The sequence below is a fragment of the Phocoena phocoena genome, chromosome 15 (assembly GCF_963924675.1).
Source record: "Phocoena phocoena chromosome 15, mPhoPho1.1, whole genome shotgun sequence".
NCBI classification, from domain to species: Eukaryota; Metazoa; Chordata; class Mammalia; order Artiodactyla; family Phocoenidae; genus Phocoena; species Phocoena phocoena.
In genome coordinates, this window is record NC_089233.1 from 77520786 (window position 1) to 77642681 (window position 121896).

General features: G+C 49.1%; 1 protein-coding gene across 1 annotated transcript; it reads right to left on the minus strand.

The window, feature by feature from the left end:
* Nucleotides 1-10801: 10801 nt before the first annotated feature.
* On the minus strand, nt 10802-118073 carry NFATC2 (nuclear factor of activated T cells 2). The gene is made up of 12 exons (XM_065893311.1): nt 117944-118073; nt 99758-100769; nt 95256-95427; nt 54604-54806; nt 53484-53656; nt 39352-39492; nt 22543-22598; nt 21733-21859; nt 18841-19530; nt 14001-14051; nt 13768-13894; nt 10802-10943 (listed from the first exon to the last, which is right to left on the minus strand). The coding sequence occupies exons 1-12, from the start codon at nt 118071-118073 to the stop codon at nt 10802-10804; spliced, it is 3024 nt and encodes a 1007-aa protein (XP_065749383.1).
* Nucleotides 118074-121896: the final 3823 nt, after the last annotated feature.

Here is a 121896-nt window from a genome sequence, read left to right on the forward strand (position 1 = left end):
GGGCCACTGCGAATGGGGCCAAAGACCTTCCCCAGAAACTTGCCCTTCATCGGAAAAGACAGGAAGCCAGCTTGTGGGGAGCAGGTACCCTCCTCTCTGAAAGGGGCCGGGGGTGAGCGGAAACAGGGAATTTCTGGGCTGAGGCATGAACTTCTCAGAAGCCTGGCAGCCTGGAAAACACACGGCTGGTTTCTGTTTTCTGCCCCCAGAAATGCCTGGAACCACAGCGGGAAGGAGGCCCCACTGGCCGGGAGAGCCCTGACCAGGCCTGGGATGCAAACACTGCGCTGTTTACAGAGGGAAGCCCCGGGCCAGCTGAGATGCTCACTCCCGGGCGTCCCCGGCCGCCAGCTGGGCCCACAGGGATGCACCTTCGGGAGGAACAGGGGGCTGGAAGGCGGCAGCCGGAATCTGGGCGTGAGAGCCAGCTGGGCTGCCTCTTGGCGTGAAAAGGGGGAGCGAGCTCGCGGGTCTCCCGGCAAAAGAAGCGCTTCTGAGTCCAAAGCCAGCCCAGGCCAAGCACAACAGGGTACCAAGGGGAATGGGAGGAGGGCAGATCGAAGCTGCACCGTCCCAGCTGAGAGCAGCTGCCCTGCTCTCCAGGCAGCCCGGGGTTGCACAATCGTTTCCATGGCACTTCGTTTTGCTGTCACAACAACCCCAGGATGGCCCGGGGCTGGGCAGGGCTGCCGGCTGGAAGCAAGAAATGGATTTTCTAGTAGGCCCAGCAGCCAGCACATTTTTGAAGGCCTGCCCCGGCCTGGTCTTCGGACTGTGCCTCTGGGGCTCAAGTCCACTGGGCAGTCTGAGGCCAGGAAAGCGTGGCATCGAGGGGCAGACCAGGGGCCCGCTGGAGCCTCCCCGCGCTGTTCCCTGTGCCCCCCTGACTGCCACCCCACAGAGAACCAGCAGGACATTCGAGGGCCCCGACACTGTTACTTTTGAAAACTCCAGGCTGGCCCTATGATGCCAAGCGAGTAAAATGCCCCCACTGCTCACAATAAATACAATTTAAATATTGCTGTAAAGGTTGAAGGTGACTGGCTGACATCTTATGTTTACAGGCAGTTCACTGAACATTTGTCACTTCAATTCTGTGCTTCTCTTTTCGGATGGAGTTTATTCCTCCACTCCAACCCCCTAAGTCTCTCAAACTTTTCTTCAGGCCTTTTGAAAAGCTCACAGCCCTTGCTTCCAAAGCTGTTGTGAGGCCTGATTCTAGGACCAGGACACAGGTCATCTCCCTAGGTTTTATATGCTGTCACACCTTGCAAGCAGCTGCTCCAGATTTTTTTTGTATTTGTACTCCTGAACTCCCAAAGAAATGCATGGCATCTTTCCTCCCCAAAAACCTAGATAAGGAACATCTACATACTTACTCACTCGCTGTGTGACCTTGGGCCAGTTACTGAACCTCTCTGGACTAGGTTCCTCATTTATAAAATGGGAATAATTATAGTCCTTGCCTCATGGGGCTGTTGTGAAGATTAAATATGTTAAAATAATGATGTCTTAGAAGAGTGCCTGGTATGCAATAAATGACATCTAAGTATTAGCTGCTATTATTATTAAAAAGATGTATTATTGTTGTGGTTTTATGATGAATAGTTTTCAATCATTTAAAACCCAGGCAGTGGGCTTCCCTGGTGGCACGGTGGTTAAGAATCCGCCTGCCAATGCAGGGGACACGGGTTCGAGCCCTGGTCCTGGAAGATCCCACATGCCACAGAGCAACTAAGCCCGTGCGCCACAACTACTGAGCCTGCGCTCTACAGCCCGCGAGCCACAACTACTGAACCCACATGCCTAGAGCCCGTGCTCCGCAACAAGAGAAGCCACCGCAATGAGAAGCCTGCGCACAACAACGAAGAGTAGCAACAAAGACCCAACGCAGCCGAAAATAATAAATAAAATAAATAAATTTAAAAAACAAACAAAAAAACCCAGGCAGTATATGATCTCCATTTCATTCTGGGATATTCATGCAGTTCCACAAATATATGGTGAGCATCTTATGTGCAGGGAGCGGGGCTAGACTACACAAAGGCGACATTAGGAAATGTTATTAAGGGCTCACGTACTCTAAGCAAAGTCAGCCCAGGGGCAGCCGGGGTACAGACAAGCCAGAGACATCAGTCCTTACCACCCGGAGACTTGGACTTGAGGTGGGGGGTGGGGAATACACAAAAGCACCTGAAAGGAACATGGAATAAACAGCAACTGCAAGGGACCAGGTGTGGCTCCAGTACTCAGAGGAAGAGAAAAACCCCATGGCTGCAGGGAGAAGAGAGCTTGTCAGAGCCTCCAAACGCTGGTCAGATTTCAGAAGGCACCAGAGGGAGGGGTGGGACATTCCAGGCGGGGGTTACGGCGTGGGCGCAGGTCCAGAGGCAAGAAAATCTCAGCACAGCTGCGTGTCCTCCTCCACTCAAAGCCCAGAAGGGTGCACAAGGACAATTACGCATCCAAATGGTGGGAGACGCGCCCCTGACCGGGGCTAAAAGCTTCCTATTTCTAAATCCCCATTTTTTTTATATTAGCTTCTAGGGTCATTGCTAGGACCTGAAATGTATCCCTTCATCTTTTTTTTCCCCTTAATTTTTTTTAAAGTAAATACATGCATATGGCAAAGGCGAAAAGAATCCCAAAGCATAAACATACAAACAGGAAAAGGTCCCCCCCCTCCTACTCCTATCCCCAGCTGCCCAGTACCCCCTTGTGTGGCTGACTCTTATTAACAGATATTCAGGTTGCTTCCGGCCGTCTGCTGGTACGAACGAGGCTACAGTCGACCTCCCGCACCCCACACGCAGCAGGGTGTCCGGAGGGCCCGGGCCAGCGTCCCTGACGAGGCTCACTGTGGGGCCTGAGCAGATGGCCTCGACCCGGAAGTGGTGAGAAGATATTAAAGAAGGGTTGGCAGGTCCCAAATGCAGAGACTAAGACATTTCCACGACCCTGGACAGAGGAAGATGATGAAGCTGACAGTTACGGTAGGGAGCGCCTGCCATGTGACTGACCTTGCTATACGCGCTTTCATATATCACTTCATTTAAACCTGAAGCACTGCTATTAGCCCCATTTTACAGACGGGGAAACTGAGGTCACAGACATTAAGTCACTCGCCTAAGGCCACACCCCAAATTCCTCAGGACAGGTAAGGGAGGGGAGATAGGAACAGAGAAGGGTCGGGTATGAGAGCATTTTAGCACCGGTTGAGTCTGGCATTCCTGCAGGGTGACCATGCAGAGGTGTCCGGGAAGCAGTCAGATCAGCGGGTCTGGAGGGAAAGCAATTTTCTGGCGTCTCATCAGATACATGGAGTGAAAGGCCCAAGATGAATGCTCCATTCTGTTTATGAATTGAATCTAGATCATTCTCTCACACACATGCCTCCAACAGCTCATCCCCTGGGCCTTGAGCTCTGTGACCCGAAACAAATCACTGCCTCGCTCCTCAGCCTGGTCTCACAGCCTTGATTCGGAGACGATGATTAGTGTCTGCCTTCCAAAGGTGCTCATTAAGGGGGAGGGATATTGTTATGACTATTAACTGTACTTGCCAGCCTGGCCAACACACCCCGCAAACGGCAACCTTCTACCTGCCAGCAGCTTCCCCTCCCTCCACGAATCAAATCCAAACCTCTTGCTGTGGCCCCTGAGGCCCTCCGTGGTCTGGCCTGCCCTCAAAATCTCATCTCCTGGGCATGAATCTCAACGACCCCAGACCTCTTTCTGTCCTCCACACAAAGCAGCACTTAGACATGCTGTTCCCTCTGCCTGGGATCCCCTTTCCCCACCTCCTCCTTCAGGTCTCAGCTCAAGGTCGCCTCCTCTAAGAGGCTGGCCCTGACTGCCGGTCAGAAGTTATGCCCTCCCCTACCTTCACCTGTTTGTTTTAATCAGAGCACTGAACCCCATCTGAAATTCGCATTACTCATGGATTAACATCTCCCCTAGAGACTTGGTCAGATGAGGCGAGGGCCTCGGTCCATTGCACTCACTGCTGTGTCCCAGCCCCTGGCACAAAGCCCAGAAGACAGTAGGCACCCAGCGAATATCCATTCAAAGAAGGAATGAATGAATGGGCACCAGTAGATTAAAGGCAAACCAAGAAAGCAAATGCCCAAACGAGATGCCTCCTGGCAGTTTGCTGAGGTAGCAGCAAAGAGGCCCTCCTGATTAATCTGGAGATCATTTAAAGTATACATGAGGATACATGTAGGTTATATGCAAACACTACACAATTTTATATAAAAGACTTGAGCACCCATGGATTTTGGTATCTGCAGGGGATCCTGGGACTAATTCCCTGTAGATGCAGAGAGACAACTACATATTTATTTAGCTGTTTGTTTGGTTCCCTAACTAGGAGGTAAGCTTCATGAAAGCAGGGACCTGTTTAATGCATTTCTGTGTCCCCAGGACCTAAAATTGCACTTGGCACATAGGAAGCATTCAATAAATATTTGTGGAACACATGAAGAAACTCCTAAGAATATTAAACAATACAAAATATCCAACCTCCTTTTGGAGCTATTTTCCCATATGATCATGCTTCTTGTGCAGAGACCCAGAACCCATTCTTCCTGTCTTCCACAGTAATAGGCTTTAGCTCTGCACATGGTTGGGTAAATATAAAAACTACATTTCCCAGACTCCCCTGCAGCTCACTCTGGTCACATGACAAAGTTCTGGCCAATGAGGTATCAGATGCTGGGATATATGAGATTTCCAGGTTATGCCCTTAAAGAGAAGGGGCATGCCTTTCTTCCTCTTTTCCTCCACCCTCTCCTGCATCCAGGAGCCATCTTAGTGCAGATGAGGGTACCACCCTAAGAATGGCAGGGTGATAAGACAGAAAGAGCCTAGTCTTGGCACCATGCGACCAGTATACCAGCCCTGGACTGCTTATGTCTGTGCTGTTACGTGAGAAATCAATCATCTATCTTGTTTAAGCTGCTGTTACTTTGGGTGCCCTCTACATCCTCATCAATACATAACTTTCCCCTGCCCTGTAAACTCTGTTCTTAAACCACGCTTAAAGACTCGTCAATGCTACGAGGGATCTCTGAGCCAGATGGCACTCAAGAGCTATTTTATGATTTCCCCTTCACACACGTAGGGAACACAACCCTTAGTCTATGTATAGGGTTCTTTCCTTCCTCATGTCTCAAAATATCTGAGCATTGGGGCTTCCCTGGTGGCGCAGTGGTTGGGAGTCTGCCTGCCAATGCAGGGGACACGGGTTCGGGTCCTGGCCCAGGAGGATCCCATGTGCCGCGGGGCAGCTAGGCCCGTGCGCCACAACTGCTGAGCCTCCGCTCTAGAGCCCACAGGCCGCACCTGCCGAGCCCACGTGCCACAACTGCTGAGGCCTGCACACCTAGAGCCCGTGCTCCTCAACAGGAGAGGCCACAACAATGAGAAGCCCGCGCACTGCAACGAAGAGTAGCCCCCGCTCACCGCAACTAGAGAAAGCCCACACGAAGCACTGAAGACCCAACACAGCCAAAAATAAATAAATAAATTTATTTTAAAAAATATATATTTGAGCATATTGCTAAGCCAGGTGAAAAAAGGAGAGAAAGTCATATTATTTAGATCCCTCAAATGATAAAGACAAAAGGAACAAGCAAAAAAGCCCATTAAAATCTTAAAACATCAGTTATGCTTATATCTATGAGTTCATAACGGTACCAAAAAAAAAAAAAACCCTTAATTGATTATCACTGGACGATGTTAATGAACCAACCCATTATTTTAAAAACTGGTAAACAAAGGGAAAGAATCAAGCATTCATCCTGCTTTTCCTATATGAATCCTACCATTGTTGATGAAGGAAAGTTTCTCTTTATAGAAGTTTTCCAGCTAACAGAAGAGGAAGGGAAGACAGAATTAGAACAGAATATCACCATTTTGCAATCAATGCACCACTGAATTAATGGAGTTTCGGCACTGACCATCAGTAGCTGGTAACATCACCAAGGAGAGGACAGCCTGACAGCACGTGCTGCCTGACAGAAAGATGCGCCCACCTATGAAGCAGTCTTGCCCAATTAAACCTGAACCCATGAAACCACTAGAATTGACTGCCAATTTACAGGAAGATGCTAAACCTCACCATGGGGACATAATTGGTTAAAAACCAGACTGTGAGAAATTTTATAGGATGAACAATCTGGTTTTTTTCAACAAATAAATTGCAAAATAATAATAATGATGATGATAAAACCAAAAAAGGGTTCTATTATTTAATCTAGAGGGGGGACCTCTGGATGACAACAGTCTTAGACCCCAAGGCATCCACGTGCAGTGTGTGGGCCTGGTCTGAATCCTGATTCAGACTCTAAAATGATAAAAACAAAACAAAGAAGGAGGAAACCTTTATGTTATGTGTGAGAAGACTGGAAGTTTAAACACCAGATATTTCGTGATTTTAAGGAATTTTCATTAAGTTTCATGTGTGTTATGAGTATTTTCAGAAACCTTTTCTTTTAGAGATACATACTGCATATTTACACACAAAATGATACGGTTTTGGTATCTAGGATTTTTGATGTGTAGGATTTGCTTCCAACTATTATTGTGAAATCGAGGTGGTAGAAGACAGAGGTGTAGAAGAAACCCGACTGGCCACGAGTTGACCACAGTTGGAGCTGAGTGGTGGGTAAGTGGGTATGCTGTGCTACTCTATGTTTATGTATATTTACAGCATTTCATCCAAAAAGGTGTTTTTAAATCTTACCCCCGGCCACAAGGAGGGAGAGGGAAGAAAGAGGGAGCTGACACCTCCAGAGTCCCCACTGTGTGCCAGGTGCTGGGTTAGGCGGCCACAGATGTAAGTGGCACTTCCAGAAGAGCGCTAACAAATGCAGATGCCGAACAGGTCTGGATGGAAACCTTGACTGAGGTCGGCCAAGTTAAGAGGAACAACAGTACCAGCGTGCTGGTAAATAACAACGGACACTCCATCCATCTTCAGGAGATGGAGGGGGAGGGGGAGCACCATGGACAAGAACATGGTCTGTCTGAATAAAGGAGGTGGTCTCTACTCAGGACCAGCCTTGACTGTGACTCCAGGTAGCCACCGTGCAGAATATGGGGCCCAGGGTGGCCAGATGCTTGGATTTTCCAAGGAAAGCCGGAGATCTGTATTTTTATGTGCAATCTCCTGGTTTTTAAACGTTGGCATCTAATCCAAATATTTTTTTAAATACTGTGTGGGCCAAACAAAATATCTGCAGGCTCAATGCAGCCCATGGAACACCAGTTGGCCGCCCGCATGCCAAGTCCTGAAGCAGACCACAACTCAATCCATCTGTAAGAAGTGGAAAGGGTGGATTCATCAATTTTGGGTCAATTCTTTTTTAGGCTTCCAATAAAGCTGAGAATTCAAAAGACAGCGTCGACTTCCAGAAATCTATAAGAACCGGCTGCGGAACATTTCAAAGGCGTTCCCCACGCAGTCGGCTTATGCAACAGAACAGCCACTCTGTCCAGAGTTTTGGAAACTAACAACCAGGGAGTGGCCTTTCAACTTTCCCGGGATGGTGGAACTAACAGGCTTCAGCTGAAACCCATTTGTTGGTTTGCAGAACGCCTGAGACTTAAGTCCAAACCGCTTGCAGCAGACAAGCCCGCCGCAAAATCGAGTTGGGATACTCGGCCCTCATTGTAAAACGACCACGGTGCACCCTGCTTCACTTGCCTGGCCGGAGATCTGATTCCATGGCAGTTGAAAGGGATGAGGCCAATGTCATCCTGACACCTGAAAGTGGCAGGATTGGTTGCTGAGGACCTGAACAGACTCTCTCTTCAAATTCAACCCTCGGTTTGCCTTGGACTTCACCTAGAGAGAGACTGTGGACATCGCAGATGGGCAAAACAGGCCCCAGTCCTGCCTTCAGAGTCACAGTCTCAGCTAGCCAGATCCCGGGGTCAATAACAAATTAAAGAGGTGTCAGGAATGCAGTGGAGAAGAGCCAGAGAAATGGTTTCATCATTTCCCAAGAACAAAGCCCTTCGCGGATGAAAAGTAAAAGAAAATGGTGCTAAAATAAAGTTGAATAGGTCCAGGGCAAAAAAAGAATCCAGAACTATACTCGGGGGCAACAAAAGACAAAATGCACCCAAATCTCAACTCTACAGAAGGGAATAAAACTAGGGCTATTTCATTAAACTTTTTTTTTTTTTTCGGGAAAATAAACTTTACTATTTATCTGAAATGTGTTAGGGCTGATTGATGGAGGAGAAGGTAGGGAGTACAGGAAGAAATTCAGTATTAAAATAAGATTTTGATTAACTGCCCCCCGCATCTAATTCATAGCCTCAAATAACTAAACTGCTTTCCAAGTTCTAACTTCTCTAGAGAGAAACAAATTACAGCTCGAGCTGATATTGGGGAGTTCTGCATTTTTTAATACACACATTCTGGATTATGTTAGGTGATGGCCTGGGACGAGTGAAGGCCATCACAAGTACAGTCCTGCATGGAATGGCGTTCACAATAATCACCCAGCTGCTGCATCATCCTGAAACAAGCCATGTTTCCAGCGTGTCCGACACATCCACTAAGTGGGGAAGTAAGTCCCAGCACTTCTGCAGCAAGTGCTAGTAAGAATGAAAGTCTAGAAGGGCCTTGGAAAAAAAGGATGCTGACCTCCCCATACATCTTAACTGATCACCTTATTCCTTCACCAGGATATTTACTTGTTTCCCCCAGACAATAACCTCATTTTGGAAGTGGAAAATAAACAGTCCAAATGACTCCGAATCCTTAAAAGTTGGGGTTTGGTGGCTGACTCTGGGGCCATTGGATGACACCAAATAATGTCTCCTTGGTCCTCTGTCTTGGGTCCTGTCTGCTCTTTGTGGGTCAGAGGCTACTCTGGAATACGGGCTGAGTGGACAGCAAGTCTGAGAACGGATTATCTTGTGGTTCGGTAGCTTCTGACCTCGAAATGCAAGAACACATTCCTTTGAAAACAGCTGCTTTGCAGAATTTCAAAAAGATGGCTGAGCATTTCTGGGTCTGGAGTCAGCTGGTTCCTTATATTTACATAAGCCAGCAACACAAAGTACACATGATTTGGGATGAAAGGACAACTAAGTGTCACAGCTAGAAATCTGAGGTTCTTAGAAGGTGGGGAAACATCAAGAGGGGCAAAATAAAGATGCCCCTGGAACAGACACCTACATGAGGTTTATTCTCCTGGGAGAGGGATGTAGACCTTCTACTGGCTCAGTGAAGTGATCTTCAACCAGGAGCTCCTGCAAATTTTGTGGGCTTGTCTCTAGGCAAGCAGTTTTCTGGACTTTGGCATTTTCCAGTGAGACTCTAAATATTCTTTGCTGAATTAACAAGAAGTAGCCCAGCAGGGTAATAAGGACAAGGGCTAAGAGTCAGCCTCAGGGCTCTTCTCCAAAGCCCAGCTCTGCCCCTACTACCTGCCGGCTGTCTTAGTCTAGTTAGGAGGCTATAACAAAAAAGCCACTCGATGGCTTATAAACAACAAACATTTGTTTCTCACGGTTTCAGAGGCTGAGAAGTCCAAGATTAAAATGCCGGCAGATATGGCCCACTTCTTCATAGATGGCTGCTTTCTCAGCATAACCTCATACGGTGGAAGGGAACTAGGGAGCTTGGTGGGGTCTCTCTTAAAAGGGCACTAATCCCATTCAGGGGGCTCCATCCTCAGGACCGAAGCATCTCCCAAAGGCCCCACTTCCTAATACCATCACATTGGGGGATAGGCTTCAACATATAAGCTGTGGGAGACACAAACATTCAGACTATAGCAATGGCCCAGAAGTGATGATGATGACGATGATACTGGTGGTAGTGGTGGTGGCAGAAAAGTATATGAACAACTACTGGAGCACCCACCATGCACACCGGGTACTGGTCAGAGCGCTTTCCTTACAAAGGATGCTCCCATTTCCATGCATGCAATAACCCTCAGGACTGGGGGCCATTATCATAAGTGGCTTACCTGAAGTCACAAAAGAGTGAAGTGGTGAGGCCAGACTGAAAGCCAAGCAGGACAACTCCAGAAACTCTGCACCCAGCAGGCCCTGAATCGAGGCTGGACCCTCGGACCAGACATCCCATTCCAGAGAACGGTCCCCTGACGTACCCGCCCATTCACTGAGTGACAGATGTATAAGTGCCGCTTGTGGTGGCCAGAGATACCCAATTCCCCACCCACAGGGGACCTGTGTGCGTATTTTACTACCTCTTATAGAATAAAAGGGGAAAATAAGAAGATATGTTTGCATGTGCTCACGATTACATACAGATACTCTAACGTGCATTCCCAGTGGGAATGATACCACCCCAAAGCGGTGAAAGTTGGTTCTATTACAAGGGTTTGCGACCCTGCAAAGGGCCCCGGTACCTAAACAGGTATATAGTGCATCTATGGGATTGACAGTTCATGGGGGTGGCGATTAGGAAAAAATTATCTAAAAAGGAGCCTGAGTAGAAAAGGTGGCGATAGTGACCACAAGCCTAAGAAATACCACTCTAGAAGGCTCAAGAAAACTAGTATCAGGGAGCAGAGCAAAAATGGGAGTGAGACTTTGCTGGATATCTTTTGTTTCGTTTTGTTTTTTCAAGCATGTAAACATAGTGCCTCTGTAAAATACAGATACTTTTATGTGGTCTTTGAAAAGAACGCTGACCAAAGCCCTCAGCGGAAGCCTGGTCTCTACTGGTGCCCAGCTAGAGGTGGCCGCGTGTGAGTTAAACTTGGCACTGGTGGTTTCTGGCAGTTTCTGGTGCCCCGCACAGCCCGGCACTACAACACCTGAATCGGGCTCTCCACGGTGCCGGAAGCCAGGCAATCATTTTGCTTGGTTCTCATCAGAACAGAGAATCCCTGCATGTCACCCTCCATCAGCACCACCGCTGCCAGGGTGGCCGCCAGAAGCCGAGCCCTCCTGGGCCAACACGGCAGCCAGGCACATGGCCGTTGTCAGCAGCAGCCAGGCCGTCCGTGGGCTTTGCACGCCTCTCCAGACAGGAGCTGCTTTGTCACAGGCTGTGCCGGAGGCATAGACCGGCCCCAATTAAAGATCCCTGACCTGCTGAACAAAGCCATGCCAGTCACAGATGGCTCGTCCACCCTCGACTCCTTTCCCACTTCCTGCACATTGGAGGGTGTGGCCCTCTGTCCATTCTTCCCTGGCCTGTTCTCACACTCCGGCACATCCAGCCTCTGGGTAAAGAGCTTTTTAAAAGGACACTCCGGGACCCTCTGCCAATGGCACAACTAGCAAAACCTGGGCCTGCGGTTGGGCCCTGCAATGCTCCACCGAGGGTGCATAGCAGGGGACATGCTAACTGGACTTCCCAGCTGTCCCTGGGCCCAGGGCATCGTCCCCTTGTGCAGGTAAATGTCCCGAGGTCCCTGAAAGAAGCTTGGGAAGGAAAAAAAACCTTGAGCCAGTGCCCTGGGGGCTTTGTCCCCTACTTTGGCTCACATGGAAGAGACGGGGCATACAGGCAAGTGGTCCTCATCGCCAAAGACCAGAATAGCCCATTTTCTATTCTCCTATATCGTAAAAAATCTGAACCATGTCCTACAAGAAGTCAATTAAATTCACAAAGAAAAACAGCAGCTAACGTTTATCGGGAAGTACTTTGGGCCACGCCCTGTTCTAAAAGTATGATGCTCATTAACTCAATACATTCTCACCACAGCCTCGTGAGGGAAGAGCTGGGATCGTGTCCATTCTGTGGATGGGCAAACCGAGGCACGGCAAGGCTAGGCACTTGCCCAAGGTCACAGGGAAGTACGAACGCTGATATTCAAAGCTCCATTCAACATGTCTTACAGGGACATGGCAAGTAAGTCCTGAGAACCGGAAACAAGGCAAGGGGAAGATTCAAACTAGGCCCAACCGAGGAAAGAGAATGCCCGCGGGCAGGCCACTACCTTGCACACATTTTACGCGGCGGGGCAGCACCTTTGGCTCCACCGCCTGGCAGCCCCAGGAGACCACCCCACGGAGAAACGCACAAGGTGTGGCCAGCTCCTCCCGGTGCACCCGAGTGGCTTCCGAGGGTCAAGGGCAAGCTCTTGCCGGCCGCCTAACCTCCATGGGCGAGTTTGGGGTTCATTCCAACCTGCCGTGTTCACTACCGGGGCGGAAGAGAGCAGGCAGCAGGGAATTGAAATTGGGCCAGGTCTGGGCCCCGAGGTGAACAGCACATGTACACTCCACTTCTCTGTAGCCTGAAAGGCAGCCTCTGTGAGCCACAGATCAGTGCGTTCTCTGGGGCTTTTCCCTACCTTTTTTCCATGTGGAGTATTCTCATCTAACAAAAAAGGTCAAAGTATTCGAGTGGCCAAAATAAAGGCAAGGCTGGAAAAGGCACCACAAGAAACTTCAAGTGAAGTAAGGTTATTACAATCATCACCATTACTATTAATGGAGCGAATATTAATCGTTGAACGTCTTTTAGGAGCCTTACTTCCAAGTGCAGATCTTAATGCACGCTTGGCAGTTTGAGTATCTGAACAGGAGGTGTAGTTTTCATGGGTAAGAAAACAGAGGCCCAGAGAGTTTAACTGGTCCAAGCAGGGGTCAGAGCAGCTGATGCCCAAACAGCTTGCTGCCCCCTGGGTCTGCAGCCTGGAAGCCCCATAACTAGGCACCTTCATTAGAACTGAGGGCAGGTCCCAAGGTGAGAAGATACAAAGTGAACTAAACTTGAAACCGCTTTGTACGACCCCCTGCCCTGCTGTGGGTGTATAAACTGGTACAACCACTTTGGAAAACCATCTGGCAAGGGCTCCACTCCTGACCTGTGTGGGCAGCAAAAGAAGAGTTCAAGAGTGTTCATGGGGCTTCCCTGGTAGCGCAGTGGTGAGTCCGCCTGCCGATGCAGGGGACACGGGTTCGTGCCCCGGTCTGGGAAGATCCCACATGCCGCGGAGCGGCTGGGCCCGTGAGCCATGGCCGCTGAGCCTGCGCGTCCGGAGCCTGTGCTCCACAACGGGAGATGCCACAGCAGTGAGAGGCTCGCGTACCGCAAAAAAAAAAAAAAAAAAAAAAAAGAGTGTTCATGGAAGGCTTCTTCATAAAATTGGAAACAACCCCAGTGTCCATCAACAGGAACATGGACACAGAGATTGTAGAACGTTTCCCCAGTGGAATAATCCATGACAACAGAATGAATGAACCTCAACTACAGCCAACAATATTGCCGGATCTCACAAGCTAGTGGCTGACAGAAGGAAGCCAGACACAAAAGGGCACAGCTCTGTGACTTGTTTCTACAAGAAGGCAAACTGAACCTCCGGGGTTTAGAAAGCAGGATCATGGCCACCTTTGTGCAGAAGGCAGAAGATTACATGTCGGGGTGCTCCTGGGGTGCTAACAAGATTCCATGTCATGCGTGGTCTGGGTGGTGATGACCTGGGTGGCCCACCTGGTGAAATGAAGAATGCACTACTGATTTCTAAGTGTGCCTATATTTCAATATTAAATATATAGAAACATTCAAATTTATTCAGTGTATTTCAATACACGATTTTCAAGTATGAAGAATGGGAAAGCAGATTGAAAAGCAAACTGGTTTGTGCTCTTCCTACGTGTATAAACACACACACACACACACACACACATACACACACACACCGGCTGCCATCCTTACAAGCCACTGGCAGAGGCTCTGGCCAATCACTGAGACCTCATCCTTCTCCCTAAGACATTTCCAGAAACGGATGGAGGATCTCCTTTGAGTCCCAGGCCTCACCCCTGTCCCTGGGTGTGCTTGTCCGTGGCCAAGTCTCGAGGCTGCCGGCGTAGGCTCACTACCCCAGAGCCCACGGTGAGATGGCCTGATGACCTGAGAACCCCCAGCTCTTCCGAGAACGCGTCACCTAAGGCACCCGGCAGGAGTGCCCTCCGGGTCCCAGTTCCCCAGTGCCTCTCTGGCCTGCCTGCCCCCCAGCCCGCCCCATCCCGGCACTGCACGAACGCTCGTACCTGCTCCGCACAGGCGCCCTGGGCGGTAGAAAGTGGAGCCGCCCTTTAGTTCTAGGCAGGGGAGGGGATCAGAATTCCTTGTGAACTCATCACATTTTGGCTCTTCCAGTTAGGTTTCCAATAACCGCACTAGTGGACGGAGGCACAAGGCAACCTTTTAAATTGTGCCTCCCCTGCCCCGCCCCCAACATTCCCGCAGCGGGACTCACAGTCTAGTATCTGGGTGTGTCTAAAGCGAGGTAAACCCTTTGTTTTCCACCTCTGCCTCCCTACTGTCCATTTTCCAAATGCAGCCAGTGAAATCTTCAGAAGGTAAATCGAATCGCGCTGCCCTGCTGCCAGAAACCCACCGACACTGGCCCAGCCTCTGACCTCACAGCCTCTGCCGCCCGCTGCTCCCCAAACACCCTTCCCTCCGATGCTCCCCGAAGCCCCACTCCCTCAGAGCCGGCCTCTCTGTGCACTCGGTCTCAGGGGGCCAACACCACCTCCACCCGGCCACACTCCGGCTCCTGACCTTGTGTGCTTTCCCTCGTGGCTTTTTTTTTTTTTTTTTTTTTTGCGGTACATGGGCCTCTCACTGTTGTGGCCTCTCCCGTTGCGGAGCACAGGCTCCGGATGCGCAGGCTCAGCGGCCATGGTTCACGGGCCCAGCCGCTCCGCGGCATGTGGGATCTTCCCGGACCGGGGCACGAACCCGTGTCCCCTGCATCGGCAGGCGGACTCTCAACCACTGCGCCACCAGGGAAGCCCTCCCTCGTGGCTTTTTATCACCACCTGAAATAAGCTGGTTTATTACCTCACATGCTAACGTCTGACTCGTTTCCCCAAAAAAACACCCCACAAGAGCAAGGACTTTTGACTCGCTCACCAGCGTACCCCCTTAGTCCCAGAAGGGTGCCTGGCACAGAAAAGACAACCAGTTGATGCCTTTGGGTGAGAGGGAGGGAGGCTGGTGGAGGAGGGATGGAGAGGAGGGCTCACAGTTCACAGGATCGGGCTACTGCTAGGAGCTGAGGGTATTTGCCAGGTACGACCTGGGGCTTGAGAACAAGAAACTGGTTACAGAGGAGACAAGGGGACAGAGAAAAAAACAGTGAGTGTGCGTGCATTTCTCAAGAGTGCGCCTGAGTTGGGGAGGGCCGAGGAACACGAGGAGAGGAGTGAGGGTATATTTTGCCCTGAAATATCACTTATTTTGTTAGCTCAAAAAGAGACTTTTGGGGCTTCCCTGGTGGCGCAGGGAAGAGAGTCCGCCTGCCGATGCAGGGGACATGGGTTCGTGCCCTGGTCCAGGAAGATCCCACATGCTGCGGAGCGGCTGGGCCCGTGAGCCATGGCCGCTGAGCCTGCGCGTCTGGAGCCACGGGGGAGGCCACAACAGTGAGAGGCCCGCGTACCGCGAAAAAAAGAGACTTTTGGAAAACGTCTCAAGTCTTTGGAGTGGAGAAAGCAGAAGCTGCATTTTGGAGTTCCAGGAGAAAAGGGGGCCAAGACAGACGGCAGCGTCTGTGTGCAGGAATGCAGCTGGGGAGGAAGAGAGGTGGAGCCAGGTAGGATGCCCAGACCAGACAATGGATCGCTCTCATCGTTAGCAAAGGGTCGGGGAAAGATAACCAAACACTGGGGCTTCCCAGGATCACAGGTGAGCAGCGCGGTCCACTTCTAAGACGATGTGTTTGCATTCGGACCCATATCCTCTGGTGACTCTTCTCTTTGCAGCTGCAGAACCTCCCTTTGACCCTCAAAGCACTTAAGCCCAGCTCTCACAAAGTTTCCAAGCAAAGTCTAGTTGCCAAAAATCCCCAAAGGCAAATGAATGGCAGGTGAGAAATAGCCCCCACCTGGGAAGCGCGTTCCGCTGGAGCTTGGGCAGCCAGAGCTGTATTTTGTGGGGAGACCTCCTTTGGGGAATGGACGAAAGGGATGGAAAACGACCTAGGCTGCCTCCCAAACGGACTAGAGAAATGACCCAGGGATTTCCAGTTTACCTGTCAGAAATGCCAAAGAGCTGAGAAGCCTGAATCCCACATTCACAAAGCCAACAGTGGAGTCTGAGAATGTTTCGTGAGTGCACAGGCCAGACGGCGTCTGTGAGAGGGATCTGAAACCCCAGCAGTTAGGGGACAATGCTGCACCCCTCTTCCTGGCGGCTACAGCGGTGGTACAGTTCGGGGCTCACCGCTGGCCAACAGGCCACATAAGCACCTCCCCAGCAGAGGGACCTGGGCTGGGCAGAGCCTTGGGGACAATTCCAGTCAAGCATGGAACATCTAACCAGCAGCCACATTGCTGCCTTTTGGGGACCACACGGGTGGAGATTATTCCCCTGCCCTGTCACGCTCTGGGCCCAGGAACGTGAAGCCCCCAAATTGAGAAGACTGAATACAGCACATGGGACGGGGCGGTGCTTGTTCTGAATTCTGAGATTCCTTCATGTTATTTCTCCCGCACATCAGGGGAGACGGGTCCCAGGCCCGCCACGCTGTATAACTCCAAGGGCCCCCGTTCACAGAGGGTACAATCAAATACAATGTGAGCGGCACCCCCTGGAGCTGTGAGGGTGATCAAGTAATTCTGGCAAGTGCTACCTCCCCCTCGTTTCAGAGACTGATAATGTCCCCTAGCTCAGGAAAGGCTCTGAGAAGTCCTATAGCAAACAAGGTTTTTAAAAACTTGGTTTCATCAACTATTTTTTGCTTTCTCAGCCACAGAACCCTCATTTCAGAGAACACCTCCTAAAATCCCAGGGAACTGGGCTCATGGAGAATGTACTTAAGAAAAGGCTCCACCAGTAGAATCAATTTCACTATCTTGGTTCTCAGAGACAGCCTTAGAGCTGACTCGTGTTACTGACCCTCTGGGAGATCACCCTCACCACGACCTTGAACCTGCCTGTGTTCAGAAAGACACTGAGGAGGCCCCAGAGGGTCTCCATTCTCAGCTGCTTTCTCCGTATCACAAACTTCTGTCTGGGGCTACAACGGATACTTAAAGGTTACTCATGACCACGTGAGGCCCACTTGGAATCTGATGCATCACGGAGAACCACGGATGGACTCCCATTCTCTACCCGAGATGCTCACCACTGGTCTACGATGTGGGATGACGGACAGGGTGAGTGGGAGGGACTGGCACATTTCTCACTCTAGAGACTAAACCAGCGCCGGACAGAGTCCACGGGGGAGAGTGCCAGTCCTTGCTCTGGTATCATTTATTTATGAAGCACCTCTGCCCTGATCCAGCCCCTGAGCGCACACGTGGAGAGAGGTTCCAGTTACAGCCCCATTCCATTTACCCTCTCACTCGGGTAAGGCATTCTGCATTAGTTGAATTTTCTACATGATAACCCCCTTTCGGGTAAAACTTTATCTTCACCATTTTGGGCGTAAATTGTTCAAGAGTGGATGACACCTTGGTCTCTCTTTTAAAATGGAGCACAGCGCCCCGAACTCAACCTGTGTTTGATTATTCAGGACAGATCAATTATTAACTCAGCAATACCTTGAGGTCAGCCCTGTAAGGCACGCGGGGCAGTCTGACCCTATACGAAGTGGCTCTAAGCATCTTTGCTGGATGCATTTGGGGGAAGTTTTTGAAAGACTGTTTTACTAGCGAGAGGACATGGAAACTACAAGAAGTCACTGAACCCCCAGATAACCCGGATCGTCAAAACTTTGCATAAAGGAAAAGTCAATGGTCTCCGAGTGAGCGCCAAAGGATTCCTGCCGCTGGAGCGTCTGATAACTAGCAGCTGGTCTTTGTGATAACTACTGAGGCTATTCGGAAGCTTTCTGCCTTACTTCCTACTTCTTGGCTGGGTTCCTGAGCGGACATTTTCCTAAATAATTGAGGTTTCAGGGTATATCACATGCTACTGCCGGTAGAGTGGGAGGCCGGAGCTGTGGATGGCCGCCAGCGGTATAGGCTTTCCTTCTCCCATTCAGAAATTCAAACCACCTGTCTTCCTTCTTCTGGCGCCCCCAGGGGAAGGCTGCTCTGCCTGCCCCGCCCTCTCTGTCCTTCACCCACACCTGGCTGACCCCAGGTGAGTCCTGCCAACACAACTGGCCCTTCCTCCCTGCGATCACAGACCAATGTCACACACATGGCCACTCCAACAAGACTACCGTCCAGCTGGGCCCCCGCCAACAGACTCAGGCGCCTACAGACACACGAAGCTGCCTCTGCCTCTTTTCATTGGTCCGGCCACCCCATCAGCTGGGCTCACCACAACGGAAGCCCGCTGCTTCCCTCCCATCAATGCGCGGCTCTGTTCCACTGGCACAGGGCAGAGATATGCCCGCAGCCTGCCCGCAAGCCTCCATTCATGCTCCCTTCCGAGAGAGCCACTTTTCAACAAGATTTCTCCTTCCCCCGGCCCCATCCCCCTCCCCCAAACACACAAAAGAGGGCTATAAAGTGGGATTTTTTTTTTTTCTTTCCGGGAATAAAAGGTTAGCTTTGCTTCCTTTCTGTTTCCCTATCCTTGGTCTAAATTTGGCAAGTGGAAAGAGTGCAAGCAGTTAAATTGACCCAGTTCGTGACCGGGCGGACACTCCTAGGGCCGGAAGTGCCCTCATTTGCTCTTTCTGTTGCAAGGGTTGTAGGGGAGCAACTAAAACTCCTACCACCCACCCCAGAACTCCTGCTTGGAGGTGATTCTTGCACAGAGTTGGGTGAGGCCTTAAAGGTTATCTTATTCAACTCCCTCAGATTAAGGAGGGGGACACTGAGGCCCAAACAGGTGAAGGAAGATACCCAGGCCGTGCAGTAAACTTGCTGGGGAGATGCTTCGGGGCACCGAACTCACAGGCAGTGAGAAAAACAAGCATCTTACCGTCATCCAGGTAGGTCTGGTCCAAGTTCTGCTCCTGTTTAATTGTCACGCCCGCGGGTAATACTTCCTTTTGGTCACTGACCGGAGGTCCATTTTTGGCGGCTCTTTGGCTTGCGGCATTCTGCTGCTGAATGACCGTCGGGTAGGAGCCCGGGCTCAGCCTCTGACCTTGACTGACAGGGGGTGGGCCGGGCCTTGTGGTGCCGGGCGCGAAGTTCTCGCAGTACACGATGTGCTGGAACTCCTGGTGGCTTCCACAGCGCAGCTGCTGGCTGGTGGGCGAGTAGTGGATCACCGGTGAGGCCTGCTGGTTGGCTGGACTGGAGTGGAGCAGGGCCGGGCTCTGGCCCTGGGAGCCAGCGTGCACCAGCACGGAGCGGTGGGCATCCGCGAGGGACAGGGGGGCGGCCATGAGGGCCGGCTGCTGGTAGCCCAGCAGGCTGGGGCTCAGGCTCTTGCTCCGCTGGTAGAGGACGGCCGCTGGGTTCTGCTGCTGGTAGCGGGCGTCGGGGGATGAGAGCCCTGAGCGGAATTGCTGGCAGGGAGCCATGGTGGCCACGAGGCAGGAGGGGGACTCGGCCACCATTGGGTGCTGTGGGTAGTAAGGCTGGCTCCCCAGGCCCCCGTGGGCAGGGCTGCAGATCAAGGTGGGGTCGTATTCATCAGTGGGCTCCGTCTTGATGGCTGGGACTGAGAGAAGAGAAAAGCACACGGGGTGCACCATTCTTAGTGCCACAGGGGTGCATAGAGGATTAGAAGACAGCGGTTAGGAACACGGCCTTAGGAGTCCACAAGGGTGGGATCAAAGATCTAGGCTCTGTCACTTATTAGCCTTGGGCAAGAGGCTCCCTGCGCAATTATCTTAGGTTACAAATTTTACCCTGGGTGATGATCTTGAACTACAGGTCTTTCTGACAGTGGAAAAGTGGCTGGTGGGTCTGTGTCAGCCCTTGTGCAGCCTTTTTGCCCAGGGGGAGAGCTCGGGGAAGAACGCTTGATGTAAAATTATGCCTCCGCCGCCTCGTCCCGCTCTGGCAGCTCCAGCCCCCTCCCCTGCTTGCCGTCCTTCATCATACTCACCACCAGCTGAAGTATCTGTGCACTTTACGTGCTCACTTATTATCTGAAACCCCCCACTAGAATGTCAGCTCCTCAAAGGGAGGATTTTTTCTTCAGTGCTGGATCCCCAGCACCTAAAACCGTACCTGGCACTTAATCGGCACTCAGATATTTTCCGGACAAAGGAATGGCCAAACGGTGACTGTCGGCCTCCTTAGTTTTGTAGTACTTTGGGGGAGTGAGGCCTGCTGGCTTGGGCCTCAGTTTCCCCATCTGTCAGCTGGCAGGAACAATCATACCTACCCCATGGGGTTGTGGGCAAGATTAAATGGGATATGTGCGCACGGTGACTGCACACAGTAAGTGCTCAATGCTTGCTGTTGTTGCTACTATCACTATTACTACTGTGAGTGTTGGTGAGGTCACCGTTCCTCTCTCCCCACCCAGGACAGTCACCAGAATCCGGACTTCTCCGACATCCTTTACCGAAGCATCACCAGGCCCAGGAACTGAGGAATCAGTTTCTTTTCACTGGAGTAAATGAATTGGTGACAGGACCATAATAAAATTGTGGGGGGAGCTCCCAAATGCTGGGGGCTGGAGGGGGCAAAGGAGTTCCAGCATCTACAGCAAAAACGCAGCTTTGACTCCAGCTTCTCAGGAAGCCACTCAAAGACCGTCTCCAGGTACCTGGGCCTCGAGTTCTCACTCGAGCCAAGTTCAGGCAGGTGAGTGCTGATGCCCAGACCCAGAGAGGCCTCATCGCCATGCAGGAGGGGCGACGGCACGTGACACATAATTGAAAACCTCTATGTTACAAAGGACCGTTGAACTGCGGTCTAGAGCCCTCCCAGAGATCCTCCCCCAGTTCTGGGTCCCATTAGGCCTTTGCCACTCACGGCATGGTACACCAGTCGTGGGACAATGGAACACTCACCGTGCCACACAAACCCGTGGACGCACGCATCCCACCCAACCCAGGCCCTCACTTTTGTGCTGCCGGCAGCCCAGAGGCTCCACGTGAAACTGTCACAGGTTGGAAATTACACCCTGGCTGACATTCTCAGATTGGAGACTTCCTGGAAAGGCTGCTGGCAGGCCTGTCTCAGCCTTGGGAAGTTTGTGGCCTCTTTCTGCAGCCCTAACCACAACCCAACATAGCAGTAATATCAGTATTACTTATTATCTGAATCCCCTTTCCATCAGTATTATCTTTCATCTGCATCCCCTGTTAGAACATCGGCTCCAGGAGGGCAGGGATTTTTGTCGTGTTCACTCTTGTGTCTCCAAGCTAAAACAGTGCCTGACACTCAGATATTGTCTGGACAAATGAATGAATGCAAAATGGCTCTCGTCGCCCTTCTTAGGACTGTAGTGCTTTGTGAGAATGACGCCTCCTGGCCTGGTTATCCGCCCGGCAACTCCATTTGGCCACCAGGTGACCACCTGCTGTGGGGTCCCTAAGATTCCACATTTTAGGGCATATTCACCTTCTACCTCTATTGTGATCAAATCTAACCCAGGGATAGGAGTCATCAGCTTTGCCACCTTCTGGCGAACAAGTCTACATGTGCCCCATCATTATTCTGCCCTCACAAGGGAATATTAATAACAACGATAGTTAATATTGTTGACGTGCGCTATCCTAAGCACTTTATGTGCATCTGATTTATATAACTCTTATAAGGAAGGTGCCATTTGACAGAGGAGGAAACTGAGGCTCAGAGAGGTTGAGTCACCTGCCCTAGGTCACCCAGCAGATCGCATGCATCCTCACCCAGAGGCTGATGCTGCCTCTCCACACACAGGGGGCCTGCGGAGAGAACTTCTTACCTGGATGGTAGGTAAAGTGCTGAGGCTGACTTCGTTTTCTTTTCCCGTTAATGACATAGAAGTTCACCTTCACTGATGTCCGAACGTGCTTGTTCCGATACTCAGGGATCTCAACGAAAAGCATGTTCTGAAAGAAAGGAGTTGTCAATAATTTAACTGCAACCACATCTAAATTGCCATCCAAGGTCCTATGCACAGTGAACCAGCCCATCTAGAAGGACTCGTGGTGGGGAGGGATAAATTGGGAGTATGGCACACTACCACATATTCAGTATAAAACAGATAAACAACAAGGAATTACTGTATAGCCCAGGGAACTATATTCAATATCTTGTAATAACCTATAATGGAAAAGAATTTTTAAAAGAAGAATATGGATATATATATATATATATATATATATATACATAACCGAATCACTTTGTTGTACAACGGAAACAAACACAATATTGTAAATCAATTATACTTCAATAAAAATAAAGAAATAAATAAAAGTAAAAGGACTCGTGACACGTTCTGTATATTTACAGGCAAAATTCTAATTAAGGGGAAGTTGACTTTTCAGCTGCGGCGAAGAAAGACTTACCACTTACTCTATCAAGGTATATGAAGATGTCACTGCTACAAATCAAAAGGGCGTGGTGCTCAATAAACGTGTAATTCATTCATCAATTCAATACCCACTGAGTGCCTTTTAGGTCCAAAGCACTGGGACTTTGATGAAGGAAGGGGAAAGAAGAGGGAAAGAGAGCACGAGGGAGGTGGGGGAGGGGAGGACAGGGCGTCCGGTCGTCGCGTCCGCGTGCTTACAGGCTGGCTCTTGTCTTTATCCACCGTGGCCTCCATCTCCCAAATCTGCTGCCCATCTGGAAAAATGTTAAAATGACAGACTTTGAAGGAACTATTAGCAACTGAGAATTTAAGACAAAAACTCACCAACTTATATATATCTTGGCTTATGTGTTAGATGATTTCAGTAAAGTACACCTGCGCGTTTGCATTATGGATGCATATATGTACATATATGTATTTTTATTTCTATAAATGCATATTTCTTTTTGCAAAGAGAAGGCACCTTGACAACAGAAAACTGGGCAACAATACAAGATAAGGGAAAAAATAGAAATTGCCCATCGTCCCAATACCGCTATCTTTTTTCTCTATATTTGAATGTCTACATATGTGTCTTTAAAAAAAAAAACAAGTATTGTTATACGCTTTACTTGCTAATACGCTTTGTTCAACCAAAGACTATTTCCAAAACACTCTGCATATGCCAAGACTGTCACAGGGGCCCCATTACAGATCCCTGGCTGTCCCAGACATGACTTCTTCATTGTCTGAGAACACAGGTGGCTCACATATTCTGTCCTAAGAGGCTTAAACAATGTCCTGGCTCGTGAGGCCTTGGAGTGAGTGGAAACACAGGCACCCACCCTTCACCTTTCAGTCAACAGAGAGCCTGGCTCTCATGTGACTCATTACAACAGGCGCTGAGAGGTTTGCTCATGGGTAAACCCTCCTCCCCTGGAGCAGGGCACTGGTTCCCCAGTTCGGGGCCAACAAGTTGGGCCAAACAAAACTCTGCATTTGCAAATAATAGATTTTTTTTGCTGACCACCTACATCGGCCAGTGGCAGTTTTCGGCTGAAACAAATCATTTCCACAAGTGTTTCCAGGGTGTTTTGTGGAACACTCGCTCTGAAGAATGTTAAGTGGGTTTATGACAAAGGAAAGCAAGTTCTACCGGCTAGTAAGAATTTGGAGAAGGCCGAGTCAGAGTCAAGTGGGTTTCTTTACTGCAGGATTTCTCAGAGCCTTTGACCTGCTCAGGTGCAGCATTAACTCTCCAAGGTGGGCTGGGTATGCATCACGTCCTGACATTTCGCCAAAGCGTCCCGCCTCTTTGTAAGCACTGAGTAACCTCTGTGACAGGTTAGATTTGAACCCACATAGTCTCGGCGCTTAAGGGTCACCCAAAGAAATCGGGTTTCTGAGCATTATTTGAACTTGTATAGGACATATTTCCCCAAATAATAACTAATGAAAGATCTTGTGATTGCTACCAGGGCTAATGCAATCTAGATAATCTGAAGAGAGAACAAGCGCTGAGCCAGTTGGAGCCTTCCCCAACAAGTCAGTCTGCAAGTCTTGGCCTTACAGTTCTCTTCAGTGCAATCCCTGAAATGACTAAGGAAGACACAGCTTTCCGTCCAAAGGGAAGAGGAAAACATGGTTAGTGTACCAACTCTCGCTATGGTGTGAGATCCCTGAGGGAGGGACCAAGTTATAGCTGTCACGGTCTCCCCAACATCCAACATACTGCAGGTGCCGAGTAAACATCTCACGTCTGAGCATACAAAAGTGTCAGCAGCTCCAAAGGCTGCTCATGGGGCCAGGATGAAGCCAGGAGCTGACACCAGCCGCTGCTCAGAAGGAAGCAAGAAAGGACAGACGGATAGATGTCAAGGAATTTGAAGTTCAGTCATCAAGATAGGGTATTTCCAGTGTGTAAAGCCCGGGACAGAACGCTTCAGAGAAAATCCTCATTTCTTTATCAAAGACAGGTCAAAGGTCATCCAACAGAGCCGGTAGGAGCTAGGCACAGGTCCTCATCAAAAAACCACGTCTCGGGCTTCCCTGGTGGCGCAGTGGTTGAGAGCCCGCCTGCCAATGCAGGGGACACGGGTTCGTGCCCTGGTCCGGGAAGATCCCACACGCCGCGGAGTGGCTGGGCCCGTGAGCCATGGCCGCTGAGCCTGTGTGTCCGGAGCCTGTGCTCCACAACGGGAGAGGCCACAACAGTGAGAGGCCCGTGTACCGCAAAAAACAAACAAACAAAAAAAACCCACGTCTCTATTCACTAACTGCAGTGCAAGCTCTAAGTCAGAAGATCAAGTAATAAATTAATTGAGGAAATGAACAGCATGTCGACGTCTGGTGTGTCACCCTCCCCCTAGCCTCTCAGTGGCTGAACTGAGTTCTGTCACTGATGGTACCATGGCTCTTTGGGTTTGGTTCATTACCATGTATGAGCGTCACTCACTTAGAAAAGAAAGGCCCATTTTCATGTCTCAAAATTGGGAGGAGAGAGCGAGAAGTACCCAGAAACATGATTGGGAAGTATTAAGCTGGGTCCATAAAGCTGCCACCCAGCTCTCTTCCTTGACTCACGCCAGTAAGTGGAAGATGAAGCATAGAAAATACAAAATGACGGTGCGATGAAAAGGGTGTCACCGTGAGGAGAGTCCTCAAAGTCCCTTCCCCTGGTCTAAGGACCCAAGAGAAATGGAAAGGAGCCCTTCTCCCCAAATTTGACACTTGTCTCCATCTCCAGTGAGCAAAACGCCACCCAGCAACAGCCATAGAATTCTAGGGTACAGGTGCTAGACAGTAGCCTTAAAAATTAGCCAGCCAAACACCATCAGATAGGGAAACTGAGGCCCAGAGAAGGAAGGGGGGTTGTCCAAAGACATGCGGTAGACAGTTATTAAACCAACAATTGGCACAGTCCAATAACAAAGGGAATGCTTGCGAAAGAAGCTGAAGGCTACTAAGTGGAGAGAAGACGCCAGCTTCCTGGGAGGCTGGAGAAAGGTCCTACATAGGGACGGTCTTTTTATGTCGCATCCACCGCATAGGTTCACGCACATCTTCTCAAACCTTTCCCTGCTTCCCCTGCGCCTCCAGAAATACCATCTAAAATCCCACGGCGGCCTTGAAGGCCCTGCCCCACCTTGCTCCTGCCTCCGTTCCAGCCTCTTGGTGCACCATTCTCACCCCTCCTACTACTTTTTTTAAAGCCAATTGGCCTCACCCCAGAGCGCTGGCTTGTTTTGTGACCTATAGTGTGGCTTAGCAAAATGACGTTTTTGCTCCTGAAAAAAAAAAAAAAAAAAGAAAATTCAGATGGTCTGGCCATTCTGGGCACCCCCAACAGGAACTGGACCACGGCGGCCTCTCCGGATGGTGCTGTAGGCGCCACCTCACCACAGCCCCCTGCCCTGGCCCGCACGTCTCCCATCTACTTTCCAGGCCCTACCTTAGTGGACCTTTGAGAGACAGGTACCTCTCCCCACACCATGACAAGGGGAACTTGTCAGGGCTCTGCAGAAAGGCCCTCCACTGGGATGTGCCCGAGGTTTTCTCAGGACTGTACGACATTTTGGCCAGAAGAAGCCACCGCCCAATATCACCTCAGGCAGCGTCCCACTCTGCTGCTGTATACCGCCCCCCCCAAAAAAAAAACAAAGAAAGACCCCCGGCCCTTTCCTATCTGTCAGGACAGGAAAACTCGCTTCCCTTCCTCCTGGACCATAGGCCCCTTGCTCCAAGGACCTGACCTTCTCTTTGCTTCAAAACCAGAACCACATATCCAGGAGGCCCTTGGCCACCACACAGCCCAGCAAGGGCCCCGGTTTGTCGACACAGGGCTCCCAGCGTGGGCCGCAGAGGGTCATCCCTCCACCCGCTCGCTGAGAAGCCCTCCCACCGCCATCCCCCGAGCTCCAGCTTGGCAGCCAGGCGGCCACATCCCAAGCTCCAGATGTCAGCCCAGGAAAGCAGCCTGTGGGGTTTCGGAGGAAATGCCTACTCACCCCAGCGTCCCCCAGCGACACGTTTACTGTAGCCCCCAGCATTCTCAGGCGTGTTCCGTGGCCAGAACAGACTTCCCCTCTATTGGTCACCAGAACGCTCTCCATTTTATCCTACATACCCCAAACTCCCAGCTTTGAATCCCTCCTTGTGTTGCCCCCAATTAGCTGTGTGAGCTGGGATAAGATACTCTACCTCTCTTTGTCTCTTAACCAAAATACGGGGATAATCAGAGCACCTACACATCACAGGTTCATTCCAAGAGAAGAGACCCAGACAGAGTATAAACATTCAACAGACATTGGCAAGCATTAGCAGCAGGGCTAGCAGCAACAGATGATATAAATATTGGCTCCTTTATCATTTTTTTGCATTTGTTCCACGATTGAAAAAAAACACAAGCATTTTTCAATCAGAAAATAATAAAAAACATTCTCTGATTGCAGTTATAAATACATTTGCCTGCAGGCATGGGCTGGAGGGAATTTACAAAAGGACAATGTCTGTTACAGGAGACAGGTGGCATGGTGCCTGAGTTTCTTTCCTTTCAAAAGTGGGTGTTTACACCATTATCTCAACTTTTTAAAAGCCCCAAGGGCAGCTTCAGGCATCTAGCCTGGCTGTGCCTCTCCCGTGGTCCCTGCACTCCTTTCTGAACAAACCAGCCCTCAACGGGAAGTGACAGCTGCCGTTAGGTCCTTGATGCTACATAGCATATGGAAGACACACCAAGGGGGCTGGTCTCTAAGGGTAGCATGCGGCTTACAAAATACCTCAAGGCCATTTTCCTGGGCTCTTCTTCCATTCCCCCACCCCACATGAAATCCCAACTCATAGGTCCTGGGTTTCACCAAGAGAACATACTAATCCCATCCTCTGAATGGACCTTCCAGGAGGCAGTGGAATTCACAGTAAATGCTGGCAGGACTCTCTCAGCCTGATGTCACTCTGACTGGGTTCAAGTCCCATCACTGCCATTTACTTGCTGTGTGGTCCCTGAATGGTATCTTAACCTCTGTGCCTCAGTTTCCTCATAGGCGAGACGATAAACTTAATTTCTTGACTTCAAAGAGCTGTGGTAAGAATTCAAATAGGAATTATACGTAATATCCTTAGCAAAACGCCCGGCCCACAGTGAGCACTGTTATCACTATTACTATTTTAGAATTTGGTATCTCAGGTCCAACTTTAAGGAGAAAGAATTGGCTGGCCATCTCGACCCCAGTATTCTGGTGGGTATCACAGCTTCTCGTTTCAGTTCTTTGCATTACACTTCTCACTGCAAATAAATAAAATGGCCATAGAAAGTATTCATTGATAGGGACAGATTGAATCGATCATGGGCCATCCATACTTGGTATGGAATATCAGGTATAGAAATATCTTCAAATAAGGACGGTCATGTTTTCTGACCTAGAAATGCATTCCTGCTATATTAAAAAGCAGAATTTTTTTTCTTATTTCTTTTTTTTTTGGCTGCGTTGGGTCTTCGTTGCTGCACGCGGGCTTTCTCTAGTTGCGGCGAGCGGGGGCTACTCTCTGTTGCAGTGCGCGGGCTTCTCATTGCAGTGGCTTCTCCTGTTGTGGAGCACAGGCTCTAGGCATGCGGGCTTCAGTAGTTGCGGCACGTGGGCTCAGTAGTTGTGGCACACCGGCCCTAGGGCACGCGGGCTTCAGTAGTTGTGGCGCACGGACTTAGTTGCTCTGCGGCATGTGGGATCTCCCCGGACCAGGGACTGAACCCATGTCCCCTGCACTGGCAGGCGGATTCTTAACCCTTGGGAAGATTCTTAATCAGGGACGTCCTAAAAGCAGAATTTTTAAAGTGTAGCAGACTAGTACATGAGGCATGACATCACTTTGTGAGTCTATAAACATCTCTGCTTATGCTTAAGGAACCTGTGCCCCAAGCTGCCTGGATAGTCACAACCCCACGCTTGGGACTGGATGGATGAGGTGAGACCTTCACACCTTCCTTCACATGATTTAAGAAACATGGTAGAATTATGGGCGATTTTAATTGATGTGCATTTTTAAAACAAAGTTTTTCTCTTAAGAAAAAAGTATATTGCAACTGCCTGTTGATTTGTCTGTCTCCCAGGAGCCCCCTGGGGCCACGATCTTAGAGGGAGGCTGGGCATGGACCCCCAGTGTGGATTAAGCTCGTACAGCACAGCAGGCCCCCTGCAGGCTGCTGGGGCCTTGACACAAGCCACACATGCCCTCTTGCCCTCAATGGCCCCCAGACAAGGAGGCAGGGCCCTGGGTCCCACCGGAGCTCAAAAGAGAAATGGATTCAAGGTTCCTCACATCTGCTGGGATGGGAACACTGCCTCCTTCCTCAGCTTCCGACCCCCGACTCAGCTCCGGATACACTGGCCTCCTCTATCCCCCCAACAACCATGCCTGCCCTTCTCCATACCTCACCAGGACCAGTTCCTCCCCATCCTTCAGGTCTGGCTCAGGGAGGTCCCCCCATCCTCTGTCAGTTTCTTCTCCTACCTTCCACTCTCTGACATCATTTTATCAGCCCACTGGTTTTCCATCTCTCTCTCCTGCTAGGCTGGGGGCTCCCGGAGAGCAGGGCCAAATGGTGGTCTTGTTCTCAGCTTTCTCCCCAGCACTACGTGTCTGGCCCTTAACAGATGCTCAATAAACAATGGTGGGGCTTCCCTGGTGGCGCAGTGGTTGACAGTCCGCCTGCCGATGCAGGGGACACGGGTTCGTGCCCCGGTCCGGGAAGATCCCACATGCCGCGGAGCGGCTGGGCCCGTGAGCCATGGCCGCTGAGCCTGCGCGTCCGGAGCCTGTGCTCCACAACGGGAGAGGCCGCAACAGTGAGAGGCCCGTGTACCGCAAAAAAAAAAAACAACAAAACAATGGTGGACTAAATGAACAAACTGACATCATATTCCCCAGCGCTCAGCCCACAGCCAGAGCTCAGGAAATGTCTGACCACTGGCCTCTCCAGCAAAAAGACCCCACAAAGAGAAATCACCGAACCCTTGTTGAAGAGTCCTTTCTGTGAATGGACTGAGAAGGAATGAGCCTGGAGTACAGATGCAGACAAGGAATCAAACTCAACCAGAGCCACTCAGCCCGAGTTCGAGATAATCCACCTCCGATCCCTACCCCAGGTCTGGGACTTGGAAAACCTGCTCAGAACAGAAGAGGCTCAAGAAGACCAAGTCTGCTTCTCTTGCTCTGGCGGAGATGAAATAAAGGACTTCGGTCTTTCAAGCAGATGTTCGGGCAAACTTCCCCTGTCCTAAATTAACACGGGCTGGCAGCCAGCACAAAAGAGGCTCGTCCAAGTCTTTCCTCAGAGGCGAAGAGAAAAGAGCCAATTTCTTTGGGCAAAGAGGTTGGGTCTAGAGAAGACTTAGTGAGACTCTGCAAGAGGAGAAAAAAAAACTGGGGTGGGAGGAAGCGCATGGCCCAAGTAACACCACAGCCTTTGTTTTAACTTGGCCGCAGTGCCAGGGGAACATGCCTGAACAGCCAGTGCGTCTGTGGATGGATGGCCCCTGTACTTGGGCTTGCTGAGTGGATTCTCTTTGCAGGCAGCTCTTGAACCCTACGATGGAGCAAAGCAGCAAGAAGCAGCAGGGCTGGCGCTGGATCCGGGCTACAGCCTTAGCAGTCAGCCTCGTGTCAGCACTCACAGCAGAAACGCGCACGCTTTCAGGAGGAGGAAAGCAATCCGTCCTCACTGGGGCCGTGAGCGTGCCACCGGGCTCGAGGCAAACGGAGAGGAAATCGAAGTGTCTGCTTGGGTTAGGAAACTGTGTGTGACGCTTCCCAGGCCTGGCCCTGCTTTTTAAAATTAGCTAGATGAAGATGGTTGAAGTCATTTCAGTCTGCTCTTTACAACTGCTAACTAGCAGGAAAACGCATGCTCCCTGGATGCACGGGCTTAACGAGCCCAGCAGATGGGGGGATTGGGAGTGGCCCCTTAGTTAGGATTTCCCCCACCCGAAATGGTACCACTGCCCCTGTGTATTTCCTGAGAGCTGGAGAGGAGTGCCTTGATTCCCACACCTCCCCCTCTCCTCCTGCCCCGCCACTTCCTGGTGGGCTTACCTGCCCTGTCCCCCACCTGCACAACTGCAGCGGCTGCTCAGTCACCTCCCAGCTTCCACTTGTCCCTGCACCCAACCCCCAAAGACCATTCTCCATCCAGATTGCCAGAGCAACCTTAAAAATGTAAATGAGGGCTTCCCTGGTGGCGCAGTGGCTGAGAGTCCGCCTGCCCGATGCAGAGAACACGGGTTCGTGTCCCGGTCCGGGAAGATCCCACATGCCGCGGAGCGGCTGGGCCCGTGAGCCATGGCCGCTGAGCCTGCGCATCCGGAGCCTGTGCTCCGCAACGGGAGAGGCCACAACAGTGAGAGGCCCGTGTACCGCAAAAAAAAAAAAAAAAAGGTAAAAATGTAAATGAGATCATGACACCCCCATGCTTAAAAGCCTCCAAGAGCTACTCGCTTTTGGAATGAAATCCAAACTCCTCGCCACGCCTACATGGCCCAGCATGACCTGACCCCCCCTCCCTGGTGACCTCTCCAGGCTTGACTGGTGTCACACTCCCACTCACTCTCACCCTGCACCAGCCACCTGGGTCTGCTTTCAGTTCCCCAAACACCCCAAGCTCATCCCCATGCTGAGACCCTGGCACGGGGCAGTTCCTTCTGCCATGGACACTCTTCTGACCAACCACGTGGCTCCCTCTTTCCCGCCTTTAGGGCTCTGCTCAAAGCCACCTCTTCAGGGAAGCCCTCCCTGACTGCACCGTCCATGGTTGCCAGATTTAATAAATAAAAATACAGACCGTTCAGTTAAATTTGAATTTCAGAAAATGATGAATACTCTTTTAACTACCAGTTTGTCCCAAGCTCTGTGCCACTGCACAGAACATACTCATATTAAAGAAATGCACTGCTTGAGATTCGAAATTAACTTAGCATCCTATATTTTTCTCTTAACTTCCAGTCCCTTTGCTCTTTCTCCTAGGACTGGTTTCCCTGTCTTCACAGCACTAGCCCTGTCTCAAAGTGACCTCCTTATAAACAAGTTTGAGACTGTCCACCCGCTGAGAGCAGGGATCTCGTATGTCATATGCCCCCAGTGCCTGGCATAGAACCTGCACACAGTAGGGGTTTAATAACATCTGGGGAGCAACTACGGAAGTCCTGGGGGCTGAGTGAGCAGAGGAGTGAGGCTAAAAGAGCAACAACAGGTCATTTACATAGAGGCCGGATTTCAGCTCATCTTTCATGCCTCCAGGGGCACCTCTTCTCAGCGATGGGATGTCATCTCTAGATGTCCCACGCCAGCTCACACAGTCACCCTGGGAACCGGGAAGTGGGAGTTTGGGACCCTGCCTTCCTCTGATGTGCCCTGTCACCTCAGGGAAGTCTGCCAATCTCCCTCGGTGAGTTGGCTTCCCATGTGTAAGATGGGGTCAGGGGGCGGACCATTAGTCATGTTGCCTCCACTGTATCGGGTGTGACAGCAGGAGTCTGAAGGGTCAGGGCTGAGAGGAGGGGAGAGACGCATCCGTGCCAGGAAGGACTCTTCTCCCAGACAAGAAACCAACACAGGCCTGCCTTCCCCACTCCCTGTTAAGTAAACTGAGCTCCCAGAGGACACATGGAAGGTCAGCTGACATTTTCTGGGCACCTCCTATGGCCCGACACTTTCAGATCCTTGATCTCCTTTTATTACTGAAATACCACCAACACCATTTTAGAGATGGGGAAACTAAGTCCCAAAGCACATAATATGAGGCCTATCCAGGCTTCAAGCCAAATCTGCTGGGTGATCCAAAATCCAGCCTGCTGACCCCTTAAATACACACAATTTTTACTTAAAAAAAAAAAGTATGCAACCACAACTGTAGGGGAAAAAAAAATAATAATACAAGAGGGTGTCAGGCCATTCATTAATAAAAGATATCATGATTTTTCTTGACGGAGGTGGAAATTCCAGCCTGCTAATTGCAAATTACAGAACGTCTGTTGGCGCCAAGAACAATTTCTGATGGTGGAAACACTCGGACCCGAGTTAATCAGAAAACATTTCTCTGTGTCCTCTTCTTCAGGCATTTAAACAGAAGGATCCTTTCACTCCAAAGTCTGCTCTCGCATGCAAGAGGACTGAAGTTTGGGCAAATACTCAGCCCTCTGAAAATAAGACCATTTTCTCTATCTCCAGTGGGGCTCCCGAGTGGCGATCCGGCCTCTGTCTTTGGAGGAAAGCTCTGTGTCCCAGCCAGCTGTGTGTAAGGGGTGGGCTCCAGCTCCGGGGGCCAGTGACACGGTGGACGTGAGTCACCGAGGGCAAAGGTCTACAGAGTCTTAGTCATGGGCAAGCCCAGCTTGGAGTCTGACCTCTCCCAGTGGGAAGACCAAAGCAGAGGGACTCCCAGACCAGGTCAATTTTTTCAGAAGACACCAGACCGGGTGAAGCCCAACCCACGGAGAAAAACAGGTGGGAAGAGGAGGTGTCTTCTCTAAGCGAGTTCCAATGTTTCCAGGGCACTAATTCATGGAAAAGTACTTAATTTAGCAAAAAATTTTTATTTTAAGCATATGTATTTGTATTTATTAAACAAAGCTCAAAATACAACCTTTGGGAACCTCCAAGTCATAAAATGACTCACATTAGGATATGATGACTCAGTGGGAAAGAGGGAATTCCACCACCCACGCCTCCTTTCTAAAAAATCAATTTGCCCTCTCAACAGGTGATAGGAGCCTCTGCCATCAGAGTGGTCCAGAAAATCGTCCAACAAAACAAAACACAAGTTCTCTTCAAACAATTTAAGTTTCAAAGCTGAGTAATCCGACGCGGGCAAGTTTCCAACCTACGCCCCCGCGGGACACAGAGAGCCAGGGAGCTACTTGGCTGGGGCCGGGGGCCTGAATTAAGAAAGATTTACCAGCTGAAAAATTCCAAAACCCTGTGTCATGTGGAGGAACCTTCCAAAACATTGGATCCCACCCAGGCGCAGCGAGTCGCTCAAAGCCATGGCAACCCGGTTTCCGCTGCCACATCACTTTTATTTTTGTGTCCTTAGATTTTTTCCTGTTTTGCAATGTTTTGCTGGGACCCCCGACTCCGCCTGAGGCCTGGGTGGCCGGGCGCCAGGGTTACCAGCTGAAGTCAGGAACAGCCTGGACTTCCCGGCGTGACCTTCGCCTAGAAGGTTACACATTTTTTAAATTTCACAGAATATATAAAGGCTTTTCAGCAATTACTGAAAATGGTAAATAGGAAAGATGCTGATCGTTCTGCTGGGTTCTTCTTTGTCCTCTTGGATGTGCCTAGAGAGATTCCTTGGGGATTGATGATAAATGTTGCCTGGGATTCCAGCTCTGTTACCTGCTGTGAGCTGACCTGGGGCCCATGGCTTGACCTCTGTGAGCCTCAGTTGTCTCATCTGTAAAATGGGGGTAATGCGCCTGCCTCTCGGGGCCAGTATGACTATTAAAGGAGAGGACACATTCATTCAACAACATGTATAAGAACCTACTGAGTGCCAGGGGCTGTTCTAGATGCTGCACATACAGAGGCAAACACCACCTCCCCGTCCTCAAGGAACTCTGACGCGGGAGACATCAGAGACAAGATAATTCCAGTAGAGCTAACTACTACTGGGCAAACAGGGCAGGGCAATGGGACAGAGAGGGACAGGGCTGTGGCAGAGGTTGAATAACTTCAGAGCAGTTGGTCAAGGAGGGGCTCCTTAAGAAAGTCACTCTGAGCTGAGACTTGTAGGAGTAGGAGGCCACAACCCATGAGGAAACGGCAAAAGCAAAGGTCCTGCGACAGAAAGGAGTGTGGGGTGTTTGAGGACAGAACGAAGACAGCGTAGCTATGGCCAAAGGAGCAAGAGGGTGAGTCTAAAAGCTGAAATCAGAGAGACGGGCAAGGGCCAGCACATACGGGCTCCTGGAAGTCATGCAAATGATTAAAAATGGTAATAAAAACAATATAATAATCATTATTATTACTGCTGCTATAAATACGATGCCATTTTCCAAAACACCGAGCTTTTCTAACTTAAGAAACACCACGCTACCCCTCTCCTACTGTTTTTCCACCGTCCTCCAATTTGTCATCCTGCTGGAGTGGAACTGCCAATTCCATCTCAGTCGACGGCTATAAAAAGAACTTTGGAGCTGGTGGTGCCGATGACCCAACAGGGGGGCTAAGATTAGCCCAGGAGGCTGTCCACCTTTCCTTAATGTGAGAACCAGCTGGGGTTCCCCTTCCTTGGAAAACTTCAACTGTTCCACTCCGCCCCACCTCGCAGCAGCCCTGCTGGCCAAACTGTCCATGGAGATGGGAACGGGGCTGCGTTTTGGAAAAAAGAAGTTGAGCAACAGGGATTCCCCCTGCAGAAGGCAGTCCTGGGCTGGGAGGCAAGTTCTTGGGGTCAAGAGAGCAGGGCTGGCTCCCTGCAAACACAAGGCAACTCCCCACCTCTGTCTGTCAGAGCCACCCGGAGCCAGACATCCCACGAGAGAAGCCCACCACTTCTCTGAGGGCCCAGGGACACCTCAGACACCCCGGCTTGTCTGTTGGCATCGATCCAGGGACCGTATTCACCCCAGGTTCTTGTACGTTAGACACGCCACAGTCCTAAATGGACCTACCTGGCCTCGGTGACTTGCGGCAGAATTCAAGAGTCTATCTCACCACAAAATGGTTCAAGTCAGTGGCTCAGAGCAGCTAAAGGATCTTCAGACAAATTAACCTGGTTCTGAACTTTTTCAAAGTAGAAAAGCTAAATGATCAAGGATACAGATTCTAGAGCCAGGCTTCCTAGGGGCCAACCCAGCACTGCCATTTACCAGCTGTGTGATCTTCGATAAGTTATTTAACCTCTCTGTGTTCAGTTTCTCATCAGAAAATAGCTATCTTGTAGGGCTGCCATGAGGAATCAGATTGTTAATACATATGAAGTGCTTAGAACAAGGCCTGGCACATAGTGTATTATTACTTATTCTTGTTTTTCAGTGTCTCTTCGTTCCATGAGATAAAATCGTACCCGTCCTTGTCCTTCCACAGCCAAGATTGGTGATGATGATGATGAGAATAATAATAAAAGCTGACATTTAATGAGCATCTGTAAGGTGCCAAGCTCTATGCAAAGAGCCTAAACTGTATCATCTCATTTAATCTTCTTGTCTCTCAAGTGAAGTAAATCATCTGTATTTTACAAAAGAGGAAATATTGGCTCAGAGAGGTGACATGACTTACCCAGGATGACAAAGCTACCAAACGCAGATCATGGGTTCAAACCCAGGCCGTCTGACCTCAGAGCTATGCTGGTAACCAGTGCAGCTTACAGCCTCCCAGAGTCTGCCTGCCAGGCCCGCACTGGGGCAGTGTGTGTCCAATAAACAGTGTCTACGGCCTAAGCAATGGGAATACTGGAGAAACCGTAAAAATAACAACGAACACTCCACAAGCACGCCCGACGTGCTGAGTGCCCGCTGCTTGCTTATGCGTTTAACTCTGGGAGGGCAAGACTGTTATTAACTCGCTCACTGGAATCTGAGGTCCAGGGAAACTGAACAACAGAACGATGCTGTATTATCTGCAGGTGAGTCCGCTAACCTCTCCAGGCTTAGCCACCTGCCTCCCGCGGGCGTCCGGTTCGACGAGACAAGATGCGGAACGCAGCAGGCAAAGGGCCCGCCCACAGACAGGCTTCTGTATTATCATTCCTCTTCTTATTAACATGCAATTTTTCACAGTTGAAACAGACTCTGGGTTTTCCTCCCTTCAAGAGGTAAACTGAAATTTCTTCTGAAACCAAGAGAAGGAAAGCTAGAGAGTAAATGCCTTCCATCCATCCAGCCAGCCAGCCAGCCAGCCAGCAAATACCTACTGGAGGCCCTTGAGTAGCCTCACAAGCTCTCTAGACAGTTTAAAGCTGTCTGGCTCCTAATTCCACAAGGAACTTGGTAGCACCTGGCCTCCAAGCCATCCCTGCACACTTCCAGCAGCCCCTCAAAGAGACTGCCAACCTGGACACAGAGAACAAGATGTCTGTATATTACTAGCATTTCCCCTCTGCCAATAAGGCGCCTTGAAGCCATACACTTCTTGTGAAAGTCAGCAGAAGGCCAGCAGGATGATTTCCTGGTCCTGGAGATCCATCAGGTAATGTTTACTTGGCCATTTACATTTCATGTCACTCTCCTGCTCAAGAACCCACCATGGCTCCCTGTTACCTTACTCATGTGTAGACTAAACCAAAGCCACGCCTCTACCTGGCATCAGGAGACCTTTCCGCTCTGGGCGTCGCCTGCTCATCAAAGCACTTCCTGGTGACAACCAGCCTCTACTCCAGCCACACAGGTTTGCTCTCTGTCTCGTGAGAGCCTAGTAACTTCTGGCCACGAGACTGCTGTTCCACCACCTGACAAAGTCTCCTCCAAAATGTATCAAGACACTTAAAAATGTGCACGCCCCTTGAACGCACTACACGGCATGTAGGCCTCAACCCTCGGAAATAACAATAACAAACAGCACCAGCTAATACACGTCAAGCACTTACTATGTACAGTTGGCCCTCCGAATCCACAGGTTCCACATCCATGGATTCAACCAACCACAGATAAAAATATTCCCAAAACAATTCCAGGAAGTTCCAAAAAAGCAAAACTTGAATTTGCCATTCACTGGCAACCATTTACATAGCATTTACCTGGTATTAGGTCTTATAAGTAATCTAGAGTGATTTAAAGTATATGAGAGGATGTGCATAGGTTCTATGCAAATACTACACCACTGTATACAAAGGACTTGAGCATTCGCAGAGTTTGGTATCCAAGGGGATCCTGGCACCAATCTCTTGCAGATACTGAGGGACACCTGTCCCAAGCATTTATGAACTCTTAATCATATGACCACCCTACGAGGTAGAACTGCCACCATTCTCTTTATACAGAGAAGGAAACTGTTGCCCAGAGAGGTTAAGTAACTTGCCCAAGGTCCCCCAGCTAGAAAGTAGTAGACCTGGGCTTTGAACACAAGCAGACTGGCTGGAGAACATGAGTCCTTACCTAGCTGACCAAAGGAATATCGAGGATGTTCATCACTGAGTTACTTACAATAGCACAGAGTTGGAAGCAGCCTAACATCCAATAAAGGGAGAATGGTTAAATAAAGTACTGGACAACTATATGACAGATGCAATGCACCCACTTACACATCTGCGTTCCTCTCCCCTCACGGCACTACCACAGCCCCTCAAACCCGCAGGGACTGACCACATGCCTTCTGAACCACTCAAACCCACCTGTCCGTCTCCCCACTGCCACAGCCTTACTTAGTGCCCGTTTTTTGTGGGGTTTTTTTGGCAATGGCTTCATCAAACTTCTTTAAAACCACCTGCCTTCTATCATGCTTCCAAAGTGTAAGGAAGGAGTTGTCACACCCTAGTCACAGGGCCAGCCCATCTCAAGAAGAGGCTTTGTGTGACCTGGGAAGAAGCACCCCTTCCCTAAGACACTCCGCTTCCTCCCATCAGAAGTTTAGTAACACACAGCTCCAGGATGTACCCAGTTTGAATGGCAGCCCCCAGAGGAGGTACCCTCATGCAGTGCAATATCCCCACAAGTGGACAACCTGCCTGTGACAGTCTGTGGATCTTCCTCAGGGCAGTAAACAAACAGACGAACACCCCTTTGAATTAACTGGAAATCATGTCATAGGAAGAAAAAAAAAATCTTGGCCTAGCATCGATAACTATCAAATAAATTATATAACCTGATATTTTTCCTACTTTTGATCACTGTCTTTCTACCATGTCCTCATTGGTAATCACATTAACAGACAGTCCACATAAGAAAGAATACACAGGTCCAATAAACAGAAACATTAAACCTCTCATAGCAAAGGAGTGCCAAGTCAAAACAGTACCAATTCAGCAAATATTTTTTTAAATTAAAAAACACGGCACTTCTGGGATGGGGTGAAACCATCACTGACACAGTATTGGTGGAAGTTTCCCATTTGTATGTTTCTGGAAGGTAATTTGAATTCTAGAAGCAATATGTATTTCAAGCTCTTGAAATGACTATCCAAAACTGTACTCTGGAATAATCCCTAAATAAACAAAAAAGATACACATGGAGATTCATGTATAAGAAGATTAATCCTCCAAGTATAACAAGATTAACTGCAGTACTATTTATAATAAAAATATAAGCAGCCAGTATTTGTTGACTAACAATATACCTGGTGCCATTATAATTACCTGACGTGTATTAACTCATTTAACCCTCGCGACAACCCTATGGGGTAATAACTCTTGCTATTGTCATTCTATACATAAAGAAATGGAGGCACAGAAAGGTCAGGTAATTTGCCTAAGATCACAGAGCAAGCAAGTAGCAAAGGCAGGATTTGAACCCAGGATACCCAGGGCCAGAGCATGCACAATTAATCATTGTGTTGCTAGCCCTCCCTTCTTGATAACAGTAAAAAACTTAAAAGAATGTGTCTCCTGATGTGAAAATATAATTTTTTTTAAAAAAGTTAGGGGTGGGGGGCTTCCCTGGTGGCGCAGTGGTTGAGAGTCCGCTTGCCGATGCAGGGGACGCGGGTTCGTGCCCCGGTCCGGGAAGATCCCACGTGCCGCGGAGTGGCTGGGCCCATGAGCCATGGCCGCTGAGCCTGCGCGCCCGGAGCCTGTGCTCCGCAGCGGGAGAGGCCACAACAGTGAGAGGCCCACGTACCGCAAAAAAAAAAAAAAAAAAAAAGTTAGGGTTGGGCAAAACTTTATCATCCAACAAAACAAGCAAGGATGAGTTAAAATACATTATAACACGCTCATGCAATGGTGAACCGTGTCAATATCAAGATCACTGGAGACAAGGGAAATTTCTCATGGTAGGGAGAGCAGGATAGGAAACTCTACACAATGGGATCTATCCCCCAAATCAATGTCATTGGAAAGAAAAAGATGGTCAATTTTGTATGGCACTCAGAAGGCCCCCTGACCTGTGGTCTTCTCGGTAAACACGACTTTGGACTCGGCCGTGAAGTTCTGTCCCGTGAGAATCATCTGTTGGCCCCCGTAGACCAGGCAGCTGTCGATGTCTTGTCTTTCCACCATGGGCAGCTCATGGGCGGATCGCTGGGCTGCGGGTGAGAGAAAAAGAAGACAGTGTGATGACAGGAGACGCCCACGCAGAATCGTCCAGTGATTTCACGGGAACGGGACACAATGCACTCTGCCCACCTTTGTCACTTGTTGTCGTTGCAAACATGGAAGCCTCACCCCTGGCAACCAGTGACTACGCAAATGTTATGTTCTTGTCAAAATGCCCCAAGTAATTTCGGCTAATTTTCTCCTAACAACACTTTTCATTTTCATGAATCAAGGGACAGATGCCTGTTCTCCTTTGAGGGAGGAAAGGAGAGTGAGAATCTGATTTTTTTAATAAAAGGATGGGCAAATCAACTTTTTTGTAAGAGACTGCCTTTGCTAGAATGTACTCTCTTCTCCTGCACTTGATGTCAGCAACACACGAAGGGCTCACGGATGTAAACTTCAGGACCTGATTCCTAAAGGTTCAGATGCCTTGGCCTTGGAATTCGTTTGCCATCCTGAATATGATTTGCCCCCATCACTTCTCTGACCACACTTCCTAGAACTCCCCCTTGCTCACTCTGCTCCAGTCACACTTCTAGAATGTTCTCACCATCTCTCAAACATACATAGCATGCTCCTATCTTTCAGTGTCTGCCCTTTCAAGTCTTTCTCTCTGGAAGGTTCTTCTCTGATTACCCGCATGGCTACCTTCCTCACTTCTTGCAGGTTTCTCCTCAGATGTCACCTCCTCAGGGCAGCTTCCTTACCCCTACCCTTCCATTCTCCCCCTCAGAGTTAAAACAGCAGTACCCACCCTCTCTCCATCTGTCTGGCTGTGTCTCTCCCTCTTTCCCCTTTATCCTGCTTAATCATTGCCGAAGAACTGTCCACTTTCAGACGCACTACATGTATCTTTATTGGTTCATTTGTCTTTCGTCTCTTCCCCACGAGAAGGTGAGCCCAGGAGGGAGGAGCGTTGCTTTGTGCATGCTGTGAGCCCAGGGCTGGGGACAGTTCCTAGGACTTAGCAGGGGATGCCTGTGATGGATGGATGCAAGTATTGATAGATGGAAGGAAGGGAGGAAGGGAGGAAAGAAAGAGAGAGAGAGGGAGGGAGGGAGGAAGGGTTGATGGATGGATGGATGGATGGAGATACGTATGGATACAGATGTGTCTCACTATATCTTGACACACATCTACATATCGCTATCTCTACATATCTGCGCCTACATCTTCATCTACAATGAGGAATGACACAGGTTGAGTGTTTAACCACAGTGACATATTTGAATGCTCACAGTAACCTTCTAAGAAAAGAAGTACTAAAATTATTCACCTTTGGGGAGCAAACGAAAGCCTAGGAGAAGTCAAATGGGGTGATGCTTAGATCTGACCCCTCCAGAACTGGTTTGTCCAGCTCCAGAACCCCATCTCCTAGCCCCTCCAGCCAACCAATTCTTCTGAAGGTGGGCTGCAGGAAAGAAGGAAGACCCTCTCCAGATGCCTTTCCTGGGCAGGGTGAGAAATGGGTCCCATCCAGCATGAGGGACCATCTCCTCGGCCTCGCCTTGGCAGCGTGGGCCGAAGAGGCCGGCCCTCCCTGGGTGAGTCAGCCTGAGCTCCTGGCGTTCCTCCCAGAGCCCAAGAACTGGGCAGAGGGCCAGCCCTTTCCGTGCCAGGGGCCTGCGGACCTCCCCATCCGGGAGCCGGGGACGCAGCCACGTGAGGCCCGAGGCTCAGACCCAACCCTGTCCTCCTGGCTGGCCTGGGCCTCCAGGTCCAGCACCCCCCTCCCTTCGGCCCCAGAGCCACGTTGAAATCAGTCCCTTCAGGAGCAGCCACACACTTGGTGACATTTAAGGAGTCTGCTGTGGACCAGATGCTCCCAGACACTTTACACTGAAAATGCAGCCGGATGACTCTCAGTGATGGCCCTGCCGGTATCTTCCCATCCCAGGCTCAGCCCAGGCTCTCTGTTCCCAGGGGCCCACCAGCCAGCGCGGTTCTAAGGGGCTGCCAGTTAAGAGTACCTATTAAAAAGGCCTCTCTGCAGAAGCTGCTAATTTCTCCCACATGGGCCAGGTTATTAAGCCTTTCTTTCAACAGAGGAGTTCTGTATGACTTCCTAATTGAGCTGCCACCAATGGGGATTTATTAGCAGTGAAAGCAGCAGCCACACCGCCTAGAAGAGCAGGTCCCAGCTTTTAAGATCTGCCTTTGATGCGTTCAGGGGGCCAGTGGGGGCTTTTGGTCCCAGGGATGGGTGGGGAGGCGGCAAGAGCCATCCTTCCCATTTTGCAGGTGGAAAGCCTGAGTCATGGCTCCTGGGCAAGCCGGCCAAGGGCTCCCAAGCCAGCGAGGCCGGGGCCTGGACGTGGCCGTGAGTTCTCAGCAGTGGGCGGGAGGCTGGGCCAGACGGCTGCTCCGTGAATCACTGTGCATTGCTGTGAACACAACTCTGCTATTTCCTGAAGCAAACTCATTGCTTCTCCCTCCACAGCCTCACAGTTTCAAGCAACTAACTGATTCTCCCTTTGCCAAGTCTGCATTTCCTGCTCCTTCCCCTTACTGAAGGAAAACTATCTTTTCTAATGAAAATTTAAAGAGTCCAGTCCGGCTTCCTGTAAGCTTTTATCTGGACGCCAGTCTTGCAACTCGAAGTGTGGTCCGAGCACATCAGCATCAAGGGAAGCGGGGGCGGTATTATTAGAGGTGCAGAACCTCGTGCCCCACCCCAGACCTACCGAACCCACATCTGCAGCTTAACAAGGAATCCAGGTGATTCTTATGAGCTATCAAGTCTGCGAAGAGCTGCTTAGTGCTGGCTACACATTAGAATCAGCTGGGGAGTGGAAACAATAATGACCCCCTGGCCCTAATTCTACCATTTTAAAGACAGACGCTCATGGAGCGGCAGCTCCTGCCTGGGTGAGGCTGTCACGTTGGAGGGTCCTCGGTTCCAGCTCAAGTCCCCACCAGGTGATCCTTGCACAGGGCTTCCCAGCTCTAAACCTCACTTTTCCCATCTGAAAAATGGGGCTGTTAGCAGACCCATCTCACAGGCTGTTGTGAGGGTTAAATGGGAGAATTCACAGAAAGTTTACTTGGCTCAATAAACACCGGCCAGTATGGCGAACAACAGGAAGAGCTGTAGCTCCCTGAGCAGCTGCCCTGTGCTCAGCGCCGGGAACCACTGTTGTCTTGTCTTAGCTATTTCACCAAATAAGTACGGACTGTGTCCACGTGTTTACACACAGTACTGCTCTCTTCACTGCTGTTCTTGGTGGATCCCGACCCAAAACCCAGGTTTCTTGGCCCTGAATCCCAGCATTTTTCAAAGGGAGCTTCCCGGGTCACCTGCAGCCTAATCACCTGGTTGGGGGAGGTGCTTAATAAAAATGCAGCTTCCCCAGGCCACACCCCCAACCCCCTCCCCAGCCCCAGAAGCTCCTAGAGGAGCCTGGACATTTGCATTTAAACAATCTTTCCAGGTGACTTGTTACACACATTCTGTTTGAGAGCCAGGTCTCACACTTAAGAGGCCACCTGAGGACGAGAAGACCCCCTCCAGGGGAGGCCTCCCCCCCCACCCCCCCTGCATCCTCAGAGAGCCCAGAGGCAAAGCAAATGAATCCAATTAGCCCCTGAAAGAGGAACTGAAGACAGGCAAACAGCAACCAAAACCACCCTCCTGGGGTCCACTTCCTTCTCCCTCTCTGACGCAGCCTCCAACACCTAGGGCTACTAATTGGGGTGACACGGTCCAGGACCTATGGGAGGGCTCTCTGCAAGCCCACTGGGCCCCCCAGGCCTGAACCACCACCCGTAGCCGTCCCCACCGAGTCCCATTCGGCTCTTCGACCACTGGAGACTCCAGACCCTCCAAACCCCAAACCCTGCAGTGTTCTAACCAAACAGGGGGCCACCAGCTTAAAGCCAAGCCCACGGCCCAGGTCTCACCTGTGGGTGGAGGCTAGACCCTCAGCTCTGGCTTAAGCGTCAAGGTGGCCCTCGAAGCCAGGAGACTACCTCAGGCTTCCCTCCTGCCCCTGGATTCTTGCATGTCTTAAAGTGGCTTGGGGCTCCTATGTTTTATGAGCTCTGAATCAACAGGGCGCTGTTGGTTTAGCCAGCTTGGGTGTTTACTTTCACTAGCAACAGCGGCTGATTGGGAGCAGAGCCCGCGGTAAAGGCTCAGAGAGGGAAATTCACACCAGGCGGGGGTCCTCCAGGTCAGCCTGGACAGGGGGCTGCCTGGCCAAGAACGATGATCTACCCAAGAACCTCAGGAGAGAGGCGGGAGAAGCTGGTCAGGGAAATTTGGTTGTGCAGAGTGGGTGGGTTCTGCTAACAGCGAATAATTACAGCTGCCATAGAGAGTGCCTTGGATTCCAGCACTTTTTTTTTTTTTTTTTTTTTTTTGCGTTACGCAGGCCTCTCACTGTTGTGGCCTCTCCCATTGCGGAGCACAGGCTCTGGACGCGCAGGCTCAGCGGCCATGGCTCACAGGCCCAGCCACTCCGCGGCATGTGGGATCTTCCCGGACCGGGGCACGAACCCGTGTCCCCTGCATCAGCAGGCAGACTCTCAACCACTGCGCCACCAGGGAAGCCCTCCAGCACTTTTTATATACGTTTTTGTTTATATTATAAAGCACACACATGAAGAAGCAAGTTACGGTCATGGGTCAAAGTAAGGATGCTGCCACGTGAGAGCCTGAGTTCGAAGCCCAGCTCGGTGACATCAAGCTTTGGGACCTTGGGCAAGTCATTTAATCTCTCTGTGCCTCTGTTTTCTCATCTATAAAATGGGACTCATCATAGGGCCAACCTCAGAGAGCGGTTTGCAGATTAAATGATCTAATGCACAGGAAGTGTGTGGCACCTCATCAGGGCTCAATGAATGTCTGTTATGTTTATTTTTATTGCTAAACTTCATGAGACCACAAGCAGGAATGATTCCCATTTTGGAGGTGAGGGCGCTGAGTCTCCCAAAGGAGAAGGCACTGAGAGCTCACAGCTATGTAAGGCGGACAGGCAGAACTTGAACCCAGACTGTGGGATTCCCCTACCCAGAGGGACCTCTTTTTAGTAAAATGGAGAAGGACCCACTGGGAAAGCCGCCAGCCAGCCCAGACCAGGAGGAGAGCCCCCTTCAGTCTCACTCTGGCCCAAGCACTGACCACCCCCCATCCCAGCTGCTGTAAACACTTCCTGTCTGTACATCAGGCCCTGTCCTTGGTTGTGAGCCTGGCCCGGCTGAGCCGGGCCTGGCCCAGAACACGGTGCTGACTCAGGCCTTGCCGGGGAGGGGCCGGGAGCAGGGCCGGCAGACTGGCCCCTCAGGCTGCCTCAGACCCCGCCTTGGCCACTGATGGGTCTTCCCTGGGGAGCGGGACCCTGGGGCAGAGGAACCCAATTCTCCCTGAGTGTGGGGTTCACCTCTGGGAGGGACCTGTCAGCATTCACGGCACGGGACTGGGGCGCGGTGTCTGCAAATGCAGGGGGTCCGCAGTGCATGAGACCACCTGCCAGCTGACCTCAGGGGGTCTCAGCTTCCTCCTACGGAAAAAGGAGCACAAACAACGGCCCTGAAAGACTGGTACCTCTCGTCCAATCCCCACAGTGCTGGGTCCATAGGAGGGGCTCTTATTCTTCTCCATTCCAATACCTGGAGCCCCCGCAGAATATTCCCACATATCTCCAGTAACCAAGACCCTTACAGGGGGCTCCATGAATCTCCATTCAACTAACGAGCTCCCTGGTCACTGGGGGACCCAGGCAGCCCAGACAGAGAAAAGGACATGGGTTTTTAACCCCCAGCTCTTGCCCCTTCCCTCGCCAGCCACGTGACTCTCAAATCAGTTAGCCAGCCCTTCTGAACCTCAGTCCGCTAGTAAGCTCAGAGTCTTTGAGTCTTCCCAGGCTACGATGAGGGTAGAAACAAGTTAATAGATGTGACAGTTGGGGGCAGGTGGCACTTGGCAGCTCTTCAATAAAAGGGAGTTTTGCCTCCCCAGCCCCGCCAAACTAGCTCAGTAAAAGGCCATAATCGCAGGGTCAGGTAACCATATCAATCAGTGGAGAAGCCACCCCAATCCTGGGCTCCCCAAAAACCCAGCTTTCCTGTAATCACCACCCAACCAACCCACAGCACCAGACAGATAATCATCTAAGCTCCTCTTAGCAGCAGGGCGTGCGGCTTGCCGCCAGCTCACCTGAAACAGTTAGTGTTTGTTAAACTCTCACACCTACTGCTGCGGGGCTGTGGGCTCTCGGCAGTGACAGAGTGGCAACCAGAGGTATGTAACGTCTGCTTTGCAGAGCTACAGGGAGGGCTGCAAGTGGGAAAACATGAGACATACCAGAAGAGAGGCATTGGGGTTATTCTACTGTACTGAGATAGGTACTACTGCCATCCCCATTTTACAGATGAGACAACTGAGGCACAGAGTGCTAAGTAACTTCCCCGGGACTGAACAGCTAGTAAGTGGCAGAGGCAGGATGTGAACCCAGACCCACAGTCCTAACCATCACCCTACCCTGCTTCCTCCCAACATGTTGGTTTTCTGATGTTTCTGAATGTGATCCCTTAGTCATTGCTTAAAAGCCACCTTAGAGAGCCGGGGCGGACAAAGGCCTGGCCTACCTGCCCTCTGCCCCAATTTCACCCAAGATTTACTGCTACAGGGTCTCGAGGGAGACAATCCATTGCAGAGTGGTGGGAGGGTGGCCACAGTTCCCTAAGGGTCGCTGATCTGGTCTCCAGTTTATATGAGATGACGTCACCCTTTGGAGTTCTGGCCCAAATTAGTCTGTCACTCGTGATGTAGCTCAACCTTGGTGTCCTGGGATCCAGCAGGACATGGTCGTCACAGTTGGCTTGGTCCCTTACTAGCTGTGTGACCACAGGCAATTAGTTTAACCTCTCTGTGCTTCAGTTTTCCCATCTATAAAACTGGAACAGATGCTGAGTTCCTGGTGTCCTCCCAATGATTTAGCAGCAACAGAGAAAGTGCTCGACATACAGTAGGTGACTGATAATAGTTCCTTGTCCTTTACCTCCTCCCCTTCGTGTCCGCCTTATGTCCTACCTTCCTTCATTTGGTCTTCAAGTATTTATTAGCATCTACTATGTGCCAGGCACTGTGCTAAACAAGTTTTAAAATATAAATCACATCATGCCAGTCCCTTATGTAGAACTCAAGGCTTCCCGTTTCACTTAGAATAAAATCCAAAGTCCCCTGCTTCCTCTCAGACCTCACCTCCTACACCTCTCCCTACCCGTCACTCCACACTGCCTCCCCGGCTGCCTCTGTGTTCCCTGACGATGGCAAGCTTATCCCTGCCTTAGGGCTTTGCACCTGCTCTACCCTCCAGCTGGGCCATGCTCCCCCGTCACTCAGGGCCAGGTTAACAAGCCATCTGTTCAGAGAGGTCTTCCCTGGTCAGAATGACTAAGGTTGCTGCTCCCCCACCCCCAAGTCACTAACACATGATCTTTGTTATTTTCACCATGACAGTTAGCTCTGTTTGAAATGATGTCTCTGCCTGCTTGTTGACTGTGGGTTTTCCCCACTAGAATGTGACCTCCATGATGGCCACGACTTCGGTTTGTTCACTGCTGCATCCCCAGTTCCTAGTACTATATAATGCACTCCAAATATACTTTTAATTAAAAGAATAATGTTAAGGGGCCTATAAGAATTATGTGGGTCGTTTTGGCTTCTGGAAGCAGAGGGGCAAGAGAGTATCTCTGATTTATGAAGCAAAGCAAAGTCAATTTGCCTGTCTGATCTCACTAATTCTAAGGATTTCCATAAAGCACTGCTGTGTGATCACCCATCTTCCACGTCAGACTTAGGAGCGTGTAGTGGAGGAGTAAAGGGGAGGTAGTGAGGGAGGCAACAGTCTTCGGTTGTCTAAGCTCTCACTTTCAGAAAAAGGCATATGAAACAACTGAATTTCCATACGGAAAACAATGCAACTGGACCCTATCTCACACCATACACAAAAATTAACCTGATACGGTTTGTATCCCTAAACCTAAAAGCCAGAATCAAAAACCTTCTAGAAGAAAACAGAAGAGAAGATGTCTGCTATCTTCAGATAGGCGGCGATTTCTTGGGAGAATATAACGAGTAATAATCCCAAAAGAAAAGAAAAGAATATACTAGACTTCATCAAAATAAAGTATTCATGCTCTCAATAAGACAAAATTGAGAAAATAAATAGGCAAGCCACAGACTGGGGGAAAATATCCATAATACATACATCTGACAACAGGTTCATACCCAATGCAAAAAGAACTACTGTATATTAACAATAAAAATATAAGTAACCCAATAAAAACGGGCAAAAGCTCTGAACAAACACTTCACCAGAGAAGACACAGGACAGCCAATAAGCACACAGATTAGGGCTCAGCGTCATTAGTCTTTAGGGAAATGCACATTATGGGTTATGCACAATGAGATACCATTTTACTCACTGTAATGGCTACAATTAGAAAGACTGGCAAAGCCAAATATTAGTGAGCAAGTGGAATTCTCAGACACTCTTGTACGGAGTGTAAAACGATTTGGAAAATACATAAATTGGAACATATGGTTTTTTTTCCCCATGACCCAGCAATTCCATTACCGGGTATTTACCCAAAAGAAACGAAAGCATCTGTCCACAAAGGCCTTGAAGGGGAACGTTCATAGCAGCCTTATTCATGATCCCCAAACCCCAGAAACAACCCAAATGTCTATCAGTGGTAAATAAACAATCGTTATATTCATACAATTGAATACTGTTGGGCAACAACAAAAAAAAAGGAATGAACCACCAAATCACACAGTAACAGTGATGGATCTCAAAAACATCATGCTATAAGTAAAACAAACCAGACACGAGAGAGCCCATACTGTACTATTCCATTACATGAAGTTCTAGAATGGGGAAAGCGCATCTATGGTTATAGAAATCAGAACAGTGCTTGCCTGTGTATGGGGCTGGGGAGGGGGCACTGGCTGAGGGGTAGGAGGAAACTTTCAGGAACGAGGGAAAACGCCCTGTATCTTGTTTGGAGTGGTGGTCACACTGGTGTACACGATTGTCAAAACCACTGAACAGAAGATTTACGGTCCATGCAATTTAGCGTATCTTAATTATACCTTTGGTAAAACACATTTATGTCATGAAAAGGGAGAGACTGAAAACACCATGTGAGAAAAGCTATTTTCTAGTCCACACCTCATACCCATGCCCCCAGTTCCTGCAAAACGAGCGAAGTGAATTTACACTCTGTGCTCTGAGCGGGCAGGGCCCGGTGGGAAATTGCTTTAGGTGTTTCCTGAAATGTGATGAACAGAGAGGCCCCTTTGCAGGGCAAGGAGAAAACCCAAGGAAAGTTCTCACGGGAGAAGGCATCTGCCCCTGGGGACACATCCACTCTGTCTCATGGCTGCCTCTCTCTCCTGCTGGGCAGCCTGAGGACACTGTTTTCACACTTTCATTTTTTTCAACAAACATTCTGGAGACAGTTGCTATGTGCCAGGCCCTGGCTAACACCCACTGGTCCCTAACCTTACCTAAGAGAGATTGATAAGTAAATTGGGTGTCAGTGCACAGAGAGGGGACCCTATACCCTGTGGGGTGAGGGCAAGCTTCCTCCTCGAGGGGCCATCTAAACTGGGGCCTTGGATAAGGAGGGGTTAACTAAGCAACTGAAGGATGCGGGCACCCCACCTCCCAGCAGTAGGTCTCTAACTTTGCCGCATGTCAGAATCACTAGGCATCTCTGAAAGTCTACGGGTTCAGGGCTCAACGCAGACCAACTGAATCAGAGTTTCTGGGGTGGGATTCAGGCATCCTATTTTTTCTTAGAAGTCCCCAGGTGATTCCAACATGCAGCTAAGATCGCTCTGGATGGAGGTGACAGCATAGGCAGAAGCCTAGGAGCCCGAGGAAGATGCCCGTGGATTTGGGAATTGCGGAGCAGAGAGAAGGGTGAAGCCGAGAAATGCAGCTGAGGAGGTGTCGTGGGTTGAACTGAGCCCCATCAAGATTTCCTGCCCACCCAGAACCTCAGAATGTGACCTCATTTGGAAACAGCGTCTTCAATGATGTGAATAAGGATGAAGATGAAATCATCCTGGATTGCGGGGTCCTAAACCCCATGAGAGTGTCCTTAGAAGAGAGAAAAGAGGGCACACAGAGAAGGCCATGTGAAGATGGAGGTAGAGACTGGAGTGATGTGTCTACAAGCCAAGGAACGCTGGTGATGGCCGGCCACCACCGGAGGAGAGGGGCCTGGAACAGACTCTCCCTCCCTCAGAGCCTCCAAGAAGGAACCAGTCCTGATGACACCTTGGTTTAGGGCTTCTGGCTTTCAGATCTGTGGGAGAATCAATTTCTGTGGCTGGAAGGCTCCCAGGTGGTGGTAATTGGCTTCACCAGGCCTGGGAACTTGCACAAGAGGGAAGCAAGGGTTCCACCAGCACAAGGGAAATTGGAGTTGAAGCTGAGAGCTCTCAGGAACCCAGGGGGTAAGGAGAACTGTCCCATTCCAAGGGTCCCAGACGAGGAAAGGCTGCCCACAGCTGTGACCGTGTGCAAGGTCTCTGTTGGGCAAGACCAGGGTGTTGCCTTCTGAGCTCTTCCACGTTCTCCTCCAAGTGGGAGGAGGGTGGGGCAGCCTCCGGAGCTTGGGAGACCAGAGAGGGTTCGAAAGAGTCTCTGCTGAGAATAGGGGAGGGAACTCAAAGGACCTCCCTGGCAACACTGAAGATCCGCTGGAAACAGAAAACTAGAAACATGGGGTGTCCCTCTGTGCACAGGTGAGATTTGACCTTGGGCACACTGGCTTATAAATAAAGAGAAGAGATCTGCCTTTCTGGCAAGTAACTCCACTTTCCAAAGAGTGGCCTCCAGTAGCTTGTTCCAGACTTTTCTACTAGATTCTGAGAACTCAACCTTGATCCCTGAGACGTCACGTAAAAGACATCTCCAAAGTAAACAAGTTAGCCTTGCAAATAAGCACCAGCCCACTGAGTGTTTTTCTTACCAACCTACCTTCCCCAAGGGGTGTACATGAAGTCAATTAGTCAGCAGATATTTATTGTACGCATACTGTGTTGATACATGTCACAGACTAATTTGTCAACAAATATTGAATATCTCCCTAAGGATCAAACAAACAGGAATTCAGTTAGTCCATAAATGTTGGAACTGCCAGACAGAACAGAGGAGATAAAAATGACACAAGGCTCTGCCTTCCCGCCGCGAGAGGGAAAGTGGCCCATCGGGAGCTCCACTTGGTATTGCCAGAGAGGCTGGTGTTGCAGAAACCAAAAGAAGCTATTTCACAGAACTAGAAAGTTGGAGACTCTGCCTCTGCTCCCTACCGAGTAAAAATGAGTAAATCACCTTAACAAGAAATCACCTTACCAAGAAAGTCTCCGTTTCCTTATCTGTCAAAGCACAGTAGTTCAATCGGCCAAACACTTTTTTACAAGAATAGGAAAACAAAAAACTGCTATGTTCAAAGCTCACACAACTTTTAACACCCTGAGGATCTTGCTGGAGGTGCGTGCAGCCAGTGCTGACCCTTAAAGTCTCAGATTGACAGGAGATAGAATGACTTGAAGGACCCAAAGATGGAGAGAACAGGAGCTCCTATCAACGGTCCCTCCTGAGGCCTCCTGACCCCCACCTTGCTACAAACCACAGCCCCATCCTGGAGACTGAGTCATTTGCCAGAAAGGCAAGACCTTATCTTCTCAAAATCCCCCAAATCACTGAGGAAGAGCCTGAGTTTCCTTCCCCAAATGTCTTGAGATGTTCAAAACCAAGACCAGGGTGGGGCAATCACCACGACTAGCACTTGGGGGACAGGGGTGGGGTCTGCTGGGCAGAGGAGGGGAATTCCTTCACTGTTTCTGTGATGATGTTTTTCAAACGCTTGTTTTCCTCTGTTGTCTGCTGTTGGGTCTTTCTCCTCTAACTTCAGAGCACAAACTCACCACCACATTCAGCCTGGTCCCCATCCTGACTCACCAGCCTGGAAGAGATCACAGGCCTCCTTCACCCTTGTCCAAAGACCAATCAAGACCAAGTTCTGGCTTCTCTACCAAAGAGGGTCCACCCTCTCCTCTTGCTGGCTGAAGGTCAGTCTTCCTCAATGCTTTCTGCATAAAATATTCATACTTTCCCTTTCCTCATTAGTGTCTGATTAAGACTACCTCTGATGAATCCAAGCCACGTGCAGTTCTCAGCTGACCTACAGAGTATTTTGACTTTGTTGTCGCTTTTCTTAAAAATCAGGAGATTATTGGTTTATCTTTAAAAAAAAGTCAGGGGCTTCCCTGGTGGCGCAGTGGCTGAGAGTCCGCCTGCCGATGCAGGGGACGTGGGTTCGTGCCCCGTTCCGGGAGGATCCCATGTGCCACGGAGCAGCTGGGCCCGTGAGCCATGGCCGCTGAGCCTGTGCGTCCGGAGCCTGTGCCCCGCAACGGGAGAGGCCACAACAGTGAGAGGCCCACGTACCACAAAAAAAAAAAAAAAAAATCAGATTTGGCCACACTGAGTCGACACTCCCACATGGAAACACTGGCTGGATTTGGGTAACAGCAACCCATTTAGGTGGGGAATGTGCCACCCTGGCCCCCAGTCTCTACCACTACTACCCACCCAACCCACTCCACTCATGTCCACGACCTCCCTCGTCTCTGCAGGCAGCTGATTCTGTGACACCTAATTATGGTAAAATGTCCAGTAAAAAGGGGGGAAAAAAACCCTGAAACATAATTGAATATGGAACATTATTGTAAGAGTACAAAAATATTCTTAGAAGAACGAGACTTTTTAAAACTAATAAAAACAGCTTTTGTTTCTGGAACAATGCTTACTTCTTTTTTTATGCTTTTAAAAATGACTTCTCAACTCTCAAAAGCTGAGCAGACAATAAGCTTTGTCACATCTAACTACAAAACCCAACAACAAACTTGCCCAAAGTACCTAAGAATGATGTCAAAGTGATTTCTTCTTTTGAAGCCTGATGTAGCTGGGCCAGGTCTCTGCTCAGAGACCTTCCAAACAGGATCTTGGCCACTCTGTACTGGATTCTGAAAATCTTCTGCATCTTTGTGTGGGTTAGCTTACACCAGACCGTAAGCTCACTGACGACAGAGAAAACATCTTGCTCATCTGCAGGCCCCCGGCACAGCACCAGACACTGAGCAGATTCTCAGTCAACACACAGGGATGGGCTGAGGGCGATGGGGACGTGTGGCTCCTGCATGCCAAAGCTCCTGCTCAGATCCCAGCCCTGCTGAGACAAGTTACACTACCCCTCATCTCTCTCCCTCCTCTTCTCTAAAATGGGCATCACGACACCAGCCATTGCCAAGGACTGCTGTGAGTATTTAAAGAGTACGACACACTGAGCACTTAGCCTAGTGACCAGTGGAGTCACAGTGCAGTAAGCGAGAGCCACCGTGATATTATTATTATTCTACTGAAAGAAGAGAAGAGGAAAAAGGGACTTCCCTGGTGGCACAGTTGATGGGACTCTGCGCTCCCAATGCAAGGGGCCCGGGTTCGATCCCTGGTCAGGGAACTAGATCCCACATGCATGCCGCAACTGGGAGTTCGCGTGCCACAACTAAGGAGCCTGCCTGCCGCAACTAAGACCCGGCGCAACCAAACAAAGAAATCTAAAAAAAAAAAAGGGGGCACTAAGTACAGTGAACTCACTCCAACTGCATCACCCTTTTTGAGACCAGCACAACACTTATACATTCCAAACCTTCTAAACCAAGCTGTAGGCTACTTATCAGCCATATTATTTTTCACAGTAAACCCTCCACAAGTAAAGAGAAGCAGAGAGAAACCCTGAAATGTGCTCTGTCTCTGGCCCCTTTGGTCATCTTGGGCCACCGCTGACCCCTGCGGGTCACACATTCTTGCTGGGTACCTTGCCCAGGCTGCACTGCCCAGGGTCACATACACTACACTTGCCAAAAACCGACCCTGCCCAGAACCCAACTTACAGCACTCGATGGGGTTAGATGCTGTCTGCAAGGAGACGATCCTTCCGCTGGACTCTGGAATGTGCACCCGGAACACCAGCCTCACCCGCGTGTTCTTCCTCCCGATGTCCGTCTCGCCTTTCCGCAGCTCAATGTCCGCATTCCGAAGCTTCAGGATCCCCGCACAGTCAATGCTGCCGGAAAGTCAAGAACCCCACTGACAACTGACCATCTCGGGGAGCAGGAGAGGTCACCCGCAAGGGGGGCGGGGGATTGCAATACACGGATAAATTTTTCAGCCAGGAATTTAAACCAAAATGGGGGTAAAACACAAAGTAATTAGCAAAATCCCCCAGTGGAAATTACCTCTCTAGGGAGATTCTGCATGCTTACTTTTCTACTCTCCAAAGTACCTGAAAAACTCAAAGACGCAACTGGGAAAAAATGATTATGGACTATGCAATAGTAAGAGTAGTAATATGGACATTAAATACCTTGAATTTGATCAATGTCCGGTGGTCACGTAAGAGAGCATGCTTGTTCTTAGGAAATGCATGCTTAAGCATTTAAAAGTAAAAAGGCACGATGTCTGCAACTAACTCGCAACCGGCTCAGGAAAAAATAAAGAGGGGGGAGAAAAACAGTAATAAAGCAAATGTGGAAAATGTTAACAATTGGTAAATCTGAGCGAACAGTGTAACAGGAGTTCTTTGTACAATTCTCGCAGTTTTCATGTTTGAGATTATTCTCTAATAAAGTTTTTTAAACTCCAACACACGGGTGCAATGTTTCCCACATTTTAGCCATATGCATATCAGCTCTGTGAGGTTAGACCTATCTGCATAGTTGTTTAATAATTTTAAGTCAAATAAATTTATAAATGTAAATAAACTTAGCCTCATCCCAAGCAACATAAACCAAAGATGCATAAGTATTCTTCCTCTCAACACACATGAAAAACATCTAGGTCTAGAACTTTTAAAATGGAGACTTTTAAAACAGAAACCTCTGTGGGTCCTTCACAAATTGGGAACCACCGTCTACGGTTGCTTCCATCAACTCCCTCCTCCTCCCAAATCCCTGCCACTTGGCCCCATCACTTCCCCATGAAGACCCACTGCCCTCAGCCCCCAGCCCTTACGTTGCCCTCATGTTGTTTTTTGGCTCCAGCGGAATCTCCAGGACTTTGGTGTTGCCCACGATCTTCTCGTAGCTGGTGGTGGTGACCGTTTTCCCCGTGATCCGGTGTACCTGGTAGAAGGCATGGGGCTTAAGGATCCGCTCGTCGGCCGTCCCAATGAAGATCTGAAGCCCCAGCGGCTTGTTTTCCATGTAGCCATGGAGCTGAGGGGAAGAAAACAAAACCAAATTATTACAGCACCATTAACAGACAGGGTATGGTGGCTACAGTCCAACAAACAAAAACAACAAAGAAGCTCATGGGCAGCAGAAAGAACACAGAATTGCTGCAATGTCTAGAGTCATGGAGAATTGGAAGCAACCTGCATGTCCAGCCAGAGGGGACTGCTTGGATAAATTACAGGGATCCTCTTTCAAATGGAATATTAAGCAGCCCTGAGAAAGAGTGTGATAGATCAGAATTGCATTTATGGAGAAACAGCCCGAAACTATGCTTAATTGGTGATCGGGGGTCAGGGGGTGGTAGGGAGAAGAGAAAATAAGTGGAAACGATAAACCAGAGCTCTTGACAATGGGTTGCCTAGAAAGAAGGAACTTTCAGTTTTTAGATGACTATGTTCCAATGAACAAGTTAGATTTTATAATTTTAAAAAAGAAAGAGCAAGACAAAAGTACCGTCATCTAAACTGGTAGAAAATTAAAGACTGGAAGAAAATATGTGTAATGTATAACATGCAAAGGATTAATACATACAATACATAAAGAATGCCTACAAGCGAATGAGTAAAGGACAAGATTCCTGGCCATCCTATTTAAAATCGAGTCCTACCCCCATGGCTGTCCCTAGCTCCTTTCCCTTCTTTTTAATCCCATAAAATATACTATATATTTTCTCAATTCCTTTTGCTTGGGTCTTTCTTCTACAACTAGACTATCACCTCATTGAGGCAGGGTTTTATTTAACTTGCCACAGAATCCCTAGCACCTAGAATAACGCTTGGCACACAGTAGGCATTCTAGTACATATCTGCTGAATGAATTTTTCAACAGAAAATTGGACAAGAGATTTGAACAGGCAATTCACAGAAAAACAAATGACCATTAGCATAGAAAAGATGTTCAAGTTGCCTTGTAAACAGGAAAATACAAATTAAACAACTATGAGGTATCATTTTTTTGCCCATTAGATGGGCACCCATGTAGATATTTGATAATATCAAGTGTTTTGGAGGCTGTGAGGACACAGACACTCTTCCACAGCTGATAGGAACAAACTGGTATAACTATTTTTGGAGTAGCAGTTATTAATATTAAAAATACATATTCCCTATGACCTAATAAATCCACTTCTCAGTATGGACCCCAGATGAAATGCTGTGCATGCAGGAGATGTGCACAAAAATGTTTACTAACACGAAGAGAAAAATGAACAATCAGTTTCATCCATCAGGCTTATGAGTAATACACGTCCAGGCTATGAAAGACTACAACAGTTAAAAAACCAGTATGGTAAAGATCTGTGAACTTCACCTGGAAGATCTAAGACATACTATTAAAAAAGAAAAGCAATTCGTAAAAAAAAAAAACATGGATAGCAGGATACAACTTATTTTTTTTTAATGCTGAATGTTTTGATCCATTCATTTATACTCATGTAAATGCAATAGGGAAAGGTGTGGAAGGATGCGCTCCAGACTGACCACACCATGATCACTTCTAGGGATGCAGGAGATCAAGGATGAGAAGGTGATCAAAGAGGAATTTAACTTCATCCACAAAGTTATAGACAGAAGAGCTGCCTGGAAACTTGTGGAATTTAACATTGGTTTTGAAAATTATACGTAAGAAAAGAAAAAAAGGACGTTGAGCTAAGAGTTAGAAGGTGGGTCCCTGTCTTGCCACTCCCCAGCTGAGAAATGCTGGGCAAATCATGTAATCCTTCTGTGCCTCTGCTCCTTCCTCTGCAAATTGGGCGGAAGGGGGGTTATGACAAGTGACAACTCACTGAGACCCCACCCTTCCACAGAGTTCTACAAAATTTCAGTAGGATCTCCAGTCAAATGCCCAGAACCAAAGGCTCCAGGGCAATAGATAATCACACATGGTCTAGAACTGCACTGTCCAGTACAGCAAGCAATACAAAAATTTAATTGAAAGGTCAGTTTCTCGGTCACACGAGCCACACCTTCCAAGTGTTCAATGGCCACAAATGGCTGGTGCCATAATGAACGGCACAGATACAGGACGTTTCCATCATCGAGAAAAGTTCTTTCAGACGATGCTGGTCCAGAAAGATGGTGTTCTCTTGTGCCCCTCTAAACACTGGACCAAGAGGCGAGCTAAGGGTGGAGCAGAGCCAGAAGGCAACCTTCTTCATAACCTGCCAGGCTGACACCTACAACATTTACATAAGCGTCTGATACACACCGGAGAGGCACCCTGGGGCAAAGGTGGAAGTGAAGTCAGTCTCTTATCTTTCTCCCCCATGCAAACTGAAGAACAGGTACTGTTCTTGACAAAAATCAAAGGAGGAAGGGCAGCTTTGAGGACAGATTCCGTTTTTTGTTGTTCTTGCTTTCCATTTGGACCCAAGATAAATATCTTTCCTCACCTCCTGTCCTGGATTTATCAGGAGGTGGTAAACACAGTATCACTCAGAATCAAGGAGGAGAGTAGGTAGGATAGAGAGTGACCCTAATGGTCTGAGGTTCCTTCCTCCTTCCCGGGATCTAAGAGCAGAAATTGCAGGCTGCATGTACTCAGGGTAAACAGCCAGAGAACACCTGGGGATAAAATCCATCACATCCCAAAGGAGTCCAGCCGCCTCTAGTCCCCTCCCCTGATGGCACACTAGTCCAAGCCACTACTGCCTCTCCCTGGAGTGACCACCACTGCTCCCTAACTGACCTCTTGCTGGTCTTTAACAGAATAGCCCTCTGATCTTTAAAAAATGCAAAGCAGACCCAGACGTTCCCCTGCTTACAACCCTCCAAAGACTTCCTGTGGCCGGAGAATAAAATCCAAACTTGGTACCATGGTCTGTGAGGCTTCCAACAGCCCAGCCTCTGTCTTCCAGTCCTTCCACCCCATTAGGCTCCTGCCAGCACCAGCCATCCTTCTGTTCCCTGAGCACACCAAGCTCTCTCCGACCTCAGGGCCTTTGCACAGCCATCTTCTCTGCTGGCATACTCTTCCACTGGTACATTTAGCTCTCAGATCTTCAGGTCTTTCCCAAACCACATTAGTTACATACACTCAGTGCCGGAGCCAGCTATTCCACCCTTGCAGTTGGTTAAATTTTCAGGAATTTTAAGAGCCGTTAGACATTACTTTGATAGCCTGAAATTAGCCACGATGAGAATATTTACACCACAAAAACTGGCAAATGCTACAAATCGGGGCTCTTTTTTTCTAGAGAAGTAGATGTTAAACATTCACTGACACACCACAGGAATAGTTACTTCGTTACCATCTGAAATTTTCTTGTTAGTTGTTCATTTGCTTAGTATCTCTCTTTTCCACTTGAACAGGAAGTCCATGGTAGGAGGAAGCGTGTTTGTTTCATTCAGTGTGATCAATAATCACGTGGAATCAATGGTCACCAGCAACAACCGGGCAGCAGCTAAGTGTACGCTGTCCCCAGGCCAAGCACCACACTCAACGTTTTACATGTATCACAACAATTCTAGGTAGGAGGGGCCCATTTTATAGATGAGAAAACGGAGGCTGGCAAAGTCCTGGCAACTTGCCCCAGGGGACACTGTTAGTACAGGGCAGGGCCAGGATGCGGACTCTGGCCCTTCAGGCTCTAAGTCCATTCCCAGCGTGCTGTCTGTGCCCTTGGCGCATGATAGACTCACAGCTGCTCTCTGATCTACAACTACAGCTCAGAAAGTGCAGATTACGTTCGCAAAGGAAACACGAGCGAGTGCGAAATTATAAGATCAAGAGTGCTCTTCCTGCTGAACAAGAAGCGGTGGGGGCAGGGGAGGAGGAAGGGAGATGGAGGGAGCCGGAGAAACAGGCAACAGCAACCAAGACAAACAACGCTGCCCCTCAAGAGAAGAACCCACTTCTTTAAGCGGGAACTTTGTGTGTCCCGGGCTGAGCAGCCCCTAGTTCAGCTGGACTAGCTGATGCCATGTGAGCAGCTGGAACCCACCTCACCCTCGTGAGCGCCCCCTCCCACGTAAGACAGGTCTCTGCTGTCAGAGGGCGTGGTAGAGCAGAGAGGAGAAAGGATTTCACGTTTGGTCAGACATACCCAGCTCTCAGTCCAGGCCCTGCTTCTTATCAGCAGCTGTGTGACCTCAGAGCAGTGACTCCACCTCTCTGAGCCTCCATCTGCTCCTATAAAACAGGGACATCACTTCCCACTGCCCAGGGCTCTTTGAAGGCTAAAGAAGATGACCTTTATAGGGCCCCAAAGCCCAGCACACAGGAGGTACCCATGAAAAGAGAATTCTCCTTGTCATCGGAGGCTGATGCAAATCAAAACACGGAGGTGACAGGACGGAACTGAATGGAGAAGTGAAGAATGAATGTGAAAGACCCACAATGTGAAAAACAACCCCGAACATCCTGATGTGTGGTGAAACCCAGGCACTCATTCCATCGTCTCTGTGGGCAGCTGAAGAGCCCCTGACGTGGAGGGCTGGGAGGAGGGGGGTGGGGGAAGAAACCACACCGTCTAGCGTGAAAAAAACACTTCCCCTCCGACCTCCACCCTCCCCTTCCCTGAAGGTGGCAGAAGATGACCAGAGCGCATGCATTCTGGAAGAGGCTTGCCAGCTTTCCGGAGGTTTGATAAGACCATATGGCTATTTACTTGCCTCTCCAAAACCTGAGTGATTTGGGTCTTGCAAACAGAACCTGATGCCTTGGGATGGCGTGCCCTGCCCTCAAGGTCTCAAATGCCCCATTGCCCCCATTTTAGGAAGACCTGGGTCTCGAGGCCTCTTTCCAGGCTTCTTCAAAGATAAGGTCATCTCAGGAGCATGGCAAGCAGGGTGGCCTCCCAGCCATAGCAGACTCCCGCCTGCCCACCCATTGGAACCTAGAAGCTCAAGGTCAGCCAACCTCCAAAGCACAAGAGGCTCCACTTCCTGCAGCCAGGGTGAGAGCAAAAGTCTTCTCCTTTTCGCAGAAAATTTCCCGAGCAGTCTACAAGATTCCAGGAAGAAGGGGTGCTTCTGGGGCACATCATGAGGGTCTGCCGCACAGCTAGGGGGTGTCAGAGCTGATTTAATCTGTACAGCAACACACGGAAGGAAAAGCAAGGTGATCCCTTTTATGGGTGAGAAAGCCAAGGCTCAGCGGGGTTAAGTGACTTGCTCATGACCCTAAGCTCCAAAGCCATCGAGTGGAAGCTCAGGGATGTGGCCAGACTTGCTTCCCATGTCGCAGCTGCCTCCTGACGCTCCCAGATGCTGGACTATATATATATTATGACAGGCAGGTCCATCCCACCAGCTCAGCCAAAAGAACCCAGACTTGAAATGGTCTCCACATCTCAGAGACCCCCCGTTTCCCAGAGAAAGCTCATCAGAACCACGCCTGCCCCCAAATTCAAGCTCTGCCCCCTCTTAGCAGCAACTGAACTGTCCTGAGGCACAGGTACATGTGGATACTTGCTTTCCCTTCGTCTTGTTATAAAAGTAATAAGGGTTCATCATTCATTGCAGAAAAAATAGACAATATAAAAATATATATATTATAGAGAAAATACTCTCTCAAAATAAATAAGCATTTTAGTGTACATCCTTCCAGACGCTTCTTCTAGGCACTTAGAGAAACATACCTGGGATTCTATTTCAGATATTGTTTCCACTTAACAATATAATGTGACCATTGCCCTTGGTCATTAAATGTTGTCCACTGGGACAATCTCAAATAACTGCATAGTATCTCCCTGGGCTTAGACCGGCACAAGGCAAGTGAGGTTCCCCGGGCACGTGGTTTAAGGAGGCACCGGCTCTCAGGGCTGTGCAAATGTTATCTGAGTACCTGAAAGTGAGTGCTACCTTAAATTTTGCCCTGTCCTGCATCCCTTGTTCCCATCCTACGTTTGGACTCAGAGCTTAACCTCTACAGTTGGGCATTTAGGTTGTTCAAACATTCCCCATTATATAATGTTGCAATGAGAACTCATAAATGACACTTCCTTGAAAACAATTTTTCTATCAACTCTGTTCAGAGTTTTTAAATACTCTCAGATGGATGAGGCTGCCATCAAATCTGAAATGTGGGATTGATTTTCAAAATGGCAACAGGCCAAGGAAACTGTTTTGAATTTTACTAAAATCAAACTTTAACAATGTTAAGTAGCATTTTTTTGTTGAATTTGGAATATTAGGAAATTGGTATCGTCCTCAAATATTACATTGTGAAAGAAGGGAAAAGCCCATGGGGATGTTTTATTGTAATTCCCAACTGCCACACAGCACGCAGGGAGAAAGTTTTTTACAAATACACGTGGATCTCAAATTCTGCCTTTATTTTTGGATGCAAAAATTGCAGAACATAACTGCTACCCCAAGCCCACTCCCATCTCACTCTCTCTCTCTCACACACACACACACACACACACACAAACACACACAAACACGCACACCAGGAAAACTACTCCATGATTTTACTCTTATCTCAGTGATGCCAACAGCATTACATATCCATCTAGTGAGCACATATTAATAACATCATTAAAAACTCTAATTCATGATAACTCCCTCCGCCTCACCTCCATATCGGATCCACCTCAGAGTCCTGTCAATTTGATTTCCTAAAGTGCACTCAAATCCATCACCATTTCCCCATCCATCACTTCCGCCCTAGTCCAAACTACAACTATTTCTCTCCTAAAGAGTTTCCCTGCATACCCTCCAGTCCCCACCCACGACTTTCTACCCTGTGGCCAGGATGACCTTTTATAAACTCCCAGCTCCCACTGACGACACCACCATGTGTGATCTGACCCCACCTCACATCACACCCCGACCCCCTTACCAGGGGCTCCCTGTGTCTGATCTTTCAGAAACAATCCCCCCGTCACCCTCTCCACCACCTCTGCCCTAGGTAATTCCTAGTCATACTGCAGAATGTGACTCAAATACTATTTCCCAAAAAAAGTCTTTCTTTTGCTCCCCGGACAAGGCGGGGCCTCCCAGCAATAGTCTTCTTTGTTATACTTCTCATAATTACAAGATATAATTAGGTGCCCAATTAACTGTGGCATGCCTGTCCCCTTTCCATCCTCCTGAAGTTCCATCAACAACTCAACTGCCCTTTTACAGAAGAGGAAACGGAGGCTCAGAGACATGAGGTCCCCAACCAAGCAAGCAGCAGTGCAGGGATTTGAACCCAGGTCTGACGCCAGGAGGAATATTTCCTTCATCTGCTCTATGTGCGACTGATGCAAAAGACAGAACAAGGGTACCAACCAGGTAAAACTTGACCTGGCTGAAATATGTAAACCTAAGAGCAGAGCCCAGAGAAACAGGGTGTGCCCAAAGCTGTGGTAGACAATTTTGCAGTTATCTTTCAAAATTACAAATGTACACTCCCTTTGCTGTAGTAATTCCACTACTAGTAAGTGGGTTATCCCATGGATGCCCTGGTAGATGTGCAGAGAAAAACTAATGACAAGGTTATTCAATGCAGCGCTCTTTAAAATAGCAAAATATTGGAAACGACCTAAAGGTCCATGAAAAGAGTACTGGTTAAATCAGTATTGGGATATTACAGAGTATAATAATGTTATTAAACAAAAAAAAAAGAATGAGTATGCTGGGGACCAGCATGACAGTGAATATGAATGGCAACCCCTGGAGTTGTGCAGTGCACAATCTGGGCAACCACATGGGGCACCCTAAGGAAGCTTTTTATATAGCAATATAGAATAATCTCCAAAATACACCATAACCGTGAGAACAAACATATGTGTTTTTAAGGTGGAGAAGGGATGTGTGTGTGTGTGTCTGTGTGTGTCTGTGTGTGTGTGTGTGTGTGTGTGTGTGTCCAAAATAAAAGTAGAAAAGAAATCAGGTCTTGTTTTAAAATGCCCACTGGACTTTGATCATTCCCAGTAAGGAGCTCTGTTGTCCCATGACTCCATGGTTGTAGCTCCCTTAAACCCAATATATTGGTTACAATTCAACTCAAATGAATGTATAACATAAAAATAAAGCCAAAATATTCATTCAAAGAAAGAGACACACCCCCCCGTCTGCTTTTCTCTTTGTAAACCTTCACATTTCTTTTAAGGGCCACAAAGAAGGTAAACTAAAGCGATGAAGGTACAAATGCATGTGCAACGTCCCATCCCATCCTGTAAGAAAAGTCAAGACCCAGGACCCACCCACAGAAACGTCAAGAGCAGGAGTCCAAGGTGGAGGCCTTCAGCAAAGGAAGAAGCAGGCAGAGGTGCCAGCAGGGTCCCTTCGAGTTAAGGGTATGGGGCCCACACCAAAAGAGAAGCAAACCGCACACCACATCCACTGGAGCAGCAAGTTTTGGTGGCTCAGCGTTTGAAATCCAGCGAGAATCTGCTTCTCGCAAGCCCGCTTACCACCACTAGGGTCTGAGCTACCATCATCTCTTGCCTGGACCATTGCAGTAACCTCCTTCCAGGGTCTCCCTGCTTCCATCCTTGCCCACCTCTTCTCCTCCCCACTCCACATGACCTTCTGCACACAGCAGCTAGAATGATCTTTAAGACTGTACATTAGATCTTGTTGCTCCTCTACTCAACCACCGCCCCCACCCACCCCGCCACAGCAAACATCTTTTTTTTTTTTGCGGTACGCGGGCCTCTCACTGTTGTGGCCTCTCCCGTTGCGGAGCACAGGCTCAGGATGCACAGGCTCAGCGGCCATGGCTCACGGGCCCAGCCACTCCGCGGCACGTGGGATCCTCCCGAACCGGGGCACGAACCCGTGTCCCCTGCATCGGCAGGCGGACTCTCAACCACTGCGCCACCTGGGAAGCCCACAGCAAACATCTTTTTCGGATCAAAAATGCAATGTCTTTAACGTGACTCAGAAGATCCTATATGATCTGAACCGTCTCCTCCATCTCCAACCCTCCCTCCCCGCTCCCTCCACTGCAGCCACACCGCCCCGTTGTCCTCAGACAAGCCACGCACACCAGGCACGCTGCAGCCTCAGGGTCTCAGCACGAAATGCTCCCTGTGCTTGGTGCGCTCATGCCGCATCCTCCCAGGGCTCATCCTCCTTGTCGCTCAAACCTCTCCCCAAACGACCCCTTATCAGAGAGCCCTTCCCCGACCACTCATCCCAACATGGCACCCCACGCCCATCTCACTCTTCACCTACCCACCCTGCTTTATGCTGTAACAGCCATTTATCGTAGCCTGATGTCGCGTGATATATTTAGATTTTTTTCCCTTCTCCGGTCCCTCCCTGACTAGAGCATCAGCAGCTTACCTGTCTGGCTCACAGAGGCATGTGCAGTGCCTAGAACACCACGCAGGTGCTCAACACGTGAGCGACCCTAGGAGGGAGGGGAGCCCCACCAGAGGGGTCTGAGTGGCTATCATCCCTCCAGACCCTCCCCTCCCCCATGACAAAGGGCGGTTATGCCGCCCACGGCAGCTAGCTTCCAGGCCCACAGCGAACACTGTGTCCTGCTCAGCGTGCGCAGGACTCGGCTGGTTAGACAACCGACACCGGGACTCCCCTGCTCCAAGGAGAGGTGACAGCATCTCCAGGGTGTGATGGAAGAGGGGCCCCACGTCTGCTTTCTCACCCAAGCGGGGATCCCGCTGGCCGGATATGTCTTCAGCCTCGCAGGGAGACCTCTGTGACCAGACGCCCCTCTGCTAGCGTCACATTCTATTTTATTATTGTATTTTATTTTTTATTTAAATTGAGGTAGAGTTGATGTATAATATTAAAGTTTCAAGTGTACAACATAGTGATTCACAATTTTTAAAGGTTGTATTCCATTTATAGTTATTATAAAATATTGGCTCTGTTCCCTGTGTTGTACAATATATCCCTGTAGCTTGTTTATTTTATACCTAGTAGTTTGTACCTCTTAATCTCCCCTACCCCCTATCTTGCGCCTGCCCGCTTCCATAGGGCCACATTTTAAAAATCACGTGGTGAGCCACAAAAAGAGAATGAGACACTTTGCACGGGCTCGAAAACAAAACAAGTCAGTCTCTCTCAGTATTCTAAATTAAGAATCAAGTCATTCTATATTTCTCACATCACTGGAAATTAAAAACAGACATATCTACCGCAGAGCAAGCACGATGACTGACGAGAGAGGCTTGATGGCCTGAAACATGCTAAATTTGTTTCCAATTACCATGTCCACATTTGAAACCCCAAGGAAGCCATAGAAAACAGAGTGGCGAGATCAGAGACAGACACATTAGCCTAATGGGATCCAGGACCCAGTGCTGTACCCCATTCTCCTCTCCCCACAGCACCGCCCCCCAGGGGTCTCTGAACAAAGAAACGGGATCACTTTGCCCCCTCCCTCCTGGAGACACCACCTTTCCCTTCTCCGGTCCCACCTTCCCCACTGTACCCTCAGCCCCCTGCTTCGGGTCCGCTCAGCAGAAATGTCAGGAAAAAAAAGAAAAGAAAGAAATGTCAGCTCCCCACCAGCACCCCCATCCCGACCAACTATCTCCCCAGGCCAAGGAGTGGCTGAGTCATAGAGGAGATGAGTCTGGAAGTGCTGGACTGAAATATGCGAGCCTTCTCGGAGTGGACCTTTGGAAGGAGTTTTGGTTTTTTTGCTGCTTTAAGAAGCCAAACGAGTACTTTTCACATCTTCTCTCTGTCCCATGCCTTGGGTAGAACCAATGTAACACGGAGATTAAGAGCATGGACCCTGGAGAAGCCAGACCATCTGGGGTTACATCCTGGCATGGGCACTGACTCTGTCGTGGTGGGGAAGTTAGTTTACCTCTCCGGGCCTCAGTTTCTTCATCTGTATATGGGACTAATGACAACGTACCCTCACTGGGTTACTGGGAGGATCAAGTGAGTGACACACAAAGCAGGTTGTAGGCATTCGATCAGTATCAACTTTCACAAACATTCTTTCACCTATGGCTGGTGACTTTGGACAATGAAATTCCTCCTTCTAGTCTAAGTTCTTGGAAGAAATCATCTTGAAGGTTATCTTTCGGCTCTAACATTTGATAACCCTCAGGTGCATTTAGAAAATCCAAACGCCTCATCACAGTCTACAAAACCCTGCATGATCTGGCCCTTGCCCATGTCACCAACTTCATCTCCCCGACCCTGGTCCAGCCACACGGGCCCCCTTGCTGCTCCTTAAACAGGCTGAGTTTGCCCCTACCACAGGGCCTTTGCACTTGCGCTCCCCCCAGCCTAGAACACTCTTCCCTCAGGTCTTCCCATGGCTGGTAATCCCCTGATTCTTTAGGTCTTAGCCTAAATTCAGGGCCTTCTTTGAGCAGCCCGGCTAAAGCAGAGCCTCCCCACTGTCGCTCCATCATTCCTGCTGATTTCCTTCGAGAAGCGTTATACATTTGCTCATTGCTGACTGTCTGTCCTCCCCACCCCACCCCCTGCTAGAATGAAAGCTTATTCATCACCACGTCCCAGCACCTTGAATAGTACCTGGCATATAGCAGATGTCCAATAAATATTTGCTGAGTAAATAAATGAACAGATTAATTTTCAGGTTCCTATGTGGCTCACAATACTGCCAAGTGATTCATCCTCCAGTGACCCTGAGAAAGGAGGCTTATTCATGTCTAGAAGAGAATCCCCATGTTTGAAGTCTGCTTGAATTCACTACCACTTGAGCCAGTCTGCAGGAATGTGTCTCACCGTGAAAGAGACATATTATGCCAGGCTAATTCCATTGGAAGTCAAAGAGGACACAAGCTCAGGCTGGGAAAATGAAGTGTACCATCTCTTCTCCAGCAGCATTTAGGAATGGACACAGGGAGAGACTGAGTCAAAAGTACAGTGACTCGGTAGCCTCTTGGAGGTGGTGAGGAAAGGTGAGGCACGGGCAATGCCCTCTGCCACCTGTGCGTTCACCCAAAGACCAGACAACAAGAGAGACTATGCTTCAAAAACATTTTTCCACGAGTCTCTCGCTCAGGGCCCCAACCTGATACTGAGGAACAAAGTGTCTGATGTGTGCATGGGACCTGGTCTCTGGGAGAAGAAGGGAAGAGGGGAGAAACTGAGTCCCCCTGGAGGGAGCAATTGAGGACTGAAGGCAGCTCATGAAAACCTTGTGCACCTATCTGATCCTGACCAGTGGTACCCAACATGGCAGTGTGAACACCCAAGGATGCTGGGACGAGAATCCCACAGCCGGCTCCAACAGCAGCCCCTCTGAACACTTGGATAAAACATCCCAAAGAAACTGCAGCTCAGCCTCACATAAATGTTCCACCAAAGACAGGGTCATCTGGGCGAGGCATAAACTTTGGCCCTTCCTCTTTCCCTTGGGCCAAAAGCTGAAAAAGAACCCAGAGATGAAGTGGGAAAAGCCAGGACTTGTGAAATGCAAGACAGCCAGCTGAGCCAGTCAAGGCCTTCAAAAGGTGAGTTATTCCCAATCAAATGACACACCTCCCCCCACCCCACCCCAAAGGCCACGCAGGTCTCTCTGGATCCAGACCAAGAATTCTGAGTCACTTTTGCCACAAAGGGGAAAAAAGGAGAAGGCAGACGTGATGTGTACCTTTCCGCGCGCTATTTTGGGATTTTAATATCCAATTTCTGTCGTTTCAAAGGGTGGGTTTTTGGAGGGCTCTGCATAACTTGTACCGTGCACAGGCGAGACAGTGCAGAGACAGGCCTCTGTCGGTGACCTGGGGAGAGGCGCGGCCCCTTTGGCAGAGCAGCAAATCGCATCATCCAGGAACGGAACAAGGAGCCCGTTCTTGTGCGGAGCCGCTCAGGGCCGGCTTTCATAACATGATGGAAGCATGTGGGCCGATCCGATCTGACTCACCTCCTTCTGGAGGCAGCTCCGCGCTCATTCACTCATTCGTTTATTCACTTATTCATTGAGCAGAGGGCCTCTCAGGGAAGGGTCGCTAAACTGAAAGCTGTTCTCACAACAATGACTACGCATCCCTTGGGTGAAGAATCCGGTACCTCTCTGGATGGATGGTGACACCTGGGATTATCATTATCTCACAATTTGTTTAAGATGTGGGGTAAAAAAACAAAAACAAAACTAGTGAATCAGGATTTTTCAGCCTCAGCACTACTGCCTAAGGTTGATTTGGGGGCCAGCTCATTCTCTGTGGGGGCCCGTCCTGTGCATTGTAGGGTGTTTAGCAGGGTCTCTGGTCTCTACCCACAAGACGCCAGTAAACTGCTCCCCCGCCCAACCCAGTTGTGTTGATCAGAAATGTCTCTGGACACTGTCAAACGCCCTCTGAGGGACAAAATCACCCCACTTAGGACCATTCTTCAATTACACTGACATTTGTGGGGAAGGGCCTTTTTCTGCAGAAAATCTGTATTGGAACCCTATCCGCAGTCCATCAGAAAGTGCAATTGGCAGAATCTTCAAAGGGCACCTCTAATCCTTCAATCTCTCACCTTCTCTTCCACCTTCCCTGGGTCCCAACACCACCATCTCTTGCCCAGACCACTGCACCCACCCCCTTGATAATCTCCCTGCCTTTCTCTTGCCCTCCTCCTACCTCACCATCCTAAATACATTCTCTACAAGCAGCCAGAGGGATCTTTTTAAAGCAAATCAGATCACATCACTGCTCTACTTAAAACCCACCAATGGTTTCCCGGTGCATAAAGAATAAAGTTCAAATTCCATGCCCCGCAAGGTCCTGCATCATCCAATTCCTTCTTCTCTCTCCAGCTTTAACTCCTACTGCTCCTTCCCTCGTCCACTACAGGCAGCCACACAGGCCTCCTTGTCAGTCCTCAGACACCCAAGCTCTCCTGCCTCAGGGCCTTTGCACATGCTGTTCGCTCTATAGGGAAGGCTCTTTCTCTGGTTCTCATCCGACTGACTGCTTACTGTCATTCAAACATCAACTTAAATGAACTCATGCCTGGAGAGGAATCCCCTGACAATGCCAATATAAAGTAAACCACCTCTCCAGGTATTCTCTCCTATTACCCACTCTTTCCCCTGAACACACGTCATCACAATCTGAAACGACCCAACTTATGGTTTAACCTGTTCAATGTCTTTTTTCCTCATTGGAATGAACACCTCATTTTTCTCCTTCACTTATAACCTTTGTTATAAGAAAAACAACTTATTAAAAAGTAATAATAGCCACACTTTGCCTAGTCTCGCAAGCACTGACTTTCAAGGCCCTTGGCCCCTGACACCTCCATGGCTCCTTAGAATATGCTCCATCTGTGAAGGCCAGAAGGACGAGTGGGCCAGTGTGCTCGTCTGGATTTTCAAGATAAGGAAACCAAGGCTCAGATTCACTTACCCTTTTACTGACTACAGAGAAAGTGCCTATGATGTGCCACGCAGAGTTCTAGGTGCTGGAAACGCAGCACTGAGACAGACCAGACTAGCAGGAGGGAAGGCTGGAGGTTTTTGACTTTTGGGTACAGACATGCCCTCAAAAGAGAATCCCAAAGGTCCCCAGGGACCATCCCTCATAGGAGACCTTTCTTGCCCTCTCATCAGCTGGCATGTTCCATGGACCTCTCCTAAAACGCTGCTACATCTTCAAGTTTAATATTCACCTCTCTAGACCACAGGCCATGGAAAATCAGGTAATAAATGAAGGACCACAGCTCTCAAAACGTTAGAACTGTTACAGTATCTTTCTTCAAGGTTACCTGTTGTGGTAGAGACCACTTGCTCTCTGTTGCCCATTTTCCCTTCCTTAGTAACAGGATCCCAGTTATCTTAGGTGGCAACGAGTCCAGCTGAGCGTCCACACTTCCTAGCCCCTTGCAGATGAATATAGCCACGTTACCAGGTTTGAGTCAACGAGATGTAGGCAAAAGTGTGGAGAGGACTTGCAGAAAGGTTCCTGAGAGGAAGCTAACCCAGGTGGGGAGTGGGCCCCTTTTGCCCTGTCTTCTTTCTTGCTTGGAATATGGATGTGATGGCCGTGGCTCCAGCAATCATTTTGGACTATTAGGTGACCCTGAGCGGGACAGGAAGAGAGGAGGGGCCTGGATTCCTGATAACTTCATAGTACTTCAGATGACCCATCTCTAGACTCTCTCCATAAGAAAATAAGCTTTTGAGTGTTTAAAGCAACTGTTATTTCGGGTTTCTGATAGCTGCAACTAAGTCTAACTGAAAGACCCATCATCCCATCACCCAACCCATCATTTCCTCCATACGTTCATGTCCCCTCTACTGCATCTCAATGGGAATAAGATGACCATGCTTAGGTGAGCTTCAATTGAAAATAAAAAAAAAAAGACTCAAGATTCAAAGAGTAGATGTATTGGTGCACAAGTCTGCTTTACAAAAGGCTTCATAAAGAATGATTTCTCTTAAGAGCCAGCACTGAATGTGAATCTGAAAGGAACTGCCATACACAAAGAGTCAAAGATCCAACTGCTCAGAACCATTTCAGGCAACGACTCCCAAGTCAGTCTGCTCTCCCTCTTATGCATAATTGGAATGAGTGTCTAGAAAGGCTGTCTGACACATGCAGGGGTGACGACGGTGCTCGCTAGAAATAAAATTGCTGCTTACTTTCTGTCTGGTTTCCGAATTGCTTTTTCCTGGTTGAAAGGTGCCAGGCCTGGCAGCTTTCTAAAAATTTAAAATTCAAGTCAACAAATATTTGTTGAGCACTCTCTATTCACAAAAAAAAAAGCCACACTAGGGAAAATCTGTATAAAAGGGGGATGCTATAATTAATCATAATAATAACAGTAACGACAGTAGCAGCTAATAATGTATTGAGCATTATTGCTTGCTAAATATTGGGCATTGTTCTAAGTGCCAATATCTATCAACTCATTCAATCCTCATGGCAACCTTCTGAGGCAGATACTATTACTTTATTTAAGAGGAAATTGAGGCACAGAGAGGTTAGGCAATTTGTTCAAAGTCACACAGCCAGGAAGGGAGAAGTCAGGGTTCCAAGCAGGCAGGTCGGGCTCCAGGGCCCATTCTCCTGACCCCGGTATGATATTCTGCTCCTGTTGACTCAGAATGGGGGAGACAGCACACCCACAAGCGGCCACACAATGTCCCCAAACCTCGATCATTCTCTAGCCATGTTCCTGAGCTTTTACTGAACCATTAGTTACTGAAACTTTCTCTTTAAAAGGCAACTTGTATTTCTACTTACAAAAACTTATTTTAAAATAAATTTTACATTTTTTGCAAAATATATAAATACAAATATTTATATAATGTATACTATATGTATACCATAAATAGTTATACAAGCTATTGTGTATAAAATAAATAAGCTACAAGGATATATTTATTGTACAACACAGGGAATATAGCCAATATTTTATAATAACTGTAAGTGGAGTATAAACTTTAAAAATTGTGAATCACTATGTTGTACACCTGTAACTTATACAATATTGTACATCAACTATATCTCAATTTTAAAAGTTTAAAAAATCAATAAATTCAAGTTAAAGCTACTAGAAATATTTGGATAAATAATAACCCTCTTCAAAAATCTTCCATAAACAATGCCGGCAAAATGTTGATAGTTGTTGAGTGATGGGTATATAGCGGGTTCACTGCACCGTTCTCTCTAATTTTATGTATGTGTGAAATCTTCCATAATTAAAATTTTAAAGAATATAAATAAATAAAATAAACTTTGTCACTACCTCAAATAGGAACCCAGGATCATCAGTCAGCAATCAAAGGTGCACATAAATACACAATAAAGGGCTTCCCTGGTGGTGCAGTGGTTGAGAGTCCACCTACCGATGCAGGGGACGTGGGTACGTGCCCCAGTCTGGGAAGATGCCGCGGAGCAGCTGGGCCCGTGAGCCATGGCTGCTGAGCCTGCGCGTCCGGAGCCTGTGCTCCGCAACGGGAGAGGCCACAACAGTGAGAGGCCCGCGTACAGCAAAAATAAATAAATAAATATAAATATAAATAAATACAAATAAAATACCGGTGCCAAGAAAATAATTATAAATGTTTTTTAAAATGCTAAGTACCACAGAATTCATTGACCAGGGAACCCCAGGAAACCCCAGTTTGAAGAACACTGACTGACACATAAGTCTGTCACAGACAGTGCTAGGGGAAGAGCAGAGCCAGGGTTGGGAGCCAGGCGATCATCAAGGGACTTGTTAAAAAACTACCTGGGTCGGCGCCCAGACACAGGAGAGGCTCAGGAAACCTTTTGCTCAAGGAGCCGAGAAGCTCTACAAGAAGAAAAAGTACCACTGCCCTGCCCGCGTGCTAGCAGAGGGGTCCTTTGTGCAGAGAAGGAAGTGGAAAAAGAAAATCCACCAATGTATAAAACTTCGATGCATTTTCCTGAAACCAAAAGTGACAATCTTCCAGGCAGCTGCTTGCCTGTTTGTCTTCCTTGTTGTGTGTGTGTAACTGCAGGGTCTCCGGGGTGGGCTAAGTGTTTAACAACCAGTTCTCCACGGGAAAAAGCTCAATTTGTAATGTTTGCCAATTTCCGTGGTGTAAATACTCCCACCATAGCTGACTCCAGTCTACCAATGCAATGTCACCGGATTTGGAAAGAGATGTACAATGGCGGACCGTACGGACTATTTTCCCTGTACGGAGACAATGGATGTAAATAACCTCAGGGGCGTAGATGATAGGAAAATGTAGAACTCCTGAAAATTTAACAATCGGTTCCCACGAGCCGGTACAAACTGGCAGGGCCACACCCCTGGGTACACGCGGGTCTCTACACATGTCTGTTCTCGTGCACATCCGCTCATGTATCCGTCTGTCCATTTCTCTCTCTTCTCCCACTGATGGAGAGTGTACACACACTTGCCCCCAGCCGACGCTCCGTGAAAAGCGTAAGGATGTCTCTGCAGTCTGGGTCCCTCTCCACTCGGCCTCCCCTCATCTCCCTGCTGCCCCTCCTCCAGTCCCCCGCCCCCCCCCACGCCCCCGACGCGCCCCTGCTACACCAGCCCGGGCTCCTCTGGGGCGGCCGTATCCTCAGTCCGGGTGCTCCAGGCTCCTTCTCACCCCACCAGGAGCTAGAGCCCTGTCTTTCAATCCAATCACACACATCTTCCTGTCTAGACAAGGCCGCTGGCTGCGGGGCCCGGGGGTGAATGAATGCGCAACCCTCCACACCCTGGCAGGGTCACGCTCTCGCCAGAGCTCCGTGGGGCTAACCCGGGGGGCGGGGAGGGTGGCCAGAGGACCCTGCTCGGACCTGGCACAGTCCGGGCTTGTCCAAAAGCCACAGGGGAGACTGCACTGCTGCCGGGAGCAGGTGTGCGTGAGTGTGGCCGGGCGTGTGGCGTGCCACCCCCAGAGAACCGGGCGTCGGCAACGCCAAGAATCATCCGTCAGCCTCGCGCTGAAAAGTGGGAAAACAAACAACAAAACCCCGGCCCGGCCTCACTTTCTGTGAGCCAAATACAAAAGTCGCAGGAGAAAGCCTTTCCTCTTTGCGCTTCCCTTTTCCGGTCCGGAAACACCAACAGGCCAAGATAAGGGCGGCGTGAGCCCCCCCGGATGGTTTCAAAGGGTTGGCACCCACCCACCCCCGGGCCCACCCCCACTGCTAATGGCCTCCCCCGCCGCCGGAGCCCGCGGTGGGAGCTGGAGGCGGCGGAGCTCCACGCCAGGGGCTTGTTAGAGGTTTAAGGCTCACGTAGCGGCAGGGAGGAAGCGCAGCCTGTCAAGGGGCGTGATAAAGCGTCTCTTTATCGGGAGCTTTCCTTTCAACTGCCTCCAGTGAGCGCCGGGGCTGGGCCCCTGTCAAGGCCAAGCATGTTCCTTTCATGTCGCCCTGCGTCCCCCGGTCACTGCCGTGTCCGCGCGCACACGGAATTGCCGCATTGGTGCTGGCGTCCTCAGCTTGGGGCCCGCATCTCCAAGAGGACAGGATACTGACCTGCAAGCCTGGGCCTCTGGTTACCACGTGACATTTGCAAAGTCACCCAAGCCCCTGGGCCCTGGTTTTGTCATCAGGAAACCAGAAGAAGAGATGTCAAAGCAGTAGAGGCCAGGGGTGTGGACTTGGGGGGGGTGGGGGGTGCGGCTGGGGGCTGGCAGACCCAAGCTCAAGCCTCAGCTGTTGAACTCACTGGCTGGCGACCTCGGACAAGCACTCAGACCCTCCAAAAATGCTTCTACGTGTGTAAAATGGAAACAGCGCCTACCTATGTCATAGGCTCATGAGAAGGAAATGAGTTATTACATACGCAACTCTTAAAACAGTGACAGCACATAGTAAGTGCTCAATAAACGTTATCCATCATCTTCATTTGCCCCACAACAGCCCCACAACAACACAAGGGGCTGTTGTGGACATGGAATGAGGTTTGGTGGCATCATGTCACAACTGCATGATGTGAAATCAATGATGTACCAGAGAAATCGTTCTGGTCTTACAGGCCATTCTGCTCACCTTCCCATTCACAGGGTGAATGGCCCCAGATGGACATGGTGAATCTACTATCCTCGATCGGGGAGAGACCCTCCCCTTCTGTGATTCTCATCTGCCAGGCTCTGGACACAAGCCAGCTCCTCCACCTGAGGCAGCTCTGCAGAAACAGCCCCCTGGCCAAGCGCCCCAGAAAGATCCAGCTGTGCTGATCCCCCGAGAGGCCAGGGAGCAGAGGCAGGACAGAGTCCAGCTCGGTCCACACACGGTTCCCTCGTCTGTGCCAGTGTCAGCACCAGGGCCCCGGGCATGATGCTCTCCCACTGGGATGGGCAGAAACACCAAGCGAAGAGTCTGGCCCGGGACATGGTGGCGCGCTGACCACCAGCTTTCTCAGGCCCCAACTGTGTCTCAGATCTAAGATTCGTCAGAACACTGGCCCCCGTCTGTACAAGGGGGATAATAACAAGTACGCGCCTCGTGTGTCCTCACTGCCATGAGGATTAAATAATACATGTAAAGAGCTTAGAACGGCACCAGGCACATAGTAAGTGCTCAATAAATGTCAGAGTTACCATCATCACCAGCACCATCGTCATCATTAATTTCAAACCTTCCTCTAAGGTAGCTCAGTGTCATCATTCATTAATTTGGTTCATTAGTCCTCCTTAGAAGAGAGAAGAAGGGCAGGGCCCACGCTGCTGCCCACGCCAAGCCCGGAACCAGGCACTGCACCTCCAGACGATAGCTCAGAGAGGCTAAGTGAGCTGCCTAAGGTGACCAGCTCGGAAGGGTTACAACTGGGAACGAAAAGCAAGTTCAGAGGCTTCCCCAGCCCGTTGCTTTTCTGCTACACCTGCTCCTCCTATTTCCTCTTTGTTTAAAAATCATCCTTTTGGGGCTTCCCTGGTGGCGCAGTGGTTGAGAGTCCACCTGCCGATGCAGGGGACACGGGTTCGTGCCCCGGTCCGGGAAGATCCCACATGCCGCGGAGCAGCTAGGCCCGTGAGCCATGGCCGCTGAGCCTGTGTGTCCGGAGCCTGTGCTCCGCAACGGGAGAGGCCACAACAGTGAGAGGCCCGCGTACCACAAAAAAAAAAAAAAAAAAAAAAATCATCCTTTTATTTTCGAGTGGAAACACAGCACACATCAGTGATTCTCTTACACTTCACTCTTAAGAGGTTTGTTATTTCATGCCCCAAAGCCCTTTCCTTTGCTACCATTTTCAGATCTCTGTTCGTTCCGTCGGCAGCCTACCCCGGCCAAGAGTTGAACACGGCTCCATCCGAGTCCTGAGACTCGGGACCTGTGGGGTGTGAGGGGCTGGAACCCGGCTGGCAGCAGTGAGGCACCACTGCCCCAGTCACCTCACAGCGAGGGAGAGATTCTCACCTCCCACGGCAGGGAGGTGAGAGGTCGAGAAGCCCCAGTTTGCCAAGAAGGACTTTTGGAAGGAAAGGGAAATGAAGTTTGTTGTAAGAAGGAAACGCTCACTCTAACTCCTTAAGGATTAGAGAGGCCTGGGTGGCCACCCAAACTCTGAAGTCCTCTGTTAACGGAGAGAGATGGTGACGGAGAGGACGGCCACTTACCGTACCGAACGTGACAGCAAACGGGTGTGCCCGCTGCCTGCGAGTCACCCACACTTGGAAAGGAGGCCAGCCTGGGGCCTAAATGGACACCCAGCCACCTGACAGTCACTGGGGTTGTCAGAGCTGACCTCCAGATGGGCAAAGTAAGCCTCCACCCAACTCTGTGGGGCTAGAATCCCAGCCACCCCAAAGCCTCCTTTCTGACGGGGATGTGAGCGTGACCCTAATACTCAGCTCAAAGAAAATGCGGCTTCTCCATCATTTCAGGGGAGCGGAGAGACAAATTCCATCTTAAATGTCCAAGATGAAGCGAGTGCTGTGTCAGTACCATATGTATCCTGTCTGGGGTTCAGCCTCATCCAGTTCTGAGCTGGGATTTCCTCTGCTGACTCGCAGAATGCAGATAAAATCTGCAGCACTCATTTGTTTAGCAAGTGTGGAATTTTGAGGGGCCGAGGGAAGCAAACTGCCTCCCTGTTCTCAATCCGTGGGGTTCAGTTCCCTTCCTTTCTGAGCTCGAAGCCCACGACAAACACACCCATCCCACTCCCAGGTGTAGCAGTTCAAATCAACCCCGCTGGCCAGGTCGACGCCCCAGTGTGTCACCTGAAGAGGGATTTAATTCAGGTCTCAATTATCCCTCCTTTTTCCCTGTGAAAAATCTGTGGATCAGAACAGACCCCCTTAAACAAACTTTGATACGTCAATACAACGGAACTTTACGTGGCAATAAAAGGAATAAAATATTGATTCGTGCAAAAAACAAACAAAAGAACAGACCCCCACCTACCTCCTTCTACTGAAATGAAGGACAGTAATGTGGGAAAGGGAAGGTCACCTTTGTTATTCAAAGTCTCACTTCTATATTTAAGAAAAATTACTTTGGGTAAATGTTTAGACATTAAAGTCAGTGAGACCTGGGTTCATTTCTCCAAACATTTCCCAAAACAGGTAACAAATCCCTGTCCAGGATCACCAACAAGGTGCCCAGAGGGACCAGGTAAGGACTTGAATGAGCAAACTGGGCCTGGTTAGAACTGGGGGGAATCTGGGATTACAGCCCTGGTGTAAAGGGAGGGCAGCCCCCAGCTCCTGACCACTATTACCATGCAGGATGTGGGCCCAGTGTTGCCAGATCTTCTGATTATTAACATCAGCCAGAAGTCCCACTTTTTATGAGAAATCTCCTAATCTGTAAACGCTGGTAACTAATGTCAACTGTTGTTTGAAGCCCTGAGCTGCTAAAACCATCTGTGGACAGACTCAGGCCTCGAGCTCTTACACAGTGTGCTGTCAGCTCTGCATGCTTACCAGGCTGTTCCTGGAGCCTGGAACATTCTTCCTTCACATCTCTCAACACCCCAATCAAATGTCACCTCCTCCCAGAAGCTGCCCCAGATTCTCTGAGGCAGAGTGATCTGCTGAACCTAGACCTTCACCATCCCCCCCCTCTATCACATCCCTCATAGATGTTACCCTTATCTCAGTTAAACAAACAAACGAACAAACAAACAAAAACTAACATTTATGGGACTCATTTTACCAGGCACTCTGCTTAATGCTTTACAGTCGTCATCTCTTTTTCAAGTACCATCATCATCCTACTTTATAGCCACAGAGAGGTTAAGTAACTTGCCCAATGTCACACAGCCAAGCCAGTAAGTGGCAGAGTCAGGATTCTAACCCAGGCCATCTGACTCCATTACCGCCTCCTATTAACCTCTTTGTTCAACTGCCTCCCTCGTGACTTCAATTATTCCCATGTCTGGTTCTCCCTATCCCAGTAGACTGAGCGCTCCCCGGAGGCAGGGACTGATAGATTTCTCTCTCCATCCTGGGTGCACAGCTGACACATGGTAAATATTTGCTGACTGAAGAAGGGTTGCTGCCCAACCTGACCTCCTAGATACCCCTGAAAGGCTCTGGGGGCGGGTGTTAGGGTGCCATCCAGGTGCACTGCATCCAGGTGGACCTTGTTCTCAGCAGCTCAGCCGGGGGGTGGCAGATGGGCGCAAGAGGTGACGCAAAGCTTCCCATTGGAAAACGTCACTCCCATCCTGGCCCTGACAGGGGACGCAGGTCTGACCACAAGGCAGGGGACGCAGGTCTGACCACAAGGCAGGACTCGCACCCACGTCCCCAGCGGGTCACAGCCTCCCAAAGTCCGCCTGCCACCTGGAGATGCACTTTCCAAGGTTGTGCCTCGGCCCAAGAAGAGGGCAGCAACGGGCCCCCCTAACCTCATCCCCAACCAGGGATTCAAAGTCAAGGAGCCAATTCTTCTGCTCCCCTGTCAAGAAACGTAACACATCCACCAAAAAATAAACACACGAGAAAAGAATGCGTGGGAGCAGGGCACATGGGCGTAGAAGAAAGAACAAGAGTACATGGGGTCTCTAGATACACACTTGCAGCTGCTCTGGGGACACCGTCTGAACTTGGGGTGAGCCTGTTCCTATGCAACCAGCCCTTGGTAGAGATGCCCGGCTGAGCACGAAACCACCTTTAACCCCTGCACAGGAGCCCACGTTCGGACGCCCCCCTCCCCCCGCCATTGGGCATCCACTCCGAGCCCAGTTCTTGCAGCTCCTTCCACCCACTTGGCCCTCCTCCCCGTTGCTCCAGGGGCAGGACGGGCTGTGGAGGGTATATCGGAACAGGAAGAAGATGGGGTGAGATCTGGGAGGCGGCCTGTGTGGACAGGGCACTTGGGACACAATAAACAAGCCTGTTGCCTTGTTCAGAGCAGGACCCCAGGACCCCCGATCCCAGCGCAGCCCTAAAAGCATGAGTTCAAAGTTAAAGTTAGACACACGCAAAGCTGCAGCCCCCAGGGGAACTCGGAGCTCAACAACAATCCTCTCTTTGACTGAAAACCACAAGGAAACACCCACGGCATACTTCTTGATTAAAAAAGGAAAGTGAAAAATAAGGGTTTTTTTTTCTTCTTCTTAATCATTATAAAACTAACTTGTGCCCATTCCATCAAGTCACGACTGCTGTTTGCCGCAGGCAAGGCCGAGTCACGTTGGGCGAAGAGACGAGGGGCCGCGGAAGCCTGGGCATGTCCCAGCGCCCTGAATTGGTCCTTCTTAATTGTTGTACTTCCTTCCTTCATTTCCTTTAGCACAGGAAAGCCACCGAGGGGCCGCCCGTGTCAGCACACCCGTCACCCCAGCTCCCTGGGCACTGTTCATCCAAGGGGCCAAGGCAAACCGGGGCTCACTAACACCTGCAAGGAACAGCGGTGACACTCAGCCAACGTTCATGCGCGGATCAAGTGCCTCTAAGCGACAGGCACTGTGCTTGGGACTGGGATGGAGCAGTAACGGAGGGCTGATGGGGGTATAAGTGGGAGGGAGGGATGGAAGGAGGGGAGGAAGGAAGAATATATCGGGCTATGAAAGAAAACACCGTAAGTAACATGGGAGGGGATGGCAGAGGAAGGGGTAGCTATTTTGATAGAAGAATCAGGGAACGCTTCCTCACAGTGACAAAGAGAGACTTGAGTGAAGCAGAGAAGAGCGCTGTGTGGATATCTGGGAATGTGAATAGCAAGTGCAAAGGCCCTGAGGCAGGAGCCTGCGTGGAGAGTTTGAAGAACAGTGAGAGGCCAGTAGCGTGAAAGTGGAGTGAGTGAGGACGAGCAGGGAGGCAGGCAGGGACCAGATGACGCAGGGCCTCGCAGTCCATGCTAAGGAGTCTGTGTGTACCGGGTGAGAGGGGAGACACAGGAGGAATCAGAACAAGGGAGTGCTGTGGACCCATTCACATCTCAAACAGATCCTCTGGCTGCTGTGTGGGGAGCAGACTGGGCAAGGGGCACAAGTGGAGCTAGGGAAACCAGTTAGGAAGCTATATCTGTCTCCTCAGACAAGGGAAGATGACAGCTCAGCTCCAGGAAGCAGAGGGAAGATGGTAAGATATGGTTTAGCCAGGGGCCACCAAAGTATCAGCATCACCCTCCCTGGCACAGATACACAGACCTGTAACAGAGGCCAACAGGTAAACAGGATGCACATAAAAGTTCACAAAGCAAAGAGAAGTGCGTGAGAAGGAGAAAAAGATCAGAAATCTGAAATGGTTCCACTTACTGCCTGCATAAGCCTTACCCTGGGCAAGCCACACATCTCTTGGGGGCTCCGTTTTCTCATTATAACAGGACCCAATTCACAGGGTAACCATGGGTAATGCAAGCTGGTACTTAATGTCTGGCATGTTGTACACGCTTGATAAAAAATACATTCCTAACCTCTGCTTTTAACAGTCTGAGTGGGGGCTCAGCCAATTCAGTCACTGTGTAATCTTTACAATTCACATCATCTCTCTGAGCCTCCATCTGATAAATGCAAACCAGTGATGACGGTACCTACCTCAAGTCCTCAGCGTGAGACTGAATGAGACACTGGCTTAGCAAAAAGTCTGGCCCTCAGTAAAACAGTAACTGAAGCCCTCAATAAAATGGTAACCGAAGCGCTCAGTAAGATGGCATGAATCTGACACACCAGTCATTCAGCTAGATGATTTCTAAGTCTCCTAGCGCAATCATCCCCAAACTCTAAACAAGCCAGCTTCAAGTCCATGAATGAGTCAACCCTGGAGGTAGGAAATAATGCCAGTGAAGGCAGGCCAAGGTGAAGAGAAGCTGGAACTCCCACCTCAAAGTGAACAGAACTAAACGCAGGCACTTCTACTCAGGTGATACCTATTGATCTGAGTCACAGAATCATGTAAGTTTAGTGGTGGGAGGAGCTCACGGAGCACCCTTGTTTTGGAGCTGAGGCTCCTACAACTCAGAGAGAAGAAGTGTGTGGGCTGAGGTTGCACAGCCAGGCCAAGGCAGAGGTGGAAGCTGACAAGGCTCCCCACGCTGTCCCAGACAGTCTGGTTGGTTAGAGGGTAGGAAGGAGAAAACAACAAAAACCCCATCTGCAAGAAAGAAAATAATTGAGTAGGGATGTCTTTTAGACTAGCAGAAATGCCTTTCTTGCCATCAAGAGTTAAATTCAAATGGCCTAAAGGGCCAGGTAATGTAAATGAACTGAGCAACAAGTGTAAAGACAGACGAATGTCCCTAACCTGAAGACATTCACACTCAGATTTTTTCTCTTTTTAAGAATTATACTATCAGGGCCACTGCTAAGATGCCTGGCATTTTTGTACAAATTAGGAGAAGACACCTCTTCCTCCACACCCTTAGAAGGCATGTGTCAGAACACTGTCTTGATAAATATACAAATGTGAATGGTGCCCTCATGAGATGCAGTGCTTTTGTGCAGTGCACTGTCTGTGCAACTGTACCCAATGACACACAGAAGACTTCCCTGGGCTGCGAGTTGAGGACCTCTGTCTACATTCCGTGGTCATATAAAAGGCACTGAAATGCCACAGCAAAGGTCATGTGAGAAAAAAAAAACATCTTCACTGTCAATACCTAACTCCTAATCAGAACCCACTCTGAACCGATGTCCAAAATGGACACCAGGAAAGCTCCCGCCTCAGTGCCTTTGCATTAGCTATTCCCTCTCCTATGGCACTTTCCCTCAAGACAGTGACACAGCTTACTCTCTCACTGCACTCAAAATTCTGGTTAAATGTCATCTCTTCAGAAAGTTCTTCCCTAAATAGCATCCTCACCACCTCACAATCATCTTCCATCCTCCCATCCTGCCTTATTTTTCTTCTTATGGCTCTTCACCAACACTAGGTTTTACTGGTTTGTTGTATATCTCCCTCCACCGGAACACCATCTCCGTGAGAACATGGGATTTTGTCTGTTCTGTTCACTATTCTATCTCCATCTCCAGTCAGAAAACGTTTCCCATAATGGACAAGACAGTAAACATTTTAGGCTTTGCAGGCCACATAGTGTCTGTCGCAAGGACTCAACTCTGCCAACGTAGCACAAAGGCAGCCACCGACAATATGTAAATAAATGGCGTGGCTTTGTTCCAATAAAACTTTATTTAGAAAGGCAGGTGGCGGGCCGGACTTGGATGGCATAGTTTGTTGACCTCTGTCCTAGAATAATGTGCTCCAGACTCCAATATGCACACAAATCACCAAGGCATCTTGTAAAAGGCAGATTCTGACTTGGCAGACTGTGAAGCCTGGGATTCTGCATTTTGAACAAGCCCCCAGGGGAGGTCTGTGCTGCTAGCCCGTGGACCAAACTGAGTGGGGAGCACCCAGCACAGGGCCTGGCATGTGGTGGAAGCACAATCAGTATTTGTTGAATAAATAAGAGATAAGCAGAAAACCACTCAATCCTACTCCACACTCTTCTTGCTACTTTGTAACCATGGCATCCTGCCCTTGCTGATACCATCCATTGCTTTTATCTTCAATGCATCATTTTCTGATGGAGAGAGAAAGGATACAGGCATAGGCGGGGGATACAGCCAGTGGATGCTGATGGATTATTTTACATCATTACGCCCGGAGTCAGGTAAAGCCAAGGCTTAACAAACATTTACTTGAGGCACGTTCCAAAAATTGTATTCATTAGATCAGTATTTACAGTTTTATAATAAACGTCAAATTAGGAAGATGGGATTCCTTTAACAGAAACCTAAGTTTCAAGGGGAGAGGTCAATTTGGTTAAATAAATGATGCTAAGAAGGTCAACTCAGCCTCACTTCCTATTTGGAAAATCACAACGTGATGCATTTTTAAGGTCCACAGTAATAACTGCTTTGACCGTTTACAGGGAATTTTAAATGTGCGGGGCATTCTGCCCATGATGATGGCGACGACAACAATGCATCCAACCACAAGGACAGACACAAACCCTCTCTTGAAGGACACTCAAGAAACTGGTGACACTGGGGCCTCAGGGAGAGGAGGTGGCCGCTGGGGTATGAGGAGGGAGGCCGGTCTTGCCCTGTGCATCTCTTGCATCTTTCGAATTCTGCATCATGTGAATGCACTTCCTTCCCCAAAGGTAAACTATGAAAGAAACCAGAGCAGCCTGCACTTAGCACTGTCTTTTACACACATGCTCGTCTCCTAGATCCTAAAAGAGAAGTAACTTTCTGTACAATTTGCCGTGGGGGACCTTGAGGCCCCAGGAGGTCAGATGATCCTTGTTCAAGGTCACACCACTAGTGTGATAAGAACAACTCAGGCTGAAGGACAAGGATGGCCAGGTAGGTCCCATGACCAGCTCAGCACAGGTGGGATCATGGTTTGCATTTGGGAGCCAAACCCTCTGGAGATGCTGAGGTCTCAGAGCCCAAGTGCAGGCTACACTGGCCTCCCTGGGCTCTTAGGCTCCAGGCCTCATACCAGGACATGCTCGCGAGTGTCCTCAGAGGCCCACAGTCCATGCCCCCCACCAGGTCGCACAGCCCCGCAGGCCAGCTATTGTTCTGCACCTGGGAGGGGCCTGCTGGCTGCTGTGGCCAAACCCTGGGAGAGAAGGAAGGCAGGTGGAGGAGAGGGGAGCAGGGAGACAGCAATGGATGACATGAGCCTGAGCACCCTGACAAGGGAAGAATTTGCTTTGATGCTCAAATAGACTACATTTATTTCCTGAATTTTTCAAAATACCTAAGCAACAACAGAAGCCCCTAGGCACAACCTGGAAAATTATCTTAGGATCATCAAAGATTTCTACTTCTTCTTTGTGGCCGAACTAGTTAAGTGTGCAGGCTTTGGAGCTAGATGCTCCAGGTCAATTCATGGCTCACCCACTTCCTGTGTGACCTTAGGTAAGTTACTAAACTTCTCTGTGCCTCCAAGTACTGCCTGGAAATCAAGATAGTATTATATCCATTTATACATGGAAGGCACATAATGCAATTCCCAACCTTACTTGGAGCTTGGTAAATGCTACTTTCCCCCTAATGTCATGAAAATAACCTGATACAGACTCAACTAAGGAAGGAGGGGCAGGAGCTGGGTACTACGAGCTTAAGTGTGCAAGCATGAGGAAAAGACTGAAAGGAAAACGCTGAAGCAATGACACTAGTTCTCTCCAGGTGACAAAGGGTGCTGTTTGGTTTCTTACATTTTTCTGTATTTTTTAAACAATGAATACATACTAAGACAAGAAAAATAACCAAATAAAATTTACATATATATGTGTGTATCTTATGCACAGATACACATATATAGTGTCTATATATATGCATGTGTATATTTACACATATATGTATCTGTTAATATATATATATAATCTATATATGCAAGTCTGTGTGTGTGTGTGTGTATATATATATATATATATATATATATATATATATATATATATATACACACACACACACATATACTTCCACACAAACTTTTTCAAACCTGTGTCAGAATGTTCAGAATCAGCCACCCCTAGGCAGTGGGCCTGAGGACCATATACAGCAGGGGAAACAGTTTGGCCAAGGAGGCCGACAGCTGTGCTTTTAAATTCAGCTCCACCACGTGTGGGCTACATGACCCTGAGCGAGTCCTCTGACCTCATCCAGGGCACGTGTCAGTAAATTACGGGCACTCATATCATCCTATCATCGTTATCTAGCTCATGTCCATCCCAGCTCCGGGATGACAACATGAAATCCAAACTTCCACGGGAGAACAAAGGCTCCCTTTTTTTATCCTAACAGGATGGTGCGGAGGAAAATAAACAATAACAGGAAAGAGTGACAACGCACGTACATGGGGTGCTTGGTGCAAGCCAGGCCCCGTTCTAAGCACTTTCCCGTCTTAAGTCTTTTATCTTTACAAAGACCCTAGGAATTGCCCCCTCTGCTGAGTGGTGCGACCTTAAGCCTCAGTTTCCTCATCTGTAAGTGGGGTTAATAATAGCACCATGACCTCCTGCAACTGGCACACAGGGGAAGCTTGGTCAGGGCCACTAGTGACCACGTGCTTCCCGGGGAAGGCACTGGACACCTCTGAGCCTCATTCACAGAGCAGGGGCAGCAAGCCTGCCTGAGCCAGTCCATGTGACGTGCTTGTCACATAGGAAGTGCTCGATAAACAGATGCAATTATGGGCAGAGTCAGCCCACAGTTTTCCAGGAAGCTCAGAACAAGCAGCTTTTACCTCCACGCTCTCTCCCAGGATCCAGAGAATGGCTCTGCTGCTCTCACAGAGGGAACAGGGCCCGTGTGAGAAGCCATCACCTCCCCTCTCTCCCGGGCCATGTTGGAGCTAGCAGGTACTGACAATCCACCTCTAGCAGATGCCTCCTTTCTCAACAGGACCAGAGACAGTCTTTGTTTCTCCCGGGGTCCCTCAGTGAAGAAAGTGAAGGCCATGATGGGACCCGGATGCCCAGCGCTGGGTCCAGGGCTCAAATCACACCACCAGCCGGGTGCTGCCCAGAGATGCTACAGAGGAGCCTTTCACGAGCCGTGTCCCATCTCACCCTCATGTGACGCCCCAACTGGAGCCCTCTGCGCTGGGGCTTGAGGCAGGGCCGGCTGGGAGCAGGGGATGGATGAATGAATAGGTGCATGGCAAGATCAGAAGCCAGAAGCTAAAAGCCGAAGTCAAGGCTCCAGTGCTTGCTGGCTGCCTGACTTCAGGTAAGTGACATTAGCTTCCCCCCGGCCTCTTTATCCATCTGTACAAGGGGAATAATAGCACCAACTCACTGAGCGGTTGCAAGGATGAAACAGTATCACGTACGTAACAAACGATGTGTAAATAAACAACCCTCAATGTGTAAATAAAGTACCCTAAGTTAGTCTCAGATGTGGTTAACTCAACCAGAAAAAACCTGAACGGGCACCAGGATCTAATCTTGGGCTATCGGAGCTTAAAATACCCCAGATCCATGTCAATCTTTCCCTCTCAACCAAAGAACATCAGAAGATTAAAAGACCACTTTGTGGGACTTCTCTGGTGGTCCAGTGGTTAAGACTTCGCCTTCCAATGCAGGGGGTGTGGGTTCGATCCCTGGTTGGAGAGCTAAGATCCCACATGCCATGGGGCCAAAAGAACCAAAACGTAAAACAGAAGCAATATTGTAACAAATTCAATAAAGACTTTAAAAATGGTCCATATCAACAACAACAAAAAATCTTTTAAAAAAAAGCCTACTTTGTACCCAAGATCACACGGGGCACTTTTGCTTAGAACCCTAACAACTCTTAACAAAACAAAACAAAAAATCTGAAAGGTGTAGGTCTTTACTCTTCTAAGTGAAGACACTGCAGGCCAGCCAGTTACCCAGCCAAAGCTAATGAATGCGAGGACGGCCTTGCTCCGAACAACCTGCTCTTTCTGCTACCAAAAGGCAGCACAGATCGATGGCTCAGTGTGGGCTCTGGCTTTAAACCTCCTATGTCCGAATCAAAGCCACCGCTCGCCGGCTGGGCGACATCAGCCAAGTTGCTTAACCTCTCTGTGTCCCAATGTCCTTGTCTGTAAAATGAGAGTAATTCTACCACCTGCACTCCATAGCATCGCTGCAAAGATTAAGTAGGTCACTCTAAGGAAAGCACATGGTAGATGCTGGGTAAGTGTGCCTGTGTCATTGTTACAGCACAGTGCCTGGCCCGTAAGAGGAATCCAAAAATTTGTTTATAGAACAGATGAAGTTTCCTCTCTATGTTCCCACTGGTTGCCAGACACACTGAAGGCTCAGACTTAATCTCTCTTTTTGGAACCATTATTCCTTCAAGATTCTGGAAATTTTCTGTTTTCTGCTTACGCTGGGGGTGGCGGGGGGCAATGTTTGGCACTCATTCATGATAATTTATATTCTCATGTGAGCTGAAAGCACCTCTTGCTTCCCTCGGTGTGTTTCTGACACGCAGATGTGTTAGCACAAGGCACCATCCAATCCTGCACTTCCTCATCCCTCCACACCTGTACCTGTGCAGGCTCCGCCCCCCGACACCCTCTCTTCTGCACCTGGCTCACCCCTGGAGGCCAGCACCCGTCTCCACGCTTTTACAAGGCCTCCATGGCCACTCCAGCCTCAGCCAAGGTCACACGCCAGGGCTACATCTGGCCCACAGATGCACTTGGTTTGGACCGTACTCTTTTTTTTTTTTTTTTTTGGTATGCGAGCCTCTCACTGTTGTGGCCTCTCCCGTTGCAGAGCACAGGCTCTGGACACACAGGCTCAGCGGCCACGGCTCACGGGCCCAGCCGCTCCACAGCATGTGGGATCTTCCCGGACCGGGGCACAAACCCGTGTCCCCTGCATCGGCAGGCGGACTCTCAACCACTGCGCCACCAGGGAAGCCCTGGACTGTACTCTTTTAAAAGATGTTTTAATTAATGGCCAGTGTGATCATCAAGAGACTGGTATAGACAAAGAGAGCGTAGTGAGGCTGGGTCCTCCTGAAGTCAGCCTCAGCATCCCCTCCCCACCCCATCCTCACCTTTAAAGGAAAAGGCTGGGTCAAGCCAGCCCTAGATGTCTTCCCTCTGAAAACAGGAGAGTCTCAGGGTGACGGGCAGGGCTGCTCAACCCTGGGCACTCCGGCCTCCCCCAAGACTACAACCACCCACGTGCCTCCCGCCCATAACTGACCTCTCAAAGAATCCAGTTTGCTTGACTTTCAGAATATACCCAGAGTCCCACCATTTCTCATGCCCTCCACTCCCCAGTCCTGGTCCAGCCACAGTCCTGTCTCGCCTGGACCACCGCAGCAGCTCCTAGCGCATCTCCGTGCTGCTTCCCCCAGCCCCCCGGCGGCCTGTCCTCATCTGCAAGGCAGCTGGAGGGATCCTGCTGAAACCTAGGTCAGACCCGCTCTTCCTGGCTCCCACCTTCCTGCGAGTCCAAGGCCCAAGCGCGCCCATCCTCTTTCCTCTGGGCCTGCAGCCCCTCCTCCTCTGCCCTGACTGAGCCTGCCCTTCCCACACAGGCCCCCTCTCTGCTCCCAGACCACACCCAGGGTGGCCCTGGCTGTCCAGGCCGCCGTGAGCACTCATCCCCAGAAACCCGGACCTTTTAGTCCTTCAGCTCCTCCTTGGCCCCAATGCTACCTTCTCAGGAAGGCCTAACTGACCACACCCAATTCCCCTCGCCCTGGCAGCTCTTCCCATAGTACTTATCACCTTCCAACGTACTACTGAACTTTCCTATTTATTAGATTTATTGTTTATCTCACTGCAGCCAGAACATCAGCGCCACAGGGGCAGGAATTTGTCTGCTTTGTTCACGGCTGCATTCCACACCTGGAAGAGTGCCCAGCACCTAGAAGGCGCTGGGTGAATAATTCGAACAAACGAATGAATGAGCAAAACGCACCCCCGATGACCTCAGAACACGTGCTCCCCCTCCGAAGCTTGAGGATCACTGTTTCACTCTTCTCCTTTCCTTCTGCAGAAGGTCTCATCGAACCTCTGTAGTTCTAAGCAAACGCAGCAGCCGTGATCAAGACAAATTAGCATCTGCAAGACCTGCTTCCTGTTTCACGGAGCCAGCCTCACCGAGCACAAAATTTTATTAGTCAATGGAAGCCAACACGCCCAGCCAATGCCAGAGAAGCGCGGCTCCCGGTCACGACTCCAGTTTCGCCTGGTCAGGAGGAAACCCCATCTGGCTTCTTTCTCCCCTGTCTTAGATATAATTTAAAGTGAGTCGCAGAGAGTACAAACGCCAAAATCCAACAGGATGAAAATCACTGTCCCGTAATCTGTTTTACGAGATGAAAGCTCGGAGACTTTACTAGCCTCCTCCAGGATGGGAAGGCGGTAACCTGGACAGGTGCGCCCCGGCCCCCCACTCTCCTCTCTGCAAAGCTCATTACTGTCCCCCAGGATGAAATCGAGATCAGGTTTCTGCATCTGCAAGGAATTTCTCCTAAAGGAACTGCCCATGTTTTCTCCATATGTCTGAACATCTGTTTGAAAGAATCAGGAGTATTGTCTTTGGAGGTGTGTGCTGTGGTTAAACAATCTCAGATTTTGACTACTTTATAACAAAAAGGATGGCTTTCCAATCCTTCTGTCAGTTGAAAACACGTCCCAGGGAGTGGTAAGAATAACGTTTATTGAAAGCCCCGGCACAAAGATGGATGAGGAAAATAATGAAGTGTCCTCTACCGGGAATTTCTACGCAGGATTATGGTTAAAGGGTCTGGAAGCAGCCAGGGAAAGGATTAAATGACAGTGGCATTATACAGGCAACTCTCAGCTGGAGTATTATGAGATCCCATAAGCTGAAGAGCTACGGAAACGCTTAAAGCCCAACCTTGCGAAGCTGCCTTTGAATGGCAGTTCTGTCCACCAAAGGACCACTGCTTCCTGTCCTGAAAGAGGACGAGGAAATGATGGCAGGGTTCCACCAAAAGGCACGTGGCTCTTTCAAGGTGAATCAAGTGGTTCCCTTTCTCTGATCCCTACCGGTCAAAGTCACGTCAAAGAACTAAGATTCCCAGGCTCCTCAGAAAAAACCATAAGCTTGCTCTAGTTCCACGGGATTTAGAGCTTTATAGGAGAAATGTCCAGGGTCTGGCTGCGAACCGAGCTCCTTCCCTAACTGAACAATTCTTAGAAATCGTATAAACATAGCCTCTCTCCTACCTCCCTTTCTACTGATAACCCTTAACGTAGCACAGTCCTTATTAACCCCCAAAGGCTATGAACTTGAGGATATCTGCCTTGAGCTAAATCTAACTCAAACTTCGATTTAGTAGCCAAAATATAAAAATCAGAAATTTCACATCAAAATTCAGATTCCTAGCTCCCCTTAATAAAAACTGTGAAACCTGGCAACTTTGGTTCCCACATGGCATAACCAAGGGGCGCTGAGTACCAGCTGCCTCCTTCAGAGAAGGTACATACTGTGCTGTACCCTACTCCCCACCACTCCCTATTGCTCCCTGCTTGGCCAAGGCAGTCATTTCCTTCCGTCGTCTGGCTCCCACGAGCGCTCAGTTTGTAATCTTGTTTGTGCAATCACTTCTTTGGTTCTCTCCTTAGTCCACTGCTTCTAGAGAGATGCAGCTTGTTCTTGAGGGTATGGGAAATAAATCCTTACAAGTGGATATGCACTAAGCCCTGCAGTGATGGCCTGAGCATTAGAGAGTCTAGGACTCTGCTTCTGAGCTCCAGACTCATATACCCAACTGCCTACTTGCCGTCATTGCTTGGACGCCCCACAAGCCCTTCCTAATTCCCTCACCCCAAACTGAACTCGTAATCTTCCCCTAGGAAAATGACTGCCTCCCCAGGTCTTCCCACGTGGCATATGACAACACCCTCTACCCAGGCGCTCCTTCACACCCCCACACCTAAGCCAGCACCAAGTCCCGAAGCTCACACCTTGGAATCCATCCCCTCCTCTCCCAATGCCACCTTCCCGTCCTCACCGCCTTGACCTTCCAGCCGGCACTGCCACAGCCTATCAAATTCCCCTCCCTGCTTCCTCCCGTAGAGAAGCCCACTCCTTAGAGGGAAGCCCAAGTGGTCCCAAAAATATTAAATCGGAATCATCTTCCTCCTCTGCTCAAAACTCAGCACTCCCTTCCCCTTGACCTGAAATAAAACCCAAGTTCCTCATCTTGGCTTGTGAGTCCTGCCAACCATCACCCTCCAAGCTAAACTCAAGTGACACTGGCCCTCCTTCAGCTCCACAGACACACCAAGTTCTTCCCTGCCTCAGGACCTCCGTGTGTGCCGTGCCTTGTGCATGGAACGCTATCCCACCACCACCAAAAGAGACAGAGACAGACAGAGGAAGGGCAACATTCCTTTCTTTGCTGGCTCAATCATCTGCTCCAGGCCCCAGTTGGTAAGTCACCTCCTCAGAGGGATCCTCCCTCTAAAGCAGGTCAACCAAGTAGTACTTTCCTGACATGGTTTGTTTTGTCAAAGCACTTACCACCACCTCCCGCCCCAAGTTGTGAATCCAACAGATGAACTCCTAATCAGCTGTCACGTTCTACCTTGGAGTCCAGATGTCATCCCAGATGGCCCTCGTCTGGCCTCCCTGACATGCCCACATCTCAGCAACGGTCACACCAACCATCCTGGTCTACTTGGCATATCTGGTGCCCCTTGAACTACATCAGGGCAGGGACTGTGTCCATCTCACCCATCATTACGTTACTGGCGCCTAGCACAGCGCCTGGCACACAGCAAGCCCTTGACAAAATGTTCACCGAATGAATGAGTCATGAGATCTGAAAAGCATTTAAGGTTTGGAACAAACTTTCTTCCAAGATCAAGTGACATTCAAGAGAGAGGAAAGCAAAAAGAAAGAAAAACAGCTGAACACGGCATATGCTTAAGATATGAAATTTTACATGTAAAGAAAGAGAATGAAATGGTCATGTACTCATTTTATTTTCATATAAAGAGGAGCATAAAACCACTAGGCATGCAAAAAAAAAAGTGAAGTTTTATAGTGTGGCAAATAAAAAAGAGAAAGGTGAGGACGAATCATCGAGAGGGGGAAAAGTGAGCCATGGTACAGTACAGAAATAGAAACAGATGGAGAGATAAGGAGAGAGACAGAGATCAAGAAAGAAACCAGCAGAAGCATCTAGGCAAGGTACAAAACAGGGCTTCGCTGCTCTTCTGGGAATGAAAGGGCAACCCTCCAGATTTCGAAAGGGGTTTTCGCACCTACTTAAAGGTTAAGAGCCCTTGTCTTCTTAAAGTCCCCTCTTCTCTTCATTTTTCAAAGAAGTTTTTAAAAAACTGACTTCCTATGTTAAAAATCAGGGGTTAGCACATCTCGTTTTGAAGAGAACCCAATCTATTCAAATGATTTTTTTTTAAAGACTTCACTTTGTGTCTTTTGAGGATATGGCTACAGATTTTTAAGTCATACGTTGAGTTTTCAAAGTTACGAACAAGAAGAGGGGCGGATCCTGGGGAGCTGTCGGAAGAACGGGCATGAACATCAAGCACAGTGTAGTGGGCATCCTCGGAACTGCACGTCCAGCCCATTCCCTTCTCTGGAACTTTCCACGGCTCCAGCCCCTGATGAATGGGTGAGCAGAGCCTTGCACTGCACATGCTCTGACCTCTCTGGCCAAGCTAACTGGACCAGAGGGTGGCACCCTTCCCCCCACCCCCAGGGCCATTTAGAATCTCCCTGAGGGTCAGGACTTGGGCTCCAACGAGCTGGTGAGGGGCTAGAACAGGGACAGCATAGAAAATTGATAGGCAGGAGGGCCTGGTGGGCATCTCTCCACCAGGACTTCCCTGCCTGGTGAGAAAGAGGCGGCAGGGAAAGCTGGTCTGCAGAGTGATGTGGAAGACGAGGAAGGCTGTGTAACAGGCAAAGCCAGACACCTGAAGCCAAATCCTGAGTCCACCACTCAAGAGCTATGATCTTGAACAAGTTCCTTGACATCTCCTTGACCTACTGTAACTGCTTCTTAGGGCTTTTTTGAGGATTAAATAAGTTATAACACAGACGGCACTTGGAACAGGGTCTGACGTGTGCTAAATGCTCACTAAGTGTTAACTATCATTAGCACTGTCTTGCTGAATCGTAAGTTCACGACGGTGAGGGTCTCTGGCCGGTTCGTTCATACCACATCCCAGAATCTAGAACCATGCCTGGTACATAGCAGTGCTCAACAAACGTTTGTTGAATAATCAGAGAACAAAGATACCACATAGCCCCGAAAGGACAGACACCATGGACAGAGCCTCCTAAAGCTTCTCCTTGTTTCTTACCTGCTTTTCCCATCTCAGGGTAAAAGCCAAACTCTCCCCCATGGCTACTCAGGCCTTGCCCGCTCGGGCCCCCTCCTCTCTCCCCCTGGCCCTTCACAGTCTGGTTCCACTGGCTTCCTCAAGGTCCGCTGCCCCAGTTTGCTTCCTTCTGCCTCTAAGCATTTGCACATACTGTTCCCTCTATGCATCATCCTCCATCCAAGTCTCTTCTTCAAGGAAATCTTCCCAGGGAAATCCTCCGCCCTCTACGCTGCCCCCTCCATTTTACACGCCTGGAGCCTCATGCACGTTTCCTTCCTGCCACTTGCCACAATTTGTAATTTTATCAGGTGCATGATTATTTAGTCGATAACTTTATACCCCCGAGATCATGAGCTCCACAGAGAAGCTAACCACCGCTTCTCTTTTAGTCTTCACTGTATCTCAGCATCAAGCACAGTACATGGCAAAAGGTAGGTGGTCAACAAACACTTGCAGAACGAATCCACTTGTTGAATGGATTGACTGAGCAAAGAAATAAACCTTGGACTCATGACCATGAGTCCAGGTTCTTCTTGAGCTGAATCTCCTGACCTGATGATATGTTACCCCAGTAGCCTCCCCATATAATCCCCTTTTTCTAATCTGCTTTGAATGAGTTTCTCTCTCTGTTACAACCAAAGGCTTTGACTCCAGCACACACTAACACCACCTCCAGGCCAAGAGGTTCCCATCCTAGAGCAGATAAGCCTTGATTGATAATGATATGAAGACTTTCTTTTCCAAAAATCAGTGTTCAAGCATGAGTAAATAGTACCAGACCAGCCCTACCACCATAAACAACTATCAAATAGGACAAAAGTTGATAAGTCAATTGCTTTCAGGCACTAGACAGCAGGCAGCATAAGACTGTGGTCTACGAGAGAAAGGAAACATAGGAGGTGAGCCCACGTTCACTGCCGCTCTCTGCCTGGGGACAGTTTCCCTCCCACATGCAGGGAGTGGAGTTCAAGCAGAACACAGTGGGCCTGCTCAGTTGGGGAGACAGAGTTCAGAGTCCCAGGCTGGAGAAGCAGCTAGGATCTGTGGGTAAAGCATCAGAGAGGAGGAAGGTGCTAGGGGAGCTCCCCAAGTCCTTGGCCAAGGGCTGGGCTGTGTAAGCACAGGGAAAGAATGTGCAGAGTTTATCAGAGAGAGGCAGCTATGGGGTAAAAAGGGAAACAGAGAGACTAGAGGTTGAGCAGGCCTGGAGTACTGGAATTCCAGCCCACCAGAGAGGAGTGACCTCCCCACGAAGCATCCAAAAAGACTAGGCCTTAAGAGTAAGGTCATGCCTTAGAGTAAGGGCTACTTTAGACCTGCCCTAACATGGTCTAAAACCTAGCCTCAACTATATCCACAAAAGAAGGAATTTGATGGCTAACCCCATGAACCTGAAGGGCATGGGGAACACCTTGGGCTTTCCACAGGTCTACCTTAACAAAGGGTAAAAATCAAGCCTATAAAAGGTCAATGTGATCAGCCAGTAACTGAACTACCTTTAGAGGAAGATAACAAAATCAAGAGTCTCTACAATGTCCAGTACACATCATCATCACAATGTCAGTATACAGTCAACAATTACTAGACATGCAAAGAAATAGTAAAATGTGACTTGCGATAAATGAAAAGAAGCAACGAATGGAAACAAAATCCCCAAAAGGCTGTGATGTTAGATTTAGAAAAAGCAACTGCCAGGATTTATAAGTTCCTAATATTATCATTAAAGTCCTTAACCAGGTATATACACTCAAAGCTACCTGTGAAGATTTTAGGGTTAGGGGTTTGTATGTTTGTTTTTTGTCTGAATTGTACTTATGTCATGTCGTTTCAGGGGATGCTCAAGAATCTGCATTTTTAACAACTACTCTAAAGGGTTTTGATGCACCATCAGATTCTTATCAAAGAATACTTTTACTTTAAGGCAAATTTAAAGGAGTTAAATTAATTTAAATGTATTAAAGGGCTGGTTAATTGAGTTGGTTGGTGGCCACCAGTCAGCAGTTCCTGGTTAACCAGACTATACAATCAAGAATATTTCAACTCAATATTTTGGAGGAAAAAAACAGTTCTCTACTTATTTTGAAAAAAAAAAAATCTGAGGTTAAATCAAAAGCCACAGACATAAAAGATAATGATTGGGCTTCCCTGGTGGCACAGTGGTTGAGAGTCTGCCTGCCGATGCAGGAGACACGGGTTCGTGCCCTGGTCCGGGAAGATCCCACATGCCGCGGAGCGGCTGGGCCCGTGAGCCATGGCTGCTGAGCCTGCATGTCCGGAGCCTGGGCTCCGCAACAGGAGAGGCCTCAACAGTGAGAGGCCCGCATACCGCAAAAAAAAAAAAAGATAATGATTAAGGAAAAACCAGGAGGAAATGCTCAGAGTATAATGTAAAGTGAAAAAAAATCAAAGTACAAACTACTATAACATCAAGTATACAAATGTACAGTGATAGACATTGCCATGTTTATGAATAGAAAAAAAGGCAACAGGAAATGTATCAAAATGCTAATAATAGTTATTTTAGGTATTTGACTCTGTGTAGTTTTAACTTTTCCCCACTTTTCAATATATTGATTTTCCTCAATGGACTCTCATCTGAAATTTAAACACAAAATGATGGCTTCAGAAACCTTCAATGCAAAAACCTCTGCAAAACTCTAGTGGTCTCTCAATCAGAAAGAGAAGAAAGAAGAAGCTTGAGCATGAATATCATTTCTATCCTTATCCAGCTCAGTAAGACTTTTGTCTATGGCTTCTGAGTAGCTGGATTAGCTTCTGATACTCAGTCTCAAATATCCCATCCCTCAGAGGAAAAGGAGGCTAAGACACATACCTCAACCTAAAAAGCACCAAGCAGTAGCTCAGCAGAAGTAAATCACCCAGTGATAAATGAGGACGCAAAAGGAAGAGAACTCAAGGCCATACCTGAACCACAGGGTGGCCGCCGGTCGGAGCTTTGACAGCCCCTCGGCTGCCTTCTGTCTCGTAGTGAGCTCGGTGATGTGGCTTGGGCTGCACCTCGATCCTCAGCTCATAGGAGCCTGACTGGTGGGAGAGTGGCCACTCAAGTGGTGGGAGGGATGCAGTCACTGGGATGCTGAAGGAGGAAACAGAATCAGTCATGTGTACAATAAATCATATCCCGTCAACCTGTACAATAAACATAAATGGTCCCTTTTCCGAAAATCATGTCCAATGGGCATATGATAATGTTGGCTGTTGGGAGGCACACATTTCTCAGACATGATAGGTAGGGCTCTTCACAAGGTAGAGATCTTTTTCATTCTCTTTCTTTGTTTTCTCTTCCATCTTGATGAAGGGAGAATGACTGACATCTCAGTTTATGAAGCTAAGTTCATGATATGATTGTTCTAGCACGTTCTGAACCACTGTAACTTCTTTTCCTCTGGAAATTTTGAAGAATATCACCTCTCACCTCTAAAGAACATCCCTTATCCAGGATGTTTTTCTTTTCCAAAGGAGTAAGTGTGGGAGAAGGAACACTGAAATAGAAATCAGGGGCCCCACTGTGTCACTAACTTGCCATGTGACATTAGGTATGCAACTTCATCTTTCTTATCCTTAGTATCCTGTAACCACAAATGGACCAGATGACATCTGAGAGTTTTTCTAGCTTGTATTTCTGTCTGATGTCTCAATTAAAAGTAAATTTAGGGAGAGGCCATTCCCAGTCACAATCATTACTTCTTGGGTCAAGTGTAGAACATCTAACCACAGAGAGGTGTCTGGTTTTGGTATGGATGAGCCAAACCACTCAGACTTCCTACAATTAAATGAGGAGTAAAGGTCAAGAGCATGACTGGAGTTACACACCCAAGTTCCACCTCTAACTACCTGTGTGACTTAGAGCAAATGCCTCTATCTCCCTAGGCCTTAGTCTCCTTCAACTGTGAAATGGGGATACTGAGATCATATAAAGAGCTTAAGCACAATAACTGCTCAATAAATATTAGCTATAATTATTTTTTCATGTAATATAGTATATATTTCAAATAAATAGTTACTTCCTGTAGACAATCTGACTACAGTATAATGGTATTGGATATGTATGCTTTGGCATCTGAATTTGTAAAATCTTTGAGGGCATGACATTAAGTTTCATTTTATTATACAGTCTCAACCCTACCCAGCACACACATCAGGTACTTGATATGAGGTTAGTATTAGGTCATTGAAGAGGTGAATGAAGTCTTGACAATCTATCTAGACCATTCACTCAGAGCCCAAAAGAACCTAGAGACATTTTCCCAAAATCACAGAGCAAGACACAGCCAAGGCTCCAACTTAAGTCTCTTGACTCCCAGTCCAGTGCCCCTTCCACATCTCTACACTGTCTCTTATCTTATTAATTTCTTTAAAATAGGCCCAAGAAAATACCTCATTGATGGAATGAGTCTAGAGCAATGCCTGACATTTGCTAGGTCGTCAGTGAATATTCAGTGAGTGGGCGGACAAATGAATGGAAGGGTAAATGGATGAATGAACAAGCAGTTTTATTTCAAAGAACACCCGTATGTTCAAAGTAGCTTTGAAGTTGCAAATGCATGGATTTGTGTCACTACGTCCTGATTTTTCACATGCCGGAGAAAACATTAATCTAATCAGGACAGTCTTTCCTGCTAAGCCCAAAACTGCTAGAAGCTAACATTATCAACTGGACTTAATTAAACATTTGCAGTGAGGCCAATTCTATCCCTTCTCTCTTACAGCAATTCCAAGGGGAGAGTGGAGCGGGGCAGCAGCCCCACAAACTCCATCAGTGCCAGAGCTGAACTTGAACATACAATCCAACTTACGATTCCACCCTCACTATGCAAGGAAATCTCCAGCCCTTCTTTATAACCACATTGCCTCCTGAAGCCCCTTTAACTCTGAAGTCTCAGGTGTCTAAAGTGCCTTTATTTCTACCTCAGTTACAGTTCCAAGATGCCTTCAAGCTTCTGTCTACATCCAAGGTGCCATATGTGTTCAATACTCTTATTTTCATGTATGCAAGTTAATATTTTCTAAAGTTAGCAAAATAAGGCTCATGAAAAAAATCACTCCACCCCTGTATGAATCAAAACATTTAGTGAGTAGAAGATTCAATGGAATATCCCTAAGTATCAACTTCTAATCTTGTTTGGTTCTGGAATAGGTATTTGACAACCGAAATATAATCTTAAGACTCAGACCACTGGAGACAGTCTGACATCCTGCATTTGAATTCCAGCCCCCTGCTGAGTTATCCACACTCCCTGAGATAACTATCATGGTGAAACTCCTCTGAATGTCCTATCTTCTCAATCGAATAGAAAATTCTTGCAAATATCTCACTGGCTGGCACAGATTGGCACTTGCTACGGACTAAAGGACTCTAACTCAACAGAACCTCTCAGATCAAGCCACATAATGGAGAGGGAAGGATTTTATATACAGTAAAGTCTCAGATAAATGCCTCACAATCGTATTTTATATTAATGATCCTCCTCACTCCCAAATAAGTCATGTTTTGGAGACTGATCAAGGAGTTGACCAGAAATAACAAGGAGTCAGGAATCTCGAATTCTGATTTCCAGCTTGGTCATGAACTAGCTGGGTGCTGATGGGCATATCACTTCACCTCTCTGAGCCCCAGTTACTCAACCTGCACCGGGCGTTGATCTCGATCAGCATTCCTAAGGTGCCTCCAGGAAACTTTAGTCTCAGAACTCCGTGATCAGATGGCCTTTGAAATCACCGCACATTCTGTTCACAGCGGGGAGCGGCCCCTACACAAAGGTATCTATTAAACTCAATTAAACCCAGAAACTCCTTTCCTTAAGGGACTGACTGACCTATGATGGCACTAGTGTTCTCAGAACCTGCTTTGGAGGAAACATCAGACCAGAAGCTCCATTCAGTCCATTTCGGTCGGGGTTGGGGGCAGGTGGGCGTGGGGAAGCCAGGCCCAGTGGACAGGACCCTAGGCTACTCTCAACCCCACATCAATCAAAACGGCTCTACATTACCTATTTTGGCATTCAACGTTTTATTTGAAAAGAAGAGGCTTCCGTTTGCTACAAGCAAATAACACTTTGAAAACCATTGGGATACGGGAATAGCATAAAGCTTAGATTCTTCACCTAATAAAACAGATAAAATAATCTCTGCTCCTAATCTGTGTACCTCATTTTCCTTATTATCAAAATGAAGATAAATATATAACCAGACCAGGTTTATGTGAGAATAACATGAAATAACCCAGAGAGAGTACTTAGAAGTGTGCCTGGCACACAGCTAGCATCCTGAAATGTTGGTGATTATTATTGCCGCTATCATCACTCTAACAGCTATTGGGGACTCAATCTCCTAGCACACGGCGCATCAGTGAGGAAGCAACAACGTGCTTCCTCTATAAGGTTAAGATTCCCCAATAACAATAACAGCTGTCTCTCTCATGAGCTCTTACCTATGTAGGTTCTATGCTAAGAGTCTGATGTATATTATCTCACCTAATCCTTAAAAAAACAAACAAACCAACAAACAAAACATGCGGTAGGTACTATTATCATCCTCATCTCACAGGAAATGAACCAAGGCCCAGAAAGGTGCTCAGTGAGAATGAAGGTCCTGATTGACTAGCAATGTCTGCCCTGGGCACGGCATCAAAAAGGTGCTCAATGAGAAAGAGGGCCCTGCATGATTAGTGATGTCTGTTATGGGTACAGCAGGATGGCAGCAGCAGACATGCCCATGATCACACAGCCAGTGAGTGGCAGAGCCAGGACTCAGATCCATCCCTGGAGACCCCAAGCCTACATGCTGCTATTCATGCATCTCTTCAGCTTGCCAAGATTTTAAGCTCCTTGAGGATTATGGCTCCCACATTTTTTGAAGACCTCCATATCACTGGTTGCAATACTGAGGCACATAGCAGATGCCAACAAACATCAATTCCTCTTACAATAAGATAGCAAATTCCACATGTTCAGGCTTGCTTTGAGCTTACTAGAATGTCAGCTCCACGAAGGCAGAATTTTTTTTCCCATTTTGTTCACACTGTCTCCCCAACACCTGTAACAGTGCCTGGCACATAGTAGGTGTTTGATAAGTACTTGTTAAATAAGCGAATGCATGAATGAGCTCAGTGTCATATGAGCAATCACGTGCATCCTATGACTGCATCCTCCTTACTGCATCCTCCTTACCACCCAGTAAGTCAGGGACACTTCCACCCATTTTACAGATGGGACAACTGCAGCTCAGAGTTTTGTTTTGTTTTGTTTTCCCAGAGAATTTAACTTCCTTTTCAAGGTCTGGCAGCCAGTAAATGGAAAGCCGGGATTTAAGACCAGTCTAGCCAACTCTGAATCCCATGCTCATAACCAGAAAACCTTCTCTTAAAACTGGACCATGGAATAAATCGTTTTCAAAGCCTGACTCACCTGCAGATGGGAATGGCGGGCACCAGCTGCTTGGGCCAAGTTGGTGGCACCAGTAAGATGGACTCGGGGGCTGAGTTCCTCCTCTCCTCCTGCTCGCAGGGCCCCAGGAACTCCACGGCTGGGTAGATGTGGCGGGGTAGGCCAGCCTTGGACGGGGCGCTGGACACCGGCGACGGGTCGGGGCTGGTCTTCCACATCTTGGGGGGGATCCCACAGGGTGAGTCGGCAGCGAGGCTGTTCAGGGCATCCATGAGGACGGCAGAGCCAGCCGCGGGGGGGTACCCGGCAGGGGCGCCGTCGTCCCGGGGCTGCGGCGAGGGGCTCCGCGAGCGCTGGGGTGAGGCTCCGGGCAGTGGGGCAACCAAGGCCCCCGCGCACGAATGCCTCCGCTTGGTACCAGGCGACGAGGAGCGGGAGGCCGGACGGGGCACGGGCGAGTGGCGGCCCAGGCAGCTGTCCTCAGCGAGGCCGGTTCGAGGTGACATTATTGGCGAGGTTCTGGGGGAATAATGAGCAGGGATGTTTTGAAACTGGGGACACAGGTCGTCGGGCCCGCCGTTATTGGGCGAGACGCAGGGCGAGGTGTAAGGGGAGAAGGTGTCGGAAATGAAGCTGGCAGAGGAGCCGCTGCTAGCGGGGCTCAAGCAAAGCGGCTCGCGGTAGCCCTCGAAGCCGGGCACGGGCAGCGTGAACCTCGGGCTGGCGGCCACCCCCGGCAGGGGTGGCTGCTCGACCACGAGGCCAGTGTCTCTCATGCGGAAGGGCCCCCCTGACTGCATCAGTTCGTGGGATGGAGTGATCTCGATCCGAGGGCTCAGGCCCGAGGCCCCCACTGGCTTGGCAGGGCACAGAAAGTTCTGGGGCCCTACCCTATCCGGCTCTCCCAACCGGTGCGGGGGCTCGCCAGAGAGACTGTCTAGGGGGCTGTATGGCTTGAGGCCATAGTCCAGGACATCATCGGGGTATGCGAGTCCGGAGGGTGGGCTGGCGACCTTATGTGCATTCGGTTCTTCTGGAAAGAGAAGGGGGGAGGGAGGGGTCTTTTTAAGCCTCTAAAACACAACTCCGGATGCAGAGCAATCACAGACTGGGTTTTGTCTCCTGTTATTATTATTATTTTTTTAATCCCCGCCACACCAAACCGCAGAGCTAGAAACTCCTTCCCTCACAGAAGGAAAGTGAGGCCACTTCATCCCAGATTCCTTGAACGGAGAGATCAAAGCGGAAGGATTCTAGGGCAGGTGCGCGAGCACAGCTGGTCCAAGCCGTGCAGCAGCAGCCGGAGACCTGGATGGCTGGCTGGGCTAACGGCTTCCAAACTTTTGTTTCAGTGAAACCCTTAAAAGAAATGTGATTTTATTTCACAATTCAGTTCACACCATCACGTTCACTGGCAACTGAAACAAAAGCTTCCCCAAACAATACTTACCCTGCTACGTATGATGCACTCTTATCTATCCTCCTGTCTGGAGTTATTTTGTTTAAATTCTGGTCATAACTCATTAAACAGATTTCCTGTCCCACCAGTGGGTCATGACCCACAGTTTGAAAAACACTGACCTAGGCCCATCTGCTCTTTCTACCTGTATGATACAGCTACAAGATGCAGGGGGAGGCCACAGCAGCTCTGGAGACCATGAAGCTCTGGGTTCAAATCCCAAATGTTTATGCCCACATGTAAAAAAGTGACTTAATTTACAACCAGAACTCCTGAGCCATATCTCATCTTGTGCCATTTTACAGATGAGGAAACTGAGGTCCAGGGAGGGGAAGAGATTCACCCAAATACAGAATGAACAGGATTAGAAATCCCCCAGAAAAGCTACTTGGCCCCCAAAAGACAGAGCCATGGCTATAGAGCCTCCCAAACTAGTAAAATCAGTGGATACAGAATGATCTAATTTTGTTCCTTAATCGTGGCCACGTAGCTCAGGCTTCTGCTGCCACCTCGAAAGAACCCGTGGCTGGAGAGTGAGATTAGAGAGGGAACTAGCTATTTGTTCCCACCATCCCACACCCCGCCCCCCCTGCAAGTTCCCCAGCTCCACAGAGGCCCCTCCACCCTCCCTGTCGTTACTTGGGTCAGCCTCGACTCTTCTCTCGTGACCTTACATCCAATCCATCAGCAAAGCCTGACCGCTCTATTAAAATGTAAACTAAATTCAGGGGTCACCACCTCCCGCCACCCTCTTCCACTTGGACCGTTGCCGTCACCTCCTCCCTGGTCTCCCCATTTCTACACTCACCCTCTATGGTCTGTCCTCCACACAGCCGTCTATGGAAATGTCCACTGTAAAGTGAAACCCACTTTAAAGGCTTCCCTAGATGTCCCCAGGACAGTCCTTAACACACTCGTCCCCTAGCCCTGGCCTGTCTCACTACTCCCACTCTCCCCACTTTCCCCCAAGCTCTCAGCACCAGCCCTGCTGACATCCTCACGATTCTTCAAGCAGCTCCTGCTGTGGAGCTCCCTCTCCCTAGAAGTCTCCCCCCAAGCTCTTCACCTGGCTGCTTCCCTTAATTCCTTCACATGCCTGCTCAGTTAGCAGCTCCTTAGGCCCATCCCCACCCCTGTGTCATCCTCCACCCCATTTCCTTGCCATCTTTTCTCCACTGACACCTGTTAGCAGCTCACATCACATCAGATATTATCTGTTTAGAGAATCACATGCTGCTAGATCAGAGGCAGGCAAACTACAGCCCCTGGACCAAAGCTGGCCCACAGATTGCATGTGTAAGTAAAGTTTTATTGGAACAAAGCCGCTCCTATTTGTTTACACATAGCCTGTGGCTGGCTTTTGCACTGTAACAGCAGAGCTGTTTGGTGCACACAGGTGATCCTCCACTTCCTTGGTGCCCTTTCTGGGCCATCCTGGAGTAAGTGCTATCTGGTTTAGCTGAGCTGATCTCATAGGGTTCAGGTGGTGCCCCACCCCAGGTGAGAGCCCAGAAATGGCTTTCCACAGCTCCTAGGATCAAGATAAACAACCTCAACTAGGTCAGCCCGGTTGAGCCTCTGCCTGCCCCTCTAGCCTTGCCTCTCTCTACCCTCTCCCCTCCCCTCTCTCCCCGGACTCCAGCCAAACTGGCTGTCATTCTCAGAAAATGCCAAGCTCCTTTCTGCCTCAGGACCTTTGCACTCGCTGTTCCCTCTGCTCAACAACTCCTCCCCCACCCAGCCCTCTTCGTAACTAAAACCGCTCCTTCCCTGAAGCTTGGCTAAAGTGTGCTCTCAGAAGTCCTTCTGACCTTGACGAGATCAGACCCCACTCACACTTCCCTGCTCTGCTCCACTGCACTTCTCACAATTCTAATTCAGTAATTCTGTAGCTAACTTATCATCTGCCTCTCCCCCAACTCCCAGTCCCACCTCCACCAATCAGTCAATTCCATGAGGACTCTCTCACCACCCCACCCCACCCCCACTGTATTCCTAACGACTGGACAGGACCTACCACAAAGTAGGCCCTCCAAAAATATTTGTCGGTCTGCTGAATAAAGCATGAAATATTTAAACTACTCCTCAAAGATGCTAACATCCAGAACAAACGGTAGAAAGACATAACCTTAAGAGAGGGTGATTCGGTAATATGTATCTAAATTCCAAACGCATGTATACTTGGAATCAAGCCCTGTTTATAATCCCCAAAGACTGGAAGCAACCTACAGTCCATCAGCTGGGGATGGGTTAAATTCTGTCATTCACATAGTGAGATACAATACAGGTACAAAAAGGGTTGAAAAGGTTCTTTTTACATTGATATAGAATGACCACAAGATACTGTTAAAGATGCACACTGTATGCGTAGGATAGAAACAGAGCGTGTGTACACACATACACATACACACACACAGTGCTTATGGGAACACAGGCTTTCCCTGGAAGTTACAGGTAACAGTGATTTCCTCCAGGGAGAAGAGCTAAGTAATTAGGGGCAGAGGCAGAAAGGAGACTCTGACTTCTGTACTACACTGAGAATAGAAAGATAATTTCCAAAAGGCACGTTTTTATTTTATTTATTTTAAAGGGGGGGGTGACATAACATGATATATAGCAATGACACCTGGTTTAGGAAGCAGAAAATTGCATTCTAAGTCCTGCTCTGCCACTAACTAGTTGTGTGACCTTGGAAAAGTCCCCTACCCACTCTAGGTCTCAACCTCCTCATTTGTAACCGGACAGCATTAAACCAGATCGGTCTCCTGGGCTGCTTCTGGCTCTGACGTCCTTTCATTTTTCTAACTAGAGTCTGTAGGGTCTAGGGTTCTTGTAAAGCTGCAGTTCAATATAAACTTGTGCCTGCACGCGCACGCGCACACACACACACACACACACAGCCTTCCTGGCAGGTAACAGAGCACAGATTTTTAATCTAGGAAGAGATCCAGGTCAAATCCGTGTCCGACAACATTCTGATAATCCATTGCCCTGCGAACCAGCAAAACAAAACACAGAAAGCCTCTTAGCAAGAATTCCGGCCTTATCAGAAAAACTGCATTACATCTTATCAGAAACACCCCCTCGGGGCTGATGTGAAAGTCACAGAAACTTTTTGCCATAAAAACACACATCACTCACACTCCGGGGCAGCAATGAAAAAGACAAAGGCCAGTTTGCTGAGCAAAAGCATTTAAAGCATTTACATTGGTTTTAATTAATCCAAGCAGCAGAGTTTTTCTTTTCTCTCCCCAAGATTTTGAAAGTTTACCCACAAGCAAGTAATATGGAGGTAATTTATAATCATTTAATTCTCATTCCCCTGGGTATTTGACAGTAATTCTCACAGACAAAAGGCTCGTGATTAAAATATTTCTTTAAGTAGCTAGGATTCTCCACTATTTCTCCGTAAACAACCGCCACCCTTGCAGAGAGCTCCCTCGCTGTGCCCACACAGCACTGGGCCGAGCTCGTCTCATCTCAGAAGCACCAGATTCTCTCAGAAGGGTTTCCAGAACGCTTGCTCCTCTTACCACTTGCATGATCTTTGCTGTATTCATGTACCACCAGTGAATATTATTCACTTAATATTTCAATTTAAATTCATTCGCCTATTACTTTCTTTTTTTTTTTACGGAAACTTTACACCCATACCACAAATGGAAAATCAGTGTCACTTCCATAAATAGAAGGTAGGGTAAAACTACAATCAAAATAAAAGTTACTAAATTCAAGCGAGACACTGTTGCTAGCCAAAGGCTCTGAGCCTGAGGCCCACTTTTTTTCCTCCTTGATGCTCTTTATTTAAATAAGGTATCATTTATACGTACAGGTTTTGAGTGCAGAGTTCAGTGAGTTTTTGCCAGATGTTCTACACCCTTGTCACTACCACAGTCATGACGCAGGACATTTCCACGACCCCAGAAAGTCTGCCTTTTTTTAAGTTGGAATTGGGGGAGGAAACAGCAAGTATCAGAAAGAAAGGCATTCAAGACACAGTAGCACCTGACGGAGGCCTCACTCCTGACTCAAGAGAAGGCGCCCTGCCAAGGGGATGAGCCGCGTATACAATGTACTCATTGGGGCGGCCCGTGAAACCGTCCCACTTGCCGTGCGAGGTACCCAGCCCACACTCGAGGCATCAGGATTCCGAAAGAGGCAGAAGGTGGAGGCAGAGATGAGGGATTCAGAGGTTGCTGCTCTCAGTCCTCTGTGCCTCCATGCTTTTGCACATGCTGTTCCCCATGCCCAGAACACCCTTCCATACCTCCTGTCCTCACTTTTCCTAGCAAGCCACTATTTGTCCATCAAGATTTCACTTGGGCCACCTCTTCCTAAAAGCCCTCCCTAGGCTGGATCAGACACTACGGACTCTGTAGTGTTGCCAGAACCTGAAGAGTCGTGTAGTGAAGTCTATCAAGTACAGATTCACTTGCCTGTCTCCCTACTAGACAGTGAGCTTTTTGAAGGCGGATAAAGGCCGATAATCATAATAACAACAACAGCAACAGCAGCTACCATGCGCTGAGAATTTATCTGCCAGGCTCTGCTGTAAACACATTACATGCAGTAAATTATTTAACTCTCACAACCTATGAGATGGGCACTGTTTACTCCCCTTTTACAGATGGGTTAACTGAGGCACAAAGAGGTGAATTAACTTGCCCGAGGTCTCACAGCTTGAACCCAGCAGGCCTGACACCAGGGGTTCTCAGCCTCAGAACTACTGACACTGGGGGCTACAGACTTCTTCGCTGTGAGGCTGTAGGATGTTTAGCAGCATCCCTGGCCTCTACCCACTAGATGCCGGTAGCATCCCCTCCCCTCTCTCAGTTGTAACGACCGGAAGCATCTCCAAGCATTGCCGAATTTCTCCTGCGAGGCAGAATCACCCGCAGCTGGGAACCACTGCTCTAGGCCCTACAGTTCCGGGCCCTGCTCGCAGCCAAGGCCCAAAAGAATGTTGGGAGCATCCATCCACGAGTCAAACCTGAACTGATTCAGAAATGAGACATCTGCTTCCCGTCAGCCCCAGCAGGTAAATCATTTCTGCAGCAGACATCTGAAAGTCGAATTATCATCGCCCTTCCTTCCATCAAGTTCCCAGGTGCTCACCCCAACATCTAGGCCCCATGAATATTTGGGGAGATCTCTGGCCACTCCCCAAAACCGCAAGACAAGATTGCTGGGGAGGCCAGTCCAGCTCTGCTCTAGCAAGGCGTCTGCACTGAGGTCCGGGTCTCGGTCCATACACAGTGCTAGGGGCCCCCAGCTCCACGGCTTCACCCCTTTCCCCCACCCCCCGTCCGGCTGTGTGACCTGGGGGACCTCTGAGTCCTCGTGTATAACACAGTTGCTGAGGTTGGTGACAATACCCACCTTATCCACATGAAGCCCAAAACACACAAAATAAACACTCAGTAAATGGGGCCTTCCAGTCTACTCGTATTATCATTATGGAACAAACGATCTTCTAAGTGAAAATTCTCCCCTTGCTCTGCTTTCATTGCCTTATTTTACAACTTGAAAGTGTGACACACACTGGCCCCCAAGTGCCTTCCAAAGCATTAAAAAAGAAAAAGGGGGCTTCCCTGGTGGCGCAGTGGTTGGGCGTCTGCCTGCCGATGCAGGGGACGCGGGTTCGTGCCCTGGTCCGGGGGGATCCCGCATGCCGCGGAGCGGCTGGGCCCGTGGGCCATGGCCCCTGGGCCTGCGCGTCCGGAGCCTGTGCTCCGCAACGGGAGAGGCCACGGCAGAGGCCACGGCAGTGAGAGGCCCATGTACGGCAAAAAAAAAAAAAAAAAAAAAGAAAAAGGGAAATTTTTATAAAAATTAAATGGATTGGTCAGCACCTGGGGAATTCTCTTTTACTGCTAGCCTTCAGAAAATACGTGGAGTAGGTAAAGAATGCCTGAACACCTCCACTCCATGCTTTGTACTCCCTCTTCTGGGGTACCTGGGGTATCAACTAAATCTTACTAAAATGTTAGTGACACAGTGAGCTAGTTGCAGTAACAAAAATGATTCTCACTAACACATCTCTACCATATACTTTATACCAAGAACCACTATGTATGCATTTAGCATATACTAATGTTTGTCTTACAAAAGGCCTACGAAGCAGGTGATAGAGTTTCCTCATTTTATAAATGGGGAACGTGAGGCTCAGAGAGGGTGATTAATTTGCCCAAGGTCACACAGCTTCTAAGTGGCAGAGCCAGATTCAGTCTCAGGCAGCCCACCCGGCTCCTCCACCCGCATAACACATGAAAGGGGATACTTCCTGGACGATGATACCTTAATTCCAACACATAGAAACGAGGTGTCCCCAGAATAGGAACTGCTCTGGAGCCCCATCATGAGGTAGGCTGCCCTAGACAACTAAAGACACGGATTCCTTTCTTCTGGAATATTCACGATCCCTCCATTTGCCCCAGGATTGAGTCAACGATTATTTAAAAATCCCACTCAGGCCACAAGGAGCTCTCTGCCAGTGCCTGCCCTCTTGGAGCCTCTGGCGGGCCTGTTGCTCACCCTTAAGGACACACGGCCAAGTCTGAGACAGCCGCCAGCGCCAACTCACCAGCCAACAGATCGCTTTTGAAAAAAGGAACAGCAAGAGAACATCTTCTCCACCTAGAACTACAGGCGGGTGGAATTTTCAGGAAGCAGAAGAGAATGACCAAAATAGAAACCCAGCTAAGGAACCTACATGAGGCATCTGTCCTTTGGGGAAGGGGGAAGGGGGAAAGGACTGCACGAACCGGTGCTCTCAGGCTTGAATGACTCGGTAGAGAGACGCCAGGGCATGGCCTGGAGGCCAGACGCCCCTCAGGCTGGCAGCAGGGCCCCAGAGCTGCGGTCCATCCCTGTCTGAGGTGATAGACCCACCGCTCGATGAGCTGACACCCCAAGGTGGTATGAGTTCCAGGCCCTGGGTTTGAGACATCACAGTCTGTTGCCATGGCAGCATTAGGATGCCACAACCTGGCACTGTACATGTGCAGCCAGAGGACAGGGGGATAGATGGAGGGAAGGAATCCTGCCTCCCTCCATCCCACTACTCTCATAACCTCCTTTGCGTTGGGGGCTGCAGGAAATGCCAAGAGGAGCAAAAGGTGGATGGATTTTTCATCCGGCAGCTTGCACCACCTACAGGAAAGACCTTCTGTGAAAAATCAGATTGTGCTTCAAGTAATAAATTCAGCACTTAGCAAACTTTCCAAAGGGCCCCCCATGCCCCTACTGCCCCCACCATGCACAAATGCCGAACAGTAATTGGATTCCCAATCAATGAATGGTGTGTATTAATAATGACGGAGAATCTGGTTGTCACACCCATCATTCAGAGATGACGTGTACAGAAGCAGGGCATGAGAGGTGAGAAATTCCATCCAGATAAGTCAGGTCCAGAAATGCCAGAAAGGGAAGAAAGGCAGTTTACCATCCTGTCTCGTCAGTGTGGAACCACTAGAAAAAGCCACCTTGAACGCTATGCTCTTTGCTGACCTTGCCCCAGCTAAGGCAGCTGTCTGCCTTCACCAGACAGGGCAGAAAGGAGGGCTCAGTCCTGCCTCCCAGGCAGCCTGCCATGAGGCCAGGCGCCTGGGACACAGGATCCAGGACCCGGGACAATTTGCAAGCACCGAGCCTTACAGACTGGCTACTGGCATGGCTGTTTGCAAAAACACACGCACCCGCAGGCTGACACGTATTCCTTTTGGAGAAAACCAGAGAAATGTATGGAATCTGCAACCCATGTGCCTCAAGGTCAGCTTTTGGATGGGGGCAGCAGGGCCCAGGCATCTGGCAGACATGGGACCTCACTTCTGTCCTCAAATTGGGATAGAAAGAACCGGTTGCAAGTCATTCCATGGGGCCCTCGCGCTTTTAAGAAGTTCAAAGACCTTCCTATTTTTAGTCGTTCACTGCGCCTCAAGCTTTCCCGTGTTATTACCTCTCTCTCTGGGGTTTACAAGCACCCTGGGAAGCCGGAACCATCAACTCCTCTGTGTTACAGAGGGGGGCCCTGAGACTCAGGGGCGCGAGGATTCACTCAAAGTCACAAAAACAATCAGGGGCAGAGCTGGGGTTCAAACTGAGACATCATTTAAATGCAGTCAAATGCACAGATATTAGAAGTACACCTCGTGCCTTTCTACAAATGTACGCACCGTGTAGCCACCAATCAAGATATAGAATGTTTCCATCCTGCCAGAGGATTCTCTGGTGGCCCTCCCCAGCCAATAACCCTCATTCAGGGGGACCCGCTCGCCTGCCTTCTCTCATTATAGCCTGGTTTGCCTGCTTTGACCATTGTATAAATAAAACCGTCCAAGATGTACATGTCACAGTTTTCCTCAACCTCATGTCTGAGATTTAACCATGTCATATGCATCTGCCGTCTCTTTTGCGTCTCTGTGTAACAGTCCATCAAATGATGACATCAGACTTCACCTGTCTGGTCACCTTGCCATACTGCCTCCGTTCTTCAAGACCGCGGCCATTTGAGATTGAACTTGTGCTTCAGGGAGATCTGTCTCTAAGAAAAGACAGTCTCTCCGCATTTGTCACGCGGTGCTCAACAGAGAGCGACTTCCTCGCCAAAAGGAAAAGGAAAGATCTGGGCAGAAGAATTAGCCGGAAGTAGACCTCAGATAATCCTTCCTCAGAAACAGGGCTTGCGTGGCTACCCCGCCTCTCCGTCAAAGCCCTGCACAAGGCGACATGGGCACGGCCACCTTCCTTGCTTTCCTTCCTCTAACTCACTCAGCAAAAGCCCCCTTGCCTTTACGCCAGGCCCTCAAAGAGCTGTACCCTTTATGGAGTCCTACAACCCCTGTCACGGCCTGCGAAGCTGATTTCCACCTTTCTTTCAGGCAACTTGAAATTCAAGTGGAAACTTCCACTTGAAGAAAGTGGGGCCCCATAACCCTTGGCCAGGGGCAGAGACTTAAAATTAATACCTGATTGACAGATGGGTGCTTTATTTACACTCGTCCCGAGGAGCTTTCACTTTGGTGCCGTATTCCCCGAGGGCGGGCACACTTCATCCGTGGCCCCTGCCAAGCCCGGTCATTAATGACATTCCTCCTTTCTCCTTGGCAACGGAGGTGATGTCACCTGTTGCGGATTTCAGACCCTCATCCCACCTTCTTAGGATCACAAAGGTAAAAAACAGCCCCTTTCTGAAGTCTTTACAATGACTTTCGCAGGCACTGCAGACTTAAAGCGTTCCCCACCTCCACGTCTAATGGGCACCCTTTTTCAGCACACCCAAGCAGGTTTGTTTCGATAAGGACCTTTATAAACCCTGAGCTTTGCAGGCAACTTTCTTACTTCAGACAGCTCACTCAGGCGTGGTTCAATTAAAATTCACACAGAAGGACTGGCTTTTAGAAATATGTCGTATTAACTAAAACAGGTCCAGGTGAGAAAATGCTCTTTCCCAAAACCTCAGACTAGGACGCATGGAGGGTCCCCAAATGCCAACTCGGGAAAAGCAATCCCTCTGCTCTTCCTGTAGCTTCCCATCTACCTCTCATATATTTCTCTTGCAGAGGAAAAAAAGCACAAAGAGTCCAAGGCACAGGACTTTAGATCTAAATGCCAGTCCGTAGGAGATGCAAGGGACAAAGGAACACGTTAAAAAAAACACCACAGGGATGCCACTGGCAAAATCCATCACGTGGAGACCAGCACAGGAAAAATGACCCTGCTTCTTCAACAAATAAACGGCAAGAAAACAGACTGATGGGGATTTTTATAAAATAAAAGAGCCATAAATGGCCATGTCAACCAATTACAATGTGAGGATCTTGGTTCAAACAAATTAACCATAAAAAGATCCTCGTGAGACAAGCAGGAAATTTAAACACTGGACATTTGAAATTAAGTATTATTCCTTTTCAGGTTTGACAATGGTATTTGATTTTTTTTCAAGAGCCCTTACTTTTGAGCTACATACTATTTATTAATAAAATATTATGCCACCTGGAATGTGATTTAAAGGAAGCAGGGGTGGAGATGCGGAGAATACACCAAGGCAGAGATGACATAAGATTGGCCTTATGTTGATCATTGTTGAAGCTGGGCACGTGGGAACATGGGAGTTAACTATACCACTGTCTCTACTTTTCCATATATTCGGAAAAGTTCGTAATAAAAGTTCAGGAAAAAGTCAAAGCCAGTTCCTCTTGCTTTGGGGGAAACTATGTGGGGCTCTGCTCCAGGTAGGAAAGCTCACAGCCCCTGACGCATCCCAGGAAGAGCCTCAGGGCCGAGTCTTGCCTTGTTCCCTGAGCTCAGTTTGGGAACAATGGGCAAAAACCAAACCTCGCACCAGCCCAGGGAAGCCGAGTTTGGCTGGAGCTCTGTGGAGCCCTGTGGCTATTTCCTGTGCTGGGCAGAGAGGAAAGAGGAAGTCCCTTCGTGGGGGGAAGCCACAAGGCATCCATCACGCTGCACTTTCCAAGGCTGCCTCTTCCTGGCCCTGGCTCAGGGGGTCCTGGGGGGTCAGGGCAGGACACCTGGGGAGGCCCTGCCTCTCACAGAGGCAGCCAGAGGGAACCTTGCAGCCTGCGAGTCAGGTCAACTGAGAAAGCTTTTGCAGCCGGCCAAGCTCTGGGGCTGAGGCAGGGGCCCAATGAGTCAGAACTGATCGTACGTAAGTTAGATAACTTGCTGTGATGCCAACTGAGGCCCAACAGCCAGTGGCTCCTCTCCAAAGAGCATCTTCTCTTAAGACTCGGGATTCATCAAAGGCCAAGGCAAAGACTCTCTCCTCCAAGGAACCAATGCTCTCAAGAAGTCAGGCGAGCCAGAAGACATCTCGGAGCCCACCACCACTGCCACCCGACACTCACACAGCCCTGCTGCCTGCACTTAATCACACCGCCCCGTGGGCACCTGCCATCTCCACCCCCATTTCACAGATGGGAAAACACAAGCGCAGGGGATCAAAACCACCTGCCCTGAGGCATACCACTAATAAGGAATTATGCAACTTTTCATCCATTTATTGGGCAACGATTTATTGCATGCTTGCTAATGCCAGGTACTTTTGCTTGGCCAAGGTCACGCAGGTAGGAGACAGCTAAGTCAGAATTTCAAGCCAGGATTCCCTGATTTCAGATCTGGCGCTCTGACTTGCTGAGCCAATGGCCCCTGGAGTTGGGGGGAACATGTACCCCAGGAGGCGTGCACGACAATCTACTGGGATGTAGAAAGAAATACAGGAACAGCAGAACTCCCGTTTATACGCTGTCCTTTCCCACTTGCATTTTTGTTGCATGTTTTAGGAGTATAATCCCATTAGGACAGCAGTGAACATAAAATTGATAAGTACGTAAATACCAAAACATACGAGGTGAATGCACCTCATGCTGGCGTACAAGGGACCCAGGAACGCTGGAGTCAGTGAGATACTGGCTGAGCTGTAGTGCTGAGGGCAGAGACCTGGGATCCTAACTGCCCGGGTTCGAGGCCTGCCCTGCCATGTACCGCTCAACGACTCTCAGCAAAAGTTAACTGACCCCCAAGGAGTCTGACTTCACCGGTCCTGGGTACGGCTGGAACAGTCTAGCGTGTAGCCAGGATTGAGGACCGCTGGCCACCAATGCTGCATTTTTCCAATTTATTCAACCCCACCACCGTACAGGACTAAAAAGCCTTGGGAACAAACTCAAATAACACAGCTTTAAGATTTTAAGAACCTCTACTCCCGATCAAAAGCTAAGGCCACCTTAAGAACAGAAGGCCTTTAATTTGGAAGCTGGGATGGCATGTGTGCAATAGTGAAGAGTGATTAAGGCAACTTTCTCCCTAGTCCTTTTGACTCCCTTGACGAGGCCGCGGCTCAGTTCAGCCCTCATTTCACCTTTCCAGCTGCACCTGGAGACACTATTTGTACAAAGCAAGCTTATTAAGGCCTGTCCTTAACTCGACACAGACGGCAACGTCTCTGAATGTCACATGTGTTTAGCGAACTGCTTGCTTAGGGTAGAGCTCTATTTTTAGTAAGCACCAAAAAAAAAAAACCCAAGATACTATATCCCAGCACCTCATTTGTCCCAATTTGTTTACCAGGCTGTGTCCCACATTGGCCTGGGGGCCAGGCAAGGGCAGGACCATATCTCATTCGTCTCTGTACCCCTACGGGGCCTGGCACAAAACCAGCATTCGGTGAGTGAGCGCTGAAAGAATGAGGTTTAAATTGTGCCCTGTGAATGGGTTGAGAGCAGGGGGCCCTGAGTCAAGTGCAGGGGACATTAGGGCTCCAGCAGGGCCCGTGACGCTACTTGGAAATGGTATAAAAGGTGCGCTGGGGGCAGAGGGGATGCTGGTTGGGGTGGGGATTTGTGGAGGGGGGAGCAGTGCAGGAGGGTGTGCAGTGTGCTTCTACAGCGTACGGGATCTATGGCTTTTATCAGTCTTTCAAAGGGCTGTGACCCGAAAAGTTTAAGGATCACCAGAGGAAACTTTACAAGCAATGACCGGGAGTCCATTTTCCTTTCTGAAAGGTCAAAGTTAATGCCACGTGCATCGGCTTACCAGGAATCGGAGGAGGGACACACCAGACCCACTGAGGTAGACCAGAAGCAAGCGCTCAGTCCCAACAGAGCCCGGAGGAGATCCGGCACCTCTGGGAGGTGACCGGGTATTCCCAGGACCAGCCCGTCTCTCCCAGTGTATTACAAGTTGGGAGTAGTAAGAATGCATTGACTTCACAAGCACACACAAAGAAATTAAACTTCTGATCTGTCTGATCACAGCCAGCACACCTCTCCCCTCCAAGGTGGGCTCAGTAGCACTGGCCAGGACTCCCACAGTCCCGTCCCCATTCTTTCTATCAGTATTACTACATACTTAGCTCTCTCCCTCAGTAGAAAAAAATAAGAGTTTACTTTGAATGCCTCTAGGCAAATAAATCTGAAAATCCAGATAAGGGAAATAAATAATTTCTTAGAAAGATAAAGTTTACCAAAATTGACTCCAGTCGAAATAGAAAACGTAAACAGACCAGTTCCCATAGACACAATCAAGAAAGCTATCGCAGAACCACCCCCATGAAAAGGCACCAGATCTAGATGGCGTCACAGAGGAATTCTATCGCAACTGTAGAAACTGGATAGTCCCAATAATACACATGCCGTTCCCGAACATAGAGAAGGAAAGAAATTTAAACCTAACAGCATACCAAAATGGACATTACAGACAAATATCACTCATACATACCGCTAAAAGAAATCCTGAACAAAATATTATCCAGTAGATGCCGGCCCCATCACCACAAGAAAATAATACACAGTGAGCAAGTGGGGGTGATACCAGGAATATTTCAATATTAGGAAATCTATTAATATAAGCGATCTTAGAAGAATAAAATCATATATTTTTCCATAGATGCTAAAACGTCTACAGCATAACTCAACTCCCATTCTTAATCAAAACTCTCATGAAAATAGAAATGGATGAATACTTCCTTTACGTAATTAAATACATATGTCTCGATTCCAAAGCCAACACTGAAGGTACTCCTGCTGGGGTCAGGAACAAAGCAAAGATGTCTACTTTCCAGTACCATGTAGATGCTACTGGAGGTACCAGTCAATGCAATTAGACGAGAGAAGACAATTAGAGGCTCTAACTCATTGAGGGCAGGGACTGAGTCTCATTTCCTATTATATCCCCAGGATCTAACACCATAGGTGCTCAATAGTTAGATGGATGAGTAAATGAATAATGACTCACATTACTGAGCACCTCTATTAACAAAATCAAGGCTTTAATAAAAAGCTAGTGAGAAATCACACTCTGTGTTAACTGATTTAAGTGGGTTAAGCCATTCAAGGCAAACACCGCCATGAGGTGAGTACTATCATTTCAGTCACGTGACAGCTGAGCAAACAGAGGTCTGGAGAGGTTAGATGACTTTTCCAAGATCACTCTGTTGGTAAATGTTTTAAATTCCAGTCTTGCATGGTACCAGGCCCCTAACAAACTGCTTTACACGTGTCTCTCATCAAGAGAGGGAACGAGGAACAGAAAACAGGCTCTGGAGCGGGACAGCCAGGTTCATATTTCAGCTCTGCCGTTTACCAGCCCTGCTTTCTCAGGAAAATTCCTTCACCTCTCTGTGCCTTTGCATCCTCCTCTGTAAAACGAGGGTGACAACAGTGCCTACCTGCTAGGGTCGGAGGGGTACTACACGAGCTAACAAACACCTGCCACATGTTCAATCTCCATAAAACGTGCACCCGACTTCCCCCAAATTCCCTAAGTGCCGACACCAACTTCTGACAACATCTGGCCCATGAGCAGTCCCCTTCCCTCTTTGGTTTTTCACCAAGCCCACGCCCAGAGTTAAGGAGAACACCCCATGTGCATCACCAACTTACTGTCACCTGGGACAAAGCCCAACAGCAAGGTAAGGGCTAGTGTTGGCCCTTGGGGAGACCCATCATGTGGAAGAAGAGAGAGGGGACTGCTATTAACATCTGGGTGAGCCAGACCCACATCTGGGACAGCTCGCTTTAGCCTCTCAAGGCTCCCGACATCCCTTCTCTTCCTGAGCCATGATGTTTCTGTGCTGCCGACTTCCCAGCAAGGGGTCATTATTTTACAGATTTCAGAGCATAGCGTCTCACTCTTTAAGCGGGGCTGCACACAGTGACCTCTTTCCAAAGAGCACAGTTCAGAAAGGAGTAACCTTACAGTGGAGGAACCTGCCAAAGGCTACCTCAGCCAGGTGGTCAAGGCCATCATCAGTAGTGATAAATCATGCTGACAGTACGTACCCTCGATATGATGTGATGGAAATGGTCACTTTACCTCTGTGGTCTTCCTCCCCCAAAACCCATAGCCCTGTCTAACCATAAGAAAAACATAAGATCCCACTGAAGCGACATTCTACAATGTACTTGATCAGTACTCCTCAAAACTGTCAAGCTCATGAAAAAAAAATAAAATAAAATAAAAAACGACAGTCTGAATGTGAATAAAGTACGGACTTAGGTCCATAATACTGTATCATAATATTGGCTCATTAATTATAACAAATGTATCAACTAATGTAAGATGCTCATCATATGGGGGCTTGGTGCGGTGCTGGGTATATGAGAACTTGCCGTACTATCTTTACAACTTTTCTGTAAATCTAAAACTGGTCCAAAAAATAAAGTTTATTTTTAAGAAATAGATTCTGGGGCCTTCATTGTGGTCATTTAGACACCCCTCTGGCAGCCACCAAGCACCCCTTGCCAAGAAAAACTATGAAAAGTACCTCCCATCGGATTTGGCTTGGAAACTGTTTCCCCGGAAATCTCTCCCCACTGCAGGAAAAAAAAAAAATTCGTTGATTGTGAATCTGGGAGGGGTGTAAGTATTAGTTCCCTGCAAAACATGAGTTTAATCTCAACAAACAGCAAGACCACTGATGCTAGAGGGATCATTTGCAGATTCTTAACTGTATCTTCTCAAAGCAAAGGATGGCCTCCGGATTGCAACTCAAGAAGACTGGTCTCTTTGGCTGGATAATTATTTCCACCTCCAGCCAAAATAGAGAATAATTACGAATTACCATCTTCACTTGGTATCCGAGTGAGGGCGTCTCCGAAATCAAAGCAAGCCCCTCACCTAAGGAGCTTCACCTGAAGACGCTGTGGAAGGAAAGTTAAAACTTCTCTGCCTAACCCAGCATCTCTGGGAAACAGCAAGCCCCGGAGAGTCCGGAAAAGGCCTCCTACACATAGCAGGCAGCACAACCCCTTCCTGCTTTCCCTAATGCAGCCAAGCCCAAGTGCATCTGGAAGTTACCACCAGGCCTGCCCCAGAGGCTTCAATAAGCACTGGCTGGGCTAGGCTGTCAAAATCAGGAAGCCTAGTTGGGTTGTTTTTTTTTTCCCCAAGACAACCTGCTAACCAGAAAAATACAGTGAGGTTGGGTGCACCACCTTCTCCTTCTGACCAAGGCTCCTGTTAAACACGTGAAATGACGGCCCAGCCTGGGGAAATCCCCGGTCCCCAGCGCAGAGCGCACTTGAAGGCACCGACCAACAGGTCGCTGAGGCAGGAACAGCCTGCATCTTCCTGAATCCACAACCGCCCACAGCCATGATGACCGCGGGGTGGGGGATCCCTTAATGAAGCTCACACTGAGCCATGCGGGGTGATGTGCAAACACAGCGGCAGACCCGAGGGAGGAAATGGGCCAGCCGCCCAAGATTAAGTCAAACCACCCTCCAGCATTAGATACAGACAACTTCTTCCTTAGTGTCAACACAAAGTCCCCAACGACGGGCTCGCACGCGGTGGTGCCCGGAGGTGTGAGGATCCGCTTCACCTGCCCTCTGTTTGCACCAGCCCCTTCCCACGAACTCCATTCTCTGGCTTCCTCATCTCCTCCCTCCAAAGGCAAACCAGTAGCTTCCTCTGCCCTCTGACGACCAGCTGCAGGCAAGAGGCCAGCTGAGACCCCTGCCACCCTTGGCTTTGCTACCAGTGACAATCAGGGAGAAGTAACTGGAAACCAACGCCCTACCAGGCAGAGTGAGCCTAGCGCCCCCTAAAGGCGGCTGCAGTCCCTGACGCCTCGCGCCCTCCCTCTCAGCCGGGGGGAGAGGCACCCCCCCCGCTCCAGGCCCCCCAGTAAGTGTGACACGTGGGGCAAAACGGGGCCCTGTGTCCACTGTCCAGGCCCAAGCCCCAGCCCGGGCTCGGAGGCCAAGCCGGGGCGAGCCTCCACCGACCTTCGATAGGATTCAAATAGTCATAATCGAAGAGGATGGAGAAGTCGAACTCGTCTTGGGGGCTGCCTCCAGGCTCGTGGCCCGGGGCGCCCCCGCCGTCGGGGTCGGGCTGCGGCTCCTGGGCGTCCATGGCGCGCAGAGCGTTGGGAGGGCGGCGGGCCGGGGGCGAGGGCAGGCTCGGCTGTCTCCTGGGCCCTCGTCGGGGGTGGCGAAGGAGGCAGGAAGCGGGGCGGAGAGGCGGGTGGAGCGGCGGGGTCACTGCCCTCGTGGGAACGCACGCCGGGTCCAGGGACGGCGCGCCTGGCGCAGCGGGTCCTGGACGCTCCCGCGGGAGCTTAGCAGCGGCGGCGGCGGCGGCGGCGGCGCGGGCTTCCTGCTCCGGGAGGCACCTGTTGCAGCCCGGGGAGGGGAGAGGGGAGGCGGGGACAGCGCGGCCGGGTCGGCGGGGGCGGGGCCGCCACCCAGGGACCCGGGGAGGGAGGGGGGAAGGGAGGGGAGGAGTGGCGGGCGGGCCCAGGAGGAAGGAGGCCGCCCCCTGGCCCTGGCCGCACTGCCCTGGCCGCACTACCCGGGCACCGCGCGCAGCAACCCGCCGGGGCCATCGCCAGGCGCTCTGGTGCGGCCGCTGCTCCTATCCTCCCCGCGGTGAGCTCTGCGCCCCTGCCGGATCCTCCGGATGAGAAAGCCTCTTGTCGTTTGCCCTCTATGACCGGCTGATCCCAACCTTTTTCCTCTTTTCTAATCTAAGGGGGCGGGAGATGGGGGGATGGGGGGATGGGGGAGGGAGTGCACCCACGCCCTTCTCTTGCAGACTCGTGTCTCCAGGTGCCTCTCTACCCACAGCTGTGGCATGGTTTTCACGTACATCAGTCACCTGAGTGCCCCTGAACTCAATTCCCAGGACCTGGGAAAGAATCAGAGATACTCTCAGAGCGCAAGTCCCACCTTTACATCTATACCTCTTGGCCAGGTGCCGGGGACCCAGCATGAACCAGACACTGCTGGGGCTCAGTTTCTGGTGGGGGAAGAGTCATGCAGGAGATAAACAGGGGAGCAAAGATCATCCCCGTAAGGTGTCAGGAGAGAACTCACCAGAGATATAAGGTAAAGGCTGGGGGTTCACGAGGCTTTGGTCACTTCGGTGGTCAGGTAGGGCCTCTCTGGGAAGGTAGCATTTGGTTGAACCAGACTGATGGGAGGATCTGGGGGAAGAGTGTTCCGGCGGTGGGAACCAAAAGAAAGTGAGAGCCAGAAGGTGTTCTTGTGTGGGAGACCAGGAAGGAGGGCAGTGCAGGTGGAGAGGTTGGCAGGTGACAAGTACGCCTGGACGCTTGTTAAAAACACAGATTCCCAGGCCCCTCACTGGAGCTTCTGAAACCCTAAGTCTGGAGTAAAGGCTCAGGGTTGTGTATTTTTAAGCAGGCACCCAAGGTGAATGTTATGAACAGGTACATTTGGGGAACAGTACATAAGAACCTACTACCACCCCCCATGAAACACTTCCAGGGGTCTCGGACCAAGTTAGCTAAAGTCAGAAAACAGACTCACAGGTAAAAACGGTGAGATGAGAGCAGTGGCCTCAACCTTTATGCCACGTTAGCATCACCTGAGACACTTTTTTTAAAAAAATGCCTGTTTCCACGTTTCAATCCAAACCCACTGAACTGGAACACCCAAAGCTGTTTTTTTGGGTTTTTTTAATGACCTCAGATGAATCTAAAGGGCAGCCAGTGTTGAGAATCGCTGGATCAGAAAAGTAGGTGGGAGAGGTTCAAGGAGTCCCTGAGAACCACAGCTTGATATCAGCTGGGGACTGACTCTAACCCTTCCCCACGTGCCAGAAGTATAGAGAAGATGCACTCTTCAGGGAGAGCCATCTCTGCTCCGTTAAGGGGTTTGTGTGAAGCTATCAATCATCATTCATTCCACAAATCTTTACTGGGCACCTGCTTGGTACCTGGCACTGCTACAGATCTTGGGGATGCAGCCATCAGCAGGACATGGTCTCTACCCTCATCATGTTTCTATCCTGTTAGCAAAGAGACACAGCAATGAATAGGGCTTTCCAAATTGCACTTAGACCAGTGGCTCTTAACCCAAGCTACACATTAGACTCACCTGGAGAGCTGTTCAAAAACTTCAAATGCCTGGGCCCCAGGAGGGGCCAGTTATAATCAGAATGTTTGAGGCCCAGGCATCAGTACTGTGTAAAAGCTCCCCAGATGCTTCCAATGTGTGGCCCGAATCACTAATATAGACACAAACTCCATTCCAGGGTCCTGGGCCTGGCTCAAGATTTGTGAACTTTCAGAGTCTTGGGAAGCACTTTCTGGTTGTCAGAGCAGAAACAAATCCTCTTCTTTGTTTCCTAAGCATAGGCATACGTATATTGGGTGTATCCAACAAGCATCTTAGGGGTGGCTGATAGATTTAGGTCGAGGAGAGGCGGTGACCCAGGCTGCAACACTTAGAGCCAAGTATCTAGAAGGAGATGGATGCTCTTGGGTCCCTATGACAGGACTCAAAATCCAAACCCTGAAACTTGGTCAGGGATAAACAAAGGAACCAACCAGTCCTTGTGATATAGAAAAGGAGAAAGGCTGGTGTCATCCTCAAGTGTCCCTTTTCATCCCTCCATCCATGATGATTAAATGCCTCTAATCTAGTGGACATCTATTGATTTTGCCTCCCTGGCATCATTCCCCACTTCTTCTGATAACAGCACCCCAGTGTGTTCCTTTGGGAAACGACTCTTGATACAATCTTGGTAAAATTATCAACCCAGCTGTCACATAGTCCCCTGGCAAAGAAGTGAACAAATGATCCAGGCTTGGCCAATTCATCTCCACTAGCCTATGAGACCCATTAGGGCAGGGGTCATGAGTGCCTCATTCACAGCTTTATGTACCATGGATGTGTGGATATGCAGATGGATAGATGAGTGGATGGATGAGTGGATGGATGGATGATGGATGGATGGATGGACAAATGGGTGAATGGATGGATAAATGGATGAATAGATGGATGGATGGATAAATGGATGGATGGGTGGATGAGTGGATGGATGGATGATGGATGGACAAATGGGTGAATGGATGGATAAATGGATGAATAGATGGATGGATGGATAAATGGATAAATGGATGGATGGATAAGTGGATGGATGGATGATGGATGGAGAGTAGATGGATGGATGGATGGGTAAAAGAGTTTGTCCTCGTGTATGTAAGATCCTTATATTGCTCTTTAAGGGCCCTCCTCCCTGAGGCTTCCTCTGGCCACCCAACTGTTTGGGCAAGAATCTAAATTCTTACCCCCAACTGATATCCTCTTGAGATACCCAATAATAGGATGAGATAATAAAGGTAAAAATCACTTTACAACTGATAAACTGCTACAAAGACTTCAGTCTTATGAGAATGGTTCAGGACATTCTAAATAATACTCTAATTGTCTAAGTTGTTCCTCTGAACAGTGGATATATTTTTAAAGTTTCTAGGATCTGCACCAAATCATAGTTCTTTAAGGGAAGGGGTTCAAATTAGGCCCTGACCCATAACAAAGTTTCCGCTAGAGCAGTGGGAAGTAAGAGGGTTTTCTCTAAAGGCCACTTTGAAGGGTGCGGCTTGGGTGTGGGGGAAGGCATATTTTCATTTCCAAAATAAATAATTTGTGTCGTTCAAAGCAAGGGCTAGGGGCAGAATACATGACCTTTATGCATTCAGAGGCCACAGCAGGAAGCTGGGGGGTGGGATAGAGGTCTTGACAGTGCAGCTCTGTCAACCTTCCCTCTGCCCTGCCACTGGCCTCATCGCGGAGGCCCTAGCCTTTTGGTTTTTCTCCGGGTTCCCCAATAAAAGTGCAATGCGAAGCTCGTGAGGCCACTGAGAGTTTGAAACTCCTAGCACACGTCTGACCCTGGCCCAGGAATTCAGCTCCATTCAAGAGCATTT

What these genes read in the sequence shown, in the direction of transcription:
- NFATC2 (XM_065893311.1), bottom strand. Translation starts at nt 118,073, where the DNA reads ATGGACGCCCAGGAGCCGCAGCCCGACCCCGACGGCGGGGGCGCCCCG. An exon ending in CCCGCCATTCCCATCTGCAG is followed by an intron (nt 95,428 to 99,757) that starts GTGAGTCAGGCT and finishes TTCCTCCTTCAG; the next exon opens with CATCCCAGTGACTGCATCCC. An exon ending in AAGCACACCCAGGGACAGGG is followed by an intron (nt 10,944 to 13,767) that starts GTGAGGCCTGGG and finishes GTGTTGGCCCAG; the next exon opens with GAGGGCTCGGCTTCTGGCGG.